The 101,063-nt window shown below is 49.1% G+C and overlaps 1 protein-coding gene across 2 annotated transcripts; it reads right to left on the reverse strand.

Moving 5' to 3' along the window:
* Positions 1-12,471: 12,471 nt before the first annotated feature.
* On the reverse strand, positions 12,472-84,073 carry LOC143802757 (uncharacterized). 2 transcript variants are annotated; one of them, XM_077281354.1, is made up of 8 exons: positions 83,922-84,073; positions 38,165-38,346; positions 24,914-25,019; positions 24,482-24,658; positions 24,275-24,398; positions 24,124-24,194; positions 20,985-21,282; positions 12,473-15,736 (listed from the first exon to the last, which is right to left on the reverse strand). In XM_077281354.1, exons 3-8 carry the CDS (start codon positions 24,989-24,991, stop codon positions 14,121-14,123), a joined length of 2,364 nt encoding a protein of 787 aa, XP_077137469.1. In that variant the 5' UTR covers positions 24,992-25,019; positions 38,165-38,346; positions 83,922-84,073; the 3' UTR covers positions 12,473-14,120. The 2 variants fall into 2 exon arrangements, with proteins under 2 accessions (XP_077137468.1, XP_077137469.1); XM_077281353.1 differs by lacking the exon at positions 38,165-38,346 and having other exon boundaries at positions 12,472-15,736; positions 83,922-84,028.
* Positions 84,074-101,063: the final 16,990 nt, after the last annotated feature.

Genomic DNA, 101,063 nt, shown 5'->3' on the forward strand with positions numbered 1-101,063 from the left:
ACATAATCCCAGAAGTGGCACCTTCCCATGTCTACACTGCAACCAGTGTGGAAATGTACAGAAGGGATATAATATTTATCACCCACATTCAGGCAAAAAATTCAAAATAAAAGATTACTATACATGTGAGACCCCCTACATGGTCTATCTCATAAAATGTCCTTGTGGCCTAGTATACGTGAGGGAAACAACTCAGCCAGTAAATGATCGCATCTCAAAACATAAATCCACCATTCAGTGTGAGAATCTCCTCTTACCGATCCCAAATCACTTTAATACCCATAACCATAAGATCTCCCAGCTCAAATTTCAAGTAATTGAGCATGTATCTACCCCCAGATGAGGTGGAGACCGCACTAAAATATTAAAACAGCGAGAAGCTTATTGGATCCATACTTTGGGCACCCTTCATCCTCGGGGCCTTATTAGGGACTATGATTTACTGTCTTTTATTTGAGTATAACCTCGCCAATTCAGTTTGACAGTAACTACCTCTTTGGTACTTGATTTCACACAGATTTATTTCTGTTTCGCAAAAAAAAGTTTCTTGTTTACGGTATGAAAAAATGTGATTTATAACATATAATAATACGATAGATTCTTGAGTGTGGATTGCACGAGTTGAAACCCAATAGAACGAACTAATTCATGTAACAATTTACTATATAAATTAAAGATATGGAATTAACACTATGATCAAATAAATGAATAGTCTTTTCAGATTTATTTATTTGTATAAACAGAAGAGATGTTTGAAACTTTTTTATTATATTTTTTTAAGAAAAAGTTTTTTTATTAAAAGAAGTATAATATAATAGATATAATCATTGAATATATATTGTATTTATGGGTAATGATATAGATACAAATTTTATATATCCACATATATTGTATATATGCTAATTAATGGTTTTATGTGTTCCTTACAATTTATATTTTATTATGTATTTTAACTGTTTAAATGAATATACTTATACACGGATAAGCTAAAGCTATATACTGAAAACAACTAAGCAGCAAAGAAGCTAATGAAGAACCACCAGGTCTTGATCAATTAACATAATTAATTATTCAAGTGGACCTATGTAGACTATATAACTCCAGCAGTCTACAAAGTAATATCATACCTGAGGAAGGCTATTTTTAAAAAGTATATAGCCGAAACGCATTGTTCTATGTATTGTTCTTTAAGATCTTTTATTTTAAATAAATTACTGAAGATTATTATTATTATTTATTTACATAGCACCATTAAATCCATGGTGCTGTACATGAGAAGGGGTTACATCAAAATACAAATATCACTTACAGTAAACAAAACTAACAATGACAGACTGATACAGAGGGGCGAGGACCCTGCCTGTGCGGGCTTACATTCTACAGGATTATGGGGAAGGAGACAATAGGTTGAGGGTTGCGGTAGCTCCAGTGGTGTTGAGGTGGCCATGTGGTCATTACAGGCTGTAAGCTTCTTTGAAGAGGTAGGTTTTCAGGTTTCTTTTAAAGGATCCAAAAGTAGTGGATAACCGGATGTGTTGGGGCACAGAATTCCAGAGGATGGGTGATATTCGGGATTTGTAATACCTCTGCCTGGTGCCTGTTACCTGGGAGCGCTTAACAGACTGGATGAACTTATTTTTCTGAACTTCACTCCACGGTCTCCTGGCTGAGAGATCCGTTGTATCCGGACTATAGCTGCATATCAGAGAGACAAGGCATCTCATCCAGACCACAAAGGTCGATACGCTATGACACAAGCCACATCAAAGGTGAGCAATTTAGCCTTTGAAAATTGAGTTGAACTAAATAATCTGCACTTAGATCTGCGCCCTGTTTCTTGTCTTTTCCCCTCTCCTAGACCCTGTAGCCTCGGGGTCATATATCTCTGATTTATAACATATGTGATTCTGTATTATTATATCTTCATTTATGGCTCCACTATTGTGTATGACTAATATTAATATCCTCCTTTTTCAGAGCCGTTTATACTGATCCTTCCTGAATACTTCCCCTCTCTGGATCCTTACAGGAACCCCTAACTTCCTTCTTCACCACCATCACCTCACCTACAGCTGATCTCTACCAGCACAAGCTCTAAATCTATTCATTGGGATTCACATCCACCTCGGAAAACCAAATATGGCTGCTGGAACGCATAATTGAATGCTGTGGAACGCATGGACGCACACGTCCGGTTACGTCACTTCCGCTCTCTCTCACACATCACACTGATTGGCCAAGAGCACAGCACTTAGTCACCGCCCACCGGGCATTTATACGCGATTAACCGCACGCCAGGACAGTGGACAAGCAGTGGATACCACGTCACTGCCTTACACGCCCGGACGTCGCCTCTCTTGGTAAATTCCCTATCTTAGGAACACCCCTTTCTACTACTACAGAACCTCCATGTTAGCAACTTTTTTACGGTTATAGGTCTATTTACATACCGGTTGGGACCCTATCTCCCAGTCCACATATTGCTGGTACGCATTCAATATTTATTTAATACCATTATGGTCACCATTTTTGCCATTAGGCTCCTAACCATATGCATTCCACATTCTATATAGCCAGCGTGTTTAGCCTATTCACCCACGTTCACCACGAATTCAGCTTCTACTTTTTCAACCCGATACGTTATCTTTTCTTTTTTACAAACCCCTCTACAAAAAGATTCACTGGGTAGTGCTAGTATGTCTAAACAATTTACTTATACTATTGAATTTGTTATGAGCAATGTGTACTACCTCGCTATCATACCATATGTAACAATTTATCCTTTGACCATATGAACATTGTATTGTATATACTTTCTTTTTTGATATTTCTGCTTGTTATATTTCTTTTTATGGTCTATAGAAACCATTTATTTATGTTTTTTTTTTTTACGTAGTTACTGAAGAAGGCCGCTTGTGGCCGAAACGTTTTATTTGTTGGCTACATTAAAACTGCAAAAATCAGTATAAGTTGAGTGCCTAGTTTATTATATTCTAATGGGTTGTGGATAGTGATGAGCGAACATGCTCGGTGTTATCATACTCAGGTGATAACTGAGGGTCTTCAGCGTGCTCAAGTAATATGTTCGAGTCCCCGCGGCTGCATGTCTCGCGGCATGTAGGGCCTGCCTAACAAACAGGTAATCCCTGCATGTGTTGCCCCTGTTGAACAGCCCGAGCCGCGGGGATGCAAACATATTATTCGAACACGCCGAAGACCCTCGGTTAGCACACGAGCATGATAACACCTTATCCGAGCATGTTTACTCATTACTGGTTGTGGCTAATCCAAAATAGGATAAACTTTTTCTGGATCCATGCGTAGACCTCCAGATTAGATTATGTATCTGAGGAATTGCAGTTCATGATGCTTAGAGATATTTCTCCAGCTTAGCATAAAGGATGGTTTTATCACAGTATCTTCGAAATGGAGAGGACATGAAGACAGTGTGAGAAGATTAGGATGTCATCCAGCTAGACTAGAACGTACAGTTGTGGCCAAAAGTATTGACACCCCTGCAATTCTGTCAGATAATACTCAGTTTCTTCCTGAAAATGATTGCAACCACAAATTCTTTGGTATTATTATCTTTATTTAATTTGTCTTAAATGAAAAAACACAAAAGAGAATGAAGCAAAAAGCAAAACATTGATCACTTGGCTGCACAACCTTTAGCCAAAATAACTGCGACCAACCGCTTCCGGTAACCATCAATGAGTTTCTTACAATGCTCTGCTGGAATTTTAGACCATTCTTCTTTGGCAAACTGCTCCAGGTCCCTGATATTTGAAGGGTGCCTTCTCCAAACTGCCATTTTTAGACACAGGTGTTCTATGGGATTCAGGTCTGGACTCATTGCTGGCCACCTTAGAAGTCTCCAGTGCTTTCTCTCAAACCATTTTCTAGTGCTTTTTGAAGTGTGTTTTAGGTCATTGTCCTGCTGGAAGACCCATGACCTCTGAGGGAGACCCAGCTTTCTCACACTGAACCCTACATTATGCTGCAAAATTTGTTGGTAGTCTTCAGACTTCATAATGTCATGCACACAGTCAAGCAGTCCAGTGCCAGAGGCAGCACAGCAACCCCAAAACATCAGGGAACCTCCGCCATGTTTGACTGTAGGGACCGTGTTCTTTTCTTTGAATGCCTCTTTTTTTCTCCTGTAAACTCTATGTTGATGCCTTTGCCCAAAAAGCTCTACTTTTGTCTCATCTGACCAGAGAACATTCTTCCAAAACGTTTTAGGCTTTTTCAGGTAAGTTTTGGCAAACTCCAGCCTGGCTTTTTTATGTCTTGGGGTAAGAAGTGGGGTCTTCCTGGGTCTCCTACCATACAGTCCCTTTTCATTCAGACACCGACGGATAGTACGGGTTGACACTGTTGTACCCTCGGACTGCAGGGCAGCTTGAACTTGTTTGGATGTTAGTTGAGGTTCTTTATCCAACATCCACACAATCTTGCGTGAAATCTCTTGTCAATTTTTCTTTCCCGTCCACATCTAGGGAGGTTAGCCACAGTACCATGGGCTTTACACTTCTTGATGACACTGCGCACGGTAGACACAGGAACATTCAGGTCTTTGAGATGGACTTGTAGCCTTGAGATTGCCCATGCTCCCTCACAATTTGGTTTCTCAAGCCCTCAGACAGTTCTTTGGTCTTCTTTATTTCCTCCATGCTCAATGTGGTACACACAAGGACACAGGACAGAGGTTGAGTCAACTTTAATCCATGTCAACTGGCTGCAAGTGTGATTTAGTTATTGCCAACACCTGTTAGGTGCCACAGGTAAGTTACAGGTGCTGTTAATTACACAAATTAGAGAAGCATCACATGATTTTTCGAACAGTGCCAATACTTTTGTCCACCCCCTTTTTTATGTTTGGTGTGGAATTATATCCAATTTGGCTTTAGGACAATTCTTTTTGTGTTTTTTTCATTTAAGACAAATTAAATGAAGATAATACCAAATAATTAGTGTTTGCAATCATTTTCAGGAAGAAACTGAGTATTATCTGACAGAATTGCAGGGGTGTCAATACTTTTGGCCACAACTGTACTGGTACATTGAGAAAGATCTCATTTGTAAAGTGCTGGAACACAGTCGGTGCGTTGCATAATCCGAAAACCATAACTAGGTATACATAGTAACCATTGCAGGTATTGAACGCTTTCATCCAAATTTTTCTCCTTTTTAAAGCAGACTAGTTTGTAAGTTCCAAGCAGGTCTAGTTTACTTTAATCTTTTCAAATAAGTCAGAAATAAGAGGCAATGGACACCAGTCTTTCAGCTTGATCTTATTCAGACCCTGCAGCGGCTGAGGAAGAAGATTTTTGGATCAATACCCTATCCATTTTGTCTTCAATGTAGAAGAATAAAAAAGGAACATCCGACCATGAAAGCCCAGAATGAACACAAATACTAAAAGTATATATACTTAATTAAATAAATACAGAAAGTAACAAAGGAATATACAAAGATGCAGGAGCGCACACCCAAGGTATATAAAAATCAATGTATCAAAAGGGAGTCAAAAGAAAAAAAAGGGTTTGGTACCGTGTTAGCCAGTTGAAAAAAGGATTTCTCCCAGAGAGAGAAACAATATAATCTTGTAGTTATGAGACCTTTTAATAGCTAATAAAAATAAAATAAATGATTTACAAAGCACCCGACACATGTTTCGGTGATGACCTGTCATGGTCGGTTCCTCCTTTTTTTTCTTCAGTTACTCTTTACAGACTATCCCCGATTTTTAGCCATCACTAACAGTGATGAGCGAGTGTACTCGTTGCTCGGGTTTTCCCGAGCACGCTTGGGTGACCTCAGAGGATTTTTTGACTGCTCAGAGATTTAGTTTTCATCGCCGCAGCTGAATGATTTACAGCTACTAGACAGGCTGAGTACATGTGGGGGTTGCCTGGTTGCTAGGGAATCCCCACATATAATCAAGCTGGCTAATAGCTATAAATTATTCAGCTGAGGCAATGAAAACTAAATCTCCGAGCAGTCACAAATACTCAGAGACCACCCGAGCGTGCTGGGATAACCCGAGCAACGAGTATACTCGCTCATCACTAATTGCTATCCCACATGGTTTGCAGTATGACAAATTTGAATATATCCAATATTTACCTATTACATTACCACATTCTTTTATGTACAGTGAAAAGCAAAATGGTTATTTTTGAACTTTTGACTTTCATACTCCATATCTCACCATCCATTACTGTTTTGATCGTGAGACTACCATCGTTTTATAGACAGTCAACTTGTATATCTCGTACATAAATGTGACTTGCAGCTATATAGCAAGTGATTAGTTATGCAGATTCTCGTCATGTCACTGCAATGTTATTGTTTTGCTCCTGGTGGTGGAAAAATATTTTTCTTCCTGAATACTACAAAATACAACCTGTTCTCACATTCCCTAATAGCTCAGTGTGTTATTAGGTCAATTCCCAAGCGAAAGGTTACTGGTTTGAATCGAGTCATGAAGATTTCCCAAGAAAAGAGAAACAGCATCATCCAGCTCATCAATAGTGGTGTCTTGGCCAAGAAAATTTCCAAACTGCATCATGTGAGCGCCATGACAGCTGCAAGAATACGAGATGAAGTCTGTTTATCCATTCAAAAACCAAAAGATGGACATCCAGGAAAAATATCGGAGTCGACAAGTTGACTCATCCCAAAGTCTATCAGTTCTGGAGCAACAAATACGGCAGTGGAGGTGTCTTGTATGCTTCATAATAGTGAGATCACAGATGTCCATGTAAGCACTGTGTGACACACATTACACAAGCCTAGAATGGTGGCCTGAAAAAATGGTGAAGAAGCCTCAATATCGTCATAAGAAGCGTTGGTTCGAGTTTGCAAGTACGTAAAATGGACAATTAAAAATTAGAAAAGGGTGATTTGGAGCTATGACACGAAAGTCAATAGACAAGGCTCTGATTGGTGCAAATGGGTCTGAAAGAAACAAGGGAAAAAGGGGCTAAGGCATTGAGAAATTGAAGGAAATGTCAAGTTCAGTAGCGGAAGCCTGATGATATGGGGTTAGTTCACAGTCAAAGGCATTAGATACTGTGAAGAAGCCAGATTGTATCTTAACTTCCCAGACGACTATGTTTTGCAAATCAAGAAGAACTGATTTTTTATCTGTATATTGGCTTGTGGATTTAAGTGTTTATGTCTGGTGGGTAAAGAAGACCCAGTTGCAAACTGATATACTATTTAACATACTGTGTATGTCTGTAAGGGTACTGTCACACAGTGCAATTTTGATCGCTACGACAGTACAATTCGTGACGTTCTAGCGATATCGTTACGATATCGCAGTGTCTGACACGCAGCAGCGATCAGGGACCCTGCTGAGAATCGTACGTCGTAGCAGATCGTTTGGAACTTTCTTTCGTCGCTTGATCACCCGCTGACATCGCTGGATCGTTGTGTGTGACACCGATCCAGCGATGTGTTCGCTTGTAACCAGGGTAAACATCGGGTAACTAAGCGCAGGGCCGCGCTTAGTAACCCGATGTTTACCCTGGTTACCAGCGTAAACGTAAAAAAAACAAACAGTACATACTTACATTCCGGTGTCTGTCCTCCGGCGTCTCAGCTTCTCTGCACTGTGAGCGCCTGCCGGCCGGAAAGCGAGCACAGCGGTGACGCGGTGACGTCACCGCTCTGCTTTCCGGCTATGGTGTTTACACAGTGGAGAGAAGCAGAACGCCGGGGACAGACACCGGAATGTAAGTATGTACTGTTTGTTTTTTTTACGTTTACGCTGGTAACCAGGGTAAACATCGGGTTACTAAGCGCGGCCCTGCGCTTAGTAACCCGATGTTTACCCTGGTTACCCGGGGACTTCGGCATCGCTCCAGCGCCGTGATTGCAAAGTGTGACCGCAGTCTACGACGCTGGAGCGATAATCATACGACGCTGCGACGTCAAGGATCGTGCCGTCGTAGCGATCAAAATTGCACTGTGTGACAGTACCTTAATAGTGGCTTGTACATAGTGTGTGTTTATCTTTTCTTTATTGATGTGTGCAGATATGACAATTGTGCATTGTATTCTGGAAGCAGATTGTTGACTTCAAAAGCAAATAGGGAAAGACTGTGCAAATAGATTGAATGGTCAAGTAATGCTACTTGATCTCATCACCATTGTTTACCTTATCTTGATGTTGGACTGAAGGACACTGGGTAATTCTAAAAATAGCTTACATACCTCAGGTATAAAAAGACTCAGAGATCTCATCATTAGGTCTGAAGTAGCACAGAGCTACCAGCCGGATATTCTGCAAACCACCCAACGGATGAGAGACAGGACTGCAGCCAATTCATCATGGCACCAAAACGAGGGACACGGATCTATGATTCTATAGGAAACAACCTAGGGGTTTTCGGCTCTGGTTGGAAAGACACAGATCTGATCCAGTGACCATCTCTGAACCATGGATATGTTTGGAGAAAGCCAGGTTTGGGACCCGCTGGTCGCCTGGTTCCATGGGATTGGTCGGATAAGCCAGGTGGTGACTCTTGTGTCAACTGGCTTTGGACCTTGTATAGACTGTTCTCTGTCATCTCCCTATACTTGTTGTTACTTCTTCAATGTGTGTGTATCACAGGTGGAATAGCGACCCTGGGAGCTCTGACATCGTGTCAACTGGCTTTGGACCTTGTACGGAGTCTATGGACTGTTCTCGGTCATCTCCCTACGCTTGTCGATATCTCTTATCTGTGTGTGTATCACAGGTGGAATAGCAACCTTGGGAGCTCTGACATAACATCTACCATTATCGGTGAGTTAGCGGAAGGGTGGGACCCTGTAATGTGCACCATCTTGGGGGTAATTGCTGGGATTGTTCTGTTTGCTATTGTGTGTTGTGGTTCAATAAAGTATTGCCACATTGTTTTACCCTAACCCTGTGTTGTATGAGTAGCGTTATGCCCACATTTAACGGGAGAGCGGGCGTTAGGCGGGATGAACCCTGGTCCATGCGGTTTCGCCTAGCGGACTTGGGCGCCCGTCGTCGCCCCGTTTCTCCAGATACTTGACCAGGATCAATGGTGGTTTCAATGCTGAGCTGTATGTGAGTATCCTACAAGATGAGTTACTTTGTACACTTGAGTACTATGGGTATGACCAGAAGCATACGTCAAAATTGGCGAAGAAATGATTCAATGACAATGAAGTAGAGGAGCTGGTTTGTCGACCAAAGTCCCCAGACCTCGTCTCAATCCAACACTTGTGGGTAGAATTTAAGAAAAAGCTGTATATATGCCCAAGTGAGGTGACCATTATGCACCAACATGGGGAACGTTTAGAAGAGACCTGGGATTAGATTTCGGTTGAGACATGTTTCAATCTGATCGAGAGCAGCCCAGAAGAATTCGTGCAGTGTTGAAAACCAAAGAGGGATTAACAAAATAATAAAAATTAAAATTTAGATATTTAGGAGAAAACAGTAACAATGCAGTGACATGACAAGAATCTGCATAACTAATCATATGCTAAATAGCAGCAAGTCAAATGTATGTATGAGATCGCCAAGATGACTGTCTATAAAATGATGTTGGTCTCATGTTCAAAGCAGAAGTTGATGGTGAGATATGGAGCCTGAAAGTCAAAAGTTCATAACATTGTTACCCTTTTGCTCTTCAATGTATGTCATACTCCTGTTATTCCCCTTGTTTTGTCTCATTTTCTTCAATGTAAGCAGACATTACCTCGGTCTCTGGGAGAGATAAAGGATAAACTCTAACTCTGGGTGGTTCCATGCCTGAAAGAGGTGGAATGACACAGTCATACAGATGATGATGAGGTAGCGTCTCATCCCTGTCCTTGGAAATGACATTAGTGAAGATCTGATAGGAGTCAAGTAAAAGGGAGGCAATAGATGCATAGCAGAGTTTCAGAGAAGGTGATTGAGATTGGGTTTTGAGGCAGTTCCGAAAACAGTATGATCCCCAAGAAATTTTCATCATTTTGGCCAAAGTGAAGTCAATAAAATTAAATTGCTGCTCTGGAGTCAATGAACACTTGTCCAGTAAACACAGAACGACCAAAGGAAACAGTGTTTAGTGGAGGATAGAATTAATCCCAAGGTGATACTTCTTTCTTTGCATACTGTTGGGTCTGAAATTTCCATTTTTAGTCTTCAGTTTGGAAAAGTTTATACAACAGTGATTCAATTCACCACAATATAAACAGAGTTCTTCGTTATGGCAATGGAATCTTTTGGACAATAATATTATCTTCCGTCCAATTTGCAGGCATTCCAGTACAGCCTCTCTGGGAGGAAATTCTGAAGATGCTCTGGGATATATTACACAAGAATCTTGAGCCTTGTCCTTGACTGCTTAATACGTACGTGCACTTGGATGGCAAGGGAAATCAGATCATCACAGGAGGAAGACAAATTTCCACCCACTAATTTTGTCTTTGATCAAACTAGGAAGACCAGTGAAGACAGCCAGGAGGGCATCATTGTTTCAGACCATTTTAACAGACAAGGTACACATCTAAATAGCATAATGTCCCACAGATATTGTCTTTCTCTGAGCCGCAGTATAGTATCTGCACCTGAGTGGGCATGACCTGGTTCATACAACACTCTACAGAATGCAGACAAGAAGGATTGCAGACAATGCTTCATAGTATAGTCATGTTCTCATAGTGGTACCGCCTATGCCAAAGCTTCCCTGGGTAATAAAGAAAATATGTATATGAGAATTTCTTGGGACATAACCTAGAGTGTACAATTCATTGATTCACAGAGCCCTCTAAGCCATAGGATTTTCATGAAAATATCCCGGAGTGGGCTAATATGGAGATGTTCCCCAAGTAGAATGTCCCAGGTGATTATTAGGCTGTGTCAGGAGTTAAGGAGCTGATAGTGAAACTGCAGAAGTCTGAGGCAGTGCGTCTATTGAAGCTGAAAGTTCTTTCACAGCCCGGACAAGCTACAGTTGGCACCCAGCAATTTGCAAAACTTGTCTAAACAAATCTTCTGTATCACACAACAACATTGTTGCAGCGAAAGCCCCTTTGAAATTCATGCTTGGTTCACCTAGTGTGGTGGACTCAAGAAATCACAGGTCAAGGTTGGCACAAAGACCCAGGGAGTTGCTGCAGATGGTCGAAGTACACATGGAGGAACAAGGACTTGGACACTCTGGTGCCAGAGGATAAGGAGAGTAGATGAAAAGGGAAACGGAAAATCAGAGGCAGTGAACAGAGAAAAATAGGAGAACAACAGTCATATTTGCAAGGCTGATGGCACAATATGAACAGTGTCCTTGAAAATCACAGATCCAAGAAGAAAATAAGATCTGAAGTTGAGGATTAGAATAGGACACATTCAATGGGTCTGTGTGTTGTCTAATACGAAACTGGGCAGCACACTGACTGTCACACGAATGTATGGATCCATTTTCATGACTGCAGGCACTAAATCACGGCCGATTACTGGTCATTTAAAATCATGTTTACTCTGGCAGATGATGGTAAAAGATGCACACTGAGCGATCTGTAATAGTTCTGCAATATATTGTTCCTTGCTCATTGTCTGCCATTGTTCTTGGCAGCATGAGCCCTGTTCACACAGACTGATGTGCTGCCGAGGACGATGATCTTTTGCACTGCGCAACAGACCATTTCACCCAGTGCATGAGCTTTCTACAGATGGTGAAGCCTGGTTAGCTGGGAGCTTCATCTACTCCTACCAACGGATTGTCTTCTCCTACACTTGCTTCAGATCCTGGTCAACAGACATGACCGTACCCCCAAACAGCCACAAGGCACAGTGATGGTGTTGATTGCACACACTGCCCTCATTCTTTTCGCTTATGTAAACTAAAACAAACAAATTTAAAGCTTGAATGCATAGGAGACAAAAATGGCATACAGCGGACAAGTTGCTGCTGTGTATCAAGCACAACTCTCAAGATGGCAGCCTCCCAGTAAACTGCAGCTGGGAATTGTCGTAAGCAACAATACCCAGAACATTCTGGCTGCCTTATTGTCAGGCAAATTAACTAGCACATGGAACAACTCCAAAATTCACTAGTGCAACATTTCTTTCAGAAATTTATCGTACCTGCTCGGGGACAGTAGTGGCTATGGGCAGAAAAGTGTCAGCTCACATCAACTGTTCTTATGGCAACGCTCACCCCAATGGCTTTGCAAAAACAGAACGGATTGCCAGAGTGCCATCTAATTTGCGAGGTCGCAACCTGTTGGAATTTGACACTGCACATGTTGGAGCGTCTAAATGAGCAGCATAAAGCGGTAGTGGACTATATGATGTAGAAGTCAAACTGCAGTGTTGTTTACGTTGAGATCTGCCATTGATGAAGGATGCATTTTACCTACTGAAGCATGTAATTAACAATGCCACCCTCTTATATTTCTTCTGAAAAAACAGTAACAAGAATTCAAGACAAACAAGGACCATGTTACATGCATCAGGACTTGGAGGAGGATGAGCAGCAATAGGTGGACGTGAAAGAAGACAAAATTGGCACAGCAGGGTTATAAAAAATAAATTAACAAAGCCCTCAGTTGTGCTGGTCAGCTGAAATGCTTATGGGTTGACAGGCATATTGTTACCATCATGCAGAGAAGACTATTTGATAGATAAAATTAGTTAACACAACTATTTTTGCTCCCTAAATAAAGGGATAATTTTGGGACGTCTCATGAATATGCATTTGCTTCCTAATGTAGTAAAAAAAAAAGTATATTGAAACAGGGTTAATTTTTGCACCACCCCTTATGAAAACGTCACTGCTTCCTCAGTTTACCCAGCCTGTGTACAAACAGCAGCAAGGCAGGCATCTGCTCCTAAAAAAATGGATTATTTTTGGACAGTTTCCACAATAAAAGTAACTTAACAAGTCTGATACTGCAGTGTGTTATTAAATAACCTGTTTTTTACTACTGGTTACTATTTGTTTTCAGCTAACTAGATGGGTTATGTTCACTTGGAGTTTTATAAGTCTGTGTTTGCATTAAAGAGATCAAAAGGAGTTAAATACAGTACTACGAGATCTCTGAGTGTTATACAATTATTTTCAGGACAATTAGAAGTTTTGAGGTTTGCCATAAATTGTATTTTAGGAAAAAATTGGAAAGGCTAGCAAATTCAAATTTCAAATGATTAAATCATCTATTAATAGTGACCATTTAAATCATCAACAGAGGAACACAATTTAAAATATTAATTATTACCTTCATTAGCTAACTTTATGTTCCACTTACTTAAAACCACTCTTGCTTAGGAGCAGGTAAGATACTTCTGTAATCCTTGGTAGAAAGTACTTGAACAGTTTTTTAAGTGTTAGAACCACAAAACCCAACCCATACTCATAATCCACAACCACATATTGGTGTTGAATAGCAAACAGGGTAGATGGGGCTAACACTGTGTATCAATGCTGTCTCTGACCTAGAAGACTTTTTTTTTTACAAATGGTTGAGTTTCTATACCACAAAGTCATAGATGTCAAATGTGTATTAATTTTAGATATCAAATATTGTCCCTTCACAGTATTTTTCCCTTTTTGACACCTTCATTGGGAGGTGGTAATATCTCCAATACCAGATAGCACCTGGAATATGCCTACTGATTTTTCTTGACACACTGGCAACATCATATTTCAACTTAAGATTCTTAAGCAAAATTAAGAGCAATTCTCAAAAATAGAAAATGAGCTAAAAAATTTCACATAGTTGTATATTTATATATAATATGCCAACCATATTTGGCTCTACTCTCTGGGTTCTGAAGCAATATAGTACCATCAAAAGGATAACACATAGGCAAGCCCATAAATAAATATGTAAGTTTTAACGCAAGTATAATATTTTAAATACATGGTTAATATATAAATGTGTTATCTGGAATCTATTTGCTGATTGGATAGAGATTTTATTGATTGATATGTTTTTTGGGTATGAGTAATTTGATGTGCAATTAGAAGTAATTTTTGCTTAAAATATTTTCCGCATAAAGAACATAAATATGGCCTCTCCCCGGTGTGAATTCTCAGATGTCTAACAAAAGCAAATTTGTGAACAAAGCATCTACCACATTCTGAACATGAAAATGGCTTCTACCCGCTGTGAGTTTTTAGGTGTACATCAAGCTGTGATTTCTGATTAAAATATTTCCCACATTCTAAACATGAAAATGGATTCTCCCTTGTGTGAGTGTTTAGATGTACATCAAGCTGTGATTTCCAAGTAAAACATTTTGCACATTCTGAGCATGAATATGGCTTATCCCCTGTGTGAGTATTCTGATGTTTAAAAAGACCTGATTTATCGATAAAACATTTTCCACACTCTAGACATGAAAATGGTTTTCCTGTGTGAATTCTCTGATGTACAATTAGGGATGATTTTTGGTTAAAACACTTTCCACATAGAGAACAAAAAAATGGCTTCTCCCCTGTGTGGATTATTTGATGTCTAAAAAGATCTGATTTCTGGGTAAAACATTTCTTACATTCTGAACATGAATATGGCTTCTCCCCTGTGTGAGTTTTTATATGTACAGCAAGCTGTGATTGCCGAGTAAAGCATTTTGCACATTCTGGGCATGGATATGGCTTCTCCCCTGTGTGAGTTTTTATATGTGCAGCAAGCTGTGATTTCCGAGGAAAAATTTTTGCACATTCTGGGCATGGATATGGCTTCTCCCCTGTGTGAGTTCTTAGATGTTCAACAAGAGTTGATTTACTGCTGTAACATTTCCCACATTCTAAACATAAAATAGGCTGTGCCCCTGTGTGAGTTTTCAGATGTCTAACAAAAGAGAATTTATGAATAAAGCATTTTCCACATTCTGAACATGAAAATGGCTTCTCCCCTGTGTGCGTTTTAAAATGTACATCAAGCTGTGATTTCCGATTAAAACATTGTGCACATTCTGAACATGAAAATGGCTTCTCCCCAGTGTGAGTTCTTAGATGTTCTGCAAGTTTTGATTTACTTTTAGAATATTTCCCACATACTAAACATAAATTAGGCTTCGCCTCTATGTGACTTTTCAGATGGTCAACCAGATATGAATTATCAGTAAAACCTTTCTCACATTCTGAACACGAATATGGCTTCTCCACTGTGTGAGTTCTTAGATGTTCAACAAGAGTTGATTTACTGCTGTAACATTTCCCACATTCTAAACATAAAATAGGCTGCGCCCCTGTGTGAGTTTTCAGATGTCTAACAAAAGAGAATTTATGAATAAAGCATTTTCCACATTCTGAACATGAAAATGGCTTCTCCCCTGTGTGCGTTTTTAAATGTACATCAAGCTGTGATTTCCGATTAAAACATTGTGCACATTCTGAACATGAAAATGGCTTCTCCCCAGTGTGAGTTCTTAGATGTTCTGCAAGTTTTGATTTACTTTCGGAACATATCCCACATACTAAACATAAATTAGGCTTCGCCTCTATGTGACTTTTCAGATGGTCAACCAGATATGAATTATCAGTAAAACCTTTCTCACATTCTGAACATGAATATGGCTTCTCCAATGTGTGAGTTCTTTGATGTTGAACGTCACTTATGTGACTTTCATTTTGCTCAACTTTGTGTGGACAATCAGAAGATAGGACTTGTTTAAAGGCATCAGTTGACAGATCTTGGATGACAAGGGATGAAAATAAATCTGGGATAATGTCATTATCTTCATATATATGCTGTATAATACCAGACTGATCTGTAAAAGAAAAAAAACAAAAAAATCAGTGTAGGGAAATATATACATATATATATATATATATGACTAGCAATAATTTAACATCTGTCCTGAGACTGCAAGTCTCACAGGGGTCACAGCATATGTTATCCTGTGAAGGCAGTCTTCTGTCTCCAATCTCAAAAGGGTTGGGCGGAACCAGATACGTACTTGGGAGCTGACCTGTAAGTCAACCCCCATGCACGTTCATATGGAGGGAGGTGTAGTGAAGTATGTATATGTATGACTAGCAGTAATTTAACATCTGCCCTGAGACTGCAGGTCTCACAGGGGTCACAGCATATGTTATCCTGAGAAAGAAGTCTCCTGTTTCCAATGTCGCCAGGGGGCCTTGTTAAGAAACAGGAAGGGGAAACATTTCACATCTTCTGGCTCTTTTGAAGAGAGATGCCAATTACAGCCTGACACTATCTATCTATGAGAAACGTTACACAAAGATTTTCAGAGGAAATAATATATTCATTGGTGGAGTGGCCATGGTCCAGTCACAAACCAGCAATTATAATATTAACCTGAGAGGCTGGTCTAGAAATTTGACCTCCAGGTTGACTCTAAATTTGGCCTACACACAAAGATGGGGCAGCCTGGAAAGCTGCAGTGATCTATTCCATATTTCTCCTTCCCTCAGGGGCAGAGAACCAGAATGCAAAGTTCGATATTTCTGTAAGTTTTATCCTTTATTTTATCACTGATTTTGCATACTTGTATCTCACTTTTTATTCCCATATTTTTATACCTTTTTATTGTAAGCACTGTACCTTTTCTATTATAGCCTAAAACTTTAATAAGTCTGAACCTTGTATGCTCTAAAGAATCCATAGCCTTAGTGTGTGATCCTTATTATTGGCAGACAGTAGTAGTAGTAGTATTTTCGAGACTCATCGCCAGTGTGTTCGGTGAGTGGTGGCAGCATGTACGAGCGGGGTGTGTGGACTGTGTCGGTGTGTGATTTATGCTCTCATTAACCCTTGCAGGTGCAACCCCAAGTCACGTCCTGAGAAGCGGGTACATGACAATCAGATTTTGTAATTGTTTTAACATCTGGTTTTCACTGATAAGCTTGGGCCTAGATAAACTGAGATGACTCTTCTAAAATTCTAAAGTTATATCACAAAGAAAATTAGTTGATAATAATATCTATTATATACATGATCTCAAACCAGTACCACAAGAACTGTATCCATGGTTGCTTTACATAAGTGGAATTATACTTTATGATGCCATAAAACTGAGTGCCTAAAGCTGGACATTTGGAAGCTGTTAACTGAATCTCCCATTCACAGTAGCACTCGCTTGGCCGAGCGTTCCTCTGTTCTCTATGAGAAAGTTGAAGCCTGCTTATCTACAGGGGAACCATGCAACCGGTAATCTAAAAATGGACATGCGTGATTCACATATTCTCTGACCATCAGTCGGCCAGTGCAACCATACACTTTAGTCTAATTTGTATGGGGGCCTTATAGAATCTATAACAATGGGGAGTTAGCAACACAAATGTACAACCATATACATATATCCCACCTTTAAGATCCTTCGGATTTAAAAAAAAAAAAATTCAAAATCTGTTTCTGACCTGAAAACATGTTATGTTTTTTATTTTCAAAGCTCATATCCTGCACATTCCCTTGGTGAAATGGTATTAGCAGAACAATCCATCTAGAAACCTCTAACACCAATTTCTTATTTAAATTTCTGCGATCCAGTCATCTCGTTAGGACATAAAGGGTCATTATTTAAGAGGTGACACATCTTTTATGTAACCATAAGGTTTCTTATGTGATAATGACAATCTACCATATCTGTCTCCTCCGAGTCCCTGGTGAGCAGCGTTACTGACACTCAGCGATAATCTCCTATCCTCTCCTGTTATTTGGGTTTACGTCTCCACGTTCTGGATTCTGTCCCACACTGACATGAGATTAATAGGAGCTAATGGTTTCTTAGTCCCTAAATTTGGCAAATACAGTACCTTTAACTCATCAGTACTGACAGCAGATAATAGGAAACAGAACTCAGCTGTCAAGGGTGTGTCAGAGGCTGCCGACTGCCGCTCTGCATCTGACTGCAGAAGGTCTCAGCAGCTTGCTTTGCAGATTTCTTCCTGGGCCTTCTGACTCTAGGACCCAGTGGCAACCTCCCCCGGCTCTACTTGACGCACCTGGATCCAGGGTGTTTATAACTTCCTGCTTGCTGCTGGAAGTGGCGGTTGATATTTCTATTTCAGCTTGGGGCTATAGCAGTCGGCTATTTTCCTCTTTGGTGTTTGGAGGGCGTCCGTGTTTCTCTCTGAGTGTTCCCCCGTGTTTGTGTATCCCATCTGTTTTTAGTGGTAGTTGGGATTGACTAGCGCGCACCCTGTCCTTCCTGGTGCAGGGCTTATTGCCAGGGTCAGGCAGGGATTAGGCATCCTGCTCGGTGATAGATAGGGAACATATATAGGGACGATAGGGCAGACAGGGTGATGTTAGATCTGTCTAGGGGTCTTCACTCCCCCCTTCCCTAGTGTTTGGTTCCCTTTCCCTTATCCCTCTGTGTTGCAGTTAGCCTTTCCTACACGTTGCATGACATTATCAAATGACTTTAACATTTGAAAAAGAAAAAAAAATCAAGAACTGACTTTTTGGTGTTTTTTTCTGTGTTTTTTCTTTTTTTCTTTTTCAAGGTACAAGGATCCCATTTCTATGCTAGTAGAGCAGCTGCAGAGGCTGGCACTGGAGGTGACCGACCTTCGTTCTGAGGTTCAGCAGCGGTGTCTGCAGCCTGTGGAAGAGTTTTTCAGGGCAATAGCCCTGATCTATGATGATCATGACCGTATTTCCTTGGCTCACTTTAAGCTGCGTCGCCTTCAGCTATGTAATCATTCAGTGCAGACTTATAGGTCCAAATTCCGCAGGTGGTCAACTGACCAAGTGGAATGACAGGCTCTCAGAAGCCAATTCCTTCAGGGCATCACTGAAAGGTTAAAGGACGCATTAGCAGTGTATGAATCTCCTGTGTCTCTGGAGGCTGCCATATCGTTGGCTACTCGGGTGGATAGACACCTGAGGGACAGAAAGGTAAGACTACCTGCTTTTAACCCCTCCCACTGGGACGAGATCAGATGGAAGGAAGGTCAGGGGGTGAACCTATACTTGCAGAGGTAGAGGAACCCTTGCAGTTGGGAGATGCATTTATGTTGCATATTTTCCCCAACATTTGCAAGAAAAAGGGTGTTTGTTTTTTGTGGGATGAAGGGACATTTTATTGGGGCATGTCCTGTAATTCCCAAGCAAAAGAGACTTGATTAACTCTTGGGAGCCTTTAGCTTGATAATCAAGGGGTGTTTCGTCTTCAACCTGCAATTCTCGGTTTGTTCTGATAGCAGAGGTGGTGCTGAAACCATTTCTGTGCTTGTAGACAGTGGAGCTGGAGTCAGTATGGTGGGTGCTGAGTTTGCTAGAACTCATGGTTTTGTCTGCTCTAACTTGGCTGAACCTATTCCTATTTGCGCCATCGACTTAGCACCACTTGCACAGAGAACACTGATACAAATTGTTCATAACATACGACTGAAGGTGGGGTCTTCGCATTATGAAGTAATCCCTTGTTATGTCCTGAAGGGTCTCCACACTCCAGTGGTTCTGGGTTTGCCCTGGTTGGTGAAGCATAATCCAACTGTGAATTGGCAATTTAGAGAGATTGTGAAGTGGGGAGATAACTGCTATGGTAACTGCCTAAACGTTTCCCCTTCTGCTGTATCTTAAAGACATTTTTGTCTGGCATTGAGGACAATGCCCCAATTTTGCAGAAGGGGTAGGCATCTCAGCCTTGTACACTGACCTGGAGGGTGAGGTATTGGAGGCTCAGGTGGATGACCCTGCCTCCTGTCCTTCGGGGAGGTTGTTTGTGCCATCTAAATTGTGCCGCAAAGGAACTAGAGAACATCATGACTCTACTTGCTGGCCACCCAGGTGATAAGGCAACTATGGACCTCTTTTCTCGTAGTTTTTGATGGCCTGGGTTGCATCGGGATGTGGTTGAACAAGTGTCTACCTGCAATGTTTGCGCATTTTCTAAAGTACCGCATACCCGTCCATCTGGTCCTGTTTCGCCACTACCTGTTCCTAACAGGGTCAGAGGAGACAGGTATAAACATATGACTCTCAGAAAACACGTGCCAGGTCCGTACCTGAATGTGAATGACTTTGTGTGGTTGTCTACCAGGAATTTGAGGTTGAGGGTTCCTTCCTGGAGGTTGGGACCTAGATTTATTGGTTCCTATAGGATAACTGCCGTCATTGGTCCAGCAGCGTTTCATCTTGAGCTACCTCAGGCTCTTAAGATCTATGTTTTTCGAAGGTCTTTTGGTTGATGGAAATCTAGAGTTTCAAATTTCGAAGGTTGCAGATTCTCGTCTCCATCGTCGTTCCTTACAATACTTGTTGCATTGGAGGGGTTATGTTCCATAGGAAAGGATGTGGGTTTCTGCATCAGAGGTGAACGCCCCCAGGTTGGTTGGTTTGTTCCACTCCTCTTATCCTGAGAAACCTGGTCCTGAGTGTCCGGAGGCCACTTGTAGAAGGGTGGGTACTGTCTCGTGTGTGTCAGAGGCTGCAGATCGCCACTCTGCATCTGACTTAAGAAGTTCTCAGCAGTTTGCTTTGCAGACTTCTTCATGGGCCTTCTGACTTTAGGACCCAGTGGCAACCTCCCCTGGCTCAAGTTGACACACCTGGACCAGGGTGTATATAACTCTTAGCTTGCTGCTGGAAGGCGCAGTTGATATTTCTATTTCCAGTTCCCTGTTGCGGCTTGGAGCTATAGCAGTCAGCTATCTTCCTCTCTGGTGCTTGGAGGACGTCCGTGTTTCTCTCTGAGTCTACTCAAGCTAAGTGTTCCCCCTTGTTTGTGTATCCCATCTGTTTTTAGTGTTAGTGGGAATTGACTAGCGCACATCCTTTCCTTCCTGATGCAGCACTTATTGCTAAGGTCAGGCAGGGATTAGGTATCCTGCTCAGCGATAGATGCGGAACCTATATAAAGACGATAGGGCAGACAGGGTGACATTAGATCTATCTAGGGGTCTTCACTCCCCCCTTCCCTAGTGTTTGGTTCCCTTTCCCTAATCCCTTCAAGTTGCACTTAGCCTTTCCTACATGTTGCGTGACATCAGCCTTAGTGTCTGAGAGAAATCTGTAACTTCTCTTCTTATTCCGCGGTCACCACTCACCTGGGCAAATATCTGTAGGGGTCTCCTCTTTACACCGCTGATTGCCCCTCACATTAGGGGTCTCCTCTTTACACTGCTGATCACCCCTCACATTAGGGGTCTCCTCTTTACACGGCTGATCGCCCCTTACATTAGGGGTCTCCTCTTTACACGGCTGATCGCCCCTCACATTAGGGGTCGCATCTTTACACTGCTGATCGCCTCTCACATTAGGGGTATCCTCTTTACAACGCTGATCGCCCCTCACATTTCTCTCTGGAGCATTAATATTGTTCAGATCTTTATCTGGATCCAAAAGCTGCAAAACAAATATTGTAAAAGTCCCCGATAATCGGAGAAGTCCCGGAAATAATGGTCAGAAGATCCGGACATGTGCTGCCTGTCGTCAGCTGTGATCCTGCCATTTCCACCGCTCTCATTACACAAGTATAAAATATATAATCCAGTCCCTTTCCCCTGCTGTCGCCACTCACCTAACAAAAATATTCAACCTCTCTTTCTCTTCAGGTATCTTTCCCTCCTCATTTAAGCATTCCATCATACATCCATTACTTAAAAAAACATCCCTCGACCAAAACTGTGCCGCTAACTATAGACCTGTCTCTAATCTTCCCTTTCATCTCTAATCTTCCCTTTCATCTCTAATCTTCCCTTTCATCTCTAAACTCCTGGAACGCTTGGTCCACTCCCGTCTTATTTGCTATCTCTCAGATAACTCTCTTCTCGACCCACTTCAATCCGGTTTCCGCTCTTTACTGAAACTGCCCTCACTAAAGTCTCTAATGATCTACTAACAGCTAATACTAATGGTCATTACTCCATGCTAATTCTCCTAGATCTCTCTGCAGCTTTTGACACTGTTGATCATCAGTTCCTCCTCACTATGCTCAGCTCCTTTGGCCTCAAGGACACCGTTGTCTCCTGGTTCTCTTCCTACCTCTCTGACCGCACCTTCACTATATCTTTTGCTGGCTCCTCCTCCTCTCATCTTCCCCTTACTGTAGGGGTTCCTCAAGGATCAGTCCTAGGCCCCCTCCTCTTCTCTTTGTATACTGCCCCTATTGGACAATCAGTAGATTTGGTTTCCAGTACCATCTCTATGCAGATGACACCCAATTATACACTTCTTCTCCTGATATCACGCCTGCCTTTTTAGAAAACACCAGTGATTGTCTTACCGCTGTCTCTAACATCATGTCCTCTCTCTATCTGAAACTGAACCAGTCAAAAACTGAACTCCTGTGTTTCCTCCCTCTACTAACCTACCTATGCCCAATATTGCCATTTCCATGTGTGGTTCTACCATTACTCCCCAGCAACATGCCTGCTGTCTTGGGCTCATACTTGATTACGAGCTTTCATTCACCCCCCACATCCGATCCCTGGCTCGCTCTTGTCATCTGCACCTCAAAAAACATTTCTAGAATTCGACCCTTTCTTACATTTGACTCTGCCAAAACTCTTAAGGTACCTTCACACGAAACGACTTTGTAACGATATCGCTAGCGATCCGTGACGTTGCAGCGTCCTCGCTAGCGATATCGTTTCGTTTGACACGCAGCAGCGATCAGGATCCTGCTGTGATGTCGCTGGTCGCTGAATAAAGTCCAGAACTTTATTTGGTCGTCCGATCGCCGTGTATCGTTGTGTTTGAAAGCAAAAGCAACGATACCAGCGATGTTTTACACTGGTAACCAGGGTAAACATCGGGTTACTAAGCGCAGGGCCGCGCTTAGTAACCCGATGTTTACCCTGGTTACCAGCGTAAAAGTAAAAAAAACAAACAGTACATACTCACCTGCGCGTCCCCCAGCGTCTGCTTCCTGACACTTACTGAGCGCCGGCCCTAAAGTGAAAGTGAAAGCACAGCGGTGACGTCACCGCTGTGCTGTTAGGGCCGGAGCTCAGTCAGTGTCAGGAAGCAGACGTTGGGGGACGCGCAGGTGAGTATGTACTGTTTGTTTTTTTTACTTTTACGCTGGTAACCAGGGTAAACATCGGGTTACTAAGCGCGGCCCTGCGCTTAGCAACCCGATGTTTACCCTGGTTACCCGGGGACCTCGGCATCGTTGGTCGCTGGAGAGCGGTCTGTGTGACAGCTCCCCAGCGACCAAACAGCGACGCTGCAGCGATCGGCATCGTTGTCGCTATCGCTGCAGCGTCGCTTCGTGTGAAGGTACCTTTACTGTTTCTCTTATCCATTCTCATCTGGACTATTGTAACTCTCAAACTAATCGATCTCCCTCTTACCAAACTCTCCCCTCTCCAATCTGTCTTGAATGTAGCAGCCAGGATCATATTCCTCACCAGCTATTACACTGATGCCTCTACCTTGTGACAGTCATTACACTGGTTACCCTTCCACTCCAGAATCCAGTACAAAACTACTACCCTCAGCCACAAAGCCCTCCACGGCTCAGCACCACCCTACATCTCCTCCCTTGTCTCAGTCTACCATCCTACCCGCGCCCTCCGTTCTGCTAATGACCTGAGGTTAACATCCTCAATAATCAGAACCCCCCCGATCCAATCTCCAAGACTTTTCACGTGCTGCGCCAACATTTTTGGAATGCACTACCCGGGTTAATTCGATTAATCCCCAATCACCACAGTTTTAAACGTGCACTAAAAATGCATTTCTTCAGACTGGCTTACCGCCTCAACTCATTAACCTAACTATCTCTGTGTTTCCCATTAAAAATTTTTACCATAACCAGGTTCCTCGTATCATGTTCTCATACGCTTTATGCATTTAATAGCCCTCTGTGTCTGTACTTTTACACATTCTGGCTGATAACCGGTTCATGCAGCTTTAAATGAACACCAAATGTGTTACATTATGGCTGGTCCGAACAACGAAAGCAATTGTTACCATCCACCTTTCGTGTCTCCCTATTTCCCCATATATTGTAAGCTTGCGAGCAGGGTCCTCATTCCTCTTGGTATCTGTTGCTTTATGTGTTTATTGTTATGCTGTAATGTCTATTGTCTATACAAGTCCCCTCTAAAATATAAAGTGCTGCGGAATATGTCGGCGCTATATAAATAAAATTATTATTATATGATACTGGATGAGAAAACAAGACTGAACACAAGGACGCCACAGCCGTCTACACATCATAGGGCGATCTCCATCTACCTGATGATCCTGTGGAGGAGGAGGAGGAGGAGCGGGACATCTCTCTGGGGTTGTCCTCTTACTGGAGAGAACTGAGGAGACACAGACAGGACTGACATCATTATTACATACAGAGAATTATAGGCCGTGTGTATTTAGTCCTGTCTATTACCTGGTGATGTGTGGGGCCAATGCTCCTCCATCATCACCTCCTGGTACCAATCCTTGTGTCCTTCTAGATACTCCCACTCCTCCATGGAGAAATAGACGGTGACGTCCTGACACCTTATAGGAACCTGACACACACAATGACACAGTCATCACCCAGAATCCTCCAGTGATGTCCTGTATAATGTCCCAGCATTCCCAGCAGCGTCACCTCTCTAGTCAGCAGCTCAATTATCTTGTTGGTGAGTTCTAGGATCTTCTGGTTATTGATGTCCTCATGTATCAGGGGGTGAGGTGGAGGCTCCGCGATTGGGCTCAGGGTTCCTCCCTGTCCATCAGACACAGGGGCCTGACAGCGATCACTAGAGGTCTTCACTACTGTGTAATCCTGAGTGTGGAGACATTAATAATATCACTACAGACATCTCCAGAGTCCATCACCTCTCCAGTCATATCCCGTTATTCCCATAGATAAAGAGGTCATGTGATGACATCAGAGCCTCTCACCTCTCCGGTCATATCCCCTGCTATTCCCATAGATAATGAGGTCATGTGATGACATCAGAACCTCTCACCTCTCCGGTCATATCCCCTGTTATTCCTATAGATAATGAGGTCATGTGATGACATCAGAACCTCTCACCTCTCCAGTTAGATGGAAGATTATCTCTAGGGTGAGATTTAATATCTTTTCTGCCATCTTGTCTCTGTTCTTAGTCATTCTTGATGGGTCGATCAGGTAAATTCTTCTGTTTCAACAAATCAACAGAAAATTCCTTATTGTAAAGAGGATAAAATGAAGGCAACAAAGTTTTTTTTTTAAATAATAAAGTGAAGAGCACAACAATAAACTGCAGATAATAAGAGGAAACATTTGAGGGGGTATTATGTGCAGATATTGCATTCTATCTGCTTGGATTGATGATATGATTAAGGCAACTCCTCCATGATTGAGGTCAGAGGACATCTCACATTCATATGTCAGCTGCAGCCAATCAGTGGCTGCAATGGTCACATGACATCCATACTGGCATTGCCACCACCAATGTTGTCCAAGCAGTTTATGTAAACTGGGACTGAATAGGATCACACGAACATCAGTGTGGGACAGACAGGGAATTTACCACGAGGAGGTTGCCTATGGATGTTTTAATGAAGGCGCTTTTTTTTTTTTTTTTGGTGCGCAGTATCTGGACCTGGCGATATTTAAAGGGGAGTGTCCTAGCTGGCCATGTGAGTGGACGCATAGAAGAGCGCTCCCGCTGCCAACTTTATAAAAATCCTGTCCAGGCACCGCTAACTGGGCTTATTTGGGCTATACCGGCTGGCTGAAGGTCCGGGGAGTGGAGCGGCGCTGTTTGGGAGGTCAGAAACCGGTGGAGATGACCAGACGGAGGCAGAAAGACGCAGGAACCGGCGATGCAGGAGCCAGCCAAGATGGCGCCGCGGCCGGAGAAGACGTTGGCAAAGCTAACGCCGCATGTCAGCGGCGCATGGAGGTGGCTGCGAAGCTCAGGCAGTTTGCCAGAGTGGAAGAAGTGGAGGAGGCAGAGAGGGTAGCCGGCCGTGATTCAGATATGGAGGAGGAGGAGGTGATCCCGGCAGGAGAGCTGGAGGTACAGAAGGGGAAGGGGGAAAGCAGCATGGCGGTGGCAATGGGAGACACTGCGGGCATGACACCGGGAGATGAGCCGACCCTGAGGGATGTTTTTACATTGGTCTCCTCCTGCAAACAGTCTCTAAATACCCTGACCCTCCAGATGCAGGAGGTTAAAGGGGAAACTGCACAGATAAACGCTGCCCTATAGAAGATGGATAGACGCATGGGTGTGGTGGAGGAGAGGGTGAGCACTGCAGAAGATCATATAGTAAAGCTGCAAAAAGCGGAGAAAAAGTTTGCTCAAGTGATATCAGAGTTGGCTGCAAAAAATGAGGACCTGGAAAACAGGTCAAGAAGGAATAACCTCCGTATAGTTGGTTTGCCTGAAAAAACTGAGGGGAGAAATCCTACTGAGTTTATTGAAAGCTGGCTGATAGAGAAGATGGGTGTCAACGTGCTGACAAGAGTTTTCGCAGTTGAGAGAGCTCATAAGGTTCTGCCGCAGCCCCCTGCCCCAGGAGCGAATCCCCGTACCATGCTTGCCAAAATACTGAACTATAGAGACAGAGACATTATTCTTAGGAAGGTCAGAGAAATGGAGGATCTGACGGCTAGAGGTCAAAGGATTGCTATTTATACGGACTATTCTGCTGCGGTTCAGAAACAGAGGATGAAGTTCACTGGTGTCAAGAGACGATTGAGAGAATTGGGGGTGCAATACGCTATGCTGTTCCCCACGAAGTTAAGAGTGGTGGCTTTTGACAAAACCCAGTGTTTTCTGACACCAGAGGATGCTACCCAGGGGATAGACATTAATGCTAAGAAACTTAAAGATAAAGGCGACTGAAAATTCAGGGAGACCCAGAGAGGAGCTATTTATTTGTCTCTGGAGGAGGGATTTGTGTTTACAACATAACTGCTAAGGGATGGGGCAATTGTTCAAAAAAGAAAAATTTTTCTTTTGAGGAGCTGAGCTTGGCCGTTTTGAGTGAATGGTCAGAGGGTGTTGTAAGGTTAATATGTAAGGGGGAGGAGGGCTAAACGGTGTACTGCAATTTTGTTATGGTAGCGGGAGGCGAGGGTAATTCAAGGTTTAGTGTTTGCAATGGGCAGAGGAGCCCCACTTTTGATGAGAGGAAGAATTTGTTGCACTGGGAGGGTTGGGGGGGGAAGTTGGGTTTTGACAGAATGGGTGGGAGGGGTTAGACAGCTTACTTTTGGGAGCGAGGATAATTTGAAGCATGATGAGTGGCATGATGGGGGGCCGTATTAAAATACTGAGTTGGAATGTAAGAGGCCTAGCGGATAAGGCCAGGTGAGCGTCGAGTCTACAGTATGTTCGAGATCAAAGAGTCTCAATGATATGTCTGCTGGAGACACATTTGGTGCGGGAGAGGGTGGATGTATTATGGAGGCGCTGGATACAGAAGGCTTATCATTCTACATATTCAAGGGGAGCGTCAGTATTAATTCCTGCGGGTGTGCACTATGAAGAGGAGGGGGTGAATGTGGATGCGGATGGTCAATATGTGGTGGTGAAATGTAAAGTGTACGGAGTGCTGTTATGTATAGCGGCGATGTATATTCCGCCTCCCTATTCAAGTAAGAATATTAGAGAAGTGCTGGAGCGGGTGGGACGTTGGGGCCCGATACCGTTTCTAATTATTGGTGACCTTAATAATATATGCGATGATTATTGGGACAAAAATAAGAACTTTCAGAACAGGACTGATGGGCATACTACTACGTTTGGTACCTATATCCGTGAAATTGGTATGATTGATCTATGGAGAGTAAGGCTATGTGCGCACGTAGGAAGGGTCCTCTGCAGGTTCTCCCGCAGCGGATTTGATAAATCTGCAGGGCAAAACCGCTGCAGTTATCCCTGCAGATTTATCGCGGTTTGTCTTGCGGTTTCCGCTGCGGGTTTACTCCTGCACTTGTTTTACTATTGATGCTGCATATGCAGCATCAATAGTAATGTTAAAAATAATTTAAAAAATGGTTATACTCACCATCCGGCATCCAGATTTCCTCGGCGCTGCACGCGGCGGTCCGGTTCCAAAGATGCTATGCGAGCAGGACCTTCGTGACGTCACGGTCATGTGACTGCGACGTCATCACAGGTCCTGCTCGCATAGCAACCCTGCAACCGGACGGCCGCGTGCAGCGCTGAGAGGCGGGAGGACTTCAGGGGCCATCAGAAGGTATATCATTATTTTTTATTTTAATTCTTTTTTTTTTTTACACAAATATGGTTCCCAGGGCATGGAGGAGAGTCTCCTCTCCTCCACCCCGGGTACCATCCGCACATGATCCGCTTACTTCCCGCATGGTGGGCATAGCCCCATGCGGGAAGTAAGCGGATCAATGCATTTCTATGTGTGCAGAATCGCCGCGATTCCGCACAAAGAAGTGACATGCTGCGGATTGTAAACCGCTGCGTTCTCGCGCATTTTTTTCCGCAGCATGTGCACAGCGTTTTCGGTTTCCCATAGGTTTACATTGAACTGTAAACTCATGGGAAACTGCTGCGGACCCGCAGCTGCAGAAAAGCTGAGGATCCGCAGCAAAATACGCAACGTATGCACATACCCTAAGACATGTTGGGGAGAGGGGGTACTCATGTTATTCACCAGCTCATGATACTCTGCCCAGAATTGACATTGCTCTTGGTAATCGGCTGTTGGACACAATGGTGGGGGGGGGGATGTGCGGTACTTGCCAAGAGCTCTCTCAGATCATAGTCCAATTGAGGTGGAGTTTCGATTGATGGGGATACAGGCCGCGAGCAGGAGAGAGTGGAAGATTCACCCTAACTGGTTGCACAGTGTAGACTTAGATAATATAAAACGGGAGGTGATGGAATTCTTTGTGCTTAATGATGGGAGTGCAGACGCTCTTACTGTATGGGAAGCTATGAAGGCGTATTTAAGAGGGCTGTTATTTAGAGATATTAGCAGATGTAAGCGGAAGACGAGAGAGGCAGAGAAGGCAATAATTGTTGGGCTGAGGGCAACGGAAGATGAGATGGTGCTACTGGGTACTCCTGAGCAGGGCCGGACTGGCCATCTGGCAATTCTGGCAAATGCCAGAAGGGCCTGTCTGGTTGTGGGCCACCTTGCCTGCTAATTTGTTAACAGAATCAGTGTTCTCAAGGCACCCATACTGTTAGGAGTTATGGCGGAGGTATCATAAGAATGAAATATTAGCCTTGTAGTAAATCTTGCTTTCTTCCACACAGGGTAATATTAGTAATATATCCCATCTGGTGCTTGGGGATGGGGACAGCATGGGCCTGTGTGATTTCAAATGCCAGGGCTAAATTTCAGCCCCAGTCCGTACCTGCTCCTGAGGCCGGGAAAAGATTAAAAGCAGCTCAAAATTATATGGATAAAATTATTCTGGAAAGGGCAGAAAGGAAGCGGGAATTTCAGAGGGTGACTTATTACCAGGAGGGGGAGACTGTTGGCCACATGCTGTCGCTGGTGGCTTCTGCCCAGAAGAGTACTTCGTTTGTCCATTCGCTGGTTTCTGGGAGTGGCACGAGTTTCCGAAAGCTCTGAGATTTTGAAAGTCTTCGCAGAATTTTACGCAGGCCTATATTCCTCTCGGGTGGACGCATCGGCGGGGGACACAGTGGCTTTCTTGGAGGGATTGGAGTTGCTGAGGATGAATGATGAGGACAGGGAAAGTTTAGAGGCTCCTATTACAGAGGAGGAACTGGGGCGGGCATTACAATCTATGGCAAATGGAAAGGCGCCAGGAGTGGATGGGCTGCCTGCTGAGATCTATAAAAATATGGGGGGAAGTGTTAATTCCCAGGTTAAAGGTGGTTCTAGATGAGGCTAAGAGTAGAGGGATTCTGCCAGCCTCCATGAGAGAAGCCATAATAGTGGTAATTCCAAAGGAGGATAAAGATTTGGGGCAGCCTGAGTCATATCGGCCAATTTTTTTGCTCACTATGGATGTCAAGCTTCTGGCCAGGGTGTTGGCGACCCGATTGACGAGTGTTATCTCTAGGCTGGTGCACTCAGATCAGTCTGGTTTTAGGCCTGACGGATCCACGGCAGTCAACCTGAGAAGGCTTTTTATGAATATGCAACTGTGGTCTGACAACTATGGCCAGAGAGTTATCGCATCCCTAGATGCCCATAAGGCATTTGATATCGTGGAATGGGGATATTTGTGGCAGGTTTTGCAGTGTATGGGCTTTGGCTCACAGTTTGTGTCTTGGATTCGGCTGATGTATGTGCAACCGGAGGCTAGAGTTAGGGTGAACGGGGAGTTGTCTCACACTATAAAACTTCATAGGGAGACGAGACAGGGGTGTCCGCTCTCTCCTTTTTTGTTTACTTTGGCTTTGGAACCATTAGCCGCCAAAATTCGACAATCTGATGAGGTGTCTGGGTTTAAGTACGGGATGATAGAAGAGAAGATAGCGCTATACGCGGATGATATACTACTGTTCTTGGCTGATCTGGTAGCTTCCTTGAGGGGTGCCATTGGGCTCATTGTAATAGTTTTGGCTCTTTGTCAGGGCTGACGATAAATTGGAGTAAGTCAATTTTGTTTAGGGTGGACGACGTTGGCGAGGACGGGAGTGAGCTTATGGAGGAAGGGCGACTTAAGGTGGTAACCCAATTTAAATATTTGGGGATATGGATCTCAATGCCAGTCACAGATTACCTGCATAGGAAATTGACTCCGATTTTAGGAGCTCTTAAGGCAAAGGTGGGTGCCTGGATTAAATTGCATTTGTCGGTGGTGGGCCGGGTCAATCTCATCAAGATTATTTTGATGCCTAAAATATTATACGTGTTACAGAACGCGCCAGTTTGGATATCACGTGGGAAATTTCGTCAGATTAATTCCCTGTTCAGGAGTTTAGTATGGGGGAGACAGCACCCGCGTATCAGATTGGAGACGCTTCAGCGACCCAAGGAAGATGGCGGTTTGTCTTTGCCCAATCCTCAAGTATATTTTCTTGCAGCCCAGAGTCAGCATTTAAAGGGCTGGGCGCATGAGGTGTCGTCCAATGCTGTACAACAGTTAATGAAAGAGGTGATGAAAAGAAGCCCAGTTGTGCTGTGCCTGGAAGATGGATCCCTGGAGGCGCTTGGGAAAATCTATCCAACTATATTTCTGATACGTAAGTTGTGGGGCAGACTGAAACAAATTCGTGGGGTTACGGGTCTGACTAAGTTCTACCCGCTATGGTATAATGATAATTTGTCGGAGTTTGAAGGAGGATGAAACGTGGGAATCGGTGTTGGAATGGGTTCCAAAACTGTCTCTGAGTGAACCGTATAGGCTGTCGCAGCTTTATGTAATACACAGAGTGTACAAATCTCCGGAAGTATTGTATAAGGCAGGGTTGCGAGCTAATTCTGAATGCCCGAGGTGTAAGAATGAAAATGCCAGAATATTTCACATGATGTGGACGTGTCCGAGATTGGCTGCTTTTTGGCTGGTGGTTCTGAGTCGTGTTGAAGGAGCGTATAGATGCTCGATACCAAGGGAACCTGTGGTGTGTTTGTTGGGCTATGTAGATGAGATTGGAGTGGACAACACCCTAAAGATAGCAATTGCCAGATTATTGTATATGCCCCGAAAGGTAATAGCGAGAAATTGGATAAAAGAGGAACCGCCCACAAGAGGTGAATACCTTCAATATGTGAAGCAGGGTCTGGCATTGGAAAAAGGGGTCTATAAAAAACGAGGGAAAATGGAAATGTTTGACGGGCTGTGGTCTTCATGGCTTGACATGGGTTAGACGCTGGGTAAAGGGGGCAAGGAGGTTGAGGGCCCGTGCATGGAAGGAATATTATACATGTGGTCTTAACTGTGATAAGATCTATTATGCCTCACTTGAGGAAGCGGTAATAAAAGATGTAAGCTGTCTACTGGAAGGGGGGGATAAGTTGGGGATAATGGGTTTTGACATTGTTAAAAATTTGAATTGAACAAGGATGTTACATGTAAATGCAATCTTTTCCTTAATAAAAATCTATTTGATTAAAAAAAAAAAATGTAGGCGCTTTTTAACATGTTTGTGACTATAATCAATAAATCACTTAATACTTTGATTGATTGGTGGTTTTATACTACATACTCTTTAAACCATACAGATTGCACACCACATCGAACCGAGTGGCAGGATAATGAAGACCTTGCATCCAAAGGTTGAGACAGGTGACACCATATAGAAGCGTTAAGGTTGACTATGCTAAACCTGGTTCACTTTGAGGTTTTGTGGCTTACTCTAATTATTTGTAGTAGCTCCATTTGGGAAATTCAACTCATGCGACATCTTTATTATGTCGAATATTAAAGAGGATCTGTCACTTTGTTAAATATTAATTATTGAATTATTCTTAAATCTCAATCCTGTACCGAGCATATTGCTTCTTGCTGACGTTACAAAAGCTATATATATATATATATAGGAGCTCAGAGCATAAGTCAAAGCCTTATAAAGGGTAACACGTGGTCTGTAGACACATATATAAACACAGCTCTTAGGAGGGTGGGGGTCTTCTTCTGGTCACGTGGGGGCTGTCACCTCCTGCCTCTACCATCATTCTCCATGGATATCTGACAAGTCACAAGGAAGGACAGCTGGCAGCAGTAGCCATGATGACCTTCAAACTTCAGATTCACACAGACGGCTTCCATTCAGAACTTGGGAAAGATGAGTAACAAATGCTGATCTCTACACATGGACAATCTGTTCGTAACTATTTTCATCTGTTTTATGTTTTTGCTGCAAAGTGATTTTTCTGTGGACAATCAATAAACCACTATACTTTTATGAGAATATGACGACATTTTTCTTTTAAGAATAACGCACCTGGTTAAGTCCTGATTTAAATAAATGTGCAAAATAAGCATATTTAACACACTTTGCTCAACTAAAGTGAATCAAATACCTTATAAAAATCACTGAACTCTCCCGATTCTGCCGCTTTTTTCCTTTTTGTGCTGCTTCACTCCATTGCAGAGATACGGTATTCACATTTATTGGTTTTGGAGAGTAATATGTGAAATCTCTGCTTAAAGACAACCAGGCATTTCTTCAGAATCTTCTCCAGGGGTGAGCATTTTAACCCCTTCCTGCCAAATGCTGCCAATCAAAGCTCAGTAGTGTCTGAGACTGATAGAGCAGCTGCAGAGCTGTGAATGACAGTGTCTGAGAAGTAGGGATAAAAGTTCATGTCCCCCAGAGAAGACTCTGAAGAAACACCCAGTTGATCTGCAAGCAGAGATTTCACATACTCCACTCTAAAAAAAAAAAAAAAGAAATTTGAATATCACTGCAATGGAGGAACGCAGCACAAAACGGAAAAATATTGGCGGAGCTCATGGATTTTTGCTGGGTACTTAATTTTTGAGCAAGTGATAGATCCTCTTAAATATGTGTGTTCACATAGGTTGGAACTGACAGATTTGAAGGCCAAAAGACAAGACCTGAAGATGAGCCATTTACCATCCTTATCTGCCCCTGCCTCAATGTGTAGAAAAGGGTCTGTTACGCTCACAGAAGAGTGATGATTGGATACTGTTCATCAACGCGTTGTTGTATGCATTCTTAACCATGATGAAAAATTTGATGATTTTTCATTATGTTTAATCCCTTCGCCCTGAAGTCTGGTTTCTCCTTTCTGACCAGGCCAATTGTTTCAAACCTGACTTTTATGAGGTAAAAACTCGGGAACGCTCCAACGGATCCCAGTGATGTGGATATTTTTTTTTTTCGTGACATATTGTACTTCATGATACTGGTAGATTTAGGCCGATATGATTTACCTTAACCCCTTCATGACCTTTCTGTCAATATGGCCATGTGAGGGCTTATTTTTTGCGAAACAAGTTGTACTTTTGAACGACATCATTGGTTTTAGCATGTCGTGTACTAGAAAACGGGAAAAAAATTCCAAGTGCGGTGAAATTGCAAAAAAAGTGCAATCCCACACTTGTTTTTTGTTTGGCTTTTTTGCTAGGTTCACTAAATGCTAAAACTGACCTGATATTATGATTCTCCAGGTCATTACGAGTTCATAGACACCTAACATGACTAGGTTATTTTTTATCTAAGTGGTGAAAAAAAATGCTAAACTTTGCTAAAAAAAAAAAAAAAATTGCGATACCCGTAGCGTCTCCATTTTTCATGATCTGGGGTCGGTTGAGGGCTTATTTTTTGCGTGCCTAGCTGGCGTTTTTAATGATACCATTTTGGTGCAGATACGTTCTTTTGAACTTAGATTTTTATTTTTTTTTTTCACATTTTTTTTTAACTTTTGCCATGCTTCAATAGCCTCCATAGGAGGCTAGAAGCTGGCACAACTTGATCGCTCCTATGTAGCTGAATTGCAGGTGTGCTATGAGTGCCAACCACAGGGTGGCGCTCACAGCAGGCCGGCATCAGTAACCATAGAGGTCTCAAGGACCTCTATGGTTACTATACAGAAGCATCACTGTGAAGGAGGTCGGCGATGCGCTCATTTCCGGTCGGATGGCCGGAAGCGCCGGTTAAATGCCGCTGTCAGCGTTTGACAGCGGCATTTAACTAGTTAATAGGCGCGGGCGGATCGCGATTCTGCCTGCGCCTATTGCGGGCACATGTCAGCTGTTCAAAACAGCTGACATGTCCCTGCTTTGATGCGGGCTCACCGCCGGAGCCCTGCATCAAAGCGGGGTATCTGACCTCGGACTTACTATCCCGTCCGAGCTCAGAAAGGGGTTTTAACTTATGAAAATATCAAATATTTGTCAAAATTTGAAAATTTTCACAATTTTAGTTTTTTTTCTTAATTTTATGCCCTTAAACCAAATATAGTTAGTTATATCACATACAATAGTTAATAAATAACATTTATATCTCATAGTCTTATAGCTCATATCCATATTCAAGAAGTTTATTAACCCTTTAGGTGCTTCAAAGAAATTAAAGTTGTGTTAAAGGGAAAAAAAATTAAAATTAGGATTTTTCCCACAAAAATGTTGCTATAGCCCCAAATTGTAGCAGGAGAAAATGGACCACAAAATTTGTTGTGCAATTTCGGCTGAGTATGTTGATAACCCATATGTAGTGGAAAAAAATAGATTGGTCATACTGCCAAGATCCAAAAGGAAGGAGCAACGTTTTTGAGTGTAGACTTTGATGGAATGGTCTGCGGGCGCTGTGTCGCATTTGCAGAGCCCCTGATGTGGACAGTGGAAGCTCCCCACAAGTGACCCATTTTGGAAATTACACCAATCAAGGAATTTATCTACACTGTGTTCCAAATTATTATGCAAATAATATTTCCTCCTATTTTCTGTAAATTACCTATCTGAATTGCAGTCATTGTTATTTTCCAGTCTTCTACTATTCTAGTATAATTGCAATGTTTTGGAACAAACTGCCTATGAAAACAGGATCTTTTAATAAAAAATAAACACTCAAAATGCATGTTCCAAATTATTATGCACAGCAGAGTTTTCAACCTTTTTATTATTTTGAACAAAAAAAATGGTGAATTGTGAAGTTATAAGCATTATCAGCTTATTACAGAATGAAATCAAACAGTTTTCAAGTGAAAACTTTATTCTAGGTGACGTTACATTTGCACATAGGACCCCTTGTTCGAAAGAAGCTTCTGAACTCTCTCGTCCAGTGAATTTGTCAGTTTTTGGATGGTTTCTGCTCCAATTGTTTTGCATGTGGACAGAATCCCCTCCCAGAGCTGTTGCTTAGATGTGAACTGCCTCCCGCCATCATAGACACTCCTTTTGATGATGCTCCAGAGGTTCTCAATGGGGTTGAGGTCGGGGAAGATGGTGGCCACACCATAAGTTTGTCCTCTTTTATGCCCATAGCAGCCAGAGATGCAGATGTGTTTTTTGCAGCATGAGACGGTGCATTATCATGCATGAAAATGATCTTGCTGCGGAAAGCACGGTTCTTCCTCTTGAACCATGGCAGGAAGTGTTGTTTTAGAAACTCCACATAGATTATGGAGTTCATCTTTACCCCTTCAGGGATCATAAAGGGGCCGACAATCTCTCTCCCCATGATTCCAGCCCAAAACATGACTCCACGTCCTCCTTGTTGGCGCCTTAGCCGTGTTTTCATGGGGTGTCCATCAACCAGCCATCCTCCACTCCATCCATCTGGACCATCGAGCGTTGCACGGCACTCATCGGTTAACAACACAGTTTGGAAGTCAGTCTTCATGTATCGTTTGGCCCACTGGAGCCGTTTCTGCTTGTGTGCAGTGGATAGAGGTGGTCAACAGGATGGCTTACGCACAGCTGCAAACCTCTGAAGGACCCTGCATCTTGTTGTTCTGGGGACGTTGGAGGCACCAGCAGCTTCAAAAACTTGTCTGCTGCGATGACAAGGCATTTTTGCAGCTGCTCTTTTAACCTTACGCAATTGCCTGTTGGAAAGGGTCCTCAATTTTTCCTTGTCAGCACGCACACGTGTGTGCTGGGAATCAGCTACATACTTCTTGATTGTGCGACTATCACGATGAAGTGTCTTGGCAATGTTGATTGTAGTCATGCCCTGACCTAAATACTCCACAATTTGTTGCTTCTCAGCAGCCGACACATCCTTTTTCTTTCCCATTTTGGCCAAAAATGTAGGCTGCTTAATAATGTGGAACAGCCTTCTTAAGTGGTCTTGCCTTTATTTGGACACACCGGCCAAACTAATGTGCACAGGTATCTGCAATGGCTTTCAGTGATTATAAAGAGCCCAGACACACATCACCAGCAATGAGTTTACATGACAAACAAAAAAATTCTAACCTTATTACTTCTAAACTCTGTGTGCAGAATAATTTGGAACACAGTGTAGATGTGTGGAGGGTACCTTAAACCAACAGTGCTTCACAGAATTTTACAACACTGAACCGTGAAAATGAAAAAATTATATTTTTCCTAAAAAAATGTTTGAAAATGTCACGCCGCTGCAATGCAGGTAAATGCAAGCTCCACTAGATGGCAATAGAGTAGAGGGAGGACTGCACACAGCAAGGCCAGACCTGCAATGCAGCGGCGAGGCCACCGCCAGGTGGCAGCAGAATAGTCAAACAAGAAGGGGCGATATAACACTGTAGCGCAGTACAAAAGGAATAAGGCCATGTGCACACGCTGCGGATTTCATTGCGGAATTTTCCGCAGCGGATTTGATAAATCTGCAGTGCAAAACCGCTGCGGTTTTTCCTGCGGATTTATCGGGGTTTCTATTGCGGATTCCGCTGCGTGTTTTCTCCTGCAGTTCTCTATTGGAGCAGGTGTAAACCCGCAGCGGAATCCGCACAAAGAATTGACATGCTGCGGAATGTAAACCGCTGCGTTTCCGCGCGTTTTTTTTCTGCAGCATGTGCACTGCGGATTTCCTTTCCCATAGGTTTACATTGTACTGTAAACTTATGGGAAACCGCTGCGGATCCGCAGCAAAATCCGCAGCGTGTGCACTTACCCTAAGCAAACACAGAGCCATAAACAAGCCAAATGGGTCAGTACCGGTCAGGAGCAGATATGCCAAAGACTAGACACAAAACAACACGTAGGGTCCAAACCAAGTCAAAACCAGGAAGTCAATACACGAAGGGGGAACACTGAGTCGGGAAGGGGAGAGGGGATAAACAGACACAGGTTCAGTAAGCAAGCAGTAGGATTAATCAGAGCAAACGGGTCAGCTACACATGCCGTAGGCAGAAACTATAACTGACATGGAGATAAATAGCAAACCTTAGACCAGGCTGAGGCTGAGAAAGTTAACCCCTGGCATGACCAGACCGGAAAAAGGGGAAGAGAGGACTCAAAACCCGGTCTGGATCATTACAGAAAACTACTGTTTGGGCACACGGCAGGGCTAAGAAGGGAAGGAGCATCATTTGAGTTTTGGAGTGCAAAACTTATGCCATGTCGTGTTTGCAGAGCCCCTTATGTGACTAAACAGTGTAAACCCTCCACACATGACCCCATTTTAGAAACTACACCCCCCGGATAATTTTCTAGAGATGTGGTGAACACCTTAAAGCCACAGGTGCTTCACAGAATTTGATAATGTTGAGCCATGAAAATAATAAAGATTTTTGCTCAAAAAATGGTGCTTTAGGTAAAAAATTTTCATTTTCACAAGGGTAACAGGAGAAAATGGACAACCTAATTTGTTGAGCAATTTCTCCTGAGTACACAGATAATCCATATATTGTGAGAAACGTTTTGTAGTGCAGACTTTGACGGAATGATATGTGAGCGTCATGTCGCACTGGCAGTAAGCACCACCCTACTCACTGTGGTCACCGCTCTGCTACTCCCAGTCTCGGGTCATCTCAATGAGCTGCCTCTTGCAGCATTTCAAACTCTTCTGCATGGTATTTCTACTGGTGAGTCTCCTCCATCTGGTTGTAGGGAGTCGGGGCCAGACTTTGCAGTAACTTGACCACTTGTGTCCCGCAGAATTTAGCTTCCTCAACCTATCGAGAGGCAGCAGGGAGTTTATTAGGCAGCTGCTCCCAGCACTCCTTGCCTGAAGGTAGGTTCCTAGTTGCTTGTCTCTACATCCTGTTAATGCATGTTCTTTCTGTTTTTCCTGCTATTGACCCGTCTCATTTACCATGCTGCCTCATCTCTCTGCTGCGATCTCGACTACGCACATTGACCCTGTGCCTTCTGCTCTGACCTCGGATTGTCTGACCACGTCTTTGCTTTCATCTATTTGTACCTCATACACATTCCTCTGTCCCTCTGGCACAGTAGATCCACACTCACCCACATTACATGGCGTCTGCAGAGCCATGGATTTGACTTAACGGTGTAAACCCTCACAGCATGTGACCCCATTTTGGAAACTACACCCCTAGTGGAATAGTTTTAATAATAATATTTTTGGTTTTACTCATGCACAAACTAATAATGTGGTGATATGTGTAAGTTGCGTGGAGTACATCAGGCATTAAAAGGGTGTTGTGTTAACAGGGTAAAACCAAATGTTATCAATTCATGGACGTGTGGTAAGCAACCCTTAAAGCAAAGGCCAGGTTTCTCAGGGCACGATACACATTGGTAAATTGTGTAGTTTCTGTATTCCTCTTTTGGAGCATACTCTGCGCCCATTCTGTTTTCCTCCCTTCCTTGAATTCTGGGGAACCTCACCGGGAAAATATTGCCCTGGTTCAATACAGGCACTATCAATTTCAGAATTACTGGGACCCTTGAAGGGTGGGATGCTGGTGTAAAGGTTATCTACGTTGGGGTGACAATCCTTATCCAGCAGTGAGTGCAGTAATTCTCACTCAATTTTCCCACTCAGCTAGGTTTTCTTGGATATATTCTGACATGGCACTTTGCCAGTACAGGGGTGCATTCAGAGGGGTGAATCTGGGTGTCCTTCCCATCGTAGACCCTAAATCTGTGGGTGTACCAGAGGTACTCTTGCACATTTTGTACAGCTTAATTCCGCACCTGACGTCTTACATGCAGATATTGTCGGAATTTTAGGGGGCGGTGGTCTCAGCACATTTTCTATTTATATAGAAGATCAAAGTTCAGGTCGTCACGGGAAGGACACTGCGTATTATCACTATAATGCAAACATTATTAGATCGCATCAAATTGTGTCCTTGTCATGGCCATAAGGAATACCAGCATGCAGTAGAGTATATAGTGTGCTGTAGAGTATATAGTGTACTGCAGAGTATATAGTGTGCTGCAGAGTATATAGTGTGCTGTAGAGCGTATAGTGTGCTGTAGAGCGTATAGTGTGCTGCAGAGCGTATAATGTGCTGTAGAGCATATAGTGTGCTGTAGAGCATATAGTGTGCTGTAGAGCATATAGTGTGCTGTAGAGTATATAGTGTGCTGTAGACAATATAGTGTGCTGTAGAGCGCATAGTGTGCTGTAGAGTATATAGTGTGCTGTAGAGAATATAGTGTGCTGCAGAGTATAGTGTGCTGCAGAGCGTATAGTGTGCTGTAGAGTATATAGTGTGCTGCAGAGTATAGTGTGCTGCAGAGCGTATAATGTGCTGTAGAGCATGTAGTGTGCTGTAGAGCATATAGTGTGCTGCAGAGCTACAGCATAAATTGTGCTGTAGAGTATATAGTGTGCTGTAGAGTATATAGTGTGCTGTAGAGCGCATAGTGTGCTGTAGAGCGCATAGTGTGCTGTAGAGAATATAGTGTGCTGCAGAGTGTATAGTGTGCTGTAGAGTATATAGTGTGCTGTAGATTAGAGTATATAGTGTGCTGTAGAGAATATAGTGTGCTGTAGAGCGCATAGTGTGCTGTAGAGTATATAGTGTGCTGTAGAGAATATAGTGTGCTGCAGAGCGTATAGTGTGCTGTAGAGTATATAGTGTGCTGCAGAGTATAGTGTGCTGCAGAGCGTATAATGTGCTGTAGAGCATATAGTGTGCTGTAGAGCATATAGTGTGCTGTAGAGCATATAGTGTGCTGCAGAGCTACAGCATAAATTGTGCTGTAGAGTATATAGTGTGCTGTAGAGTATATAGTGTGCTGTAGAGAATATAGTGTGCTGTAGAGCGCATAGTGTGCTGTAGAGTATATAGTGTGCTGTAGAGAATATAGTGTGCTGCAGAGCGTATAGTGTGCTGTAGAGTATATAGTGTGCTGCAGAGTATAGTGTGCTGCAGAGCGTATAATGTGCTGTAGAGCATATAGTGTGCTGTAGAGCATATAGTGTGCTGTAGAGCATATAGTGTGCTGCAGAGCTACAGCATAAATTGTGCTGTAGAGTATATAGTGTGCTGTAGAGTATATAGTGTGCTGTAGAGAATATAGTGTGCTGTAGAGCGCATAGTGTGCTGTAGAGCATATAGTGTGCTGTAGAGCATATAGTGTGCTGCAGAGCTACAGCATAAATTGTGCTGTAGAGTATATAGTGTGCTGTAGAGTATATAGTGTGCTGTAGAGAATATAGTGTGCTGTAGAGCGCATAGTGTGCTGCAGAGCGTATAGTGTGCTGTAGAGTATATAGTGTGCTGTAGATTAGAGTATATAGTGTGCTGTAGAGCATGTAGTGTGATGTAGAATATAGTGTGCTGTAGAGAATATAGTTTGCTGTAGAGAATATAGTGTGCTGCAGAGCGTATTGTGTGCTGTAGAGTATATAGTGTGCTGTAGAGCATGTAGTGTGATGTAGAGAATGTAGTGTGCTGTAGAGAATAGTGTGCTGTAGAGCATAAATTGTGCTGTAGTGTATATAGTGTGCTGTAGAGTATATAGTGTGCTGTAGAGCATAAATTGTGCTGTAGAGTACATAGAGTGCTGTAGAGCATATAGTGCGTTGTAGAGCAGGGTCTGTCACTCTCTCTCCCCCATGTGTAGTGCAGGGTCTGTCACTCTCTCTCCCCCATGTGTAGTGCAGGGTCTGTCACTCTCTCTCCCCCATGTGTAGTGCAGGGTCTGTCACTCTCTCTCCCCCATGTGTAGTGCAGGGTCTGTCACTCTCTCTCCCCCATGTGTAGTGCAGGGTCTGTCACTCTCTCTCCCCCATGTGTAGTGCAGGGTCTGTCACTCTCTCCCCCATGTGTAGTGCAGGGTCTGTCACTCTCTCTCCTCCATGTGTAGTGCAGGGTCTGTCACTCTCTCCTCCATGTGTAGTGCGGGGTCTGTCACTCTCTCTCCTCCATGTGTAGTGCGGGGTCTGTCACTCTCTCTCCTCCATGTGTAGTGCGGGGTCTGTCACTCTCTCTCCTCCATGTGTAGTGCTGAGTCTGTCACTCTCTCTCCCCTATGTGTAGTGCAGGGTCTGTCACTCTCTCCTCCATGTGTAGTGCAGGGTCTGTCACTCTCTCTCCTCCATGTGTAGTGCAGGGTCTGTCACTCTCTCCTCCATGTGTAGTGCAGGGTCTGTCACTCTCTCTCCTCCATGTGTAGTGCGGGGTCTGTCACTCTCTCCTCCATGTGTAGTGCAGGGTCTGTCACTCTCTCTCCTCCATGTGTAGTGCGGGGTCTGTCACTCTCTCCTCCATGTGTAGTGCGGGGTCTGTCACTCTCTCTCCTCCATGTGTAGTGCGGGGTCTGTCACTCTCTCTCCTCCATGTGTAGTGCAGGGTCTGTCACTCTCTCCTCCATGTGTAGTGCAGGGTCTGTCACTCTCTCTCCTCCATGTGTAGTGCGGGGTCTGTCACTCTCTCTCCTCCATGTGTAGTGCAGGGTCTGTCACTCTCTCTCCTCCATGTGTAGTGCGGGGTCTGTCACTCTCTCCTCCATGTGTAGTGCAGGGTCTGTCACTCTCTCTCCCCCATGTGTAGTGCGGGGTCTGTCACTCTCTCATCCATGTGTAGTGCGGGGTCTGTCACTCTCTCCTCCATGTGTAGTGTGGGCTCTGTCACTCTCTCACCCATGTGTAGTGCAGGGTCTGTCACTCTCTCTCCTCCATGTGTAGTGCAGGGTCTGTCATGCTCTCTCCTCCATGTGTAGTGCAGGGTCTGTCACTCTCTGTCCCCATGTGTAGTGCGGGGTCTGTCACTCTCTCTCCCCCATGTGTAGTGCAGGGTCTGTCACTCTCTGTCCCCATGTGTAGTGCGGGGTCTGTCACTCTCTCTCCCCCATGTGTAGTGCAGGGTCTGTCATGCTCTCTCCTCCATGTGTAGTGCAGGGTCTGTCACTCTCTGTCCCCATGTGTAGTGCGGGGTCTGTCACTCTCTCTCCCCCATGTGTAGTGCGGGGTCTGTCACTCTCTCTCCTCCATGTGTAGTGCGGGGTCTGTCACTCTCTCTCCTCCATGTGTAGTGCGGGGTCTGTCACTCTCTCTCCTCCATGTGTAGTGCGGGGTCTGTCACTCTCTCTCCTCCATGTGTAGTGCAGGGTCTGTCACTCTCCTCCTCCATGTGTAGTGCGGGGTCTGTCACTCTCTCTCCTCCATGTGTAGTGCAGGGTCTGTCACTCTCTCTCCTCCATGTGTAGTGCAGGGTCTGTCGCTCTCTCTCCCACGTGTAGTGCAGGGTCTGTCACTCTCTCTCCTCCATGTGTAGTGCAGGGTCTGTCACTCTCTCTCCTCCATGTGTAGTGCAGGGTCTGTCTCTCTCTCTCCCTCATGTGTAGTGCAGGGTCTGTCACTCTCTCTCCTCCATGTGTAGTGCAGAGTCTGTCTCTCTCTCTCCTCCATGTGTAGTGCAGGGTCTGTCACTCTCTCTCCCCCATGTGTAGTGCAGGGTCTGTCACTCTCTCTCCCCCATGTGTAGTGCAGGGTCTGTCACTCTCTCTCCCCCATGTGTAGTGCAGGGTCTGTCACTCTCTCTCCTCCATGTGTAGTGCAGGGTCTGTCACTCTCTCTCCCCCATGTGTAGTGCAGGGTCTGTCACTCTCTCTCCTCCATGTGTAGTGCGGGGTCTGTCACTCTCTCTCCTCCACGTGTAGTGCAGAGTCTGTCTCTCTCTCTCCTCCATGTGTAGTGCAGGGTCTGTCACTCTCTCTCCTCCATGTGTAGTGCAGGGTCTGTCACTCTCTCTCCCCCATGTGTAGTGCAGGGTCTGTCACTCTCTCTCCTCCATGTGTAGTGCAGGGTCTGTCACTCTCTCTCCCCCATGTGTAGTGCAGGGTCTGTCACTCTCTCTCCTCCATGTGTAGTGCAGGGTCTGTCGCTCTCTCTCCCATGTGTAGTGCAGGGTCTGTCACTCTCTCTCCTCCATGTGTAGTGCAGGGTCTGTCACTCTCTCTCCTCCATGTGTAGTGCAGGGTCTGTCTCTCTCTCTCCCTCATGTGTAGTGCAGGGTCTGTCACTCTCTCTCCTCCATGTGTAGTGCAGGGTCTGTCTCTCTCTCTCCTCCATGTGTAGTGCAGGGTCTGTCTCTCTCTCTCCTCCATGTGTAGTGCGGGGTCTGTCTCTCTCTCTCCTCCATGTGTAGTGCAGAGTCTGTCTCTCTCTCTCCTCCATGTGTAGTGCAGGGTCTGTCACTCTCTCTCCTCCATGTGTAGTGCAGGGTCTGTCTCTCTCTCTCCTCCATGTGTAGTGCAGAGTCTGTCTCTCTCTCTCCTCCATGTGTAGTGCAGGGTCTGTCACTCTCTCTCCTCCATGTGTAGTGCAGGGTCTGTCACGCTCTCTCCTCCATGTGTAGTGCAGGGTCTATCACTCTCTCTCCCCCATGTGTAGTGCAGGGTCTGTCACGCTCTCTCCTCCATGTGTAGTGTAGGGTCTGTCACTCTCTGTCCCCATGTGTAGTGCAGGGTCTGTCACTCTCTCTCCTCCATGTGTAGTGCAGAGTCTGTCTCTCTCTCTCCTCCATGTGTAGTGCGGGGTCTGTCACTCTCTCTCCTCCATGTGTAGTGCGGGGTCTGTCACTCTCTCTCCTCCATGTGTAGTGCAGGGTCTGTCACTCTCCTCCTCCATGTGTAGTGCGGGGTCTGTCACTCTCTCTCCTCCATGTGTAGTGCAGGGTCTGTCGCTCTCTCTCCCATGTGTAGTGCAGGGTCTGTCACTCTCTCTCCTCCATGTGTAGTGCAGGGTCTGTCACTCTCTCTCCTCCATGTGTAGTGCAGGGTCTGTCGCTCTCTCTCCCATGTGTAGTGCAGGGTCTGTCACTCTCTCTCCTCCATGTGTAGTGCAGGGTCTGTCACTCTCTCTCCTCCATGTGTAGTGCAGGGTCTGTCACTCTCTCTCCTCCATGTGTAGTGCAGGGTCTGTCTCTCTCTCTCCCTCATGTGTAGTGCAGGGTCTGTCACTCTCTCTCCTCCATGTGTAGTGCAGAGTCTGTCTCTCTCTCTCCTCCATGTGTAGTGCAGGGTCTGTCGCTCTCTCTCCTCCATGTGTAGTGCGGGGTCTGTCACTCTCTCTCCCCCATGTGTAGTGCAGGGTCTGTCGCTCTCTCTCCTCCATGTGTAGTGCAGGGTCTGTCACTCTCTCTCCTCCATGTGTAGTGCAGGGTCTGTCACTCTCTCTCCTCCATGTGTAGTGCAGGGTCTGTCACTCTCTCTCCTCCATGTGTAGTGCAGGGTCTGTCGCTCTCTCTCCTCCATGTGTAGTGCAGGGTCTGTCACTCTCTCTCCTCCATGTGTAGTGCAGGGTCTGTCGCTCTCTCTCCCATGTGTAGTGCAGGGTCTGTCACTCTCTCTCCTCCATGTGTAGTGCAGGGTCTGTCACTCTCTCTCCTCCATGTGTAGTGCAGGGTCTGTCACTCTCTCTCCTCCATGTGTAGTGCAGGGTCTGTCTCTCTCTCTCCCTCATGTGTAGTGCAGGGTCTGTCACTCTCTCTCCTCCATGTGTAGTGCAGAGTCTGTCTCTCTCTCTCCTCCATGTGTAGTGCAGGGTCTGTCGCTCTCTCTCCTCCATGTGTAGTGCAGGGTCTGTCGCTCTCTCTCCTCCATGTGTAGTGCAGGGTCTGTCTCTCTCTCTCCTCCATGTGTAGTGCAGAGTCTGTCTCTCTCTCTCCTCCATGTGTAGTGCAGGGTCTGTCACTCTCTCTCCCCCATGTGTAGTGCAGGGTCTGTCACTCTCTCTCCTCCATGTGTAGTGCAGGGTCTGTCACTCTCTCCCCCATGTGTAGTGCAGGGTCTGTCACTCTCTCTCCCCCATGTGTAGTGCAGGGTCTGTCACTCTCTCTCCCCCATGTGTAGTGCAGGGTCTGTCACTCTCTCTCCCCCATGTGTAGTGCAGGGTCTGTCACTCTCTCTCCCCCATGTGTAGTGAAGGGTCTGTCACTCTCTCCTCCATGTGTAGTGCAGGGTCTGTCACTCTCTCTCCTCCATGTGTAGTGCGGGGTCTGTCACTCTCTCCTCCATGTGTAGTGCAGGGTCTGTCACTCTCTCTCCCCCATGTGTAGTGCAGGGTCTGTCACTCTCTCTCCCCCATGTGTAGTGCAGGGTCTGTCACTCTCTCCTCCATGTGTAGTGCGGGGTCTGTCACTCTCTCTCCCCTATGTGTAGTGTGGGGTCTGTCACTCTCTCTCCTCCATGTGTAGTGCAGGGTCTGTCACTCTCTCTCCTCCATGTGTAGTGCAGGATCTGTCACTCTCTCTTCCCCATGTGTAGTGCAGGGTCTGTCACTCTCTCTCCCCTATGTGTAGTGCAGGGTCTGTCACTCTCTCCTCCATGTGTAGTGCAGGGTCTGTCCCTCTCTCTCCCCCATGTGTAGTGCAGGGTCTGTCACTCTCTCTCCCCCATGTGTAGTGCAGGGTCTGTCACTCTCTCTCCCCCATGTGTAGTGCGGGGTCTGTCACTCTCTCTCCCCTATGTGTAGTGCGGGGTCTGTCACTCTCTCTCCTCCATGTGTAGTGCAGGGTCTGTCACTCTCTCTCCTCCATGTGTAGTGCAGGGTCTGTCACTCTCTCTCCTCCATGTGTAGTGCAGGGTCTGTCACTCTCTCTCCCCTATGTGTAGTGTAGGGTCTGTCACTCTCTCTCCCCCATGTGTAGTGCAGGGTCTGTCACTCTCTCCTCCATGTGTAGTGCAGGGTCTGTCACTTTCTCCCCCATGTGTAGTGCTGGGTCTGTCACTCTCTCCTCCATGTGTAGTGCAGGGTCTGTCACTCTCTCCTCCATGTGTAGTGCAGGGTCTGTCACTCTCTCCTCCATGTGTAGTGCGGGGTCTGTCACTCTCTCTCCTCCATGTGTAGTGCAGGGTCTGTCACTCTCTCTCCCCTATGTGTAGTGCAGGGTCTGTCACTCTCTCCTCCATGTGTAGTGCAGGGTCTGTCACTCTCTCCTCCATGTGTAGTGCAGGGTCTGTCACTCTCTCTCCTCCATGTGTAGTGTGGGGTCTGTCACTCTCTCCTCCATGTGTAGTGCAGGGTCTGTCGCTCTCTCCTCCATGTGTAGTGCGGGGTCTGTCACTCTCTCCTCCATGTGTAGTGCGGGGTCTGTCACTCTCTCTCCTCCATGTGTAGTGCAGGGTCTGTCACTCTCCCCCATGTGTAGTGCAGGGTCTGTCACTCTCTCCTCCATGTGTAGTGCAGGGTCTGTCACTCTCTCTCCTCCATGTGTAGTGCGGGGTCAGTCACTCTCTCTCCTCCATGTGTAGTGCAGGGTCTGTCACTCTCCTCCATGTGTAGTGCAGGGTCTGTCACTCTCTCTCCCCCATGTGTAGTGCAGGGTCTGTCACTCACTCTCCTCCATGTGTAGTTCAGGGTCTGTCGCTCTCTCTCCTCCATGTGTAGTGCGGGGTCTGTCACTCTCTCTCCTCCATGTGTAGTGCAGGGTCTGTCACTCTCTCTCCTCCATGTGTAGTGCAGGGTCTGTCGCTCTCTCTCCTCCATGTGTAGTGCAGGGTCTGTCACTCTCTCCCCCATGTGTAGTGCAGGGTCTGTCACTCTCTCTCCCCCATGTGTAGTGCGGGGTCTGTCACTCTCTCCATGTGTAGTGCGGGGTCTGTCACTCTCTCTCCCCCATGTGTAGTGCAGGGTCTGTCACTCTCTCCCCCATGTGTAGTGCGGGGTCTGTCACTCTCTCTCCTCCATGTGTAGTGCAGGGTCTGTCACTCTCTCTCCTCCATGTGTAGTGCAGGGTCTGTCACTCTCTCCCCCATGTGTAGTGCAGGGTCTGTCACTCTCTCTCCCCCATGTGTAGTGCGGGGTCTGTCACTCTCTCTCCTCCATGTGTAGTGCAGGGTCTGTCACTCTCTCTCCCCCATGTGTAGTGCGGGGTCTGTCACTCACTCTCCTCCATGTGTAGTGCGGGGTCTGTCACTCTCTCCATGTGTAGTGCGGGGTCTGTCACTCTCTCTCCCCCATGTGTAGTGCAGGGTCTGTCACTCTCTCTCCTCCATGTGTAGTGAAGGGTCTGTCACTCTCTCTCCTCCATGTGTAGTGCAGGGTCTGTCACTCTCTCTCCTCCATGTGTAGTGCAGGGTCTGTCACTCTCTCCCCCATGTGTAGTGCAGGGTCTGTCACTCTCTCTCCCCCATGTGTAGTGCGGGGTCTGTCACTCTCTCTCCTCCATGTGTAGTGTGGGGTCTGTCACTCACTCTCCTCCATGTGTAGTGCGGGGTCTGTCACTCTCTCCATGTGTAGTGCGGGGTCTGTCACTCTCTCTCCCCCATGTGTAGTGCGGGGTCTGTCACTCTCTCTCCTCCATCTGTAGTGCAGGGTCTGTCACTCTCTCTCCTCCGTGTGTAGTGCAGGGTCTGTCACTCTCTCTCCTCCATGTGTAGTGCAGGGTCTGTCACTCTCTCTCCTCCATGTGTAGTGCAGGGTCTGTCACTCTCTCTCCCCCATGTGTAGTGCAGGGTCTGTCACTCTCTCTCCTCCATGTGTAGTGCAGGGTCTGTCACTCTCTCTCCTCCATGTGTAGTGCAGGGTCTGTCACTCTCTCTCCCCCATGTGTAGTGCGGGGTCTGTCACTCTCTCTCCTCCATGTGTAGTGCAGGGTCTGTCACTCTCTCTCCTCCATGTGTAGTGCAGGGTCTGTCACTCTCTCTCCTCCATGTGTAGTGCAGGGTCTGTCACTCTCTCTCCTCCGTGTGTAGTGCAGGGTCTGTCACTCTCTCTCCTCCATGTGTAGTGCAGGGTCTGTCACTCTCTCTCCTCCATGTGTAGTGCAGGGTCTGTCACTCTCTCTCCTCCATGTGTAGTGCAGGGTCTGTCACTCTCTCCTCCATGTGTAGTGCGGGGTCTGTCGCTCTCTCTCCTCCATGTGTAGTGCAGGGTCTGTCACTCTCTCTCCTCCATGTGTAGTGCGGGGTCTGTCACTCTCTCTCCTCCATGTGTAGTGCAGGGTCTGTCACTCTCTCTCCCCCATGTGTAGTGCGGGGTCTGTCACTCTCTCTCCTCCATGTGTAGTGCAGGGTCTGTCACTCTCTCCTCCATGTGTAGTGCGGGGTCTGTCGCTCTCTCTCCTCCATGTGTAGTGCAGGGTCTGTCACTCTCTCTCCTCCATGTGTAGTGCGGGGTCTGTCACTCTCTCTCCTCCATGTGTAGTGCAGAGTCTGTCTCTCTCTCTCCTCCATGTGTAGTGCGGGGTCTGTCACTCTCTCTCCTCCATGTGTAGTGCGGGGTCTGTCACTCTCTCTCCTCCATGTGTAGTGCAGGGTCTGTCACTCTCTCTCCCCCATGTGTAGTGCAGGGTCTGTCACTCTCTCTCCTCCATGTGTAGTGCAGGGTCTGTCACTCTCTCTCCCCCATGTGTAGTGCGGGGTCTGTCACTCTCTCTCCTCCATGTGTAGTGCAGGGTCTGTCACTCTCTCTCCCCCATGTGTAGTGCAGGGTCTGTCTCTCTCTCTCCCTCATGTGTAGTGCAGGGTCTGTCACTCTCCTCCATGTGTAGTGCAGGGTCTGTCACTCTCTCTCCCCATGTGTAGTGCAGGGTCTGTCACTCTCTCTCCTCCATGTGTAGTGCAGGGTCTGTCACTCTCTCTCCTCCATGTGTAGTGCAGGGTCTGTCACTCTCTCTCCTCCATGTGTAGTGCAGGGTCTGTCACTCTCTGTCCTCATGTGTAGTGCAGGATCTGTCACTCTCTCTCCTCCATGTGTAGTGCAGGGTCTGTCACTCTCTCTCCTCCATGTGTAGTGCGGGGTCTGTCACTCTCTCTCCTCCATGTGTAGTGCAGGGTCTGTCACTCTCTGTCCTCATGTGTAGTGCAGGGTCTGTCACTCTCTCTCCTCCATGTGTAGTGCAGGGTCTGTCACTCTCTCTCCTCCATGTGTAGTGCGGGGTCTGTCACTCTCTCTCCTCCATGTGTAGTGCAGGGTCTGTCACTCTCTGTCCTCATGTGTAGTGCAGGGTCTGTCACTCTCTCTCCTCCATGTGTAGTGCAGGGTCTGTCACTCTCTCTCCTCCATGTGTAGTGCGGGGTCTGTCACTCTCTCTCCTCCATGTGTAGTGCGGGGACTGTCACTCTCTCTCCTCCATGTGTAGTGCAGGGTCTGTCACTCTCTGTCCTCATGTGTAGTGCAGGGTCTGTCACTCTCTCTCCTCCATGTGTAGTGCGGGGTCTGTCACTCTCTCTCCCCCATGTGTAGTGCAGGGTCTGTCACTCTCTCTCCTCCATGTGTAGTGCAGCGTCTGTCACTCTCTGTCCTCATGTGTAGTGCAGGGTCTGTCACTCTCTCTCCTCCATGTGTAGTGCGGGGTCTGTCACTCTCTCTCCTCCATGTGTAGTGCGGGGTCTGTCACTCTCTCTCCCCCATGTGTAGTGCAGGGTCTGTCACTCTCTCTCCTCCATGTGTAGTGCAGGGTCTGTCACTCTCTCTCCTCCATGTGTAGTGCAGGGTCTGTCACTCTCTGTCCTCATGTGTAGTGCAGGGTCTGTCACGCTCTCTCCTCCATGTGTAGTGCGGGGTCTGTCACTCTCTCTCCTCCATGTGTAGTGCAGGGTCTGTCACTCTCTCTCCTCCATGTGTAGTGCGGGGTCTGTCACTCTCTCTCCTCCATGTGTAGTGCAGGGTCTGTCACTCTCTGTCCCCATGTGTAGTGCAGGGTCTGTCACTCTCTCTCCTCCATGTGTAGTGCAGGGTCTGTCACTCTCTCTCCTCCATGTGTAGTGCAGGGTCTGTCACTCTCTGTCCTCATGTGTAGTGCAGGGTCTGTCACTCTCTCTCCTCCATGTGTAGTGCAGGGTCTGTCACTCTCTCTCCTCCATGTGTAGTGCAGGGTCTGTCACTCTCTGTCCTCATGTGTAGTGCAGGGTCTGTCACTCTCTCCCCCATGTGTATTGCAGGGTCTGTCACGCTCTCTCCTCCATGTGTAGTGCGGGGTCTGTCACTCTCTCTCCTCCATGTGTAGTGCAGGGTCTGTCACTCTCTCTCCTCCATGTGTAGTGCGGGGTCTGTCACTCTCTCTCCTCCATGTGTAGTGCAGGGTCTGTCACTCTCTGTCCCCATGTGTAGTGCGGGGTCTGTCACTCTCTCTCCTCCATGTGTAGTGCGGGGTCTGTCACTCTCTCTCCTCCATGTGTAGTGCAGGGTCTGTCACTCTCTCTCCTCCATGTGTAGTGTAGGGTCTGTCACTCTCTCTCCTCCATGTGTAGTGCAGGGTCTGTCACTCTCTCTCCTCCATGTGTAGTGCAGGATCTGTCACGCTCTCTCCTCCATGTGTAGTGCAGGGTCTGTCACTCTCTCTCCTCCATGTGTAGTGCAGGGTCTGTCACGCTCTCTCCTCCATGTGTAGTGCGGGGTCTGTCACTCTCTCTCCTCCATGTGTAGTGCGGGGTCTGTCACTCTCTCTCCTCCATGTGTAGTGCAGGGTCTGTCACTCTCTCTCCTCCATGTGTAGTGCGGGGTCTGTCACTCTCTCTCCTCCATGTGTAGTGCGGGGTCTGTCACTCTCTCTCCTCCATGTGTAGTGCAGGGTCTGTCACTCTCTCTCCTCCATGTGTAGTGCGGGGTCTGTCACTCTCTCCTCCATGTGTAGTGCAGGGTCTGTCACTCTCTCTCCTCCATGTGTAGTGCAGGGTCTGTCACTCTCTCTCCTCCATGTGTAGTGCGGGGTCTGTCACTCTCTCTCCTCCATGTGTAGTGCGGGGTCTGTCACTCTCTCCCCCATGTGTAGTGCGGGGTCTGTCACTCTCTCCTCCATGTGTAGTGCAGGATCTGTCACTCTCTCTCCCCCATGTGTAGTGCGGGGTCTGTCACTCTCTCTCCCCCATGTGTAGTGCGGGGTCTGTCACTCTCTCTCCTCCATGTGTAGTGCGGGGTCTGTCACTCTCTCTCCCCCATGTGTAGTGCAGGGTCTGTCACTCTCTCTCCTCCATGTGTAGTGCAGGATCTGTCACTCTCTCTCCCCCATGTGTAGTGCAGGGTCTGTCACTCTCTCTCCTCCATGTGTAGTGCAGGGTCTGTCACTCTCTCTCCTCCATGTGTAGTGCGGGGTCTGTCACTCACTCTCCTCCATGTGTAGTGCGGGGTCTGTAACTCTCTCCATGTGTAGTGCGGGGTCTGTCACTCTCTCTCCCCCATGTGTAGTGCGGGGTCTGTCACTCTCTCCTCCATGTGTAGTGCAGGGTCTGTCACTCTCTCTCCTCCATGTGTAGTGCAGAGTCTGTCTCTCTCTCTCCTCCATGTGTAGTGCAGGGTCTGTCACTCTCTCCTCCATGTGTAGTGCAGGGTCTGTCACTCTCTCTCCCCCATGTGTAGTGCGGGGTCTGTCACTCTCTCTCCTCCATGTGTAGTGCAGGGTCTGTCACTCTCTCTCCTCCATGTGTAGTGCAGGGTCTGTCACTCACTCTCCTCCATGTGTAGTGCGGGGTCTGTAACTCTCTCCATGTGTAGTGCGGGGTCTGTCACTCTCTCTCCCCCATGTGTAGTGCGGGGTCTGTCACTCTCTCCTCCATGTGTAGTGCAGGGTCTGTCACTCTCTCTCCTCCATGTGTAGTGCAGAGTCTGTCTCTCTCTCTCCTCCATGTGTAGTGCAGGGTCTGTCACTCTCTCCTCCATGTGTAGTGCAGGGTCTGTCACTCTCTCTCCCCCATGTGTAGTGCGGGGTCTGTCACTCTCTCCTCCATGTGTAGTGCAGGGTCTGTCGCTCTCTCTCCCCCATGTGTAGTGCAAGGTCTGTCACTCTCTCTCCTCCATGTGTAGTGCGGGGTCTGTCACTCTCTCCCCCATGTGTAGTGCAGGGTCTGTCACTCTCTCTCCTCCATGTGTAGTGCGGGGTCTGTCACTCTCTCCTCCATGTGTAGTGCAGGGTCTGTCACTCTCTCTCCCCTATGTGTAGTGCAGGGTCTGTCGCTCTCTCTCCCCCATGTGTAGTGCAGGGTCTGTCACTCTCTCTCCCCCATGTGTAGTGCGGGGTCTGTCACTCTCTCCCCCCCATGTGTAGTGCAGGGTCTGTCACTCTCTCCTCCATGTGTAGTGCGGGGTCTGTCACTCTCTCCCCCATGTGTAGTGCAGGGTCTGTCACTCTCTCTCCCCCATGTGTAGTGCAGGGTCTGTCACTCTCTCTCCCCCATGTGTAGTGCAGGGTCTGTCACTCTCTCTCCCCTATGTGTAGTGCAGGGTCTGTCGCTCTCTCTCCTCCATGTGTAGTGCAGGGTCTGTCACTCTCTCTCCCCCATGTGTAGTGCGGGGTCTGTCACTCTCTCTCCCCCATGTGTAGTGCAGGGTCTGTCACTCTCTCCTCCATGTGTAGTGCAGGGTCTGTCACTCTCTCTCCTCCATGTGCAGTGCAGTGTCTGTCACTCTCTCCTCCATGTGTAGTGCGGGGTCTGTCACTCTCTCTCCTCCATGCGTAGTGCGGGGTCTGTCACTCTCTCCTCCATGTGTAGTGCGGGGTCTGTCGCTCTCTCTCCCCCATGTGTAGTGCAGGGTCTGTCGCTCTCTCTCCTCCATGTGTAGTGCAGGGTCTGTCACTCTCTCTCCTCCATGTGTAGTGCAGGGTCTGTCACTCTCTCTCCTCCATGTGTAGTGCGGGGTCTGTCACTCTCTCCTCCATGTGTAGTGCAGGGTCTGTCACTCTCTCTCCTCCATGTGTAGTGCAGGGTCTGTCACTCTCTCCTCCATGTGTAGTGCGGGGTCTGTCACTCTCTCTCCTCCATGTGTAGTGCAGGGTCTGTCACTCTCTCTCCCCCATGTGTAGTGCAGGGTCTGTCACTCTCTCTCCCCCATGTGTAGTGCGGGGTCTGTCACTCTCTCTCCTCCATGTGCAGTGCAGGGTCTGTCTCTCTCCCCCATGTGTAGTGCAGGGTCTGTCACTCTCTCTCCCCCATGTGTAGTGCGGGGTCTGTCACTCTCTCCTCCATGTGTAGTGCGGGGTCTGTCACTCTCTCTCCTCCATGTGTAGTGCAGGGTCTGTCACTCTCTCTCCCCCATGTGTAGTGCGGGGTCTGTCACTCTCTCTCCTCCATGCGTAGTGCGGGTTCTGTCGCTCTCTCTCCTCCATGTGTAGTGCAGCGTCTGTCACTCTCTCTCCCCCATGTGTAGTGCAGGGTCTGTCACTCTCTCTCCACCATGTGTAGTGCGGGGTCTGTCACTCTCTCTCCTCCATGTGTAGTGCGGGGTCTGTCGCTCTCTCTCCTCCATGTGTAGTGCGGGGTCTGTCACTCTCTCTCCCCCATGTGTAGTGCGGGGTCTGTCACTCTCTCTCCCCCATGTGTAGTGCGGGGTCTGTCACTCTCTCTCCCCCATGTGTAGTGCATGGTCTGTCGCTCTCTCCTCCATGTGTAGTGCGGGGTCTGTCACTCTCTCTCCCCCATGTGTAGTGCAGGGTCTGTCACTCTCTCTCCCCCATGTGTAGTGCAGGGTCTGTCACTCTCTCCTCCATGTGTAGTGCAGGATCTGTCACTCTCTCTCCCCCATGTGTAGTGCAGGGTCTGTCATTCTCTCTCCCCTATGTGTAGTGCAGGATCTGTCACTCTCTCTCCTCCATGTGTAGTGCAGGGTCTGTCACTCTCCTCCATGTGTAGTGCAGGGTCTGTCACTCTCTCTCCTCCATGTGTAGTGCAGGGTCTGTCACTCTCTCTCCTCCATGTGTAGTGCAGGGTCTGTCACTCTCTCTCCCCCATGTGTAGTGCAGGGTCTGTCACTCTCTCCTCCATGTGTAGTGCGGGGTCTGTCACTCTCTCTCCTCCATGTGTAGTGCGGGGTCTGTCACTCTCTCTCCTCCATGTGTAGTGCGGGGTCTGTCACTCTCTCTCCTCCATGTGTAGTGCAGGGTCTGTCACTCTCTCTCCTCCATGTGTAGTGCAGGGTCTGTCACTCTCTCTCCTCCATGTGTAGTGCGGGGTCTGTCACTCTCTCTCCTCCATGTGTAGTGCGGGGTCTGTCACTCTCTCCTCCATGTGTAGTGCAGGGTCTGTCACTCTCTCTCCTCCATGTGTAGTGCGGGGTCTGTCACTCTCTCTCCTCCATGTGTAGTGCGGGGTCTGTCACTCTCTCCTCCATGTGTAGTGCAGGGTCTGTCACTCTCTCTCCTCCATGTGTAGTGCAGGGTCTGTCACTCTCTCTCCCCCATGTGTAGTGCAGGGTCTGTCACTCTCTCCCCCATGTGTAGTGCAGGGTCTGTCACTCTCTCCTCCATGTGTAGTGCGGGGTCTGTCACTCTCTCTCCTCCATGTGTAGTGCGGGGTCTGTCACTCTCTCTCCTCCATGTGTAGTGCGGGGTCTGTCACTCTCTCTCCCCCATGTGTAGTGCGGGGTCTGTCACTCTCTCTCCCCCATGTGTAGTGCAGGGTCTGTCGCTCTCTCTCCCCCATGTGTAGTGCAGGGTCTGTCACTCTCTCTCCTCCATGTGTAGTGCAGGGTCTGTCACTCTCTCTCCTCCATGTGTAGTGCAGGGTCTGTCACTCTCCTCCATGTGTAGTGCAGGGTCTGTCACTCTCTCTCCTCCATGTGTAGTGCAGGGTCTGTCACTCTCTCTCCCCTATGTGTAGTGCAGGGTCTGTCGCTCTCTCTCCCCCATGTGTAGTGCAGGGTCTGTCACTCTCTCTCCCCCATGTGTAGTGCGGGGTCTGTCACTCTCTCCCCCCATGTGTAGTGCAGGGTCTGTCACTCTCTCCTCCATGTGTAGTGCAGGGTCTGTCACTCTCTCTCCTCCATGTGTAGTGCGGGGTCTGTCACTCTCTCTCCTCCATGTGTAGTGCAGGGTCTGTCACTCTCTCCCCCATGTGTAGTGCGGGGTCTGTCACTCTCTCCCCCATGTGTAGTGCGGGGTCTGTCACTCTCTCCCCCATGTGTAGTGCAGGGTCTGTCACTCTCTCTCCCCTATGTGTAGTGCAGGGTCTGTCACTCTCTCTCCTCCATTTGTAGTGCAGGGTCTGTCACTCTCTCTCCTCCATGTGTAGTGCAGGGTCTGTCACTCTCTCTCCTCCATGTGTAGTGCAGGGTCTGTCACTCTCTCTCCCCTATGTGTAGTGCAGGGTCTGTCACTCTCTCTCCCCCATGTGTAGTGCGGGGTCTGTCACTCTCTCTCCCCTATGTGTAGTGCAGGGTCTGTCACTCTCTCTCCCCTATGTGTAGTGCAGGGTCTGTCACTCTCTCTCCCCCATGTGTAGTGCAGGGTCTGTCACTCTCTCTCCCCCATGTGTAGTGCGGGGTCTGTCACTCTCTCCTCCATGTGTAGTGCAGGGTCTGTCACTCTCTCTCCCCCATGTGTAGTGCGGGGTCTGTCACTCTCTCTCCCCCATGTGTAGTGCAGGGTCTGTCACTCTCTCTCCCCCATGTGTAGTGCGGGGTCTGTCACTCTCTCCTCCATGTGTAGTGCAGGGTCTGTCACTCTCTCTCCCCCATGTGTAGTGCAGGGTCTGTCACTCTCTCTCCCCCATGTGTAGTGCGGGGTCTGTCACTCTCTCCTCCATGTGTAGTGCAGGGTCTGTCACTCTCTCTCCTCCATGTGTAGTGCAGGGTCTGTCACTCTCTCTCCTCCGTGTGTAGTGCAGGGTCTGTCACTCTCTCTCCTCCATGTGTAGTGCAGGGTCTGTCACTCTCTCCTCCATGTGTAGTGCGGGGTCTGTCACTCTCCTCCATGTGTAGTGCAGGGTCTGTCACTCTCTCCTCCATGTGTAGTGCGGGGTCTGTCACTCTCTCCTCCATGTGTAGTGCAGGGTCTGTCGCTCTCTCTCCCCCATGTGTAGTGCAGGGTCTGTCACTCTCTCTCCCCCATGTGTAGTGCAGGGTCTGTCACTCTCTCTCCCCCATGTGTAGTGCAGGGTCTGTCACTCTCTCCTCCATGTGTAGTGCAGGGTCTGTCACTCTCTCTCCTCCATGTGTAATGCAGGGTCTGTCACTCTCTCTCCTCCATGTGTAGTGCAGGGTCTGTCACTCTCTCTCCCCCATGTGTAGTGCAGGGTCTGTCACTCTCTCCTCCATGTGTAGTGCGGGGTCTGTCACTCTCTCTCCTCCATGTGTAGTGCAGGGTCTGTCACTCTCTCCTCCATGTGTAGTGCGGGGTCTGTCACTCTCTCTCCTCCATGTGTAGTGCAGGGTCTGTCACTCTCTCCTCCATGTGTAGTGCAGGGTCTGTCACTCTCTCTCCTCCATGTGTAATGCAGGGTCTGTCACTCTCTCTCCCCCATGTGTAGTGCAGGGTCTGTCACTCTCTCCTCCATGTGTAGTGCAGGGTCTGTCACTCTCTCTCCTCCATGTGTAATGCAGGGTCTGTCACTCTCTCTCCTCCATGTGTAGTGTAGGGTCTGTCACTCTCTCTCCTCCATGTGTAGTGCAGGGTCTGTCAATCTCTCTCCCCCATGTGTAGTGCGGGGTCTGTCACTCTCTCCTCCATGTGTAGTGCGGGGTCTGTCACTCTCTCCTCCATGTGTAGTGCAGGGTCTGTCACTCTCTCTCCCCCATGTGTAGTGTAGGGTCTGTCACTCTCTCTCCTCCATGTGTAGTGCAGGGTCTGTCACTCTCTCTCCCCCATGTGTAGTGCAGGGTCTGTCACTCTCTCCTCCATGTGTAGTGCAGGGTCTGTCACTCTCTCCTCCATGTGTAGTGCGGGGTCTGTCACTCTCTCCTCCATGTGTAGTGCGGGGTCTGTCACTCTCTCTCCTCCATGTGTAGTGCGGGGTCTGTCACTCTCTCTCCCCCATGTGTAGTGCAGGGTCTGTCACTCTCTGTCCCCCATGTGTAGTGTAGGGTCTGTCACTCTCTCCTCCATGTGTAGTGTAGGGTCTGTCACTCTCTCTCCTCCATGTGTAGTGCAGGGTCTGTCACTCTCTCTCCCCCATGTGTAGTGCAGGGTCTGTCACTCTCTCTCCCCCATGTGTAGTGCAGGGTCTGTCACTCTCTCTCCCCCATGTGTAGTGTAGGGTCTGTCACTCTCTCTCCTCCATGTGTAGTGCAGGGTCTGTCACTCTCTCTCCCCCATGTGTAGTGCAGGGTCTGTCACTCTCTCCTCCATGTGTAGTGCAGGGTCTGTCACTCTCTCTCCTCCATGTGTAATGCAGGGTCTGTCACTCTCTCTCCTCCATGTGTAGTGCAGGGTCTGTCACTCTCTCCTCCATGTGTAGTGCAGGGTCTGTCACTCTCTCTCCCCCATGTGTAGTGCGGGGTCTGTCACTCTCTCCTCCATGTGTAGTGCAGGGTCTGTCACTCTCTCCTCCATGTGTAGTGCAGGGTCTGTCACTCTCTCTCCCCCATGTGTAGTGCAGGGTCTGTCACTCTCTCCTCCATGTGTAGTGCAGGGTCTGTCACTCTCTCTCCTCCATGTGTAATGCAGGGTCTGTCACTCTCTCTCCTCCATGTGTAGTGTAGGGTCTGTCACTCTCTCTCCTCCATGTGTAGTGCAGGGTCTGTCAATCTCTCTCCCCCATGTGTAGTGCGGGGTCTGTCACTCTCTCCTCCATGTGTAGTGCAGGGTCTGTCACTCTCTCCTCCATGTGTAGTGCGGGGTCTGTCACTCTCTCCTCCATGTGTAGTGCGGGGTCTGTCACTCTCTCTCCTCCATGTGTAGTGCGGGGTCTGTCACTCTCTCTCCCCCATGTGTAGTGCAGGGTCTGTCACTCTCTGTCCCCCATGTGTAGTGTAGGGTCTGTCACTCTCTCCTCCATGTGTAGTGTAGGGTCTGTCACTCTCTCTCCTCCATGTGTAGTGCAGGGTCTGTCACTCTCTCTCCCCCATGTGTAGTGCAGGGTCTGTCACTCTCTCTCCCCCATGTGTAGTGCAGGGTCTGTCACTCTCTGTCCCCCATGTGTAGTGTAGGGTCTGTCACTCTCTCTCCTCCATGTGTAGTGCAGGGTCTGTCACTCTCTCTCCCCCATGTGTAGTGCGGGGTCTGTCACTCTCTCCTCCATGTGTAGTGCGGGGTCTGTCACTCTCTCTCCTCCATGTGTAGTGCAGGGTCTGTCACTCTCTCTCCTCCATGTGTAGTGCAGGGTCTGTTGCTCTCTCTCCCCCATGTGTAGTGCGGGGTCTGTCACTCTCTCCTCCATGTGTAGTGTAGGGTCTGTCACTCTCTCTCCTCCATGTGTAGTGCAGGGTCTGTCACTCTCTCTCCCCCATGTGTAGTGCAGGGTCTGTTGCTCTCTCTCCCCCATGTGTAGTGCGGGGTCTGTCACTCTCTCCTCCATGTGTAGTGTAGGGTCTGTCACTCTCTCTCCTCCATGTGTAGTGCGGGGTCTGTCACTCTCTCTCCCCCATGTGTAGTGCAGGGTCTGTCACTCTCTGTCCCCCATGTGTAGTGTAGGGTCTGTCACTCTCTCCTCCATGTGTAGTGCGGGGTCTGTCACTCTCTCTCCCCCATGTGTAGTGCAGGGTCTGTCACTCTCTCTCCCCCATGTGTAGTGCGGGGTCTGTCACTCTCTCCTCCATGTGTAGTGCGGGGTCTGTCACTCTCTCTCCTCCATGTGTAGTGCAGGGTCTGTCACTCTCTCTCCTCCATGTGTAGTGCAGGGTCTGTTGCTCTCTCTCCCCCATGTGTAGTGCGGGGTCTGTCACTCTCTCCTCCATGTGTAGTGTAGGGTCTGTCACTCTCTCTCCTCCATGTGTAGTGCAGGGTCTGTCACTCTCTCTCCCCCATGTGTAGTGCAGGGTCTGTTGCTCTCTCTCCCCCATGTGTAGTGCGGGGTCTGTCACTCTCTCCTCCATGTGTAGTGTAGGGTCTGTCACTCTCTCTCCTCCATGTGTAGTGCAGGGTCTGTCACTCTCTCTCCCCCATGTGTAGTGCAGGGTCTGTCACTCTCTCTCCTCCATGTGTAGTGCAGGGTCTGTCACTCTCTCCTCCATGTGTAGTGCAGGGTCTGTCACTCTCTCTCCTCCATGTGTAGTGCAGGGTCTGTCACTCTCTCTCCTCCATGTGTAGTGCAGGGTCTGTCACTCTCTCTCCTCCATGTGTAGTGCAGGGTCTGTCACTCTCTCCTCCATGTGTAGTGCAGGGTCTGTCACTCTCTCTCCTCCATGTGTAGTGCAGGGTCTGTCACTCTCTCCTCCATGTGTAGTGCAGGGTCTGTCACTCTCTCTCCTCCATGTGTAGTGCAGGGTCTGTCACTCTCTCTCCTCCATGTGTAGTGCGGGGTCTGTCACTCTCTCCTCCATGTGTAGTGCAGGGTCTGTCACTCTCTCCTCCATGTGTAGTGCAGGGTCTGTCACTCTCTCTCCTCCATGTGTAGTGCAGGGTCTGTCACTCTCTCCTCCATGTGTAGTGCAGGGTCTGTCACTCTCTCTCCTCCATGTGTAGTGCAGGGTCTGTCACTCTCTCCTCCATGTGTAGTGCAGGGTCTGTCACTCTCTCCCCCATGTGTAGTGCAGGGTCTGTCACTCTCTCTCCTCCATGTGTAGTGCGGGGTCTGTCACTCTCTCCTCCATGTGTAGTGCGGGGTCTGTCACTCTCTCCTCCATGTGTAGTGCAGGGTCTGTCACTCTCTCCTCCATGTGTAGTGCGGGGTCTGTCACTCTCTCTCCTCCATGTGTAGTGCAGGGTCTGTCACTCTCTCTCCCCCATGTGTAGTGCAGGGTCTGTCACTCTCTCCCCCATGTGTAGTGCAGGGTCTGTCACTCTCTCCTCCATGTGTAGTGCGGGGTCTGTCACTCTCTCCTCCATGTGTAATGCAGGGTCTGTCACTCTCTCTCCTCCATGTGTGGTGCGGGGTCTGTCACTCTCTCCTCCATGTGTAGTGCAGGGTCTGTCACTCTCTCTCCTCCATGTGTAGTGCAGGGTCTGTCACTCTGTCTCCCCTATGTGTAGTGCAGGGTTTGTCACTCTCTCCTCCATGTGTAGTGCGGGGTCTGTCACTCTCTCTCCTCCATGTGTAGTGCGGGGTCTGTCACTCTCTCTCCTCCATGTGTAGTGCGGGGTCTGTCACTCTCTCTCCTCCATGTGTAGTGCAGGGTCTGTCACTCTCTCTCCTCCATGTGTAGTGCAGGGTCTGTCACTCTCTCTCCTCCATGTGTAGTGCGGGGTCTGTCACTCTCTCTCCTCCATGTGTAATGCGGGGTCTGTCACTCTCTCCTCCATGTGTAGTGCAGGGTCTGTCACTCTCTCTCCCCCATGTGTAGTGCAGGGTCTGTCACTCTCTCCTCCATGTGTAGTGCGGGGTCTGTCACTCTCTCCTCCATGTGTAGTGCGGGGTCTGTCACTCTCTCTCCTCCATGTGTAGTGCGGGGTCTGTCACTCTCTCTCCCCTATGTGTAGTGCAGGGTCTGTCGCTCTCTCTCCCCCATGTGTAGTGCAGGGTCTGTCACTCTCTCTCCCCCATGTGTAGTGCGGGGTCTGTCACTCTCACTCTCCTCCATGTGTAGTGCAGGGTCTATCACTCTCTCCTCCATGTGTAGTGCGGGGTCTGTCACTCTCTCCCCCCATGTGTAGTGCAGGGTCTGTCACTCTCTCTCCTCCATGTGTAGTGCAGGGTCTGTCACTCTCTCTCCTCCATGTGTAGTGCGGGGTCTGTCACTCTCTCTCCTCCATGTGTAATGCGGGGTCTGTCACTCTCTCCTCCATGTGTAGTGCAGGGTCTGTCACTCTCTCTCCCCCATGTGTAGTGCAGGGTCTGTCACTCTCTCCTCCATGTGTAGTGCGGGGTCTGTCACTCTCTTCTCCATGTGTAGTGCGGGGTCTGTCACTCTCTCTCCTCCATGTGTAGTGCGGGGTCTGTCACTCTCTCCCCCCATGTGTAGTGCAGGGTCTGTCACTCTCTCCTCCATGTGTAGTGCGGGGTCTGTCACTCTCTCCCCCATGTGTAGTGCAGGGTCTGTCACTCTCTCTCCCCCATGTGTAGTGCAGGGTCTGTCACTCTCTCTCCCCCATGTGTAGTGCAGGGTCTGTCACTCTCTCCTCCATGTGTAGTGCAGGGTCTGTCACTCTCTCTCCTCCATGTGTAGTGCAGGGTCTGTCACTCTCTCTCCCCCATGTGTAGTGCAGGGTCTGTCAGTCTCTCTCCCCTATGTGTAGTGCAGGGTCTGTCGCTCTCTCTCCTCCATGTGTAGTGCAGGGTCTGTCACTCTCTCTCCCCCATGTGTAGTGCGAGGTCTGTCACTCTCTCTCCCCCATGTGTAGTGCAGGGTCTGTCACTCTCTCCTCCATGTGTAGTGCAGGGTCTGTCGCTCTCTCTCCTCCATGTGTAGTGCAGGGTCTGTCACTCTCTCTCCTCCATGTGTAGTGCAGGGTCTGTCACTCTCTCTCCTCCATGTGTAGTGCAGGGTCTGTCACTCTCTCCTCCATGTGTAGTGCAGGGTCTGTCACTCTCTCTCCCCCATGTGTAGTGCGGGGTCTGTCACTCTCTCTCCTCCATGTGTAGTGCAGGGTCTGTCACTCTCTCTCCTCCATGTGTAGTGCAGGGTCTGTCACTCTCTCTCCCCCATGTGTAGTGCGGGGTCTGTCACTCTCTCCTCCATGTGTAGTGCAGGGTCTGTCACTCTCTCTCCTCCATGTGTAGTGCAGGGTCTGTCACTCTCTCCCCCATGTGTAGTGCAGGGTCTGTCACTCTCTCTCCTCCATGTGCAGTGCAGGGTCTGTCACTCTCTCCTCCATGTGTAGTGCGGGGTCTGTCACTCTCTCTCCTCCATGTGTAGTGCAGGGTCTGTCACTCTCTCTCCCCCATGTGTAGTGCAGCGTCTGTCACTCTCTCCTCCATGTGTAGTGCAGGGTCTGTCACTCTCTCTCCCCCATGTGTAGTGCGGGGTCTGTCACTCTCTCCTCCATGTGTAGTGCAGGGTCTGTCACTCTCTCTCCTCCATGTGTAGTGCAGGGTCTGTCACTCTCTCCCCCATGTGTAGTGCAGGGTCTGTCACTCTCTCTCCTCCATGTGCAGTGCAGGGTCTGTCACTCTCTCCTCCATGTGTAGTGCGGGGTCTGTCACTCTCTCTCCCCCATGTGTAGTGCAGGGTCTGTCGCTCTCTCTCCCCCATGTGTAGTGCAGGGTCTGTCACTCTCTCTCCTCCATGTGTAGTGCATTGTCTGTCACTCTCTCTCCTCCATGTGTAGTGCAGGGTCTGTCACTCTCTCTCCTCCATGTGTAGTGCAGGGTCTGTCACTCTCTCTCCTCCATGTGCAGTGCAGGGTCTGTCACTCTCTCCTCCATGTGTAGTGCGGGGTCTGTCACTCTCTCTCCTCCATGTGTAGTGCAGGGTCTGTCACTCTCTCTCCCCCATGTGTAGTGCAGGGTCTGTCACTCTCTCTCCCCCATGTGTAGTGCGGGGTCTGTCACTCTCTCCTCCATGTGTAGTGCGGGGTCTGTCACTCTCTCTCCTCCATGTGTAGTGCAGGGTCTGTCACTCTCTCTCCCCCATGTGTAGTGCGGGGTCTGTCACTCTCTCCTCCATGTGTAGTGCAGGGTCTGTCACTCTCTCTCCCCCATGTGTAGTGTGGGGTCTGTCACTCTCTCTCCCCCATGTGTAGTGCGGGGTCTGTCACTCTCTCCCCCATGTGTAGTGCGGGGTCTGTCACTCTCTCTCCTCCATGTGTAGTGCGGGGTCTGTCACTCTCTCTCCCCCATGTGTAGTGCAGGGTCTGTCACTCTCTCTCCTCCATGTGTAGTGCAGGGTCTGTCACTCTCTCTCCTCCATGTGTAGTGCAGGGTCTGTCGCTCTCTCTCCTCCATGTGTAGTGCGGGGTCTGTCACTCTCTCTCCTCCATGTGTAGTGCAGGGTCTGTTGCTCTCTCTCATCCATGTGTAGTGCAGGGTCTGTCACTCTCTCTCCTCCATGTGTAGTGCAGGGTCTGTCACTCTCTCCCCCATGTGTAGTGCGGGGTCTGTCACTCTCTCTCCCCCATGTGTAGTGCAGGGTCTGTCACTCTCTCTCCTCCATGTGTAGTGCGGGGTCTGTCACTCTCTCTCCTCCATGTGTAGTGCAGGGTCTGTTGCTCTCTCTCATCCATGTGTAGTGCAGGGTCTGTCACTCTCTCTCCTCCATGTGTAGTGCAGGGTCTGTCACTCTCTCCCCCATGTGTAGTGCGGGGTCTGTCACTCTCTCCCCCATGTGTAGTGCGGGGTCTGTCACTCTTTCCCCCATGTGTAGTGCAGGGTCTGTCACTCTCTCTCCTCCATTTGTAGTGCAGGGTCTGTCACTCTCTCTCCTCCATGTGTAGTGCAGGGTCTGTCACTCTCTCTCCTCCATGTGTAGTGCAGGGTCTGTCACTCTCTCTCCCCTATGTGTAGTGCAGGGTCTGTCACTCTCTCTCCCCCATGTGTAGTGCGGGGTCTGTCACTCTCTCTCCCCTATGTGTAGTGCAGGGTCTGTCACTCTCTCTCCCCTATGTGTAGTGCAGGGTCTGTCACTCTCTCTCCCCCATGTGTAGTGCAGGGTCTGTCACTCTCTCTCCCCCATGTGTAGTGCGGGGTCTGTCACTCTCTCCTCCATGTGTAGTGCAGGGTCTGTCACTCTCTCTCCCCCATGTGTAGTGCGGGGTCTGTCACTCTCTCTCCCCCATGTGTAGTGCAGGGTCTGTCACTCTCTCTCCCCCATGTGTAGTGCGGGGTCTGTCACTCTCTCCTCCATGTGTAGTGCAGGGTCTGTCACTCTCTCTCCCCCATGTGTAGTGCAGGGTCTGTCACTCTCTCTCCCCCATGTGTAGTGCGGGGTCTGTCACTCTCTCTCCCCCATGTGTAGTGCAGGGTCTGTTGCTCTCTCTCCCCCATGTGTAGTGCGGGGTCTGTCACTCTCTCCTCCATGTGTAGTGTAGGGTCTGTCACTCTCTCTCCTCCATGTGTAGTGCGGGGTCTGTCACTCTCTCTCCCCCATGTGTAGTGCAGGGTCTGTCACTCTCTGTCCCCCATGTGTAGTGTGGGGTCTGTCACTCTCTCCTCCATGTGTAGTGTGGGGTCTGTCACTCTCTCCCCCATGTGTAGTGCGGGGTCTGTCACTCTCTCTCCCCTATGTGTAGTGCAGGGTCTGTCACTCTCTCTCCCCTATGTGTAGTGCAGGGTCTGTCACTCTCTGTCCCCCATGTGTAGTGTGGGGTCTGTCACTCTCTCCTCCATGTGTAGTGCGGGGTCTGTCACTCTCTCTCCCCTATGTGTAGTGCAGGGTCTGTCACTCTCTCTCCCCTATGTGTAGTGCAGGGTCTGTCACTCTCTCTCCCCCATGTGTAGTGCAGGGTCTGTCACTCTCTCTCCCCCATGTGTAGTGCGGGGTCTGTCACTCTCTCCTCCATGTGTAGTGCAGGGTCTGTCACTCTCTCTCCCCCATGTGTAGTGCGGGGTCTGTCACTCTCTCTCCCCCATGTGTAGTGCAGGGTCTGTCACTCTCTCTCCCCCATGTGTAGTGCGGGGTCTGTCACTCTCTCCTCCATGTGTAGTGCAGGGTCTGTCACTCTCTCTCCCCCATGTGTAGTGCAGGGTCTGTCACTCTCTCTCCCCCATGTGTAGTGCGGGGTCTGTCACTCTCTCTCCCCCATGTGTAGTGCAGGGTCTGTTGCTCTCTCTCCCCCATGTATAGTGCAGGGTCTGTCACTCTCTCCTCCATGTGTAGTGTAGGGTCTGTCACTCTCTCTCCTCCATGTGTAGTGCGGGGTCTGTCACTCTCTCTCCCCCATGTGTAGTGCAGGGTCTGTCACTCTCTGTCCCCCATGTGTAGTGTGGGGTCTGTCACTCTCTCCTCCATGTGTAGTGTGGGGTCTGTCACTCTCTCCCCCATGTGTAGTGCAGGGTCTGTCACTCTCTCTCCCCCATGTGTAGTGCGGGGTCTGTCACTCTCTCCTCCATGTGTAGTGCGGGGTCTGTCACTCTCTCCCCCATGTGTAGTGCAGGGTCTGTCACTCTCTCTCCTCCATGTGTAGTGCAGGGTCTGTCACTCTCTCTCCTCCATGTGTAGTGCAGGGTCTGTCACTCTCCTCCATGTGTAGTGCAGGGCCTGTCACTCTCTCTCCTCCATGTGTAGTGCAGGGTCTGTCACTCTCTCCTCCATGTGTAGTGCAGGGTCTGTCACTCTCTCCTCCATGTGTAGTGCAGGGTCTGTCACTCTCTCTCCTCCATGTGTAGTGCAGGGTCTGTCACTCTCTCTCCCCCATGTGTAGTGCAGGGTCTGTCACTCTCTCCCCCATGTGTAGTGCAGGGTCTGTCACTCTCTCCTCCATGTGTAGTGCGGGGTCTGTCACTCTCTCCTCCATGTGTAATGCAGGGTCTGTCACTCTCTCTCCTCCATGTGTGGTGCGGGGTCTGTCACTCTCTCCTCCATGTGTAGTGCAGGGTCTGTCACTCTCTCTCCTCCATGTGTAGTGCAGGGTCTGTCACTCTCTCTCCCCTATGTGTAGTGCAGGGTTTGTCACTCTCTCCTCCATGTGTAGTGCGGGGTCTGTCACTCTCTCTCCTCCATGTGTAGTGCGGGGTCTGTCACTCTCTCTCCTCCATGTGTAGTGCGGGGTCTGTCACTCTCTCTCCTCCATGTGTAGTGCAGGGTCTGTCACTCTCTCTCCTCCATGTGTAGTGCAGGGTCTGTCACTCTCTCTCCTCCATGTGTAGTGCGGGGTCTGTCACTCTCTCTCCTCCATGTGTAGTGCGGGGTCTGTCACTCTCTCCTCCATGTGTAGTGCAGGGTCTGTCACTCTCTCTCCCCCATGTGTAGTGCAGGGTCTGTCACTCTCTCCTCCATGTGTAGTGCGGGGTCTGTCACTCTCTCCTCCATGTGTAGTGCGGGGTCTGTCACTCTCTCTCCTCCATGTGTAGTGCGGGGTCTGTCACTCTCTCTCCTCCATGTGTAGTGCGGGGTCTGTCACTCTCTCTCCCCCATGTGTAGTGCGGGGTCTGTCACTCTCTCTCCCCCATGTGTAGTGCAGGGTCTGTCGCTCTCTCTCCCCCATGTGTAGTGCAGGGTCTGTCACTCTCTCTCCTCCATGTGTAGTGCAGGGTCTGTCACTCTCCTCCATGTGTAGTGCAGGGTCTGTCACTCTCTCCCCCATGTGTAGTGCAGGGTCTGTCACTCTCTCTCCTCCATGTGTAGTGCAGGGTCTGTCACTCTCTCTCCCCTATGTGTAGTGCAGGGTCTGTCGCTCTCTCTCCCCCATGTGTAGTGCAGGGTCTGTCACTCTCTCTCCCCCATGTGTAGTGCGGGGTCTGTCACTCTCTCCCCCCATGTGTAGTGCAGGGTCTGTCACTCTCTCCTCCATGTGTAGTGCGGGGTCTGTCACTCTCTCCCCCATGTGTAGTGCAGGGTCTGTCACTCTCTCTCCCCCATGTGTAGTGCAGGGTCTGTCACTCTCTCCTCCATGTGTAGTGCAGGGTCTGTCACTCTCTCTCCTCCATGTGTAGTGCAGGGTCTGTCACTCTCTCTCCCCCATGTGTAGTGCAGGGTCTGTCAGTCTCTCTCCCCTATGTGTAGTGCAGGGTCTGTCGCTCTCTCTCCTCCATGTGTAGTGCAGGGTCTGTCACTCTCTCTCCCCCATGTGTAGTGCGAGGTCTGTCACTCTCTCTCCTCCATGTGTAGTGCAGGGTCTGTCACTCTCTCCTCCATGTGTAGTGCAGGGTCTGTCACTCTCTCTCCTCCATGTGTAGTGCAGGGTCTGTCACTCTCTCCTCCATGTGTAGTGCGGGGTCTGTCACTCTCTCTCCTCCATGTGTAGTGCAGGGTCTGTCACTCTCTCTCCCCCATGTGTAGTGCAGCGTCTGTCACTCTCTCCTCCATGTGTAGTGCGGGGTCTGTCGCTCTCTCTCCCCCATGTGTAATGCAGGGTCTGTCACTCTCTCTCCTCCATGTGTAGTGCAGGGTCTGTCACTCTCTCTCCTCCATGTGTAGTGCAGGTTCTGTCACTCTCTCTCCTCCATGTGCAGTGCAGGGTCTGTCACTCTCTCCTCCATGTGTAGTGCGGGGTCTGTCACTCTCTCTCCTCCATGTGTAGTGCAGGGTCTGTCACTCTCTCTCCCCCATGTGTAGTGCAGGGTCTGTCACTCTCTCTCCCCCATGTGTAGTGCAGGGTCTGTCACTCTCTCTCCCCCATGTGTAGTGCGGGGTCTGTCACTCTCTCCTCCATGTGTAGTGCGGGGTCTGTCACTCTCTCTCCTCCATGTGTAGTGCAGGGTCTGTCACTCTCTCTCCCCCATGTGTAGTGCGGGGTCTGTCACTCTCTCCTCCATGTGTAGTGCAGGGTCTGTCACTCTCTCTCCCCCATGTGTAGTGTGGGGTCTGTCACTCTCTCTCCCCCATGTGTAGTGCAGGGTCTGTCACTCTCTCCTCCATGTGTAGTGCAGGGTCTGTCACTCTCTCTCCTCCATGTGTAGTGCAGGGTCTGTCACTCTCTCTCCCCCATGTGTAGTGCGGGGTCTGTCACTCTCTCCCCCATGTGTAGTGCGGGGTCTGTCACTCTCTCTCCTCCATGTGTAGTGCGGGGTCTATCACTCTCTCTCCCCCATGTGTAGTGCAGGGTCTGTCACTCTCTCTCCTCCATGTGTAGTGCAGGGTCTGTCACTCTCTCTCCTCCATGTGTAGTGCAGGGTCTGTCGCTCTCTCTCCTCCATGTGTAGTGCAGGGTCTGTCACTCTCTCTCCTCCATGTGTAGTGCGGGGTCTGTCACTCTCTCTCCTCCATGTGTAGTGCAGGGTCTGTTGCTCTCTCTCATCCATGTGTAGTGCAGGGTCTGTCACTCTCTCTCCTCCATGTGTAGTGCAGGGTCTGTCACTCTCTCCCCCATGTGTAGTGCGGGGTCTGTCACTCTCTCCCCCATGTGTAGTGCGGGGTCTGTCACTCTTTCCCCCATGTGTAGTGCGGGGTCTGTCACTCTCTCTCCTCCATGTGTAGTGCAGGGTCTGTCACTCTCTCTCCTCCATGTGTAGTGCAGGGTCTGTCACTCTCTCTCCCCTATGTGTAGTGCAGGGTCTGTCACTCTCTCTCCCCCATGTGTAGTGCGGGGTCTGTCACTCTCTCTCCCCTATGTGTAGTGCAGGGTCTGTCACTCTCTCTCCCCTATGTGTAGTGCAGGGTCTGTCACTCTCTCTCCCCTATGTGTAGTGCAGGGTCTGTCACTCTCTCTCCCCTATGTGTAGTGCAGGGTCTGTCACTCTCTCTCCCCCATGTGTAGTGCAGGGTCTGTCACTCTGTCTCCCCCATGTGTAGTGCAGGGTCTGTCACTCTCTCTCCCCTATGTGTAGTGCAGGGTCTGTCACTCTCTCTCCCCTATGTGTAGTGCGGGGTCTGTCACTCTCTCCTCCATGTGTAGTGCAGGGTCTGTCACTCTCTCTCCCCCATGTGTAGTGCGGGGTCTGTCACTCTCTCTCCCCCATGTGTAGTGCAGGGTCTGTCACTCTCTCTCCCCCATGTGTAGTGCGGGGTCTGTCACTCTCTCCTCCATGTGTAGTGCAGGGTCTGTCACTCTCTCTCCCCCATGTGTAGTGCAGGGTCTGTCACTCTCTCTCCCCCATGTGTAGTGCGGGGTCTGTCACTCTCTCTCCCCCATGTGTAGTGCAGGGTCTGTCACTCTCTGTCCCCCATGTGTAGTGTGGGGTCTGTCACTCTCTCCTCCATGTGTAGTGTGGGGTCTGTCACTCTCTCCCCCATGTGTAGTGCAGGGTCTGTCACTCTCTCTCCCCCATGTGTAGTGCGGGGTCTGTCACTCTCTCCTCCATGTGTAGTGCGGGGTCTGTCACTCTCTCCTCCATGTGTAGTGTAGGGTCTGTCACTCTCTCTCCCCCATGTGTAGTGCGGGGTCTGTCACTCTCTCTCCCCCATGTGTAGTGCGGGGTCTGTCACTCTCTCCTCCATGTGTAGTGCGGGGTCTGTCACTCTCTCCTCCATGTGTAGTGTAGGGTCTGTCACTCTCTCTCCTCCATGTGTAGTGCAGGGTCTGTCACTCTCTCTCCTCCATGTGTAGTGCGGGGTCTGTCACTCTCTCCTCCATGTGTAGTGCAGGGTCTGTCACTCTCTCCCCCATGTGTAGTGCAGGGTCTGTCACTCTCTCTCCCCCATGTGTAGTGCGGGGTCTGTCACTCTCTCTCCTCCATGTGTAGTGCAGGGTCTGTCACTCTCTCTCCTCCATGTGTAGTGTAGGGTCTGTCACTCTCTCTCCTCCATGTGTAGTGCAGGGTCTGTCACTCTCTCCTCCATGTGTAGTGCAGGGTCTGTCACTCTCTCTCCTCCATGTGTAGTGCGGGGTCTGTCACTCTCTCTCCTCCATGTGTAGTGCAGGGTCTGTCACTCTCTCTCCTCCATGTGTAGTGCAGGGTCTGTCACTCTCTCTCCTCCATGTGTAGTGCAGGGTCTGTCACTCTCTCCTCCATGTGTAGTGCAGGGTCTGTCACTCTCTCTCCTCCATGTGTAGTGCAGGGTCTGTCACTCTCTCCTCCATGTGTAGTGCAGGGTCTGTCACTCTCTCTCCTCCATGTGTAGTGCAGGGTCTGTCACTCTCTCTCCTCCATGTGTAGTGCGGGGTCTGTCACTCTCTCCTCCATGTGTAGTGCAGGGTCTGTCACTCTCTCCTCCATGTGTAGTGCGGGGTCTGTCACTCTCTCCTCCATGTGTAGTGCAGGGTCTGTCACTCTCTCCTCCATGTGTAGTGCAGGGTCTGTCACTCTCTCTCCTCCATGTGTAGTGCAGGGTCTGTCACTCTCTCTCCTCCATGTGTAGTGCAGGGTCTGTCACTCTCTCCTCCATGTGTAGTGCAGGGTCTGTCACTCTCTCTCCTCCATGTGTAGTGCAGGGTCTGTCACTCTCTCCTCCATGTGTAGTGCAGGGTCTGTCACTCTCTCTCCTCCATGTGTAGTGCAGGGTCTGTCACTCTCTCTCCTCCATGTGTAGTGCGGGGTCTGTCACTCTCTCCTCCATGTGTAGTGCAGGGTCTGTCACTCTCTCCTCCATGTGTAGTGCGGGGTCTGTCACTCTCTCCTCCATGTGTAGTGCAGGGTCTGTCACTCTCTCCTCCATGTGTAGTGCAGGGTCTGTCACTCTCTCCTCCATGTGTAGTGCAGGGTCTGTCACTCTCTCTCCTCCATGTGTAGTGCAGGGTCTGTCACTCTCTCCTCCATGTGTAGTGCAGGGTCTGTCACTCTCTCTCCCCCATGTGTAGTGCAGGGTCTGTCACTCTCTCTCCTCCATGTGTAGTGCAGGGTCTGTCACTCTCTCTCCTCCATGTGTAGTGCAGGGTCTGTCACTCTCTCTCCCCCATGTGTAGTGCGGGGTCTGTCACTCTCTCTCCCCCATGTGTAGTGCGGGGTCTGTCACTCTCTCTCCTCCATGTGTAGTGCAGGGTCTGTCACTCTCTCTCCTCCATGTGTAGTGCAGGGTCTGTCACTCTCTCTCCTCCATGTGTAGTGCAGGGTCTGTCACTCTCTCCTCCATGTGTAGTGCAGGGTCTGTCACTCTCTCCCCCATGTGTAGTGCAGGGTCTGTCACTCTCTCTCCTCCATGTGTAGTGCGGGGTCTGTCACTCTCTCCCCCATGTGTAGTGCAGGGTCTGTCACTCTCTCTCCCCCATGTGTAGTGCAGGGTCTGTCACTCTCTCTCCCCCATGTGTAGTGCAGGGTCTGTCACTCTCTCTCCTCCATGTGTAGTGCAGGGTCTGTCACTCTCTCTCCCCCATGTGTAGTGCAGGGTCTGTCACTCTCTCTCCCCCATGTGTAGTGCGGGGTCTGTCACTCTCTCTCCTCCATGTGTAGTGCAGGGTCTGTCACTCTCTCTCCCCCATGTGTAGTGCAGGGTCTGTCACTCTCTCTCCCCCATGTGTAGTGCGGGGTCTGTCACTCTCTCTCCTCCATGTGTAGTGCAGGGTCTGTCACTCTCTCTCCCCCATGTGTAGTGCAGGGTCTGTCACTCTCTCCTCCATGTGTAGTGCAGGGTCTGTCACTCTCTCTCCCCCATGTGTAGTGCAGGGTCTGTCACTCTCTCTCCCCCATGTGTAGTGCAGGGTCTGTCACTCTCTCCTCCATGTGTAGTGCAGGGTCTGTCACTCTCTCCCCCATGTGTAGTGCAGGGTCTGTCACTCTCTCTCCTCCATGTGTAGTGCAGGGTCTGTCACTCTCTCCCCCATGTGTAGTGCGGGGTCTGTCACTCTCTCTCCTCCATGTGTAGTGCAGGGTCTGTCACTCTCTCCTCCATGTGTAGTGCAGGGTCTGTCACTCTCTCTCCTCCATGTGTAGTGCGGGGTCTGTCACTCTCTCTCCTCCATGTGTAGTGCAGGGTCTGTCACTCTCTCTCCCCCATGTGTAGTGCAGGGTCTGTCACTCTCTCTCCCCCATGTGTAGTGCGGGGTCTGTCACTCTCTCTCCTCCATGTGTAGTGCAGGGTCTGTCACTCTCTCTCCCCCATGTGTAGTGCAGGGTCTGTCACTCTCTCCTCCATGTGTAGTGCAGCGTCTGTCACTCTCTCTCCCCCATGTGTAGTGCAGGGTCTGTCACTCTCTCTCCCCCATGTGTAGTGCAGGGTCTGTCACTCTCTCCTCCATGTGTAGTGCAGGGTCTGTCACTCTCTCCCCCATGTGTAGTGCAGGGTCTGTCACTCTCTCTCCTCCATGTGTAGTGCAGGGTCTGTCACTCTCTCCCCCATGTGTAGTGCGGGGTCTGTCACTCTCTCTCCTCCATGTGTAGTGCAGGGTCTGTCACTCTCTCCTCCATGTGTAGTGCAGGGTCTGTCACTCTCTCTCCTCCATGTGTAGTGCAGGGTCTGTCACTCTCTCTCCCCCATGTGTAGTGCAGGGTCTGTCACTCTCTCCCCCATGTGTAGTGCAGGGTCTGTCACTCTCTCTCTCCCCCATGTGTAGTGCGGGGTCTGTCACTCTCTCCCCCATGTGTAGTGCAGGGTCTGTCACTCTCTCTCCTCCATGTGTAGTGCGGGGTCTGTCACTCTCTCTCCTCCATGTGTAGTGCGGGGTCTGTCACTCTCTCTCCTCCATGTGTAGTGCGGGGTCTGTCACTCTCTCTCCTCCATGTGTAGTGCGGGGTCTGTCACTCTCTCTCCTCCATGTGTAGTGCAGGGTCTGTCACTCTCTCTCCCCCATGTGTAGTGCAGGGTCTGTCACTCTCTCTCCTCCATGTGTAGTGCGGGGTCTGTCACTCTCTCCTCCATGTGTAGTGCAGGGTCTGTCACTCTCTCTCCCCCATGTGTAGTGCGGGGTCTGTCACTCTCTCTCCCCCATGTGTAGTGCGGGGTCTGTCACTCTCTCTCCCCCATGTGTAGTGCAGGGTCTGTCACTCTCTCTCCTCCATGTGTAGTGTGGGGTCTGTCACTCTCTCCTCCATGTGTAGTGCAGGGTCTGTCACTCTCTCCTCCATGTGTAGTGCAGGGTCTGGCACTCTCTCCCCCATGTGTAGTGCAGGGTCTGTCACTCTCTCCTCCATGTGTAGTGCGGGGTCTGTCACTCTCTCCTCCATGTGTAATGCAGGGTCTGTCACTCTCTCTCCTCCATGTGTAGTGCAGGGTCTGGCACTCTCTCCCCCATGTGTAGTGCAGGGTCTGTCACTCTCTCCTCCATGTGTAGTGCGGGGTCTGTCACTCTCTCCTCCATGTGTAATGCAGGGTCTGTCACTCTCTCTCCTCCATGTGTAGTGCAGGGTCTGTCACTCTCTCTCCCCCATGTGTAGTGCAGGGTCTGTCACTCTCTCTCCCCCATGTGTAGTGCAGGGTCTGTCACTCTCTCCTCCATGTGTAGTGCGGGGTCTGTCACTCTCTCTCCTCCATGTGTAGTGCGGGGTCTGTCACTCTCTCTCCTCCATGTGTAGTGCGGGGTCTGTCACTCTCTCTCCTCCATGTGTAGTGCGGGGTCTGTCACTCTCTCTCCTCCATGTGTAGTGCAGGGTCTGTCACTCTCTCTCCTCCATGTGCAGTGCAGGGTCTGTCACTCTCTCTCCTCCATGTGTAGTGCGGGGTCTGTCACTTTCTCCTCCATGTGTAGTGCGGGGTCTGTCACTCTCTCTCCTCCATGTGTAGTGCAGGGTCTGTCACTCTCTCTACCCCATGTGTAGTGCAGGGTCTGTCACTCTCTCCTCCATGTGTAGTGCGGGGTCTGTCACTCTCTCCTCCATGTGTAGTGCGGGGTCTGTCACTCTCTCTCCTCCATGTGTAGTGCGGGGTCTGTCACTCTCTCTCCTCCATGTGTAGTGCGGGGTCTGTCACTCTCTCTCCCCCATGTGTAGTGCAGGGTCTGTCACTCTCTCTCCCCCATGTGTAGTGCAGGGTCTGTCGCTCTCTCTCCTCCATGTGTAGTGCAGGGTCTGTCACTCTCTCTCCTCCATGTGTAGTGCAGGGTCTGTCACTCTCCTCCATGTGTAGTGCAGGGTCTGTCACTCTCTCCCCCATGTGTAGTGCAGGGTCTGTCACTCTCTCTCCTCCATGTGTAGTGCAGGGTCTGTCACTATCTCTCCCCTATGTGTAGTGCAGGGTCTGTCACTCTCTCTCCCCCATGTGTAGTGCAGGGTCTGTCGCTCTCTCTCCTCCATGTGTAGTGCAGGGTCTGTCACTCTCTCTCCTCCATGTGTAGTGCAGGGTCTGTCACTCTCTCCCCCATGTGTAGTGCAGGGTCTGTCACTCTCTCTCCTCCATGTGTAGTGCAGGGTCTGTCACTATCTCTCCCCTATGTGTAGTGCAGGGTCTGTCGCTCTCTCTCCCCCATGTGTAGTGCAGGGTCTGTCACTCTCTCTCCCCCATGTGTAGTGCGGGGTCTGTCACTCTCTCCCCCCATGTGTAGTGCAGGGTCTGTCACTCTCTCCTCCATGTGTAGTGCGGGGTCTGTCACTCTCTCCCCCATGTGTAGTGCAGGGTCTGTCACTCTCTCTCCCCCATGTGTAGTGCAGGGTCTGTCACTCTCTCTCCCCCATGTGTAGTGCAGGGTCTGTCACTCTCTCCTCCATGTGTAGTGCAGGGTCTGTCACTCTCTCTCCTCCATGTGTAGTGCAGGGTCTGTCACTCTCTCTCCCCTATGTGTAGTGCAGGGTCTGTCGCTCTCTCTCCTCCATGTGTAGTGCAGGGTCTGTCACTCTCTCTCCTCCATGTGTAGTGCAGGGTCTGTCACTCTCTCTCCCCCATGTGTAGTGCAGGGTCTGTCACTCTCTCCTCTCCATGTGTAGTGCAGGGTCTGTCACTCTCTCCTCCATGTGTAGTGCAGGGTCTGTCACTCTCTCTCCTCCATGTGTAGTGCAGGGTCTGTCACTCTCTCTCCCCCATGTGTAGTGCGGGGTCTGTCACTCTCTCCTCCATGTGTAGTGCAGGGTCTGTCACTCTCTCTCTTCCATGTGTAGTGCAGGGTCTGTCACTCTCTCCCCCATGTGTAGTGCAGGGTCTGTCACTCTCTCTCCTCCATGTGTAGTGCACGGTCTGTCACTCTCTCTCCTCCATGTGTAGTGCAGGGTCTGTCACTCTCTCTCCCCCATGTGTAGTGCAGGGTCTGTCACTCTCTCTCCTCCATGTGTAGTGCAGGGTCTGTCACTCTCTCTCCCCCATGTGTAGTGCGGGGTCTGTCACTCTCTCCTCCATGTGTAGTGCGGGGTCTGTCGCTCTCTCTCCCCCATGTGTAGTGCGGGGTCTGTCACTCTCTCTCCTCCATGTGTAGTGCATGGTCTGTCACTCTCTCTCCTCCATGTGTAGTGCAGGGTCTGTCACTCTCTCTCCTCCATGTGTAGTGCAGGGTCTGTCACTCTCTCTCCTCCATGTGTAGTGCATGGTCTGTCACTCTCTCTCCTCCATGTGTAGTGCAGGGTCTGTCACTCTCTCTCCCCCATGTGTAGTGCAGGGTCTGTCACTCTCTCCTCCATGTGTAGTGCAGGGTCTGTCACTCTCTCTCCCCCATGTGTAGTGCAGGGTCTGTCACTCTCTCTCCCCCATGTGTAGTGCGGGGTCTGTCACTCTCTCCTCCATGTGTAGTGCGGGGTCTGTCACTCTCTCTCCTCCATGTGCAGTACAGGGTCTGTCACTCTCTCCCCCATGAGTAGTGCAGGGTCTGTCACTCTGTCTCCCCCATGTGTAGTGCAGGGTCTGTCACTCTCTCCTCCATGTGTAGTGCGGGGTCTGTCACTCTCTCTCCTCCATGTGTAGTGCGGGGTCTGTCACTCTCTCCTCCATGTGTAGTGCAGGGTCTGTCACTCTCTCTCCTCCATGTGTAGTGCGGGGTCTGTCACTCTCTCCTCCATGTGTAGTGCAGGGTCTGTCACTCTCTCCTCCATGTGTAGTGCGGGGTCTGTCACTCTCTCCTCCATGTGTAGTGCAGGGTCTGTCACTCTCTCCTCCATGTGTAGTGCAGGGTCTGTCACTCTCTCCTCCATGTGTAGTGCAGGGTCTGTCACTCTCTCTCCTCCATGTGTAGTGCAGGGTCTGTCACTCTCTCCTCCATGTGTAGTGCAGGGTCTGTCACTCTCTCTCCCCCATGTGTAGTGCAGGGTCTGTCACTCTCTCTCCTCCATGTGTAGTGCAGGGTCTGTCACTCTCTCTCCTCCATGTGTAGTGCAGGGTCTGTCACTCTCTCTCCCCCATGTGTAGTGCGGGGTCTGTCACTCTCTCTCCCCCATGTGTAGTGCGGGGTCTGTCACTCTCTCTCCTCCATGTGTAGTGCAGGGTCTGTCACTCTCTCTCCTCCATGTGTAGTGCAGGGTCTGTCACTCTCTCTCCTCCATGTGTAGTGCAGGGTCTGTCACTCTCTCCTCCATGTGTAGTGCAGGGTCTGTCACTCTCTCCCCCATGTGTAGTGCAGGGTCTGTCACTCTCTCTCCTCCATGTGTAGTGCGGGGTCTGTCACTCTCTCCCCCATGTGTAGTGCAGGGTCTGTCACTCTCTCTCCCCCATGTGTAGTGCAGGGTCTGTCACTCTCTCTCCCCCATGTGTAGTGCAGGGTCTGTCACTCTCTCTCCTCCATGTGTAGTGCAGGGTCTGTCACTCTCTCTCCCCCATGTGTAGTGCAGGGTCTGTCACTCTCTCTCCCCCATGTGTAGTGCGGGGTCTGTCACTCTCTCTCCTCCATGTGTAGTGCAGGGTCTGTCACTCTCTCTCCCCCATGTGTAGTGCAGGGTCTGTCACTCTCTCTCCCCCATGTGTAGTGCGGGGTCTGTCACTCTCTCTCCTCCATGTGTAGTGCAGGGTCTGTCACTCTCTCTCCCCCATGTGTAGTGCAGGGTCTGTCACTCTCTCCTCCATGTGTAGTGCAGGGTCTGTCACTCTCTCTCCCCCATGTGTAGTGCAGGGTCTGTCACTCTCTCTCCCCCATGTGTAGTGCAGGGTCTGTCACTCTCTCCTCCATGTGTAGTGCAGGGTCTGTCACTCTCTCCCCCATGTGTAGTGCAGGGTCTGTCACTCTCTCTCCTCCATGTGTAGTGCAGGGTCTGTCACTCTCTCCCCCATGTGTAGTGCGGGGTCTGTCACTCTCTCTCCTCCATGTGTAGTGCAGGGTCTGTCACTCTCTCCTCCATGTGTAGTGCAGGGTCTGTCACTCTCTCTCCTCCATGTGTAGTGCGGGGTCTGTCACTCTCTCTCCTCCATGTGTAGTGCAGGGTCTGTCACTCTCTCTCCCCCATGTGTAGTGCAGGGTCTGTCACTCTCTCTCCCCCATGTGTAGTGCGGGGTCTGTCACTCTCTCTCCTCCATGTGTAGTGCAGGGTCTGTCACTCTCTCTCCCCCATGTGTAGTGCAGGGTCTGTCACTCTCTCCTCCATGTGTAGTGCAGCGTCTGTCACTCTCTCTCCCCCATGTGTAGTGCAGGGTCTGTCACTCTCTCTCCCCCATGTGTAGTGCAGGGTCTGTCACTCTCTCCTCCATGTGTAGTGCAGGGTCTGTCACTCTCTCCCCCATGTGTAGTGCAGGGTCTGTCACTCTCTCTCCTCCATGTGTAGTGCAGGGTCTGTCACTCTCTCCCCCATGTGTAGTGCGGGGTCTGTCACTCTCTCTCCTCCATGTGTAGTGCAGGGTCTGTCACTCTCTCCTCCATGTGTAGTGCAGGGTCTGTCACTCTCTCTCCTCCATGTGTAGTGCAGGGTCTGTCACTCTCTCTCCCCCATGTGTAGTGCAGGGTCTGTCACTCTCTCCCCCATGTGTAGTGCAGGGTCTGTCACTCTCTCTCTCCCCCATGTGTAGTGCGGGGTCTGTCACTCTCTCCCCCATGTGTAGTGCAGGGTCTGTCACTCTCTCTCCTCCATGTGTAGTGCGGGGTCTGTCACTCTCTCTCCTCCATGTGTAGTGCGGGGTCTGTCACTCTCTCTCCTCCATGTGTAGTGCGGGGTCTGTCACTCTCTCTCCTCCATGTGTAGTGCGGGGTCTGTCACTCTCTCTCCTCCATGTGTAGTGCAGGGTCTGTCACTCTCTCTCCCCCATGTGTAGTGCAGGGTCTGTCACTCTCTCTCCTCCATGTGTAGTGCGGGGTCTGTCACTCTCTCCTCCATGTGTAGTGCAGGGTCTGTCACTCTCTCTCCCCCATGTGTAGTGCGGGGTCTGTCACTCTCTCTCCCCCATGTGTAGTGCGGGGTCTGTCACTCTCTCTCCCCCATGTGTAGTGCAGGGTCTGTCACTCTCTCTCCTCCATGTGTAGTGTGGGGTCTGTCACTCTCTCCTCCATGTGTAGTGCAGGGTCTGTCACTCTCTCCTCCATGTGTAGTGCAGGGTCTGGCACTCTCTCCCCCATGTGTAGTGCAGGGTCTGTCACTCTCTCCTCCATGTGTAGTGCGGGGTCTGTCACTCTCTCCTCCATGTGTAATGCAGGGTCTGTCACTCTCTCTCCTCCATGTGTAGTGCAGGGTCTGGCACTCTCTCCCCCATGTGTAGTGCAGGGTCTGTCACTCTCTCCTCCATGTGTAGTGCGGGGTCTGTCACTCTCTCCTCCATGTGTAATGCAGGGTCTGTCACTCTCTCTCCTCCATGTGTAGTGCAGGGTCTGTCACTCTCTCTCCCCCATGTGTAGTGCAGGGTCTGTCACTCTCTCTCCCCCATGTGTAGTGCAGGGTCTGTCACTCTCTCCTCCATGTGTAGTGCGGGGTCTGTCACTCTCTCTCCTCCATGTGTAGTGCGGGGTCTGTCACTCTCTCTCCTCCATGTGTAGTGCGGGGTCTGTCACTCTCTCTCCTCCATGTGTAGTGCGGGGTCTGTCACTCTCTCTCCTCCATGTGTAGTGCAGGGTCTGTCACTCTCTCTCCTCCATGTGCAGTGCAGGGTCTGTCACTCTCTCTCCTCCATGTGTAGTGCGGGGTCTGTCACTTTCTCCTCCATGTGTAGTGCGGGGTCTGTCACTCTCTCTCCTCCATGTGTAGTGCAGGGTCTGTCACTCTCTCTACCCCATGTGTAGTGCAGGGTCTGTCACTCTCTCCTCCATGTGTAGTGCGGGGTCTGTCACTCTCTCCTCCATGTGTAGTGCGGGGTCTGTCACTCTCTCTCCTCCATGTGTAGTGCGGGGTCTGTCACTCTCTCTCCTCCATGTGTAGTGCGGGGTCTGTCACTCTCTCTCCCCCATGTGTAGTGCAGGGTCTGTCACTCTCTCTCCCCCATGTGTAGTGCAGGGTCTGTCGCTCTCTCTCCTCCATGTGTAGTGCAGGGTCTGTCACTCTCTCTCCTCCATGTGTAGTGCAGGGTCTGTCACTCTCCTCCATGTGTAGTGCAGGGTCTGTCACTCTCTCCCCCATGTGTAGTGCAGGGTCTGTCACTCTCTCTCCTCCATGTGTAGTGCAGGGTCTGTCACTATCTCTCCCCTATGTGTAGTGCAGGGTCTGTCACTCTCTCTCCCCCATGTGTAGTGCAGGGTCTGTCGCTCTCTCTCCTCCATGTGTAGTGCAGGGTCTGTCACTCTCTCTCCTCCATGTGTAGTGCAGGGTCTGTCACTCTCTCCCCCATGTGTAGTGCAGGGTCTGTCACTCTCTCTCCTCCATGTGTAGTGCAGGGTCTGTCACTATCTCTCCCCTATGTGTAGTGCAGGGTCTGTCGCTCTCTCTCCCCCATGTGTAGTGCAGGGTCTGTCACTCTCTCTCCCCCATGTGTAGTGCGGGGTCTGTCACTCTCTCCCCCCATGTGTAGTGCAGGGTCTGTCACTCTCTCCTCCATGTGTAGTGCGGGGTCTGTCACTCTCTCCCCCATGTGTAGTGCAGGGTCTGTCACTCTCTCTCCCCCATGTGTAGTGCAGGGTCTGTCACTCTCTCTCCCCCATGTGTAGTGCAGGGTCTGTCACTCTCTCCTCCATGTGTAGTGCAGGGTCTGTCACTCTCTCTCCTCCATGTGTAGTGCAGGGTCTGTCACTCTCTCTCCCCTATGTGTAGTGCAGGGTCTGTCGCTCTCTCTCCTCCATGTGTAGTGCAGGGTCTGTCACTCTCTCTCCTCCATGTGTAGTGCAGGGTCTGTCACTCTCTCTCCCCCATGTGTAGTGCAGGGTCTGTCACTCTCTCCTCTCCATGTGTAGTGCAGGGTCTGTCACTCTCTCCTCCATGTGTAGTGCAGGGTCTGTCACTCTCTCTCCTCCATGTGTAGTGCAGGGTCTGTCACTCTCTCTCCCCCATGTGTAGTGCGGGGTCTGTCACTCTCTCCTCCATGTGTAGTGCAGGGTCTGTCACTCTCTCTCTTCCATGTGTAGTGCAGGGTCTGTCACTCTCTCCCCCATGTGTAGTGCAGGGTCTGTCACTCTCTCTCCTCCATGTGTAGTGCACGGTCTGTCACTCTCTCTCCTCCATGTGTAGTGCAGGGTCTGTCACTCTCTCTCCCCCATGTGTAGTGCAGGGTCTGTCACTCTCTCTCCTCCATGTGTAGTGCAGGGTCTGTCACTCTCTCTCCCCCATGTGTAGTGCGGGGTCTGTCACTCTCTCCTCCATGTGTAGTGCGGGGTCTGTCGCTCTCTCTCCCCCATGTGTAGTGCGGGGTCTGTCACTCTCTCTCCTCCATGTGTAGTGCATGGTCTGTCACTCTCTCTCCTCCATGTGTAGTGCAGGGTCTGTCACTCTCTCTCCTCCATGTGTAGTGCAGGGTCTGTCACTCTCTCTCCTCCATGTGTAGTGCATGGTCTGTCACTCTCTCTCCTCCATGTGTAGTGCAGGGTCTGTCACTCTCTCTCCCCCATGTGTAGTGCAGGGTCTGTCACTCTCTCCTCCATGTGTAGTGCAGGGTCTGTCACTCTCTCTCCCCCATGTGTAGTGCAGGGTCTGTCACTCTCTCTCCCCCATGTGTAGTGCGGGGTCTGTCACTCTCTCCTCCATGTGTAGTGCGGGGTCTGTCACTCTCTCTCCTCCATGTGCAGTACAGGGTCTGTCACTCTCTCCCCCATGAGTAGTGCAGGGTCTGTCACTCTGTCTCCCCCATGTGTAGTGCAGGGTCTGTCACTCTCTCCTCCATGTGTAGTGCGGGGTCTGTCGCTCTCTCTCCCCCATGTGTAGTGCAGGGTCTGTCACTCTCTCTCCTCCATGTGTAGTGCAGGGTCTGTCACTCTCTCTCCTCCATGTGTAGTGCAGGGTCTGTCGCTCTCTCTCCCCCATGTGTAGTGCAGGGTCTGTCACTCTCTCTCCTCCATGTGTAGTGCAGGGTCTGTCACTCTCTCTCCCCCATGTGTAGTGCGGGGTCTGTCACTCTCTCCTCCATGTGTAGTGCAGGGTCTGTCACTCTCTCTCCCCCATGTGTAGTGCAGGGTCTGTCACTCTCTCTCCCCCATGTGTAGTGCAGGGTCTGTCACTCTCTCCTCCATGTGTAGTGCAGGTTCTGTCACTCTCTCTCCCCCATGTGTAGTGCAGGGTCTGTCACTCTCTCCTCCATGTGTAGTGCAGGGTCTGTCACTCTCTCTCCCCCATGTGTAGTGCAAGGTCTGTCACTCTCTCTCCCCCATGTGTAGTGCAGGGTCTGTCACTCTCTCCCCCATGTGTAGTGCGGGGTCTGTCACTCTCTCCCCCATGTGTAGTGCAGGGTCTGTCACTCTCTCTCCTCCATGTGTAGTGCAGGGTCTGTCACTCTCTCTCCCCCATGTGTAGTGCAGGGTCTGTCACTCTCTCTCCTCCATGTGTAGTGCAGGGTCTGTCACTCTCTCTCCCCCATGTGTAGTGCAGGGTCTGTCACTCTCTCTCCCCCATGTGTAGTGCAGGGTCTGTCACTCTCTCTCCCATGTGTAGTGCAGGGTCTGTCACTCTCTCTCCTCCATGTGTAGTGCGGGGTCTGTCACTCTCTCTCCTCCATGTGTAGTGCGGGGTCTGTCACTCTCTCTCCTCCATGTGTAGTGCAGGGTCTGTCACTCTCTCTCCTCCATGTGTAGTGCGGGGTCTGTCACTCTCTCTCCCATGTGTAGTGCAGGGTCTGTCACTCTCTCTCCCATGTGTAGTGCGGGGTCTGTCACTCTCTCCTCCATGTGTAGTGCAGGGTCTGTCACTCTCTCTCCCATGTGTAGTGCGGAGTCTGTCACTCTCTCCCCCATGTGTAGTGCAGGGTCTGTCACTCTCTCTCCTCCATGTGTAGTGCAGGGTCTGTCACTCTCTCTCCCCCATGTGTAGTGCAGGGTCTGTCACTCTCTCTCCCATGTGTAGTGCGGGGTCTGTCACTCTCTCTCCCCCATGTGTAGTGCAGGGTCTGTCACTCTCTCTCCCATGTGTAGTGCGGGGTCTGTCACTCTCTCTCCTCCATGTGTAGTGCAGGGTCTGTCACTGTCTCTCCTCCATGTGTAGTGCGGGGTCTGTCACTCTCTCCTCCATGTGTAGTGCGGGGTCTGTCACTCTCTCTCCCATGTGTAGTGCGGGGTCTGTCACTCTCTCCTCCATGTGTAGTGCAGGGTCTGTCACTCTCTCTCCTCCATGTGTAGTGCGGGGTCTGTCACTCTCTCCTCCATGTGTAGTGCAGGGTCTGTCACTCTCTCCCCCATGTGTAGTGCGGGGTCTGTCACTCTCTCTCCTCCATGTGTAGTGCAGGGTCTGTCACTCTCTCTCCCATGTGTAGTGCGGGGTCTGTCACTCTCTCCTCCATGTGTAGTGCAGGGTCTGTCACTCTCTCTCCTCCATGTGTAGTGCGGGGTCTGTCACTCTCTCCTCCATGTGTAGTGCAGGGTCTGTCACTCTCTCCCCCATGTGTAGTGTGGGGTCTGTCACTCTCTCCCCCATGTGTAGTGCGGGGTCTGTCACTCTCTCTCCTCCATGTGTAGTGCAGGGTCTGTCACTCTCTCCTCCATGTGTAGTGCGGGGTCTGTCACTCTCTCCTCCATGTGTAGTGCAGGGTCTGTCACTCTCTCTCTCCCCCATGTGTAGTGCGGGGTCTGTCACTCTCTCCCCCATGTGTAGTGCAGGGTCTGTCACTCTCTCTCCCCCATGTGTAGTGCAGGGTCTGTCACTCTCTCCCCCATGTGTAGTGCGGGGTCTGTCACTCTCTCCCCCATGTGTAGTGCGGGGTCTGTCACTCTCTCTCCCCCATGTGTAGTGCAGGGTCTGTCACTCTCTCTCTCCCCCATGTGTAGTGCGGGGTCTGTCACTCTCTCTCCCCCATGTGTAGTGCAGGGTCTGTCACTCTCTCCCCCATGTGTAGTGCGGGGTCTGTCACTCTCTCTCCTCCATGTGTAGTGCGGGGTCTGTCACTCTCTCCCCCATGTGTAGTGCGGGGTCTGTCACTCTCTCTCCTCCATGTGTAGTGCAGGGTCTGTCACTCTCTCCTCCATGTGTAGTGCGGGGTCTGTCACTCTCTCCCCCATGTGTAGTGCGGGGTCTGTCACTCTCTCTCCTCCATGTGTAGTGCAGGGTCTGTCACTCTCTCCCCCATGTGTAGTGCAGGGTCTGTCACTCTCTCTCCTCCATGTGTAGTGCAGGGTCTGTCACTCTCTCTCCCCCATGTGTAGTGCGGGGTCTGTCACTCTCTCTCCTCCATGTGTAGTGCAGGGTCTGTCACTCTCTCTCCCCCATGTGTAGTGCGGGGTCTGTCGCTCTCTCTCCCCCATGTGTAGTGCAGGGTCTGTCACTCTCTCCCCCATGTGTAGTGCGGGGTCTGTCACTCTCTCCTCCATGTGTAGTGCGGGGTCTGTCACTCTCTCCTCCATGTGTAGTGCAGGGTCTGTCACTCTCCTCCATGTGTAGTGCAGGGTCTGTCACTCTCCTCCATGTGTAGTGCGGGGTCTGTCACTCTCTCCTCCATGTGTAGTGCGGGGTCTGTCACTCTCTCCTCCATGTGTAGTGCAGGGTCTGTCTCTCTCCCCCATGTGTAGTGCAGGGTCTGTCACTCTCTCTCCCCCATGTGTAGTGCAGGGTCTGTCACTCTCTCTCCCCCATGTGTAGTGCGGGGTCTGTCACTCTCTCTCCTCCATGTGTAGTGCGGGGTCTGTCACTCTCTCTCCCCCATGTGTAGTGCAGGGTCTGTCACTCTCTCCTCCATGTGTAGTGTGGGGTCTGTTGCTCTCCCCCCCATATACAGCGCAGGGTGACAGCTATAAATAGGGCGTCTCCCTGTAGATCGGGCAGAGGACACAGAACACACACCTACCTCAACCTGCAGCGCAGCACCGCCGTGTGCGGACAGGACCTGTGTGATGTCACAGTCATGTGATCAGTCACATGGGGAGGTGTCATATGATCAGGGGCGGCTGTTGTTTTGGGCTTTCTGCTAATCTGCTTGGAGTCAGGCTGCCATTGCTCACATATTGCACCATCACACAGAAACATGTTGGTTGTATTAGTTCAGACCGTTATACGAGCGATAGATATTATTATTTATTATTATAGGGCTTTATTTATTATTTATTCCATGGCGCTTTACATGTGAGGAGGGGTATACATAATAAAAACAGGTACAATAATCTTAAATGATACAAGAACTCTCGCCCGTGGAATGGTGAGTAAAAGGAGAGGGGGAGTGTAAGAAGGAGGATCGGGCCGCGGGTACCTGCTCTGCGCCGGGTCCGGAACTGTTGGAGCTGTCTCCTCTGTTGTCCGGGAGAAAGCTTAGGTGACTGGACCTAGACTTGCTTCTGGGAGCAGGGAGTGTGGCTAAGCTAGAAAAGTCATAGCGCGCGTGGAAGAGATCAGACTTTGCGGGAACAGACAGCGCAGCAGAGAGACATGAGTGCTCCGTCCCTCGAGCACGGCCACAACGCAGGCCCACGCCCGAGCATCCCCACGGCCCTCCTCAGAGACTGTGCACAGAGACGTGTAATGTGCCCGCTGACCCTGACTGAGCAAAGCGCCGAACGCATCTGGCCCGTGAGTACTGAGCGTAGGCCGCCTGAGAGACACCGGATGTGTGACCATTATCTGCGCCCTGACCCCCCGGTGTATATTTGTTGCCGAGCCATGTTAGGCTCAAACACTGCTGTGGCCCGTACCCTCTCTACCGCATCAGTATATGGACTAGGAGCTCAGCGCAGAGTAACAGACTAACCGCTGCCGCCATAAGACGGATCATCGTTATCTCCAGGACTTCACAGGACCAAACCTGTGCCAGCCGTTGTTGATGCCACCACCTTCCTTGCAACCCCCACAGCCTAAAAACCGACTGACTGGATAAGATAACCCTATCAGAACTAATACTCCTACTATATCCGGTTGTTCCTTTAACCAGTATATCCTTTTACATCTGAACTGCTTATTTTTTCCCCATTTAACTGTTTACCTCCCTGCGTGAAGTATCCCTGTGTCCAGTAAAAAAATTTAACCCTTGCTCTGTCTCTTGTCCGTCACTGCATCCTGCAACCTGCTCACACTTGGCGTAGTCGGTAGGATGCTGTTTACAGGCACCGAGGAGACAGACCAAGCGTATGGGGGTGCTCCAAGGGCCAGCATCTCAGTGGGGGGTTATGTTGAGTAACCTCCCAAAATTTACAGGGAGCAACTGGACTGAACGGGTCACGGGTATGTTGAAGATGCACCCCATGCAATGGAGGCTGAGATTGCCATGATGGCCCTGGACGGAGAGGCGAGAAGCTCTGTCATGTTCCGGCCCCCCCATCAGATACCTTTAACAAAGTGTTACAAATCTTAGAGGGAATGCACAGATACCCCAGAGATGTCGGAGAATTGCGCATGTGCTTGTTTAGCCGCGTCCAAAGGGAGGGGAGTCTGTGACACACTACATGAATGCGCTGCAGGAGATCCATGCTGCGATTGCTAAACAAGACAGTGTGGGTGTAAGACCCCTGATAAAGTTCTGCAAGATCAGCTAATGGTAGGCTTTAGAGATGTGCTGCTTAAGCAAGCTTTGCGAGAGCGCTTGCGGGTAAATCTGGGTATGTCCTTTTTGGGCCGAAGAACGCACACGTGAGCAAGATCAGGGGGTGACAGTCCCAGCAGGGAAGGTCCGGAGTGAGGAGGTATCCGTTTCATTGGCCACTGAACCAAGTTGGGTGAGAGAGCTCCGGAAAGAGATCCAGGATAAGCAAGAGGAATGGTCTGATTTGAGGAAGAAATCTTCAGCACCCCTGAACCCCTCCGGAAGCAGAACTGACCCCGAGCCTCACCAGGAAATGAGAACGCCTCGCATAGAAGAGCAGCCGACTTGTTATAACTGTTGGGGCACTGGACATTTCTCTCAGGGATGTGCACGACGGGGAAGACCCCTCCACCGCCGTATGTTAAACTAGGAGCCTCTGTGGCTGAGGGACCCTGCCCGGAGACTGAGCAGTCAAGAAGGAAAGCAAGAAGTCCCATAAGTTTAGTTACCCTGAGTCCTCTTGTTTGGGCCAAAATGGATGATCGGGCCGTCCACTGTCTAGTTGATACCAGTTCTCAAGTAACCACTATGCCTGAGACCTACTTCAGATGCAATTTCCCTCCGACGATGCGACCCGAATGGGGCCCCGTGATCAAGTTGACAGCTGCTAATCAGTTGCCCATCCCGATCGCAGGGGTGGTCTGGATGCAAATCACTGTGTGGCAAAAATGTACAGTATGTCGGAACGGAGTCATGCTGATCACTGTGGACCCTGGCAATGGCCCCGCTGTGACTTTAGGAATGAAAGTACTGAAAGAACTCAAACATCCTGGTCAATGAGTCAGCCGATGTGTTTCTGAATCGATGGAGCCCCCGTACCCCCCAGAGGAAAATGTTCCAGCAGTTGATCTGGGTGGCGCAGGCCCAAGAGACATTGAGTGAAGGAAAAACATTGGGTAAGGTGATCATCCGGGCCGCCGCCAACCTTGTCTTACCACCAGGTCAAACTGTGCTCACTCTGCCTATCGGAGCCTGTACCCCTCTCCAAGGAGTCAAAATCGTGATAGGGACAGCTTTTATGGAACAGTTACCTCCAGGGCTCCTTGTTGCGTGGACGTTGGCTACTGCTCACAACGGTAATGTACCAGTGCGATGTGTCAACCTCGGGGAGGGCAATCTCACGTTTCCACCCAAGAGTGAAATAGCGGAAAGGGCGAAGAGCTAGCACTCGACTGTAGGAAGAGTTCGATGGTGCAAGTGAACGGAGCCAGAGGACCCCTAAGCACTTGAAGGAAAGTCAAATCACTGCACTCATCCTTTTAAATTTTGCTGAAGTTAATATTTTATTAAAGATGCGAAAATGGAGACGAAACAACAGGGCAATAATAAGTGCTGTAACAAAATAGAGAAAAAAAAAAAAAACAGTGTATGAACATACAATATATACAGTGCTCCAATATACAATATATACAAAATTCGCTGCAAGAACTATATACACAATCATGAAAACTATGGAGAATATATAGAAAACATGTCAGGTATCTATGAGCAATAGACAAGCAGGTAGAGATTATCACAGTCCTGCGACCTATGTTAGATAGTGGGACATAAAACAAAGTATGGTTCACCGAGGGTTGAGTACAAATCTAAGGAGAGACTATAAATCATATGGTACAGGAGGTAGAGACGGATTCACGTACCCTTTGTGGTTGTTTGTATTCCGTCATGTGATATTAAAGTATTCTACTATATTCACAAGTGGAGACGGCCCCGTTTTCCCCTGTTCAGAGGTGATAGGAGAACATGAGAAAAAATATATATGTCGTTATGCTACAGTATGTATTAATAAATTTAATAACCCAGGTACTCGAACTATCTTTCAGTAATTTATATAGACTCATAAAGTCTGTGGGAATAACGCATTCAGTAGTACATAGGGGTTAGACATATATATAAAAAAGTATTTACCCAAGCTGTGAATGCAAGGCCTTTAATCCAATATACGATTATCTTGGACGGTGTATATATGGTTCTTAGACATCTACCGTATACTAGGTTGGCTGTAACACAGATACACGTATTGGGTATACATAGCCCCTGGGTATACATAGCCCCTGGGTACTTGGTAAAATACCAGGGTTTACATGCAGAAAGTGATTCTACCTTAGTTTGTCTGTACATCGTTTTGCCCGTAGGAGCCGGGACAAATGAAGGGGGAGGTTTGGTTTTGGGAGCAGGGAACTCCGCGTTGTGTAAATCCACTAGTATGGAGTGGATGTGTCTGCTTAGACCTGTAAATGAGTACATAGTATATATCACAAACAGTGTGTCTGCATGTTGGACTTATCTGTCATCTATCCGTTGTCTCACATCCATTGGTAGCGTAGTGTGGAGCGCGATCCGTGAACCTGGAGCCCGCGTTGGTGGTCAGGTGGGAGGCGCCGACACGGACTGTGTCTTGGCGGTGAAAGCGGCAGTGCCATAGCTGCGTAGCGCCGCTCTATATGCTGCTCTGACCAGTCATGTGACCGGAAGTCCGGGAGAACACCGGCGCCTGTGCAATACACAGTGTAGTGATATCGCTGTGTGCATCTAGCGCTTGCGCACTAGGGGTGCTGCCGGCGCATGCGCTGTGCCTAGTGAAGGGACCGGCGCCTGCATAGTGTGTCATGCGGTGGTATCCATGTACGTACCCGGCGCTTGAGTACTGGAAGCGATACTGGCGCGTGCGCTGTGCATAGTGGAAGAACCACAATGATTGGAGCTGGTGTACTGTTGTAGAGACAAATGGGGTTTGTTTGTGGGAGAAGTATAGATGGAAGTAGGCCCTCAAGTATACGTGTGGTGTAGCATGGTATGGTAAGAGCTCTCACCCAGATAAATGGAAAACAGGCGGATGGGCCCTCATAGTTTAGTTGAAAGACAAATACATGTATCATAGTGTCCCTAGCGCATGAAACAAGTAGAATAATATCAATAGCATGGCATAAACAGAAAGTAGGAGTCCAAACTAAAAATGATTATTCACAATAAAAAGGAAACCTTGAGTTGAATAGGTAAAAAGAAATGGGAAAACAAAGGACAAAGATAATAAATGAAAAAAATAAGCTTTGAATAAACTGAAAAATAAAAATTAAAAATTAACATGAAAAAATGAATAAATGAAGAAAATGAAAAAAATATGTTTTAAACCAAATGAAAAATAATGAACCAAAAAAAAAAAAATTTAAATAAAGGGGTAAATGAAACTTGTAAAACACCTAAGGGGTACAAGTCTTACCATCCTGCGTATATAGGGTATGAATTCTACAAGTGCGGTGGGTCAATTCGCCTAAGAAAAACAAAAGCCTGGTTAGATTAGCCAATCAAGTTCCCTATTTAGACCTCTAGGGTGAAGTGTGTCTAACGTATACATCCAAAATGTTTCTCATTTGGATGTGGTTACCCCCCCCCCTCCTTGGGCGAGGTACTTTCTCTATGACTTGAAATCTTAATTGAGCGACTGTATGTTGAGCTTCCTTGAAGTGCAGGGGAAGTGGCAGCCAGGTCTTACTGCACCTTATGGTGGATTTGTGGCTAGAGAACCTTGGGTGGTGCTTGGGTGGTCTCGCCTACATAGAGTAATCCACACGGACACCTGATGATATACACTACAAAATTGGAATCACATGTGTGATATTCCTTAATGGGGAAAGCCTTCCCAGTGAGAGGATGTAGCACTGGGATGGCAGTGAAACAGGGGCATCCCTGGACAGTGGCCGTAACAGTGTCCTCCGAACCAGAATCTAACCACTTAAAATAAGGACGCGGAATCCTGGAGCAGCGATGGGTGGCCCTCATGGCTAAGTACCAATATAAGATTGCCTATCGTAGAGGAGCAGAGAACACACATGCTGCCGCTTTGTCCAGACTGATGCACGGGCGACCTGGACCTAATTGAGATGAAGAACTGGAGGCTGAAGAGATCCCTGAATTTCGTAATTCCGCCAGGACGGTAGTGGTCATGCAGGGACAGATCGAGGATGTGCACAGAGGATGCACCCTGGGATGATCCCATGATGACTGAGTACGACTTCAGCAGGAAGATGGAGAACTCGCTCTGATGAGGCAATAGGTGGCTTTAAAACAATTTCCCAACCAAATAGAGAGACGCCCTGTCCGGGAACTCTACAGATCCTTTGGCAGTGGGAAAGGCTCCAACTGGAAGATGGTCTATTGTATCAGAAAACACAGTTGACCCAAGAATTGGGAGTCACCTTGCAAGTGGTGCTCCCCGAAACACTGCTTCTCAAGGTGGCCACAGAGGCTCACGAAAGAGGGGCCCACTTTGGCCCGGAGAAGACGTACCAGTGGCTGCAGAAGTTAGTCTATCATCCTTGGCTGAAAGCTGCACTAGATGAAGCCTGTCGACAGTGCAGAAGCTGTGAGCTAGCTAAACCTCCAGAACAGAGGGTCCCTACGCAGACTATCATGACTTCTGCTCCCCTAGAGGTGTTGATGATTGATTAATTGACTATAGGCCCGGCTCACCTTGAATATGAACACTGTCTGGTGATGACCGATTACTTCACTAAACTTGCTGTGGTGACTCCGACCTGGGACCAGACTGCTGAGTCAGTGGTACAGGCCATTTGCAGAGACTTCATTCAAGTATACGGCTGTCCATATACCAAGGCGCCTGTTTTCAGGGACGAATGATGGAAGAACTGTATCGCCTGTATCAGATTGAGAAATTCCAGATGATGCCTTACCATCCCCAAGGAAATGGGGCCTGTGAACGTTTCAATCGAACATTGATTTCGATACTGAGGACGTTAGAGGAAGACAGGAAAGTTCGCTGGTCTGAGTTAGTGGCTAAATTAGTTTGGGTGTACAATAGCTGAGTACATCGCACCACAGGATACACCCTACACACCCTGCTGTTTGGCCAACAGGGGCGACAGATCCAGAGGATCCATATTGGATCCAGAGGAGGACTACCCATGGATGGGCGTGTCCTACTGGGTCCGTGAACATCGACACCGATTGCAGACCCTACATCGCCTGGTGCAGACCAAGTTCTGGAAGTTCGAACATCCTGAGATAGCTCCCCTACAAGGGACAAATCTTAAGTCCGGGGACCGCGTGTTGGTCTGTGACAAACGTCCTCTAGGCAAGTTGGAGTATCGGTGGGAAAAGACCTCATACTGAGTGAAATGCCGGATTGGAACCAAAGGTCCTGTTTACAAGATCCAACTTGAAGGGGAAGAAGGTGCTCCCACTTGAGTTCATCGAAACATGCTACGTCCTTGCTTGTCATGGGACCCCGACCAACCAGAGAGAATACAAGTTGCTCCTCAGCCACCCCCCTGCAGCCTGCAACTATGATGAGAAAGAATTCTTTGACTCACCACCCATTGACCCAGAAGAAGAACAGACTGAATCTCCTGAAATGGCTGCTAAATTGAACTTAGGCGCGTCCCCGCCCTTGCCCATACAACTTGACTCCACTACACAACCTGACTCCACTACTCAACCTGACTCCACTACCCAACCTGAGTCAACTACTGGCTTACACCACACCGAACGGACAACAGCTGTAATACCACCCAATCGATACAAACAAGACCAATTTATTTGGCAGTGAATTATCCAAGAGATGGAGGAGTGTCAACATTTGCTACAAGAACTCTCACCTATGGAATGGTGAGTAAAAGGAGGGGGGGTGTAAAAAGAAGGACCGGGCCGTGGGTACCTGCTCTGCGCCGGGTCTGGAACTGTTGGGGCTGTCACCTCTGTTGTCGGGGGAAAGCTTAGGCGACTGGACCTAGACTTGCATCTGGGAGCAGGGTGTGTGGCTAAGCTAAAAAAGCCACAGCGCGTGCGGAAGAGATCAGACTTGGTGGGAACAGACAGCGCACAGCAGGCAGCAGTGAGTACTCCTTCCCTCAAGCACGGTCACAATGCAGGCCCACACTCGAGCATTCCTGCTGCCCCACGCAGAGACTGCACAGAGACCTGCAGAGTGCCAGCTGACCCTGACTGAGCAAAGCGCTGAACACTTCGGGCCCGTGAGTACTGTGCGTGGGCCGCCTGAGAGACACCGGATGTGTGACCGTTATCTGCGCCCTGATTCCCGGTGTATATTTGTTGCCGAGCCACGTTAGGCTCAAACACTGCTGTGGCCCGTACCCTCTCCACCGCATCACTATATGGACTAGGACTTCAGCGCAGAGTAACAGAGACTAACCTATACCGCCAGAAGACGGATCATCGTTATCTCCAGGACTTCATAGGACCAACCCTGCTCCTTCAGTTGTTGACTTCACCGCCTGCCTTGCAACTCCCACAGCCTGAAAACCGACTGACTGGATAAGTTAACCCTATCAGAACTAATACTCCTGTAGAATGTAAGCCCGCAATGACAGGGTCCTCTCCGCTCTGTATCAGTTTGTCATTGTTAGTTTGTTTACTGTGATATCTGTAATTTGTATGCAACCCCTTCTCATGTAGAGCACCATGGAATCAATTGTGCTATACAAATAATAATAATAATAATAATACTCCTACTATATTCGTTGTTCCTTCAACCAGTATATCCTTTTTACACCTGAATTGCTTATGTTTTTCCCATTTTATTGTTTACCTCCCTGCTTGGAGTATCCCTTTGTTCAGTAAAATTGTTAACCCTTTCTCTGTCTCTTGTCCATCACTGCATCCCGCAACCTGCTCGCACTGTGGCTTAGTCGACCGGTAGTTACTGCAGGTTGTAGGCTTGTCGGCAATCTTAAGGTATGTTTCCACGTTCAGGAAACGCTGCGTTTGACGGTTTTCATCTACTGCCACTTATCCGAGTTGGGATTTGGTAGGCTATCTAGTTACACCCCTCCAGGCTTTCCGAGGGCTATGGCACAGAGGTTCCACCATCCTACCCGTTACAGTCTCCATCTGCTGGGTTGGCTGTAGTAGAAGAGGTGTCGGTCCCCCATTATAGTACTAGTTGTACTCTAGTGAAATTGATGCCACTTGGTTGGTCCTGACAGATGTGGTGTTAGAGAGCAGGTCTGAAAAAAATTTGTTTTTGTAGAAATTGGAGCTGGAGTCAGTATGGTGGATGCTGAGTTTGCTAGAACTCATGGTTTTGACCTCTTTACCTTGGCTGAACCTATTCCTATTTGCGCCATTGACCTCTCGCAGAGAGAACACTGACACAGATTGTATATAACATAAGACTGAAGGTGGGGTCTTCACATTATGAAGTAATCCCTTGTTATGTCCTGAAGGGTCTCCACTAGTGTTGAGCGATACCGTCCGATACTTGAAAGTATCGGTATCGGAAAGTATCGGCCGATACCGGCAAAGTATCGGATCTAATCCGATACCGATACCCGATACCAATACAAGTCAATGGGACTCAAGTATCGGACGGTATCCTGATGGTTCCCAGGGTCTGAAGGAGAGGAAACTCTCCTTCAGGCCCTGGGATCCATATTAATGTGTAAAATAAAGAATTAAAATAAAAAAATATTGCTATACTCGCCCTCTGACGCAGCCTGGACCTCACCGAGGGAACCGGCAGCGTTGTTTGCTTAAAATGCGCGCTTTTACTTCCTTCCGTGACATCACGGCTTGTGATTGGTCGCGTGCCGCCCATGTGGCCGCGACGCGACCAATCACAGCAAGCCGTTACGTAATTTTCAGGTCCTCAATGCCTAATTCTAGGCATTCATGATTTTAAAATTACGTTCCGGCTTGTGATTGGTCGCGTCGCGGTCACATGGGCGACGCGACCAATCACAAGCCGTGACGTCACGGGAGGCAGGAGACGCGCGCATTTTTAAAATTACGTCACGGCTTGTGATTGGTTGCGTGCCGCCCATGTGACCGCGACGTGACCAATCACAGCAAGCCGTGACGTAATTTCAGGTCCTGAATGCAGAAATAGGCATCACGTCACGGAAGGAAGTAAAAGCGCGCATTTTAAGCAAACAACGCTGCCGGTTCCCTCGGTGAGGTCCAGGCTGCGTCGGAGAGGTGAGTATAGCAATATTTTTTATTTTAATTCTTTATTTTACACATTAATGTTGTTTCGATACCGATACCCGATACCACAAAAGTATCGGATCTCGGTATCGGAATTCCGATACCCGCAAGTATCGGCCGATACCCGATACTTGCGGTATCGGAATGCTCAACACTAGTCTCCACCCTCCAATGGTTGGGGATTTGCCCTTGGTGGTGAAGCATAATCCAACTGTGGATCGGCAATCCAGTGAGATTGTGAGGTCTGGAGATTACTGTCATGGTAACTGCCTAAACGTTTCCCCTTCTGCAGTATCTACTGGGTCCTTATCGGCATTTTTGTCTGACTTGGAGGACTCTGCCCCAATTTTGCATAAGGTGGTAGGAATCTCGGCCTTGTACCCTGACCTGGAGGGTGAGGTCTTGGAGGCTCAGGTGGACGCCCCTGTCTCCTGCTCTTCGGAGGGGTTATTTGTGCCATGTAAATTGCACCACATGGTAACTAGAGAATTTCATAACTCTGTACTTGATGGCCACCCAGATGGTAAGGCAACCACGGACCTCCTTTTCTGTTGTTTTAAGTGGCCTGGTTGGCATCAGGATGTGGTTGAACAAGTGGCTTCCTCCAATTTTTGCCACCTTCTAAGGTACTGCATACCTGTCCATCTTTTCCTGTTTCACCACGACCTGTTCCCAACAGGGTCAAGGGAGACAGGTATAAACGTATGACTGTCAGTAAACGCGTGCCAGGGCCGGAGCTGAATGTGAACGACTTTGTGTGGTTCTATGCCAGGAATATCAGGTTGAGGGTTCCTTCCTGGAAGTTGGGACCTAGATTCATTGGTCCCTATAAGATAACCGCCATCATTGGCCCAGCAGCGTTTAGTTTTGAGCTACCTCAGACTTTTAAGATCTACAACGTTTTTCAAAGATCTTTACTCAAGAAATATGTGGAACCTTTTGAGTCCTCACCCCTACCGCCTCCCCCCAACAATGGTTGATGGAAATCTAGAGTTTCCGATTTAGAGGATTGTAGACTCTCGCCACCAACGTCGTTCAATACAATACTTGGTGCACTGGAAGGGTTATGGTTCAAAGGAAAGGATGTGGCATTCTGCATCAGAGATGAACACCCCCAGGCTGGTTCGTTCACTCCACACCTCTTATCCTGACAAAATTGGTCTTGAGTGTCCGGAGGCCACTCGTAGAAGGGAGGTACTGTCAAGGATGTGTCAGAGACTGCAGACCGTTGCACTGCATCTGTCTGCAGAAGGTCTCAGCAGTTTGTTTTACAGACTTCTGCCTGGTCCTTCTGACGATAGGACCCAGTGGCTACCTTCCCTGACTCTAACGGTCACACAGTCAGCTAGCGTCCTCTTTGGAGCTTGAAGGACGACAGTGTTTCTCTGAGTGTATTCAAGCTAAGTTTACCCTTGTTTTGTTTATTCTAGCTGTCTTTAGTGGTAGTGGGGATTGACTAGTGCACTCCTGTCCTTCCTGATGCAGGGCTTATCGCCAGGGTCAGGCAGGGATTAGGTATCCTGATCGGCGATAGGTGTGGAACCTATATAGGGGACGATAGGGCAGACAGGGTAAAGTTAGATCTGTCTAGTGGTCTCCACTCCCCCTTTCCCTAGTGTTTGGTTCCCTTTCATTTATCCCTTCATGCTGCACTTCCTACATTGTGCGTGACACTAAATTGTTGTGATGCTTAAACTAAAGTTGCATAAATGGGCTGGTTTTATGTGGACATTCATAGAGAGGGTGGGAGAATGTCCACATTAAGTCTACTGGCAGTGCCGACAGCACGTGTCCTGACAGGACCTGTGTGATGTCACAATCATGTAATCAGTCACATGATGGAAGAGTCACATTGTCTGGGCTTAAATGGTTGAACTCCAGGGGTAGTTTGGGTTGGTGAGTGCCTGGAGAGGAATACTCCAGGAGAGTGTTTGTGCACATGGTGCCTGTTAAAGGACGTTGCTGACTCTGAGTGAGCTGACCCCCATTGATGCAAGGACTGCACGTAGTGCTACCATTTTGTTTTGCCCAGAGGGTCATGTTTATTTTATGCTTAAACCTTGGTTTATGCTGTGTCCAATAAACCAAGTGCATCTTTAAAGTCGCAGTGCTCCTTTGAATACTTCCGTGTGCAGCCGAGTGAGCCGATCTACCACAATGGTATTACGTTCCAGCTAACGGGCATACTTCATAATCCAATCTATGTCGAGCACCCACCAATTTCATAGGGAGCCAATTAATACAGAGCCAGGACGGATGCTGGGAGTTGTAGTTTTGCAACCGCTGAAAACAAATGGGCTTGGAATGACAGAAAAGGAAATTTCTGAGTTTTTTTGGGGGGGTACGGAGCTTTCAGGCAAAGCAGAGTTGAGTTTGTCAGTCGATATACATTACGATATATGCCAGCAGTGTCCACACTGGCATCAGAGCTTCCACTTATTACAGTGCCTTGAAGCCACGTCAGCTTGACTCAAATCTCATTAACTTCAATGTAGTCAGTTGGAATTCTCATCATTTTATGGTAATAACACTTCACAGCATACTGGAAACCTTTGACACCAGTATGAACAGTGCCATACACACATTCACATGGAAAACAGTGGACAAATCCAGCTCTACATCAACTGTCCGAGCCTTTTGCAGGCATATACCAGTTCTTACCACCAGAGGGCGACAGTAGTAACCAAATATTTGATACATTATAACTATTTTCTGACGCGTTTTGGTTGTGGGTTGTGTATTATAAAGTGACAGAAAAGCATCTGAAAAAAATGTGAAAATTAATTATTGCTTACACTGACAAATACAGTATAGACTGCAATGTTTATATATTTGTGAGAGAGGTTTACTGGTGGTGAATAGAAATGCTGCAGTTGTCAAACATATAGGCAAAATCCAAAAACAAAAGTACGAACGTAGTAATAGAGGTGTAGACGTAAAACTTCACCAAGAAGACACCATGATGGTAGGCACAGATTTTATATTGGGGACCAAAAGATACAAGTTACACCTCTGGGGAAGGGGATTGATTACCAGTGATGATGTTCTCGCTCCAGTGCTTTCTTATACTCCTGAATGGTACATATTCCAAGTCATAATTATTTCTATGCAGCCAGGGTAATTCTCCATTCAGAACTCTAAGAATGGTGGCTGAATGGCCTGATGGGTGATGTAGTGACTCCTATTGTCAGATCAGAATGGTAATGTAAAGCTTCTGTTACAAATTTTGCAGCACCCTTTTCCCACTAAACAATGAAATTAATAATAATGATGTCTTCTGATGTGCATGCGAAACCCTTTAAACTCCCATCAGCAACCCCTGAAGAAGGAAGCGGCGAAACACGTATTGAGGCTGACTTCTCTACAGTGACAAAGAAGTTCTACAGGTTTGGGATCTCTTGTGCTTGTGATTACTATGTTAATGTACTGAATTAGGTGCTTTGTTACATTCCCTATAGACGTGGTTTATTTAATGCTATAGGTATTACTTCTTATGATCTCCAGGTGATTTTTCACCTGTATCAGTCATATTCTTTTGAACTTGCACAAGCACTTTTACATTCTGTGTGCGTTTGAAAGCTGATTCACATTGCAAAATTATACTTTATATACTGTATATTTATATCATACGTACTCCTGATTTGGCCCTTTCCAACTGGTCACTGTCATGGCTCCTGTTGTGAATTGGATTTTTTGGCTCCCTCTTGTGGTCACTAGCGACATGACACTTTGAGTTTCTTTCCTCAGCTTGGTACCCACCTGGCTCGTTAGTCCAGGGGTGTTGCTATTTAAGCTTCCTGGATTTTCAGTCTGGTGCCTGGCATCGTTGTAATCAGTTCCTTTCTGTTTGCTCCTGTCTGCTGGTCCTGGTTCTTGCAAAATAAGCTAAGTCCTGCTTCCTTATTTTTTGGTTATTTGCATTGCTCTTATTTTTTGTCCAGCTTGTACTAAATGTGATTCCTGATTTTGCTGGAAGCTCTAGGGGGCTGATATTCTCCCCCCGGGCCGTTAGACGGTTCGGGGGTTCTTGAATATTCAGCGTGGAAATTTTGATAGGGTTTTTGCTGACCGTATAAGTCATCTTCCTATATTCTGCTATTAGTCAGTGGGCCTCTCTTTGCTAAAAACCTAGTTCATTCTTACGTTTGTCTTTTCTTCTTACCTCACCGTTATTATTTGTTGGGGGCTTGTATCCAACTTTTGGGGTCTTTTCTCTGGAGGCAAGAAAGGTCTATCTTTTCCCTTCTAGGGCTAGTTAGTTCTCCGGCTGGCGCGAGACGTCTAGAACCAACGTAGGTACGTTCCCTGGCTGCTGCTATTTGTGGTGCTAGGATCAGGTATACGGTCAGCCTAGTTACCACTGCCCTATGAGCTGGTTTTTGTGTTTGCAGACTTGGTAATAACTTCTGAGACCCTCTGCCATTGGGGTCATAACAGGCTCCCGGGTAATACTGCTGCAGGGAGAGCTGAACACAGCAGAAAGGGAGCTGAGCAAAACGCCAGGTTACTAACCAGGTAACATATAGGACCTGAACCATGTGACAAAGTGGGAGGTGGCTGGGGGCAAAGCCAAAGGACGGGGTGCAGAGGAGACGATACCCACAGGAGTATAGTCAAACAAGCTAAGATCAGAACCAGGGGATCATGAAGTACCAAATGGGAGTGACAGGGGATTGTGAGAAGCCAGAGGTCAGAAATCCAAAAGAACAAATGAGGAGAGTAATGCACGGAGAGCAAGGAACACAAATGCAAACCGAGCACACACTCCAGAGGTCAGGCACACAGACAAGAAGTATAGCGGACAGGGAATCCTAGTCTGGAGTATAAATACCCCTCCCAGACCCAAAAGGAGGCCAGCAAAATTAACTCTGAGAGAACAGGACATTAACCATGTCCTAACCATGACAGTCACTATTATATATTGTAAGGTGGCTGTTGGACACTTAGTGAATGGGAGATAAACCTGGGGTTATGCTTATGCTTTAATACATATAGGACTAAAAGGGTTAATCGATCATGACAGATTGATTGTGAGCAGCTGAAGATTAGGAGAGACAGCTGATCGCCATAGCTCCACCCCTGGGAGTGATTCACTTGTTAAAATGAGACCCATTTGTCTCAAAAACGGCTGTGTGTATAGAGGTGTGCAGATCTAATGGATTGAATGCCTTAGCTAAAGGACTAAGAAGCTGGACTCTAACCAGCATTATTGCATGCACTTGCTACTTTATGTTTTACTCTGTGCTGGACAAAGGCTGTATTTGAGTTTTCCTGTGCTGTGTTTTGTCAGAGGTTTAACTTGACAGGGCTTTCTTAATCCCACAAATCCCTGATATGACAGGCCGGGAAGGTCACAAGTACCACCCGCTGTGATCTTTGGAGCAAACAGCTCTCTGCTGCCCCCTATCGTCCGGACAAATACACGATTGGTCGGGGATCAACGGAGAAGGCCGCAGCCTCTTCACACTACTAGGCCGGTTATTGGAAAACTAATAGTGAGCGTAAGGTCTATACATCTCTGGATTCCTAGACATGGAATATGTGTATACATCACTGTACGGACACTGCTAACTCCACGATAGCCCCAGACTTCTCGCTGCCACCACCAATCCGTCTCGGTCGATTGGACACAACTTACAGTAACTTATGCCTTCGAGGCAAAGTTTACAGAAAAGAACTATTACATTTTTTATTTAATCCTAAGGGAGGCAGTGTTTAGGAAAATATACCAAAAAAATTTCAAATGGGAGACAAAACAATACAGCATAAACAGTTACATAAAAGGGATTAACAGGAGAACTTACTACACTGATCGCAGAGATGATTCAGTTTAGCCGGAAGAGAGCTCTTCGCTTGTGGCCATCAATAAACGAGATTCATGCATACACGCTTATGCTACTCTCTACAGGAATGCAGAGCATAATTGAGCTTGATCTTTTATCAGACCCTGAGTGCCACCCACTCACCCCTTTATGATGACCTCACATGGGCCCGGTGGTGGGCTGGTCTCAGCCCTTCATGATTTCAGGAAATCCCAACTTATGCTATAACTCCTCATAGGACAAGGGCAGAAGTTTGATACTGATGTCATCTATTTTATCTGGATTTTATCTATGTTTAGAGATTAAACATGGCATAGCTGTTGGCAGTTATATGGCCCCTATGGCTTTGGAGCCTTTTGGTGGGGGTTATAATTATGAGAAAATACATATCGAATGTATATAAATTCCAATATTCCATGTTTTCTTACGGAGGCATACAGTCTGAGCTGCTTATTGCAACTGCAGTGACCATGGCTATTTCTAAAGGGTGTGAGATCTTCCTTTAATCTGCTCTAAATCTAATAGCCTTTTCATGTCTGTCGACGCACAATACACATAGTCGTTCAGTCACCTGCGCATAAAGAGGACTCCTTGCACGTTAATTAAGCTGCGTCACATCTTTTTGTGCACTGCTATTTTACATAAAGGAAGCTTGGAGTGCTAGCTCCCGTTTCCTTATGGCAAATAGTAGAGGGAAAAAAGAAAGAAAAAAGGGAGGGGGGGATAGAGGGACCTCAAGGATTTTTAATATTTTCTATGACATGTTTTATGAGGACTGAAATAAACCAGCCGGACTTTACATAGAAAGGGTTCCTGTGATACTTCAGATCGCTTCCAAGTAAGTAGCATTGTTACAAAATACAGTGGGTACGGAAAGTATTCAGACCCCATTAAATTTTTCACTCTGTTTCATTGCAGCCATTTGGTAAAATCAAAAAAGTTCATTTTTTTCTCATTAATGTACACTCTGCCCCCATCTTGATGAATTTTTGCAAATTTATTGAAAAAGAAAAACTGAACTATCATAGGGTCATAATTATTCAGCCCCTTTGCTCAGTATTGAGTAGAAGCCCCTTTTGAGCTAGTACAGCCATGAGTCTTCTTGGGAATGATGCAACAAGTTTTTCACCCCTGGATTTGGGGATCCTCGGCCATTCTTCCTTGCAGATTCTCTCCAGTTCCGTCAGGTTGGATGGTGAACGTTGGTGTACGACATTTTCAGGTCTCCAGAGATGCTCCATTGGGTTTAGGTCAGGGCTCTGGCTGGGCCAGTCAAGAATGGTCACAGAGTTGTTCTGAAGCCACTCCTTTGTTATTTTAGCTGTGTGCTTAGGGTTATTGTCTTGTTTGAAGGTGAACCTTTGGCCAAGTCTGAGGTCCAGAGCACTCTGGAAGAGGTTTTCATCCAGGATATCTCTGTACTTGGCCACATTCATGTTTCCTTCAATGGCAACCAGTCGTCCTGTCCCTGCAGCTGAAAAACACCCCCATAGCATGAATTCGCATCTCGGCTTCAGGAAAATGGCCGCCGCGATCTCCATCTGCGCACGCGCGGCATCCCGCGGCCATTTTCCTGAAGCCGCGGCCAGCAGAGCGCCGCTTCTGCGCACGCGCGGCCAAAGGAAGATGGCCGCCC

The sequence above is a fragment of the Ranitomeya variabilis genome, chromosome 1 (genome assembly GCF_051348905.1).
Source record: "Ranitomeya variabilis isolate aRanVar5 chromosome 1, aRanVar5.hap1, whole genome shotgun sequence".
Taxonomy (NCBI): Eukaryota; Metazoa; Chordata; class Amphibia; order Anura; family Dendrobatidae; genus Ranitomeya; species Ranitomeya variabilis.

Coding starts and splice junctions, on each gene's coding strand:
- LOC143802757 (XM_077281353.1), bottom strand. CDS start 84,007: ATGACACCTCCCCATGTGACTGATCACATGACTGTGACATCACACAGG. Junction 24,195..24,274: donor TTGGCCCCACACATCACCAG/GTAATAGACAGG, acceptor GTGTCTCCTCAG/TTCTCTCCAGTAAGAGGACA. Junction 15,737..20,984: donor CCCTACAGATATTTGCCCAG/GTGAGTGGTGAC, acceptor TTTCTTTTACAG/ATCAGTCTGGTATTATACAG.